This window comes from Balaenoptera musculus, chromosome X (assembly GCF_009873245.2).
Source record: "Balaenoptera musculus isolate JJ_BM4_2016_0621 chromosome X, mBalMus1.pri.v3, whole genome shotgun sequence".
Classification (NCBI taxonomy): Eukaryota; Metazoa; Chordata; class Mammalia; order Artiodactyla; family Balaenopteridae; genus Balaenoptera; species Balaenoptera musculus.
The window spans coordinates 113360310-113504488 of NC_045806.1; the positions used below are offsets into that span (position 1 = coordinate 113360310).

A 144179-nucleotide genomic window follows, 5' to 3' on the forward strand; every position below is an offset into this window, starting at 1 on the left:
CAGGATAAATCCAAAGAGAAACACACCAAGACACATATTAATCAAACTATCAAAAATTAAACACAAAGAAAAAATATTAAAAGCAGCAAGGGAAAACAGCAAATAACATACAAGGGAATCCCCATAAGGTTAATAGCTGATCTTTCAGCAGAAACTCTGCAAGCCAGAAGGGAGTGGCAGGACATATTTAAAGTGATGAAAGGGAAAAATCTACAACCAAGATTACTCTACCCAGCAAGGATCTCATTCAGATTCGACAGAGAAATTAAAACCTTTACAGACAAGCAAAAGCTAGGAGAATTCAGCACCACCAAACCAGCTTTACAACAAATGCTAAAGGAACTTCCCTAGGCAGGAAACACAAGAGAAGGAAAAGACCATACTTAATCTCTAAATAGAGGCAATAACAAAATCATGATTCTGTCTAACCTGATGCATCTCTCTCACAACCAAGAAAACACTAACCTTTCTCTGATAGAAGGCACAAAGTCCTATCTTAAGTCTTGTTCATTCTTCTACGTGATTCACACCCCAGTTTAATATCCTGTATCTTAAATACTGAAAAATATAATTAGCTAATAATACATCTTGTGTTAGAAGATAAGGAGATGAGAGGCTGTCAAAGTCAAAATTATTTGGTTAATATATATGTGAATCAATTCATACAAAAACAAAGAAGTAATACTCATAATCATTACAGTCCTTGTTTATGCATATGGTTATGTGGTTACTTCTACTACCCATCCCACATCTTTTTACCCTCACAAGCCCTTTCCCTGGTGATTGATTGTCCTTTTCCTGATGGGGTGACCCAGCCTTTCACTCCTGAGATTCATGGCCATTAGGAGTCCTGAATGAATTAGGATGGTGTAGTTTCCGTTGACTTTAATCAGTGGGCATGAGAGCACTGAGAGGTCTCCTACAGGAGCTGCTACAGTGTTGAAAGGAAGGAGTGATGGCTGGCATCCTTGTCTTGTTTTTGATCTTACATGGAATACTTCCACTTTTTCATATAGGAATAACGTATGCTATAGATTTCTGGTGTGTAACCTTCTTAACATACTTTCAAATTTTTCTTTATGAATAGTTGTTGCATTTCATCCCATGTGCTGTCCGCATTCATTGGGATGATTGTATTACTTTCCTCTTTTAATCTGTCAATAAAATGCGATGGTTCTATTGCCGGTAAGCTCCAAATTCACCTTTTTGTCCTGCTTCCATGAAAATGTTCTGGGTCCTTTCCATTTTTTTCTTGTGGCAGTTGTTACTGAAGTTTACCACTAGAGGGAGCCAAAGACAGTGAAAAGCTAGAGTTTTGCTTCCTGGTCCTAGGTTGCTGGCACAGCTGGCTTCCGCTGGACACCAGGCTTCTCCAGCGCCAGCCTCTGCACCTCACGTGGCTTCTCCAGGGCCCGGCTGGTGCAGGGCGGTGTGGCCAGCACCACTCCATAGCCACAAGCTTCCTTTAGACCTCCCTGGGGCAGTAATATATCCGAGTGTTTCTGGTGAGACACCTCCCCGTGTACAACAGTGCCAGTCACCTCAGGAAGATTTCCAGCAACTTCCAGAACATAGATTTCCAGAAAGTTCCACTGGTGTGGCTCCACTACAACTTTATTGACATTCTGTGAGTTTCTGCCAGGCTCCTCCAGCCAGGTGAGAATTTCAACACTGGGAGAGGGGATTATTTTCCTTGGGTGAAAAAGTATCTCCTGTGTGGGTTAGTTGAGTACTTTATTTCAGCCCTGTAGTTAGGTGCTGTCTCCAGGGCACTCCTAGCTCAGCCATGTTTCGGGAGGGACTTTTCCTCGGGTGACCTATCTCAGCCCTGGGACAAGGGATTTTGCCTTGGGTGCTTCATCTCTAATTTCAGAGGGTGGCACCACAAAAATTCTCTGCCACACATTGAGTCACAGCTGGGCCTCTCCAGCAAGGTCTAGACTTCCACCCTTGAGGGGGTGGTTCCTTGTATGCTCACTCTAAGCATGGTGAGGACTTTTGCTGGTCCTCCATCTCAGCCTGAGGGTGGTTACTCTTCCTGGGAGAGGGCTCTTACATGAATGCGCTATCCCAACCCCAGGGGTGGATGGTTGGTTCCTCGTGGGCTCTGTCTCAATCTCTGTGGGATGGGGCTATTTCTGAGGTGCTCTATCTCAGCCCTAGAAGGGAACTTTCCATAAGTGCTCTCTCTCTCTCTCAGTCCTGAGGGATGACATTTCTTGGGGGCTCGATCTCGCCCTTGGGGAGGGATACTTTCCCTTGGATGCTTTATATCAGCACTTTAGAGGACTCGGTTATGTTGAGGATGGTTTCCTTGGTTTCTCTATCTCTATCCTGGGGTGGGGGATGACTATTCTTTCTTTAGGTGCTGTATCTCAACCTGCGGGGGACACTTCCTTGGGTGTTCATCAGGGTGAAGTTGGGGGAGTGCTTTCCTTGGATGCTGGACCTCAGCCTGGGTTAGGAACTCTTCGTTGGGTGCTCTATCACATGTTTAGGAGGGCAGATTTCCAGGAGGTTCTGCCACTGTGGTACCACAATGCCTTCCCTGTCATTCAGTGATCCACTTCCAGACTTTTCCAACAAGGTCTGAGTTTCAGCTTGGGGAGGGTGCAGTGGGATTCTCATGGGCGCTATATCTCAGCCCAGGAGGAGTACTTTTTCTTGGTGGCTCTATATCATGTTCCAGAGCATGGAGTTCCAGCAAATTCCACTGGTGTGACACTACAACATCTTCTCTGCCACTCTGTGAGCCACAGCTGGGCTTCTCCAACATGGTCTGGATTTCTGCCCATGGAGTGGAGGGGAGTGAGTCTTTCTCTAGTGGGGGGTGCTCTTCTTTGGGTGCTCTGTTGTCCATTTGGGTGGGAGGACATTTCCTTGGATGCTGTTTATCAGTACTGCAGGTTGTGGCTTCTTCACTGAGTGCTCTCTCTCAGCTCGGGTGGGGAGAATTTTCTTTGATGTTCTACCTCAACCTGAGGCTCTTCTTTGGGAACTCTCTCAGCTGTGGGAAGGGTCAAATTAGTGGCTGCTTTATTTTAGTCTTGGAGCAGGGTGCTTCTTCCTTTGTTGCCCGGCATCAGCTCTTCAGTTGGGGTGGGGGGGGATATCCTTGGGTGTACCATTTCAGCTGTGGAGGGATATCTAACTCGGGTATGCTATGTCAGTCTGGGATAATGGCTCATCGTTAGCGTGCTTTGTATTACTTTTGGGGTGGGAGCTCTTTCTGTGGTTCTTTCTCCGTCCTGGCAGACGACTCTTCCTTGGGGAATCTGTCTCAGCCCTGTTAGGTACAGGCTTTTCCTTGGATTCTCTATCTCAAACCCCAGGTGGCTTGTCCTTGGTATTCTATTTCCGCATTGCTGGGATTTTCCTTAACTTTGAGGAATAGGACTTTTTCTTGAGTGCTCTATCCCCTGGGGAGGATTCTTCTTTGTGTCCTCTAACTCTACCCTGAGAGGATCTTACTTGGTGCTCTGTCTCAACTTGGAGGGGGTAGGGTGGTGGAGAATTGTACTTACGGTGCTCTCTCTTTCCCGGGAGGGGTTTGAAGTCTTCTTCAGGTGCTCTAAGTCATCCATGAAGAGGGCTCTTCTTTGGGTCTCTATCTTAGCTCTGTAGGAAAGACTCTTCCTTAGGAGCTCTATCACAGCTCTCCCTGGTGCAGGGGCAGTGGGGAGGGACTTTGCCTTGGGTGCTCTATCTCAGCCTGGGCAGAATTCTTCCTTGGGTGCTCCTTCTCAGCTCTGAGCAGGAGAGTCTTCTTTGTGGGATCTAACTCAATCTTTGGGGCATTCTGCCTTGAGTGCCTTAACTCAGCCAAGGTTGGGGGGGAGTGGCTTTCCCTTGAATGTTCTGTCTTAGCAATGGCTGGGGGATGGGGGTTAGGGGATAGATTTCCTTGGGTGCTATAAAAAATTATCATACACTGGGTCGTTTATCAACAACAGAAATTTATTTTGTACAGTCTGAAAGCTGGAAGTTTGAGATCAGGGTGCCAGCATGGACAGGTTCTGGTGAGAGCTCTCTCCCAGGTGTGACTTCTCCTTTTATCCTCCATCGTGGAAAGAGAGCCAGCTAGCTCTTTGGCCTCTTCTTATGATGGCACTAATCCCATTCCCATGAGGGTGGAGCCCTCATGACCTGTTACCTCCTAAAGACCCCGCCTCCAAATACCATCACACTGATATTAGGGTTTCAGTATATGAATTTTGAGGGGTGGGCACATTCAATCCACTGCAGGTGCTCTATTTCAGCTTTGGAGATAGTGACAGCTCCTTATATCTGCTCTTTCTATGTTTAGAGCTCTCGACTTCTTACTAGACAATCTCTTGATACTCTATTCCCCGTTATAGTCAATAATTCTTTATATTAAATGTTCACTGTTCAAATTACTATCTGGTTTCTGTCTCTTGACTCAACACAGTCTGAAACAGAATTGGTGCCGTGCATGGTCCCTAAGGTAGACCCTTAGGATGAGATTTGGGAACTTATTTGATTGTGCCTTTGGGCTTGAGTACAGTGCTCTGCTTCTTGCTAATGGGAAATGGGATGAAAGTAATCCATGGCATGAAGTGACATCACAATTTGTAAAAGTGTCATGATGGATGATTGCCATAAAGCGCCAACTGAAGTAGTGGGGAGCCAGTGTATCAAAATGGTTCCAGCAATGCACAAGAGTTCACTTGCATCATATGCTCACAAATATATGGTGTAGTCTGTCTTTAATTGTAGCCATTCTGGTGGGTGTTTAATGGTATCTCATTATGGCTTTAATTTGCTTTTCTCTGATGATTAATGAGTTGGAGCATCTATTTATGTTTAGTAGCCATTTGGATATGTCCTTATGAAGTACCTTTTAAGGAATTTTGCCCATATTTGGATTGTCTTTTTCTTATCAATTTGTAGGAGTTCTGAGTTCAACTCCTTTGCTGGATGTATATACTATGAATATCTTCTATGAGTCTCTGATTTACTTTTTTTTAACATCTTTATTGGAGTATAATTGCTTTACTTTTTCAGTCTCTTAATAGTGTCTTTTGATGAAAAGAAGTTCTTAATTAGATCAGACTAGTCAATCATTTTTTTTCGTATCTTATTTAAAAATCTATGCCCAGAGTCATGTACCACAATGTTCATTGCAGCTCTATTTACAATAGCCAGGACACGGAAGGAACCTAAGTGTCCATCAACAGATGAATGGATAAAGAAGATGTGGCACATATATACAATGGAATATTACTCAGCCATAAAAAGAAACAAAATTGAGTTATATGTAGTGAGGTGGATGGACCTAGAGTCTGTCATACAGAGTGAAGTAAGTCAGAAAGAGAAAAACAAACTCAGGAAATGGTTTAATAAAGACATTTTTAAAAAGATTTTTTGTCTGCATCCCAAATTTATTTATTTTTATTTTTTAAAGATTTTTAGAAATTTCATGTAATGTCTGAAACATTTATATTAACATATTTCCATACAAATAACCCAATGAATGTTTAGTATTAGTTGTTTTGTTTGTTTGTTTTTTTATACTGCAGGTTCTTATTAGGCATCAATTTTATACACATCAGTGTATACATGTCAATCCCAATTGCCCAATTCAGCACACCACCATCCCCACCCCACCGCAGTTTTCCCCCCTTGGTGTCCATATGTCCATTCTCTACATCTGTGTCTCAACTTCTGCCCTGCAAACCGGCTCATCTGTACCATTTTTCTAGGTTCCACATACATGCATTAATATACGATATTTGTTTTTCTCTTTCTGACTTACTTCACTCTGTATGACAGTCTCTAGATCCATCCACTTCTCAACAAATGACTCAATTTCGTTCCTTTTTATGGCTGAGTAATATTCCATTGTATATATGTACCACAACTTCTTTATCCATTCGTCTGTTGATGGGCATTTAGGTTGCTTCCATGACCTGGCTATTGTAAATAGTGCTGCAATGAACATTCGGGTGCATGTGTCTTTTTGAATTACGGTTTTCTCTGGGTATATGCCCAGTAGTGGGATTGCTGGGTCATATGGTAATTCTAGTTTTAGTTTTTTAAGGAACCTCCATATTGTTCTCCATAGTGGCTGTATCAATTTACATTCCCACCAACAGTGCAAGAGGGTTCCCTTTTCTCCACACCCTCTCCAGCATTTGTTGTTTGTAGATTTTCTGATGATGCCCATTCTAACAGGAGTGAGGTGATACCTCATTGTAGTTTTGATTTGCATTTCTCTAATAATTAGTGATGTTGAGCATCTTTTCATGTGCTTCGTGGCCGTCTGTATGTCTTCTTTGGAGAAATGTCTATTCAGGTCTTCTGCCCATTTTTGGATTGGGGTGTTTGTTTCTTTAATATTGAGCTGAATGAGCTGTTCATATATTTTGGAGATTAATCCTTTGTCCGTTGATTCGTTTGCAAATATTTTCTCCCATTCTGAGGGTTGTCTTTTCGTCTTGTTTATGGTTTCCTTTGCTGTGCAAAAGCTTTGAAGTTTCATTAGGTCCCATTTGTTTATTTTTGTTTTTATTTCCATTACTCTAGGAGGTGGATCAAAAAAGATCTTGCTGTGATTTATGTCAAAGAGTGTTCTTCCTATGTTTTCCTCTAAGAGTTTTATAGTGTCCAGTCTTATATTTAGGTCTCTAATCCATTTTGAGTTTATTTTTGTGTATGGTGTTAGGGAGTATTCTAATTTCATTCTTTTACATGTAGCTGTCCAGTTTTCCCAGCACCACTTATTGAAGAGACTGTCTTTTCTCCATTGTATATCTTTGCCTCCTTTGTCATAGATTAGTTGACCATAGGTGTGTGGGTTAATCTCTGGGCTTTCTATCTTGTTCCATTGATCTATGTTTCTGTTTTTGTGCCAGTACCATATTGTCTTGATTACTGTAGCTTTGTAGTATAGTCTGAAGTCAGGGAGTCTGATTCCTCCAGCTCCATTTTGTTGCCTCAAAACTGCTTTGGCTATTCGGGGTCTTTTGTGTCTCCATACAAATTTTAAGAGGATTTGTTCTAGTTCCGTAAAAAATGCCATTGGTAATTTGATAGGGATTGCATTGAATCTGTAGATTGCTTTGGGTAGTATACTCATTTTCACAATGTTGATTCTTCCAATCTAAGAACATGGCATATCTCTCCATCTGTTGGTATCATCTTTAATTTCTTTCATCAGTGTCTTATAGTTTTCTGCATACAGGTCTTTTGTCTCCCTAGGTAGGTTTATTCCTAGGTATTTTATTCTTTTTGTTGCAATGGTAGATGGGAGTGTTTCCATAATTTCTCTTTCAGATTTTTCATCATTAGTGTATAGGAATGCAAGAGATTTCTGTGCATTAATTTTGTATCCTGCAACTTTACCATATTCATTAATTAGCTCTAGCAGTTTTCTGGTGGCAGTTTTAGGATTCTCTATGTATAGTATCATGTCATCCACGAACAGTGACAGTTTTACTTCTTCTTTTCCAATTTGTATTCCTTTTATTTCTTTTTCTTCTCTGATTGCCGTGGCTAGGACTTCCAGAACTATGTTGAATAATAGTGGTGAGAGTGGACATCCTTGTCTTGTTCCTGATCTTAGAGGAAATGCTTTCAGTTTTTCACCATTGAGAATGATGTTTGCTGTGGGTTTGTCATATATGGCCTTTATTATGTTGAGGTAGGTTCCCTCTACGCCCACTTTCTGGAGAGTTTTTATCAAAAATGGGTGTTGAATTTTGTCAAAAGCTTTTTCTGCATCTATTGAGATGATCATATGGTTTTTATTCTTCAATTTGTTAATATGGTGTATCACATTGATTGATTTGCGTATATTGAAGAATCCTTGCATCCCTGGGATAAATCCCACTTGATTGTGGTGTATGATCCTTTTAATGTGTTGTTGGATTCTGTTTGCTAGTATTTTGTTGAGGATTTTTGCATCTATATTCATAAGTGATATTGGTCTGTAATTTTCTTTTTTTGTAGTGTCTTTGTCTGGTTTTGGTATCAGGGTGATGGTGGCCTCATAGAATGAGTTTGGGAGTGTTCCTTCCTCTGCAATTTTTTGGAAGAGTTTGAGAAGGATAGGTGTTAGCTCTTCTCTAAATGTTTGATAGAATTCACCTGTGAAGCCATCTGGTCCTGGACTTTTGTTTGTTGGAAGATTTTTAGTCACAGTTTCAATTTCATTACTTGTGATTGGTCTGTTCATATTTTCTGTTTCTTCCTGGTTCAGTCTTGGAAGGTTATACCTTTCTAAAAATTTGTCCATTTCTTCCAGGTTGTCCATTTTATTGGCATAAAGTTGTTTGTAGTAGTCTCTTAGGATGCTTTGTATTTCTGTGGTGTCTGTTGTAACTTCTCCTTTTTCATTTCTGATTTTATTGATTTGAGTCCTCTCCCTCTTTTTCTTGATGAGTCTGGCTAATGGTTTATCAATTTTGTTTATCTTCTCAAAGAACCAACTTTTAGTTTTATTGATCTTTGCTATTGTTTTCTTTGTTTCTATTTCATTTATTTCTGCTCTGATCTTTATGATTTCTTTCCTTCTGCTAACTTTGGGTTTTGTTTGTTCTTCTTTCTCTAGTTTCTTTAGGTGTAAGGGTAGATTGTTTACTTGAGATTTTTCTTGTTTCTTTAGGTAGGCTTGTATAGCTATAAACTTCCCTCTTAGAACTGCTTTCGCTGCATCCCATAGGTTTTGGGTCGTCGTGTTTTCATTGTCATTTGTCTCTAGGTATTTTTTTATTTCCTCTTTGATTTCTTCAGTGATCTCTTGGTTATTTAGTAACGTATTGTTTAGCCTCCACGTGTTTGTCTTTTTTACGTTTTTTTCCCTGTAATTCATTTCTAATCTCATAGCGTTGTGGTCAGAAAAGATGCTTGATATGATTTCAATTTTCTTAAATTTACTGAGGCTTGATTTGTGACCCAAGATGTGATCTATCCTGGAGAATGTTCCGTGCGCACTTGAGAAGAACGTGTAATCTGCTGTTTTTGGATGGAATGTCCTATATATATCAATTAAATCTATTGGTCTATTGTGTCATTTAAAGCTTCTGTTTCCTTATTTATTTTCATTTTGGATGATCTGTCCATTGGTGTAAGTGAGGTGTTAAAGTCCCCCACTATGATTGTGTTACTGTCAATTTCCTCTTTTATAGCTGTTAGCAGTTGCCTTATGTATTGAGGTGCTCCTATGTTGAGTGCATATATATTTATAATTGTTATATCTTCTTCTTGGATTGATCCCTTGATCATTATGTAGTGTCCTTCCTTGTCTCTTGTAACATTCTTTATTTTAAAGTCTATTTTATCTGATATGAGTATAGCTACTCCAGCTTTCTTTTGATTTCCATTTGCATGGAATATCTTTTTCCATCCCCTCACTTTCAGTCTGTATGTGTCCCTAGGTCTAAAGTGGGTCTCTTGTAGACAGCATATATATGGGTCTTGTTTTTGTATCCATTCAGCCAGTCTATGTCTTTTGGTTGGGGCATTTAATCCATTCACGTTTAAGGTAATTATCGATATGTATGTTCCTATGACCATTTTCTTAATTGTTTTGGGTTTGTTTTTGTAGGTCCTTTTCTTCTCTTGTGTTTCCCACTTAGAGAAGTTCCTTTAGCATTTGTTGTAGAGCTGGTTTGGTGGTGCTGAATTCTCTTAGCTTTTGCTTGTCTGTAAAGCTTTTGATTTCTCCATCAAATCTAAATGAGATCCTTGCCGGGTAGAGTAATCTTGGTTGTAGGTTCTTCCCTTTCATCACTTTAAGTGTATCATGCCACTCCCTTCTGGCTTGCAGAGTTTCTGCTGAGAAATCAGCTGTTAACCTTATGGGAGTTCCCTTGTATGTTACTTGTCGTTTTTCCCTTGCTGCTTTCAATAATTCTTCTTTGTCTTTAATTTTTGCCACTTTGATTACTATGTGTCTCGGCATGTTTCTCCTTGGGTTTATCCTGTATGGGACTCTCTGCGCTTCCTGGACTTGGGTGGCTATTTCCTTTCCCATGTTAGGGAAGTTTTCGACTATAATCTCTTCAAATATTTTCTCTGGTCCTTTCTCTCTCTCTTCACCTTCTGGGACCCCTATAATGCGAATGTTGTTGCGTTTAACGTTGTCCCAGAGGTCTCTTAGGCTGTCTTCATTTCTTTTCATTCTTTTTTCTTTAGTCTGTTCCGCAGCAGTGAATTCCACCATTTTGTCTTCCAGGTCACTTATCCGTTCTTCTGCCTCATTCTGCTATTGATTCCTTCTAGTGTAGTTTTCATTTCAGTTATTGTATTGGTCATCTCTGTTTGTTCTTTAATTCTTCTAGGTCTTTGTTAATCATTTCTTGCATCTTCTCAATCTTTGCCTCCATTCTTATTCCGAGGTCCTGGATCATCTTCATTATCATTATTCTGAATTCTTTTTCTGGAAGGTTGCCTATCTCCACTTCATTTAGTTGTTTTTCTGGGTTTTTTTCTTGTTCCTTCATCTGGTACATAGCCCTCTGCCTTTTCATCTTGTCTATCTTTCTGTAACTGTGGTTTTTGGTCCACAGGCTGCAGGATTGTAGTTTTTCTTGCTTCTGCTGTCTGCCCTCTGGTGGTTGAGGCTATCTAAGAGGCTTGATGGGAGGCTCTGGTGGTCGGTAGAGCTGACTGTTGCTGTGGCGGTCAGAGCTCAGTAAAACTTTAATCCACTTGACTGTTGATGGGTGGGGCTGGGTTCCCTCCCTGTTGGTTGTTTTGCCTGAGGCAACCCAACACTGGAGCCTACCTGGGCTCTTTGGTGGGGTTAATGGCAGACTCTGGGAGGGCTTACGCCAAGGAGCACTTCCCAGAACCTCCGCTGCCAGAGTACTTGTCCCCACAGTGAAACAGAGCCACCCCCCACCTCTGCAGGAAACCCCCCAACACCAGCAGGTAGGTCTGGTTCAGTCTCCCCCAGGGTCACTGCTCCTTCCCCTGGGTCCCGATGCGCACACTACTTTGTGTGTGCCCTCCAAGAGTGGGGTCTCAGTTTCCCCCAGTCCTGTCGAAGTCCTGCAATCAATTCCCACTAGGCTTCAAAGTCTGATTCTCTAGGAATTCCTCCTCCCGTTGCCGGACCCCCAGGTTGGGAAGCCTGACATGGGGCTCAGAACCTTCACTCCAGTGGGTGGACTTCTGTGGTATAAGTGTTCGACAGTCTGTGAGTCACCCACCCAGCAGTTATGGGATTAGATTTTACTCTGATTGCGCCCCTCCTACCGTCTCACTGTGGCTTCTCCTCTGTCCTTGGACGTGGGGTATCCTCCTTGGTGAAGTCCAGGGTCTTCCTGTCAATGATTGTCCAGCAGCCAGTTGTGATTCTGGTGCTCTCGCAAGAGGGAGTGAGAGCACGTCCTTCTACTCCGCCATCTTGGTTAATCCCCCACAATTAGATTTCTCGGAACCCTGCATCCCAAATTTAAATTAAAAGTTGTATGCAAGACTTTAAGGATGCTTTTTGTGCATATATATCAATATTCATAGATGGTACAATACTGGAGGATATCCATTTTTATAAAGACAGAACTCTAAGAAGAAGAAAGTGGGAAATTTGCCGTTAGTATACTGATATCTGACTAATACTCAGTTTATGTTCATGTTGCCTCACTTTTAGCCATTTCAGATTGTTCCTAGCCCTTAATAGGTCCATGATGGTTGTAGGAATCAGGCAACCTACTACATGTCATTTGTAATTCTAAAATTACTGTTACTTCCTCTGAGAAGCCATGTCTATGCATATGTAAGTATGTTTCAGTGGGGCAGTATAATCAAGAGGATTTTTCATTTAACACATGATCATTAAAATGAAATAATTTTTTTCATAGAAATCAAATCATCTATTCATTGCCTTTATTTAACATTTAACTTTTAACTCTTGATAGTCTAGCAGAGCAGTCATGTACCACAATGTTCCCTGCAGCTCTATTTAAAATAGCCAGGACATGGAAGCAACCTAAGTGTCCATCAACAGAGGAATGGATAAAGAAGATGGGGCACACATATACAATGGAATATTACTCAGCCATAAAAAGGAACGAAATTGAGTTATTTGTAGTGAGGTGGATGGACCTAGAGTCTGTCATACAGAGTGAAGTAAGTCAGAAAGAGAAAAGCAAATACCATATGCATATATATGGAATCTAGAAAAATGGTACTGATGAACCTAGTGGTAGGGCAGGAGTAAAGATGCAGATGTTGAGAATGGACTTGAGGACACAGGGGAGAAGGGGAGGCTGGGGCAAAGTGAGAGAGTAGCACTGACATATATACACTACCAAATGTAAAATGGATGGCTGGTGGGGAAGCTGCTGCATAGCACAGGGAGATCAGCTCGGTGCTTTGTGACCACCTAGAGGGGTGGGATGGGGACGGTGGGAGGGAGATGCAAGAGGGAGGAGATATGGGGACATATGTATACGTAGAGCTGATTCACTTTGTTTTACAGCAGAAACTAACACACCATTGTAAAGCAAATATACTCCAATAAAGATTAAAAAGAAAAAGAAGGAAAAAAAAATCCCACCATGTTGCATTTTGGTGAAAATTGACAAGCGGATAGTAAAAAGTGTATGGAAATTAAAGGGCTTAGAATAGCCAAGACAATCTTTAAGAAAAACAACAAAGTTGGAGGACATGGATTACCAGATTTGAAGATTTACTACAAAAGTACTGTAATTAAAACAGTCTGGTAATGGAGCAAGGATAGGCCAATACACGAATGGAAGAGGACAGAGAATCTAGACACAGATCTGGAAATATGCTAAACAGCTGGATTTATAACACAATGTCCCCTGCCAACCACTGTGGATAAGGTAGTGTTTTTAATATGTCCAGCTGTTATGTACACGGGAAAAAATAAAGCTTGCTTCTTACGTCATCCCATTCCACAAAAATTTATTAGAGATGAATGGGAGATCTGGTGGCAAATTTAGAATATTATCTTCATAGCTTTAAGGTAAGCAAAAATTTATTTTTGAGGATAAAAAAGGACTAACCAAAAATAATAGATTGTCTAATTAGACATAATTAAATTTGAAACTTCTGTTTACCAAAAAGACATGATTAAGAGAATGAAAAAGCAAAACATATATATAGAAGATACTCAAAATTTTGTAGATATATAAATTGGATAAACATTTATACATTTAATTATTCATATATATCTATGTATTATATAATCAATTTAAACAATGTATATAAATATTTGTGCATATTTATGTATGTATATATAATTGGATATATCTCTCTCTCCAAAAAAATCAGTGAAATCCAGAATATATGCAGAACTGTAAATCAATATAAAACTTGCAAACATCCTAATAAAATATGGGCAAAAGACCTGAAAACGCACTTCGTGTAAGACATACTCAAATGGCCAATCCATATCTAAAAGGTGTTCAACTTCATTAATCAGCAGAGGAATGCAAGTTTAGACATAATGAGAAGTCACTGCACACCCACCAGAGTGAAATGAAAGACTGCCTGTAGAGCAAGTGTTTGTGAGTATGTGGTCCAACTGGAACTCTCACACATTGCTTGCTGAACCCAGATTTCCACCTAGAAGCTCAAGGACATAGTTGAAAGGTTAGCTAGAACTCTCTTAAGGCTGAGATAAAGAAATCAAGAAAATACTATTGAGCAACGTGCTTTGAGTTGGCAGCAAGGTAATTCTTGGAGCAATAGAAAGCATGATCTAATGGAGAGTTTCTTTAAGGTGTTGCTGTGGGAACAACTCAGCCTTTGAGTTCTCTCTGCAAAAAGTGTGAAGTGCCCTAGTCTGTTTCAGGAGAAGAACAGTTTTAATAAGACCCTGTGAGAGGGAGGAGGCATATTCCCCTCAAAGGAAAAAATAGACCAAAACAACAGACATCAACCTTGCTAGTGAAGAAAAAGCGTATCCCCATATGTTGGCTATTGTTACTTCTCCTTTAGTGAATTGCTTCTTCTTGAAATGCTCTTGACTTTCCCAGCTACTATGTTTGTCCTTTTCATACTGAGTTATATCTTTTTATATGTTGAGAACATATACCTCATATCTCTAATATTCATTGTAAATTTTTCCCCTAGCTCGTTGCAAGCTATGCAGTATTCTTTTCTTAAAAAAGTTTTTGCTGTTTAAGATATTTGGAATGAAATAAACCTAATACAGAAAATAAGGAAAGAAGTTAAAAGGAAGGCAAGACAACACAACTTTCCCTATAAATGTTAAAATTAAATAATAACCGGGAGTTATTATGGTCAAGATGATAAGAAAATATGCCTTCACACAAACTTCTAAATTGCTGCAATTTTTCTGGAGGTGCATCTTTCATGATTTCTTCCCATGAGATACTACTTCTACTAATTTATAGAGATGAATTTTATAAATGTTTACATATAAATATTGTATTATACATAAAGATTTATAAAATTGAAAAATCACAAATAAATTGGATGCTTAACAATGCAGAAGTAAATAAAAATCATTATATAGCTATATGATTAAATATTTTGCAACCATTAAAACACAAGTTTCAGAATAACATTTATGATCTAGAGAAAAGGCTTCTGACATAAGTTAGAAAAAAATGTAGCAAATTCTAAGATATGTAGTATGATCTCAACTTGGGGTAAAAAGCATAAATATTTGCACATTAAAAAACTGCTAAAAGCCCAGCAATTCCACCCCTGGATATATATCCAAAAAAAGCAGAAACACTAATTCGAAAAGGTACATGCACCCCAATGTTCATAGCACCATTATTTACAATTGCCAAGATATAAAAAGCAACCCAAATGTCCATCAACTGATGAATGGATAAAGGAGATGTGGTGTATATATACAATGGAATACTGCCCAGCCATAAAAAAGGATGACATTTTGCCATTTGCAGCAACATGGATGGACTTGGAGGGTATTACACTAAGAGAAATAAGTCACACAGAGAAAGACAAATAGTGTATGATATCACTTATATGTGGAATCTAAAACATACAACAAACAAGCGAATGTAACAAAAAAGAAAGAGATTCACTGATAACAGAGAACAAATTAGTGGTTACCAAAGGGGAGAGGGAAGGGGGAGGGGCAATATAGGGGTAGGGGACTAAGAAGTACAAACTATTATGTATAAAATAAACTACAAGGATATACTGTATTATACAACACAGGGAATATAGCCAATATTCTATAACTATAAATGGAGTATAACCTTTAAAAACTGCAGATCACTATATTGTACACCTGTAATTTATATATTACTGTACATCGACTATACTTCAATTTAAAAAAAGGAAAAGAAGAAGCAGAGGTAAAAAACAAACAGCTAGAAGGAAAGATAACAAATGTTTTACTGTTTTCTGTTTGTAATTATACAATTTTATTTTCTCCCAATAGAAGTTTTGTTTTTTAAATCAGCATAAAAGTATGTAACTAAAAGAAAAGAAAAAAACACACAAAACCCCCAGAAATCTAGAAGTACCTCACCACCCCAGGGCTGAGACAGAGCATCCAAGTAACAGCGTTAGAGCACTCAACTAAGATGTCCCCCAAAGGCTGAGAGACCACATCAAGCAGAATCCACCCCATGAGGCGGACACAAGAGCCCAAAGAAGAGTCCTCAGCCATGGCTGAAACAGAGGACCCAAGAACCAGGAGCCACCCCTACATAAGCGAGATAAAGTGCCCAAGAAAATGTCCTCACCTCGGTCTAAGAAACGGCACTCAAGACAGAGTCCCTGTCCTGGGCAGGGGCCAACTTTCCAAGGAACAGTCTCAGTTGTCTCGGATCCCACAGGGAGCCCCAAGAACGAGCCCAAACCCCCAGTGCTGAGAAAGCGCCCAAGGGAAAGTTCTCTCCCGCGACGGCTGAGCCACAGCCCCCAAGGGAGAGGTCCGCCCTAGTCTCAGAGCATCCTTGGAACGGCACCCCGTCGGTTGTGATAGCACCAATGCTAAGTCCTCTCAGAATGGAGAACAGCGCTCCCACTAACAGTCCCCACGGGCCACGAGCAGATCACAAGCAAAAGCCACCCGATTAGAGTGGACACAGAGGGTCCAAGGACAAGTGCCCCCCATGCTGAGCTGGGCACCTGAGGAGAGGCTCTCACAAATGAGGGAGAGCCAAGGGAGAGGGACCCGCAGCCCTGGGGTGACCCACCCAGGAAACCTCCCCTCTCAGGGCTGGGACAGACACCAAGAAGCACTCGGCCCCCGGGCCTGCCGTGGGCCCCAGCGGAAGCACCCCCTCACCCGTGTGGGCAGAATCACACCAGATAAACCCTCCCGGACCTGAGCAGGAGTGCCAGGAGTGGCCTGTCCCTGACGAGGCTGAGCTAAGGCACCCGAGGAATGGCCTCCCCGGGGCTGAGGCCAGCCCCCAAGGCAGCGCCTCCCCAGAGCTGAGGGGGTCCCACCCTGGACGGAAAACACCCAGGGACTGACACCCTCCGGGGCAGAGAGAAAGCCCCCAGGGAAAAGAAACCACACTCCCACTGTCAATCCTCACCTTAACGGAGGAGCGTGGAAGCAACTCACAAAATGGCAGTAAATGGGTGGAGCCTCACAGGTGGAACTTTCTGGAATGTGCCCTGGGGCAGTTACTGGACATACACCCTCTAGGGTCCCTGGGAGTGAAGTACACGAGGAAGTGTCTCACCAGAAGCCGGTGTGTTATTGCCTGACGGGGCTCAAGGGAAGCCGCTGGCCACAGCTGCTGCTGGCACGAGCCCCACACCACTGTGCACTGGAGATGCTGCCGCCTAGAGAGGCTGCCGCCCGGAACCCAGAGCCAGCTTCCCCCAGCGTTGCCTCTGGCTCCCTCTACAGGCTGACTTCTGTGTTCACTTCAGCAAGAAGAAAAAAATTAAAGGGACCAGAACCACTTTCACAGATCAGGCCAAAAGGGTGACTTCAGAGCTGAGAGGTAAAAAATCCAAAACTGGCACACTATAGTACAGAAAAAGAGGAAAGTTATATCATCAAAAACGCAACAGATATTCATGAGGATAAATTAAAAGCATTTGTTAAGACAGGTGTCTACCGGAAATCTACAACCCACTTTATTCCTAGGGGAGAAACAGAAGTATTCAATTTAAAATCAAAGCAAGACAGACCTACTAGAGAATGGACTTGAGGACATGGGGAGGGGGAAGGGTAAGCTGGGACGAAGTGAGAGAGTGGCATGGACTTATATACACTACCAAATGTAAAATAGATAGCTAGTAGGAAGCAGCCACATAGCACAGGGAGATCAGCTCAGTGCTTTGTGACCACCTAGAGGGGTGGGATAGGGAGGGTGGGAGGGAGGAAATATGGGGACATATGTATATGTATAGCTGATTCACTTTGTTATAAAGCAGAAACTAACACACTGTTGTAAAGCAATTATACTCCAATAAAGATGTTTAAAAAAATAAAATAAAATAAAATAAAATAAAAGTAAGACAAGATTGCCACTGTCACCCTTTCTATACAACACTGCACTACAGGATTCCTGCCTTGTACCTGTAGTGAATGGGGGTGTGCACACAGAGCGAGCTCTCAGACTGTTGAATTACAGACAAGCCCTGGGAATAGTGCTGATGGGCGTCACCAGGCATGTTCAATACTGACAATTGTCTGGGAATAGAGATTGCTGGGGAGCTCCAATCAGTTTTGCCCCCTCCACTGGCTGATAGGTTGCTGGTGTTCTGAGCTACTCTAGATGTGAGGTCATTGGTGTCAAGGCTACAGCAGAGCTGAGGATGGGCGGGGGGGTGGAATAGCACAAGTTACAACATCCCAAAGCTCACTGGTCCTATCGTGATCTAGCTTAATAGAATAAACATTGTTCTTGAATAAATGCTCTCCAAGTTGTTGCAAGCCTTTGGTTAACTTTCAAAGTTTGGGAAATATTTAACAATATTTGCCCGTATCCTCATTGCTTTGATGCAGGAGTAGATTTTCACAGGCCCTTACTCTACCAATCCAGAAGTGACTCTTATATAGATAAGTCATATATATGGTACATCTTAAACTAAGTATAAATCCAATGAATCAGAGTGTAAATTATGGATACTGTTTCTCTTTTTCTTCTGGAAAAAACTAATATGGGCATTTCCTGCATACTATAAAGAACTACTTAAAATCCAGACCTCATATACTGCTTCTCTAGCCAACTGGTTATAGTGAAATCCAGTGATGACATGGGTGCATATTCAGAGGGTGTATCAGTTTTTTATTTTGTGTAACAGATTATCCCAAATTTAGTGGCTTAAAAATTACCTCAAACTTAGTGGCTTAAAATAACACGCATTTATTATTTCGTATTTCACAATTCTATAGCTCCGAACTCTGGATAGTTTTGACTTGGTTCTATGTTTCAGGTCTTAAAAGGCCGAAATCAAGATTTTAGCCAAGCTGCATTCCTACACAAACAGATGGAAAGCTATACTGTGTTCTTTCATTGGAAGAATCAATATTGTTAAAATGACCGTACCACTCAAGGCAATCTACAGGTTCAATGCAATCCCTATCAAAATACCAATGGCATTTTCCACCAAACTAGAACAAATAATTTTAAAATTTGCATGGGACACAAAAGACCCAGAATAGCCAAAACAATCTTGAGAAAGAAGAACAGAGCTGGAGGAATCACATTCCCTGACTTCAGAATATACTACAAAGCTAGAGTCATCAAAACAGTATAGTACTGGCACAAAAACAGACATATAGATCAATGGAACAGGATAGAAAGCCCAGAAAAAAACCCACGCACCTATGGTCAATTAATCTATGACAAAGGAGGCAAGAATATACAATGGAGAAAAAACAGTCTCTTCAATAAGTGGTCGGGGAAAACTGGACAGCTACATGTAAAAGAATGAAATTAGAACATTCTCTAACACCATATACAAAAATAAACTCAAAATGGATTAAAGACTTAAATGTAATACCAGAAACCATAAAACTCCTGGAGGAAAACATAAGCAGAACACACTTTGACATAAATTGTAGCAATAGTTTTTTGGATCTGTCTCCTAAAGCAAAAGAAATAAGAGCAAAAATAAACAAATGGGACCTAATTAAACTTAAAAGCTTTTGCACAGCAAAGGAAACTGTCAACAAAATGAAAAGACAAGATACTGAGTGGGATAAAATATTTGCAAATGATATGACCGATAAGGGGTTAATATCCAACATATATAAACAGCTCATAAAGCTCAACATCAAAAAACAAACAACTCAATTAAAAGATGGGAGGAAAACCTGAATAGACATTTTTTCCAAAGAGGAAATGAAATGCAGATGGCCAACAGACACATGAAAAGATGCTCAACATCACTAACCATCAGAGAAATGCAGATCAAAACCACGATGAGATATCACCTCACACCTGTCAGAATAGCTATCATCAAAAACAACACAAATAACAAATGTTGGCAAGGATGTGGATAAAAGGGAACCCTTGTACATTGTTTGTGGGAATGTAAATTGGTGCAGCCATTGTGGGAAACAGTATGGACCTTTCTCAAAAAATTAAAAATAGAACTACCATATGACCCAGCAATCCCACTCCTGGGCATATGCCCAGAGAAAACCATAATTCAAAAAGACATGCACATCCCAATGTTCATAGCAGCACTATTTACAATAGCCAGAACATGGAAGCAACCTAAATGTCCACCAACTGAGGAATGGATAAAGAAGATGTTGTACATATATACAATGGAATATTACTCACCAATAAAAAGGAACAAAATTGGGTCATTTGTAGAGATGTGGATGGACCTTGAGTCTGTCATGCAGAGTGAAGTAACTCAGAAAATAGCGTATATTAGCACATATATGTGGAATCTAGAAAATGGTAGAGATGATTTGCAAAGCAGAAATAGAGACACAGACATAGAGAACAAATGTATGGATACCAAGGGGAAGGGGGTGGGTGGGAGGAATTAGGAGACTGGGATTGACATATATACACTATTGATACTATGTACAAAATAGATAACTAATGAGAACCTGCTGCTTTAATCTTAAAATTCTTCCAAGCAAGAGAGAGGAGTTAACGTAGCAGGAGGCAGAGTCATGAGTTTGGGGCCACTTGCTCATGCAAAGTACTTGTGGCTTCAGGACCTGCTTGAATCCACTCTTGTACATACCTCTTCCATTTGATAGCACACTGCTTCTGTGCATACCCTCCACTGTGACTTGGTGGGTAAGAAAACACCCGGGTTAGGATGGGCAGCTCAGATGGCATGGGAACTTGGTGCCCCATGGTCAAGCATTCAGTCTCTACTAAGGCCCAGGAGTAAGGCAAATGTTTCTCAAATGTACTAGAATGATGTTTGTCTACAGGAAATTAGTGCAAGTTCAGAGCTGGGGTCCTATAATCCTAGAGAAATTGGAGTATTTCTCTTCCCCTAATAAGCTAAGACTGCAGTGAAAATCACAATTACAAAAGCAAAAGAGACAGTCTTCTAGTTTTCATATTTGTCCAATCAGGATATACAATTGAATAAAAGGGTTTAGAAATTGGTTTCTGTTTTAATACAAAAAAAAAAAAACATTCTTGTAAAAGGTGTCCAAATAGACTAAAGATTTCTAGTGATATCTGAATAAGATTCAAAACTTAAGTTTTCGTTTGGGGGATTGTATTTAAAAGTTCAACCCCTGTCTGCTAAAGCTAATCATTATTGTTAATTGATAGATAGGGGAGAAGAAACCTTATTAAGTTGCATCTATTAATCTTTTGATCTGGAACTTTATACACCTTTTCACTTTCAAAGCTTATATTTTACTTGATTAAGCCACAGCAAAATTATAGAAAGCTGCAGCCCCCAGGAATATAAAGAATGCCCCAACAATGTGAAATCACAGATGCTTGGCCAGAAAGCCACGCATCTGAGGTTTCGTCAAAGAACTGGAAGCCATGGTAGTTATTCTCCTCAACACCAACGTCCTTCCAGAATTCAAAGCTTATTTTTGTGTGTGTATGGAATATAGTTTTTCTGTTAATTGAAGTATAGTTGTTTTACAATGTTGTGTTAGTTTCAGGTGTACAGCAAAGTGATTCAGATATACAGGTAGATAGATAGATAGATAGATAGATAGATAGATAGATAGATAGATAGATAGATATTCTTTTTCAGATTCTTTTCCCTTACAGGTTATTACAAGCTATTGAATATAGTTCCCTGTGCTACACAGTAGGTCCTTGTTGTTTATCTGTTTTATGTATAGTAGTGTGTATCTGTTAATCCCAAATTCTCAATTTATTTCCCCCCCACTTTCCCCTTTGGTAACCATAAGTTTGTTTTCTATGTCTGTGAGTCTATTTCTGTTTTGTAAATAAGTTCATTTGTATCATTTTTTTAGATTCCATGTATAATTGATATATGATATTTGTCTTTCTCTGTATGACTTACATCACTTAGTATGATAATCTCTAGGTCCACCCATGTTGCCGCAAATGGCAGAATTTCATTCTTTTATATGACTGAGTACTAGTCTATTGTACGTATATACCACATTTTTTTGAAGTATAGTTGATTTACAATATTGTATTAGTTTCAGGTGTACAGCAAAGTGATTCAGTTATACATACATCTATATCTATTTTTTTCAGATTCTTTTCCCTTGTAGGTTATTACAAAATATTGAGTATAGTTCCCTGTGCTATACAGTAGATCCTTGTTGCTTATCTGTTTTATGTATAGTAGTGTGTATCTGTTAATCCCGAATACCCAATTTATCTCCCCATCCTTTCCCCTTTGGTAACCATAAGTTTGTTTTCTGTGTCTGTGGGTCTATTTTGGTTTTGTATATAAGTTCATTTGTATCATTTTCTTTTAGATTCCACATATAAGCAATATCATATGATATTTGTCTTTCTCTACCTGACTTACTTCACTTAGTATGACAATCTATAGGTCCATCCATGTTGCTGCAAATGGCATTATTTCATTCTTTTTTTATGGCTGAGTAATATTCCATTGTATAAATATACCACATCTTCTTTATCCATTCATCTGTTGGTGGACACTTAGGTTGCTTCCATGTCTTGACTACTGTAAATAGTGCTGCTATGAACATTGGGGTGCATGTATATTTCTGAGGTAGAGTTCTCATCTTTTCAGGATATATGCCAGGACTGGGATTGCTGGACACGTGGTAACTATATTTTCAGTTTTTTAAAGAAGCTCCATACTGTTCTCCATAGATGTTGCACCAATTTACATTTGAACAGTGTAGGAGGGTTCCTTTTTCTCCACACCCTCTCTAGCATTTATTATTTGTAGACTTTTTGATGATGGCCATTGACTGGTGTGAGCTGATAACTCATCGTAGTTTTGATTTGCATTTCTCTAATAATTAGTGATGTTGAGCAGCTTTTCATGTGCTTCTTGGCCATCTATATGTCTTCTTTGGAGAAATGTCTATTTAGGTCTTCTGCCCATTTTTTGATTGGGTTGGGTTTGGGGGTGGATTTTTTGGCATTGAGCTGTATGAGCTGTTCGTATATTTTGGAAATTGATTGCTGTTGGTCGCATCATTTGCAAATATTCTCTCCCATTCTGTAGGTTGTCTTTTCATTTTGTTTATGGTTTCCTTTGCTGTGCAAAAGCTTTTAAGTGTAATTGCAAAGCTTACTTTCAGTACAGCAGAATTTATGTAAAATTGTCATAGCAGTAAAAAGTATTAAAATGAAATTGTTAGAGTATTAATGTAAGAAGCCATTTCACTCTTGACACAGTTATTTGGAAGGGATTGCTTCACTGGTTCTAAAATTTTAAAAATATGTTTGTTAAACACCCTGTCAGAAGAGAGTCATTTTCAGTATTACAGATTCCTATACTGTTAAGATTCACCTGTGCTTTGGAATGTTCATGAAACATACTTTCTTTTGGAATATATTTCATTGCTAAGAAAGTTTGAACATTGCTTTCACCTCAATGTAGAAATACCGTTGTTTTGTTCTTCTTTCAATGCTACCAAAATAAAACTCATTTTCCATTAAAAAAAAAATCCCACTACAGCAGTACTCATATTAGTGTTTGATTGAGTAACCAGAAGAGTGGAATCTTGAAGGGACACATTTAGAACCCTGCCTACCACACAGGCCAAAAGTGGACAGCTGCAGCGCTCCAGTGCACTCTGGGACAGCCCGGAAGGACATGGTGAAGGGTAAGCCTCCCAGAGGGAAGAACTTTGAGCAGTGCACCTGGTTGTTCATTCCACCTGAAGGAGAGACGGCCACAAGTATGAGTGCATATCCATGCATAGGTCATGTCCGAATTATTGGCTGAAGGGTCAGGGACTTTGAGGATGCATGATTGAACATTTGGGACAAGGATGTCCAGGAAAAAAGTATGTGGATACACCTGTCCAAATGGATAGATGATATGAAGATACTTGTGTCTTATGAGAGTTCTCAGCAAATAAGCTTAGCAGAGCAGAAATTTAATAATCTGATGGATAGGATATTCATTATCTAGACATCAATCAGCCTCTTTCCCCAGCATTCAGGTCACAACCCAATGGGCTCAAGAACCAAGTGGCCAAGTGGCAAGGATGGAGGTTCTTCTCAGCAACATGGGCTTCCACTCGCCAAGGCTGATGTCACTATAATCACTGCTGAGGGCCCGATCTGCAAGAAGCAGAGACCAACAATGAGCCCTTGATATGGCATCAGTCTCCAGAGTGATGGGCCAGTTACCAGGTGGCAGGTGATTACACTGGACCACTTCCATTAAGGAAGGGGCAGTGCTTTGTCCACACTCAAATAGACACTCTAGATATGGATTTTCCTTCCCATCTGAAGTGCTTTGGAGAAACGAATATTTATAGACTTGAAAAATGCCTGATTCACCATCATGGTATTCCAATCCGCATCACTTCTAAATAAGGAACCCATTTCACAGGAAACGAGTGCAGCAATGGAGCAGTGTTCATGGAAGTCACTGGTCTTATTGTGTTTCCCCTCATCCTGAAGTGAAATGACCTTTGGAAGACTCACATATGTTTTTAGCTAGGTGGTAAAAACTTGAGGGGCTGGGGCAACAACCTCTAGGAGATGGTAATGCTCTATCTAAGTATTTATATGCATAGATATATGGTGCTATTTCTCCCATCAAATGGATTCACGGGTCCTGCAATCAAGGTATGTAAATGGGAGTGCCTCTCCTCACTATTAACCCTGGAGACACAATAGAAAAACTTTGTGTCTTGTCCCCACAACAAGAGCTCTAGCTCTTCCGAGGTAGAGATCTGAGTTCCAAAGAAAGAAGTGCTTTCACCATGGGATACAACAATGACTTCATTGAATGGGAAGTTGGAACTTCCAGCTGACCACTTTGGACTCCCCGTCCCTCTCAATCAACAGGTGAAGAAGGGCTATACTGTCCTGGCCTGGGTGATTTAACCTGACTATCAAAGGCAAATTGATTACCTACTACTAAAGGGGCTATGGAGGACTATGATATATCTAGAGAGCTGCTTGATACTCCCATATTTTGTGATTAAAGTCAGCAGACAGTGTATGCATATCAAATCATCACAGTGTACACTTTAAATATCTTACAATTTTATTTGTCAATAAAGCTGGGGAGAAAAGTCAATGGATAATTATAATAACCTAATTGAGGCAGAACATCTAATGGCCAAAGCATTCAAGAATGAACATTGAGTCACCTCCCCAGGGAAAGAACCATGAAGAGCTGAATGCTGGCTGAGGACAATAGTATTGAAAGAAGGTAGTTATAAATACCAGCAATGTAACCTACTGCACAAACCAGGACTGTAATAGTATTTAGCCTGATGAGTTAATAACATACCCCTCCTCAAAGGGAAAACAAATAAATAGGAAAGCAAACTATATTTTCAAAGAAAATTCTTAGGGCCAAAGCCAGATTTTACTGACATAGAATCATAGCAATAAAAAGCTCCACTGCTTTTTCTTTCTGGAAGGCAATTCCCTTGAATGCCATATTCTAGGAAACTTCAGCAATATCCAGCACCATCCTACAGCACAGCAAGCTTTTCTTTGTTTCTCACTGATGGTTGTAATAGGATTATGTTTTGATGTAATTAACTTTGTTGTGAAGATGGTGGGAATTTATTTTTCTAGTACCTTCTCAAGATCCTGAATCTTCTTTTAAATCTGAAAATAAGCAGGTATTTCACTAACCAAAAGACGCCTAAAACACCTCTGTTGTATAAGACATTGTGAGGGATACAAAAAGGAGCTTACAATCTACCTGGGATTATAAAATTAAACCCCATGGAAAGTTTCAGGATGCAAAATCAACACACATAAATCACTTGCATTTCTATACACTAACAATGAACAATCTGAAATGGAAATTAAGAAAACAATTCCATCTATAAGAGCATCAAAAAAATAAAATACTTAGAAATAAACCTAACAAAGAAGGTGAAAGATTTGTACACTGAAAACTACAAAACATTGCTGAAAGAAATTAGAGAAGACACAAATAAATGGAAAGGCATCCCATGTTCATGGATTGGAAGATTTAATATTGTTAAGCTGCCCATACTAACCAAAGCAATCTACAGTGTAATCCCTATCAAAATCCCAATGTCATTTTTTACATAAATAGAAAAATTGATCTTAAAATTCCTGTAGCATCTCAAGGGACATTGAATAGACAAAAAAAATTTGAAAAAGAATAAAATTGGAAGACTTACATTCCTGATTTCGAAACATATTACAAAGCTATAGTAATTAAAACAGTGTGTTACTGGCATAAAGGCACACAAATAGACCAATGGAATAGAATAGAGATCCTAGAAATAAACCCTCACATATATGGTCAAATGCTCTTCTATATGGGTGTCAAGACTACTCAATGGAGGGACCTCCCTGGCGGTCCAGTGGTTAAGACTTCGCCTTCCAATGCAGGGGGTGTGGGTTCGATCCCTGGTCAGGGAGCTAAGATCCCACATGTCTCACAGCCAAAAAACCAAAACATAAAACAGAAGCAATATTGTAACAAATTCAATAAAGACTTAAAAAAATGGTCCACATCAAAAAAATCTTTAAAAAGGAAAAAAAAAGACTACTCAATGGAGAAATGAGTGTCTTCAAAAATATGGGACTTACCTGGCGGTCCAGTGGTTAAGACTCCACGCTTCCACTGCAGGGGGCGCAGGTTTGACCCCCTGGTTGGGGAACTAAGATCCCGCATGCCACGCAGCGTGGCCAAAAAGTTAAAAAAAAAAAGTGGTGTTGGGAAAACTGCTTATCTACATAAAAAGAATGAAGGGACTTCCCTGGTGCTCCAGTGGCTAAGACTCTGTGCTCCCAATGCAGGGGACTCAGGTTTGATACCTGGTCAGGGAACTAGATGCCACATGCTGCAACTAAGAGTTCACATGCCGCAACTAAAGATCCCACATACCGCAATGAAGATCCCGCATGCAGAAATTAAGACCTGGCGCAGCCAAATAAATAAATAAATATTTTTTTAAAAAAAGAATGAAGTTGGACTCTTACACCATAAACAAAAATTAACTCAGAGTGGATTAAAGACCTAAGTGTAAGACCTAAACTATAGAACTCCTGGAAGAAAACATAGGGGAGAAGCTTCATGACATTGGACTTGGCAATAATTTCTTGGATATGACACTAAAAGCACAGACAACAAAAGCCAAAATAAACAAACGCTGTAATGCAGAAAAGGCTTTTGCAGGGGAATGAGTTCAGAAGTTCAGTTTAAACACATGGAATGGATTGAGTTTTAAATGTCTCTTAGACATGCCAGTGGAGATAACGTGTACGTATTTGAATTTAAGTCTGGAGTTCAGGAGTAAGTTGTAGTCTAGAGGTATAAATTTAGGAATTGTTGAAATACACATCATATTTAAAGCTCTAAGACTATGTGGGATCATCTAGGGAGAGAGTATATTCAAGGGAAGAAGGCCCAGGATCCAGATTTGGGGCCCTACAATATTTAGTGGTGGGAATGAAAAGAAACAACTAGAAAAGGAGAATGAAAAGAGTATCGGCAAACAGGGAAGAAATCAGGGAAATGTGGTTTCTGGAAGCCCAAGAAGATTTCCAGGGAGGAGTGAGTGAAAAACTGTATCAAATACTGCTGAGAAGTTAAAAGCAACATGGAGCAGACACTGGGGACTTGACATGACAGTTTCAGTGGAGTGGAAGTTGCAGAAGCCAGACTCCTCTGGATTAGAATATGAACAGGAGGTGACAACATGCAGACCCATCCTCTTGTTGAGCCCATCCTCTCCTACTGCTTCAGGAACCTACTCCATCCTCCTAACACTTGCAGCAACTCCAAATTGTTGCACCTTATTAGATTCTTTCTCTTCCACTTGCAAACATGCTCATATCTCTCTGTTCCTCAAAGACATAATTACCATTTTCCTTCCTATTTCATCAACAGCAAGGCCATACTCTACCTTCTCTTAGATGAGGAAAGACTACTGGGTTCTTTAGGACTTTTCATTTTGTTTTCAAGTCCTGCAGCAAAGTCATCAGCTTCATCAGTCATCATTCACTGAAAAAAATCAATCAACATATTCCATTAATGACAAAAATACAACCATCACAAAATTCAAAGTCTTTAAATGTGTATACAACCATGCGTTTGCACCATTAATATGATTTTAATCATGGGGCAAAAATTTGCCATCCCCCAAGGAACACTCTGTTCTCAGAAATGCGACTTAATTTTAATCCAGTTTAAGTGAAATAAGGAAGTTAAAATGCAAGGTGTTGTCCAAAGCCAAACATGGTACAGCCATGATTAATCAGAATGTTTGGGGAAACAGCAGCTCTCATCAACCAAAAGGGAACAAACGCATAATCACCCATTGAAGAAGTACAACTCATTCTGCATCAACCCTTTTTAGAGAAAGTCATTCTTTTGTGTGTGTGTCCTTTTATACTTTAAACTCATCATTAACAAATACTGATTACCACTTTACCCACTGCTACACATAGATGGTGAAGGGTAGGGTGGTTTGAAAATGTAAGTCCCCTAACCCCCAAACACAAGGAGATTCAAATATGCCCACCTAGGTACTGGGTCGGTGGGGGGTACTTTTCAATGTTGGGGGATAAGGATCAGAAGTATAGAAGTCCATCCTTAAGCTGTTATCATCCAAGGATAACAAAGACTTTGTCCCCCCCCCCATTATTTGAATAGGGTCATGATAAAGAATGTTTCCATACCATTTGCATTTCCCATTATAGAACAGTCCAAAGAGGGTGAAGACATTTCATTGAGCACTTACTACCTGCCAGGTACAATTCTAAATGCTTTACATCTATTAACTCACTTAATCCTCTGCAGAACCCTATAAGTTAGGTGTGATTACCATCCTCATTGTTATAAATGAGGAAACCAAGGCACAGAAAGATTAAGGAAAAATCTAATTAATTGAGGATTGGGGTAGATGGAATAAAATTATGTCTAATTTTTGTTAGACAAGCATTATTGCATGTTCTGTACCTTAATACCAATGGTCTCTTCCATGAGTACAGATATAATGTGCTTCTCCCATCCCTGCCAGGACTGAGATAGAGCTCCAAAGAAGAGCCACCCTTCAGGGCTTAGAAAGAACACTCAAGGGAAAGTACCACTCCCAGGACAGTTAGAGCACCCAAAGAAATGTCTCCACCAGGGCTGAGATAACAGCTCCCAAGGAAAGCCTGCTACTGCATAGCTGAGATAGGGTCCCCAAGGAAACTTCCTCCCCCAGTACTGACATAAACACCCAAGATAGAGTGCCATAACTTGGCTGAAATAGAGTACCCAATGAAAAGTCCTCTCCAGGGCTTAGAGGAAACGTAAGGGGAAAGTACCCCTCTCCAAAAGGGTTGAAATCCAGTTCTTGTTAGAGAGACCCAGCTGTGACTCAATGTGTGGCAGAGAATTTTTGTGGTGCCACAAACCCACCCTCTGGGATTAGAGATGTAGCACCCAAGGAAGAATCCCTTTGGCTAGGGCTGAGATCAAACACCCAAGGGCAAGCCCCTCCTTTAACACTACTGAGATAGAAGGCCCTAGGAAGAGCTCCTCCCTGCCATGGGGCTGAGACAGGGCACTCAAGCACCTCCCACCCATGGCAAAGATAGAGCATCCAAGGAAGAGCCCCCGCCCCAGGGCTAATATAAAGCACCCGAAGTAGAGTTCCTCCCAAAATCTAAGAAACAGCCCCAAACCCAGGGCTGAGATGGAGCAATCAAGGAAGAGACTCCCCACTACATGGCTGATAAGCAAGCAAGGAAAATCCTTTCCCCCAACATAGCTGAGATGGGGAGCACCCACAGGAAAGTCCTCCCCCAGCACTGAGATAATCACCCAAGGAAGAGATCCTCCTCAATGGACTGAAATAGAGCACTCAAGGAAAGCCCCCTCATCAACACGGCTGAGAGACAGTGCCCAAGGGAAAGTTCTCCCGCAGTGAGAGAGATAGTCACCCAAGGAAGAGTCCCCCCACCCCATGGCTGATCTATAGTACCCAAGGAACAGTTCCCCCTCCCAGGGTTGAGATAGATCGCCCAAGGAATAGTACCACCCCCTAGACTGAGAACACACAAGAAAGAGCCCCCTTGCAGGGTAAAGCACCCAAGGAAAAGTATTCCCCCACCCAAGGGTTGAAATCCTGACCTTACTGAAGGAAACTAGAAGCAACTCAGAGAATGGCAGTAAAGTTGTGGCACCACACCAGTGGAAATTTCTAGAAATCTGCCTCTGGGGTATCTGAGAATGTTGTATACAGAGATGTCTCACCAGAAGCAGTCTGATGTATACTACTGCCTGAGAGGGTTTCAAGGGAAGCTGCTGGCCATCGAGTGCTGCTGGCCACTATGCCTTGCACCAGCCTGGCAGTGGAGAAGCTGTGTGCAGTGCAGGGCCTGGCACTGGAGAAGCCTGATGCCCAGCAGGAGCCCTCTGTGCCAGCAACCCAGGACCCAGAAGCAAAACTTTCCCCTTACAATGTCTCTGGCGCCCTCTACAGACAAACTTCTGTGACAACTGTTATAAGAAGAAACAAAAATTAAAGGAAACCACCATTTCCACAGATCAGACCAAACAGATTAATTTGGAGCTGAGAGGCAAGAAATGGATAACCAGCACACTGTATTAACAAACAAAGGAGGAAAGTCATACAATCATCTTAATCAATGCAGAAAACACAAGCGATAAAATGCAACAACTATTCATGAGGACAAAATTAAAAGCATTTGTTAAGAAGTGAATCTACCAGAAATCTATAGTGTACCTTATTCCTAGTTGTGAAAAATTAAAAGTATTCCTTGTAAGATCAAGACAGGGATGTCAACCACTTCTATTCAACACTGCACTCCAAGAATCCCTAGCTTGCACCCTAAGACAATAAAAGATAAATAAGTTACTTGGCTAAACTAAAAACTCAAAGTTGTCTACAGACAAATAAAGAATTTGACAACGAGAACAGATATAAAATCAACACATAAAAATTAATTGTATTTCTATATAACAGCAACAAGAAATTCAGGAAATGTAAGTTTTTAAGCTATTACTAAAATTAGCAAGATTATATAATAAATAAATATTAAAGATATATATATAGGAATATATATAGCATATATGAAATATATATATAGAGAGAGAATGTGTGTGTGTGTATGGAATGAATATAACTAAACATGTTTAATAACAGCAGACAATTATAAAATTTTATTGAAAGATATCAGAGAAGACTTAAAGCAAGGTCTACACATAGATAGGAAGACTCAGTGTCCACTTCCTCCACCCCTCAATTTAATGTATGAATCTAACACACTTACAATCAAAATTCCAATAGTTTTTCATGGAACTTGACAAGCTGATTCTAAAATCTATATGGAAAAGTAAATGCCCAAGAATAGCCAAGACAAACACAAAGAAGAACAAATTAGGGGGATCTGCCTTACTATCTCAAGACTTATTATTATTAACCTTTAGTAATAAAGACAGTGTGATATAGATGCAGAGGTACACGAGCTGAACAATGATATAGAATAGCAGAGCCCAGAAATAGTCTCATGCATATATGGGAATGTGATACATTTCAGAGGTGTCATTGAAGATCGCTGGGGAAAGACTAGACTTTCTTTTTGCAGCATATGGTGCTGAGACAATTGGCAATCTATGTGAAAAATAATACAATTGGATCTCTTCCTCACACCATATACAAAAAAAATTTCAGATTGATTAAGTACTTAAATGTGAAAGAAAAATTAAGACTTTAGAAGAAGTTAGAGAAGAATATCTTTAAGACTTCAAAAATAGGAAAATATTTCTTAAAGAGGACACACAAAAAAGCCCACTAAACATAACAGAAAAGGTTGATGCAGTAGTATTGGTAATACTCTTGTTCTTAAGTTTGATGTGAGTTTACGCAAGTCCCTTTTGTTAAGTTTCAGCTTACATATATGCTCCATACATTTTTGTATGGACCAAATACTACATTATAAAATGTTTGACTGCAAAAAAAAGGCATATAAATTACAGCAGAGAAAGAAGTCAGTACCCTTAATAACAAAGGAAGAAATAACCCAACTTTTAGCAGAAATCTAGTTTCACTAGTGAACATGTGGTTTAAAGAAAGTATTATAAAGGCAGGGTTAACATTAAAGAAAATCATAAAAACCAAAAATCCTAGCAAGCTGTTATCTTTAATGGATATTTGCTTCATCCCATGAATGCAAAACTGGGTCAACACTTAAAAGTCTATTCTTAAAATTCACCATTGTAATAGGTAAAAGAAGAGAAAAACACATGACTATCTCAATAAATACCAAAATTACATTTGACAAAATTCAAGATCCATTCCTGAATTTTTAAAATAATGATAAAAGGGAGTAAGATACAAGGTAAATATACAAAAGTCAATTGCTTTCCTAAATGCCAACAATGACTACTGGAATTTGAAATTTAAAAAAGAATACCATTTACAATAGCACCAAAATAATGAAATACATATAAATCAAACAAAATATGTACAGGATCTCTATATGGAAAACTACAAGATCTATATAAATGTAGAGATATTCTATGTTCACAAAATGGAAGATTCAATATTATTAAGATGTCAATTCTTTCCAATGTGATCTATGGACTCAAAGCAATCCCAATCAAAATCCCAGCAAATTATTTTGTAGATATCGACAAACTGACTCTAAAGATTATAGAGAAAGTTGAAAGATCCTGAATAGCCAATGTAATACTGACAAATAATGACAAAGATGGAGGGCTCACACTACCCAATTTTAAGACTTAGTGTAAAGCTACAGTAATCAAGACAGTGTGGTATTGGTAAAAGAGTAGACATGTAGATTAACGGAATAGAGTAGACAGCCCAGAAATAGACCCACACATATATAGTTGACCTATTTTTGACAAAGGAGCAAAGGCAGTTCAATAGAGAAAGCAGAGTCTTTTCAACAAATGGTGTTGTAACAATTGGGTGTCCGTATGAAAAAAAAAAAAAAAAGAAAAAGAACCTAGACACATCTTATATCTTTCACAAGAATTAGCTAGAAAGGAATCATAGACCTAAATTTAAAATGAAAAACAATAAAACTTCTGTAAGAAAACATAAGAGAAAATCTAGATGGCTTTGGGTTTGGAAATGAGCTTTTAAATTTAATACCAAAAGCATGATACATGAAAGAGAAAATTGATAAGTTGGACTGTAGTAAAATAAAAATTTCTCTGTGATAGACATTATTATGAGAATGAAAAGGCAAACCATGGACTGGGAGAAAATATTTGCGAAACACATATCTGTAAAGGACTTGTATTCAAAATATACAAAGAACTCTTAAAATGCAACAGTAAGAAAACAACCGGGTTTCAAAATTAAGCAAAAGATCTAAACAGATACTTCACCAAAAGAGAAATACAGATGGCAAATAAACATATGAAAGATGCTCAACATCCTTTGTCATTAGTGAACTGTAAATTAAAATGAGATATCACTACACATCTATTACAATAGCTAAAATTTGAAACCTGACAATACCAATTGCTGGTGAGGATGCAGAGTAACAGGAAGTCATTCATTGCTGATGGGAATGCAAAATGGTAAGGCCACTTTGGAAGACAGCTTGGCAATTTCTTATAAAGCTGAACATAATCTTACCATATGATCTAGCAATCATGCACCTTGGTATTTACCCAACTAATTTGAAAAAATAGGTCCACACAAAAACCTGCATGCGAGTGTTTATTCATAATCATCAAAAACTGGAGATGTCTTTCAATAGGTGATGGATAAACAAACTGTGGCACATCTATACAAGAAACTATTATTCAGAGATTTAAAAAATGAATTATCGGGCTTCCCTGGTGGCGCAGTGGTTGAGAGTCTGCCTGCCAATGCAGGGGACACGGGTTCGAGCCCTGGTCTGGGAAGATCCCACGTGCCGCGGAGCAGCTGGGCCCGTGAGCCACAATTACTGAGCCTGCGCGTCTGGAGCCTGTGCTCCGCAAGGAGAGGCCGCCATAGTGAGAGGCCTGCGCACCGCGATGAAGAGTGGTCCCCGCTTGCCACAACTAGAGAAAGCCCTCGCACAGAAACGAAGACCCAACACAGCCATAAATAAATAAAAAAACAAATACTTAAAAAAAAGTAAAAGTCTATTAATTAAAAAAAAAAACTTCCTTGTTAAAAGACAGGGAGTTCAGAATCAAAGCCATCAGACTCACTGTTAAAAAAAAAAAATGAATTATCAAGCCACAGAGAGACACGGAGGAAACTTGAATGCATATTGCTAAGTGAAAGAAGCCAGTCTGAAAAGGCTACATACTGTATAATTCCAACTATACGACACTCTGGAAAAGGCAAAACCATGGAGACAGTAAAAAGATCAGTGGTGAACAGGGGCTCAGGGGAAGGAGGGGGTTGAACGTGTGAAGCACAAGGGATTTTTAGGGCGGTGAATTTATTCTATATGATAATGCAATTGTGGATACATAACACATGGATTTGTCAAAACCCACTGAACTTCAGATCACAAAAAGTGAAACTTGATGTATATTTTAAAAAATCATTTAGGTCAGGGGAATCCCAGGATAGAACGCAGAATGTGACAAAACAATCTAACTATTATTACAAATTTTTGAAACAAACGTACTGAAGAGAGTGGGCAGGAAATGTGCTGACCTAAGTAACTTCGGAAATGAGTGGAGTCTATAAAACGAATGGCAAAAAAAACTTACACAATCACTGTGCTTTGGTTGAAAAAGTTGTTTCCCATGGGAATATGTGTTAACAATTCTGAAAACACTGCACTTGTGTACTGGAATTAAACAATTCAAGTAAGTGGGTAGCAGACGGTGGGAACCAGGTCTCTCAGTGTTGGAGTGGTTTACAGATAAGCAAGGGGAGGAGGTTGGAATGATACATGTGGTGGTGGATCAAACATCAGTTAAGAACTTGTGTTTCACTTAATTGAAATACAGATGTTACATATAGGAATATCTATACATATGTGTATAGGCACAGGTTAGTACACACCCATATATTTCCTTGCTCTGTTAGCTGGAAGGGCCTTGAAGAGACAAACCCCAGAAGCAACTGAGCACAACTAGGGCCCAGATCTTGGTTTCTAATACCATTCTCCAATAAAAAGAACCAGGTTCCTTGGAGAAAAGGCTGACTCTAGGACTGGGGAAGGAAATATACAAGATGAGCCTGGAACATCTCGTAGTGCCAGAAAGTAAGAAATGCTGGGGGAAAAATCCACAGTAATGGGAGTGATGTCAAAGGGAGTGATGTCAAAGGGACACAAGAGTCAAATGAAAGAGCTACCAATGTTCAAAACTGGAACAATCTCAGCAACAAAATTAAGTAGTATTACATGATAACCCAGAGTACAAAATAAATTAATATCTATGAGCCAAACTCATATAAATAAAATATGGAATAAATTAACAAGTCGGGGAGAAGAGGCATACCTCCCGTGCAGAATTCCAAATAATTGATGTAGATACTCCATCCTCAAGGAGCTGGAGCCTAACTCCCTACTCCCTAAGTGTGGGCTGTGCACAGCGACTTCTTTCCAAAGAGGACAGTATGGAAAGGGTGACTCTACAATGGAGAAACCCGACAAACACTGCTTTAGGTGATCAAGAATAACATCAACAGGGAATTCCCTGGCAGCCCATTGGTTAGAACTCCGCGCTTTCACTGCCATGGCCCAGGTTCAATCCCTGGTCGAGGAATTAAGATCCTGCAAGCTGCGTGGCGCAGCCAAAAAAAAAAAAAATCAACAGTTATAATTCATGTTAATAAATGTGTGCTCTGGGTATGATAACAATGGCACACATAATCCAAGTCTAATAATGGTAAAAAAAAACACTGGACAAATCCCAGTAGAGGCACATTGTACAAAATACCTGACCAGTAATCCTCAAAACTGTCAAGGTCACCAGAAATAAGGAAAGTCTAAAAAACTGTCACAGCCAAGAGAAGCCTAAGACATCGCAGCTAAATGACCCAGCACAGCCAAATAAATAAATAAATAAATATTTTAAAATGAAATTTAAAAATGTAATGTGGTATCCTGGATGGAATCCTGGAACACAAAAAGGACATTTGCTAAAAACTAAGGAAATCCGAATATTAACTCCAGTTAAAAATAACGTAGCAATATCTGTTCAAGGATTGTTATCAAATGTACCATGCTAACATAAGATGTTAACCAGTGGTGAAACTGAGGCGGGCTATGTGGGAATTTTCTGCACCATCTTCCCAATTTTTCTGTAAATCTAAAACAGTTCTAAATAATAAGTTTATTTAGAAAATACCATTTTAAAAAGGAGGTAGAAGGACTATTTAAAAGAGACTAGAGAGACAAACTAACCAATGTAATTTGTGAACCTTGGTGGGGGCAGCTATAAGTCATTCTGGGGATGCATGGGTAAATTTGAATAGATTAGATGGTTCATCCTTTCCTTAAGTGTGAGAATGGTATTGTGGTTAAATGGGAAAATGTCTTCACTCTCATAGGAGAGGCATGCTGACATATTTAGGAACGTCATGATGTGATGAAGTGTTATGATGAAGTCTGTAACTCACCACAAACAATTCAGGAGGGTTTTGAAAGAAGCACATTTGGAGAGAACAAAAGCAAAAGTAACAAAATGTTAGGAATGGTGAATCTAAATGAAAAGTATTTTGGCGCTCATCAAACTTTTCTTTCACACTTTCTGTAAGTTTGAAATTTTTCAAAATAAAATTTTAGGAAAAATATCAATAGGATTTTAGAATTGGATAAAATGATACTAAAGTTCATCTAGAAATATAAACATGCAAGAATAACTAGGAAAAAAAATCCTGAAATAATATTGTGGTATGGACTAGCAATGCCAAATATGAAAATGCATAATAACTTAAAATAATTAAAAGACTGGTAATTTTTGCAAAAGACTGCAGAGTTCAGAAACAAATCTAAATATATATGGAAACAATGTATGAGGGATGGTTTTTCAAATCAATGTGGAAAAAAGTCAACAAATAGGGTTGGAATAACCAGATAGCTATTTGGAAGAGAAAAATCTTGAATTCTTACCTCACTCCTTCCACCTAAATAAATTCCAAATGAAGCAAAGATTTAAAGGTTAAAAAAAAAAAACTTAAAAGTACTGGAAAAATACATTAAATTTATTCTTAAATGTAAAGAAGGCCTTTCTAAAGCAAGGCACAAATCCCAGAAGCCATAAAGACTGATAAGTTTAACTACATAAATAAATAAAACTCAGGAAAATATTATTAAACATATGACAACGGACCAATTTTCTTAGCTTACAAAGAGCTCATACAAACTAATAAAAAACAAATCATCTAATAGAAAACAGAACATGACCACACAGTTCACAGAAAATGAAATATAAGTAACCAATAAACATGAAAATGTGTTCCATCTCCTTCATTAAAATGCATTATAACTTCATTAAGATGCAAAATACCATTTATTCACTTTCAGATGATCAAATTTTTAAAAGTTGAGGGCCCAGTATTTGCAAGAGCCTCATAAATAATTATTCTTATACATTATATGTGGAAGCATAATTGGGCAAAGATTTCTGGAGATCAGTTTGGCAACAACTACTGACCTGAAAATGAAAACTATCCTTTAACCCAGCAATTCTATTGCTAGGAAGTAACCTTGTTAGTTTAATCTCATTATATGTACAAGTAAGTTCACTGCAATATGGTTTAGCAATAGTAAAACATTGCCAACAACCTGAAAGCCCATCAATGTTTGAACATTTATTACACATCATATATTAGAATACCACAGTCATTAAAAAGAATGAGGTATTTCTGTACATACTGATAGAGAAAGATCTTATAAGACACAGGTAGCAAAAAAAGCAAGGTACAGAAGAGTGTATACAGTCTGATTCCATTAATGTAAAAACTTTTTAAGTATATATTTGCTGGCAAATAACTTTTTTCCTGAAAGAATATACAAGACACGTAAAGCTGGTTACCTTTGGAGAGAGGTATTAGGAGCAGGAGGGAAGGGAGCAAGTTTTAATCTCATGCCTTTCTGTACCATCTGGTTTTTTTTTTTTGCCATGTGCATATATTATCTTTCTTTTTTTCCTTTTAAAAGAATACTTGATTAGTAGGTTATTTTGAGATATTCCTATGTAGATTTGAATACTAGTAGTGCGATCTTTCAAAATACTGCAGATAAGCGCCAAGCTTTGCGAACCAGAACTTCCTCTTGGATTTCCATTAAACTCTAGATTTGTCCCCTGATGCTTTAATCATAATGATTTCCTATTAAGTATAAATTGCCATTTTGTAATGGCAGTTTGGCTATATAACACATTTGTGCTGGAATGATTAGACATTGCTACTCAAAGACCAATATTCTTATACTCCAAAGGGCATTTGATAATTCATAAATATAAATATAAATGAGATTACACATTCTATTTCAACTCTAAAAAAAACATAAAATTGCGATAAGACTTTACATGTACAATGAAAAGTAAAGTATCCACTGAATTTAGTAAAACAGCATCATATTGGAAAAAATACAGTCATTAAAATTAAATCTTACATTTTTCTGGAGACAGAGAAACAGAAGAAAATGAGATTAAAAGTAAAACGAACAAACAAACAAACAAAACAAAACAAAAAAAAACCACTACCAAAAACAGGGTGAGACAATCATTTATTTATTGGACAGGGCAAGGTCATTTAAAGAGAGGAAACATATCCAAAAGAATGTGTTTAGCTTGGTGTTACAGGCATCGATGCTCACAACAAACAACACTACTCAATACATCATGGAAACAGGCCACATACAACCAGGGGGATGCTGTCATGCCACTCAAAAATAAGCCACAATGCTTAGAAAACAATCATTAGGGAGTTACAGAGCATCACAGTCTCTAATTCACAAATCTGCATTTTCTGCAGCTGGCCCACTAGGCCATAGCATTTGGCTGGTTCCCTGGTCATTAAGTCTTCCTATATTCTAGAGAGCCTTCAACAGTACACACTTCTGAATGTCACTGAAATCATAGTCAACTGCAGGCTTAACTAGCTCGCATGACTACATTTTTGGCTACCTTAGTACTGCCTCATAGTAGTATAAATAGAATTCTGAACTTAATCCATTTAGTGCTGTTATGAAGCACCCAAATCACCCAAATCCTATGGTACCTACTTTTAAAAGACAGCATAAATTCACTGGAAGAAATTAAAGAAAAAATTTGGGAAGCTCACCTGACCAGAGGTATACAAGCTCCTAGCAAAATGAGACACAACTGAAGACTGCTATGTCAATTATTTGCCACGTTATTTGGCATCATATTTAGCAGGACTTTCCTGACTGGGCTATCCATATCAATATCCATTCTAGAGACTAGACAAAAATATTATAAGTAGTAACATATCATGAATGCTTGGTTCTGAGAAAAAACTATTCAGCATAAGACGGACTGAGAAACCTGTTAGGTATGTGACCCTCCCTCCTTACATCTACTGATTTTTACAAACCACTTCCTTTTACAGCAATCACAGTTCTCAAGAGGAGAAGTTCTCACTCCACATAGAACAAAACCATATTTGGGAAGCCAGTCATGAAAGCCCAGATACTGCAGGAATCCATTCATATTAAATGACCAGAATAGACACATGTACAGAGACAGAAAGTAGATTAGTGGCTGGGAGGCACTGGGGGAAAAAGACAGGTAACCACTAAAGGGCACAGGGTTTCTTTCTGGGCTGATGGCAATGTTCTCAAATTCACTGTGATCATGGTTGCACAACTTCATGAATATATTACACCACTGAATCGTACCCTTTAAATGGGTGAATGGTAAGGTATGTGAATTATACCTCAGTAAAGTTATTATTAAAACCTATTAGGAAAGGAAGACAGGCCCCCAAAGAGAAGAAAATAAGACGCTCTTGTGAATCAAGTCATACCTGAGGAAACGGTACACAGGCCTGACGTAAGGAGCTTGTTTCTCATACACTGTTCGGATTTAAATACAACCACTTTAACCCCTGACTTCACATTTTAAACTCATTTCTAAATTATTTTAGGTTTTCAACAGATTTCTAACTTTGTTCTCCTTAGAGAGCAGAGTCAGTGTTCCACAGATTGGGTTGGCAAAACAAAATTAAACAATGGATAAAAACCCAATGACAAAATAATCTTGTATTTCAGGCTGCGTTACCAGGCAGAAGAGCTGAGGTTCATTACTAATGGAAAAAAATGCCTTCAAGGATAAGGACATCTCATGACTCTTGCCTAAAGCACATTTCCTTTTCAAATCTGCATACAGTTATTCCCTTTATACCTATACAATTCAACAAAAGCAATGTTTCCATACCTGTATGATTCAACAAAAGCAATGTTTTCTAAGAAGAAATGTAGAAATGTTAAGCTTCCTGTAGATCAAAGAGCTAGCCAAATTCCCCTAAAACTTAAATTACTGTTTCTAAAAAAATTCTTCTCTGTACCCTCATCCTCACCTTCAGCAACATACAATGAAGATGGAAAACAAATCAGAAGCTATGAAACAATTTCTTCAATGACCTTAATTTTTTTTAAAGACATGAGTTCCAAATATTTAGAACATATTTGGCCCAATTCCGTTGAAGTCTACCTTTAATGAGAAGGTTTCCTTTATTTTTACTAATTCACTAGTTTAGTATGCAATAAAATAACAGAGATTTTGAATAAGTTAAACTGGCTAATGACAAGTAATCAGTTTTCCTCAGTGATTACTATTCTTCTACACAGGCAGGATAATTAATTCACGGATGGTCTTTTTGGTCTATCTTCAACTATTCTTACACTACACAATCAATTCGGGACATTTTTTACCAATAAATGAAGAGAACACAAGTAGCTTTACAGCAAGCTGAGTTTGTTAAATATATTTGTTATGACAAAGGATTTCTGACACAAAAATTGCTCGCTGCACACAGAACCCCAGAGAAGTGATGAAACAAGACTGATGTTAGGAGGTATATGGGAGCGGGGTAGGGTGAGAAGTAATGGATAAATTAAAAACTGGCAAGTATCTGCTGAAGCAGAGCCACTTTTTAGGGGGCATAAGAAAAACTGATAAGTCACCATTTTGGTCTCTTTAGAGAGGTCCATTTGTTGTTAAGAACTTAAGACCATTTTACTAGCATTTATGCTGCAAAATGCAGTAGTCACACTATCTCCAAAAGGATCCTGAAAACTGTAGTGCAAAAGAAAAGAAATCTAAGAAAATAAATAATTACAAAACCACCATTTTTCAAAGAAACGTGTTCAAAACAGTGACTTTTACAAAACATGTGAATTTGTTTTAGATGAAAAAAGAATTCTCTATGAAAGATCAAAGACTCATTTCACAGATAACTTATATTGCATTCATGATTTGATTAACAGTGTATAAACAAGGGTCATAGACTTTTTTAATTAGGTCTGAAAGATCAATATAAATACTGATGGGGGGGGAGTGTTTTGTACCCCAAACTCCAATATTCCAGCTCTGTGTCCTGTCCTATTCTGTTATTATAATTTGTAAAAATCTTAACGACGCAGTGATTCAAGTTTTCGTAACTTCAATGATGTGTTAGAGGACAACGCATCTTGGTTTGAAGAATTTGTTGTATCCGAAGGCCGGAACAGTACTCGACCGCGATGATTAAATACATAAAATGATGGGTGATTCCTTAATGTGTCAAATGTCCTTAAAAGAAAAAAAGCATCAATTTTAGATAAACCTTTATAAAAGCCTATTTGAAAATAAGCAGGCTTCTAATAAATTACGAATTTGCTATGGGTTATAGTTTTAACTAAGTTTAAATCCATAAAATCAGACTATAATTGGTAAACATACTGTATCTCACTTTCTTCCTGTACAAGGAAAATAAGAAACCCAGAAATGCAACATAAAACCCTCAAATTTTTTAATTCAGGCATTCCTTCCAAGATGCCTATGAAAACACAAATAATTGCTCAACTTTAATCACCTCTATAAATCTAACACTAGCCCATGCCAAATAGTCCTTAAAAAAAAAAACAGTACATAGATTATAACTTAGATTATTCTCACCTGGCCCTCACTATTCAAGCCATCTGATCATTGTACAGATCTGTCTTCCAAGAATCAAGTACAACGAAAAATTCCTTTTGGCCCTTCTGTACCTGCTGTTGTCCAAACTCGTACATTTTGCTACCACCTACTAAATTCATGTATTTTGCTACCACCTACTTAATGCCATTCTGTTTTACTTCTTTCTTTCTAGGCCCCTTGCATGTGATTCTTGGTAGACTCTTTGTAAGAACTGTAGTGGGTAGTGATAGTGGAGTATCCTTTCATTTTTCCAGTGAGATATATGCAGTCTAAAAAAAGTTCACAAACACCTAAGTGTATGGCTTTTGGTATTGGTTTGTTTTTAAATATTAACTTCCTGGAAGGAAAGAGAACTTTTCTTTTGATAAAAACTCAAATCTCAACGTCAGCCCACCTGAAAATCCAAGCATACCCCAACATAAAATGGGAAGCCTGAGATGTGACTACTTAAAATGTAAATTAAAAAGTAAAAGTAAAAAGGGGATGAATTTCCTCTAACACATAAATGTTTACTGTGAATTCTTCTAAGGAAATACTGTGTTGAAGTTTCTAGGATCAAGAAGGTGGGTAAAGTCCAGAGACGGAATTGAATAAAGCTAAAGGATGATTTTATGCAAGTCAGAAATACGGAAAAGAAAAGCAAGCAAAGCTCATGAAAATAGCCTAGAAGTAGTATAGGAGAAAAAAGGAAAGCAGAATAACAAATATACTTTAGTCCAAGGATAGAAAAGGGCCTAAGAGCAGAGTTTATGTCACAGACTAGGTTCAAGTGATAGAGGAAACAAAAAACCTCTTAATCTTCCAAAGATTAAGCTGGGACAAGAGGATAAGAAGAGGAAAAGGGAAGGGAGGGAAGGGAGGGAAGGGAGGGAAGGGAGGGAGGAAGGAGAGGGGGAAGCAAGGCAGGTGGGGAAGAAAGAAGGAAAAAATTCCTGAGGGAATATCTTCCTATATATCTATTTCCATCCACCTATCTATCCAACCAGTCAACAAGTAATTTTAAGCAACCATAACATAACATCTTATTCTAATGTCAAAAACCTGTCATTCAACTTCCATTTTTCCTGTCACATCAAACACTGCCTCAATTTTTTTACCTCATTACTCATACAAACTGCATAATCGAAATGTAAAAACAAAACCAACTTTTATGTACCATAAAAAACATAGATTTTAAATTATGTAAATGAAGCAAAACCCCCATGAAATTAAATGCCTATGAAAAGGAAAAGACTTACTTATTTTTTAGTTCTGAAGTGGCATCCATGTCTTTAAACTCCCCTGCAATATGAACTATACCATAACAGGTAACTGCAAAGGCCAGAAGTGTCTGAAGAACTATCTGTGAGTATAAAGATTGAAATTACTAAACAACATACAAATATTATTATAAAAGTTTACAATTTTCTCTCCATCTCTTTCTAGCCTCTTAACAGGTATTTCTTCTAGATCCTATCAAGGAGTCTCACTTTAAATGATTTGGACTCAGACAAAACAGTATCTTCTATAAGTTCTGTGAATCGGCTGCAAAAATACTTCTGGGTTTTGCGCAAATAGCAAAAACAGGTACCAAGCCATTCAGAACTCAGTTATCAACTATTACCAGCTTCTAAGAGCAACTATGAATGTTTTAATGTATTACTGTTAAATATCACAGAGTATAAAAAGAACACCCCTTAGCCACCACCTAGGGCAACTATGAATGTTTTAATGTATTATTGTTAAATATCACAGAGTGTAAAAAGAATACCCCTTAGCCACCACCTAGCTTAAGAAATAGAACATTACCAGTACCTTTCAAGGCCCAGGTATCCCTCTCCAATTATATCCTTCACCCTCCCTCCCAGTTAACTGTTGTCCCCAATTGTGTATTAATCAGTTCCTTGCTTTTATTTATAATTTTACCAGCTCTGTATGTACCTCTAAAACATACACTGCTTACTTTTTCCCATTTGAGCTTTTTTTTTGGTGAGATTCCTCCCTGTTGAAGTACATAGTTGTAGTCCATTCATTTTCATTGTATTTCATTACACGAAAATCCCACAATTTATACATTCTACTGTTGATGGCTATGTGGGCCGTTTCCTGTCTGTGACTTTTACAACATCAGGATGGATATCTTTGTGTATGTCTCCTGGCACACGGCAGTGCAACCACTGGCGTAGAGTATACACAAATTCAACTTTATTAGGTAATACGAAACTGCTTTCCAAAGAGGTTATGCAAGCAAAAACTTGCCATGTTTGATATTAACCAACATGGGATTACAGGCATATTTTATTTTCTTGATTGTGATTTTCTGTATTTTTCAAATTTTCCCATTTGTAAACAGAAGAAAGTTATTTTAAATAGATATAAATGAGTGTGTATATGTGTGTGTGCGTGTGTGTGTGCGCGCATCTACCACAAAACAAAGGTGACGGGAGAATGAGTTAATAGCCACATCTACCGTGTCTTTAATTATGACAATTAAAGTCAAAATTAGCCACAAGCTACTACTCTTTCTAAACTAAAATCTAATGTCATCTGTTATACTGGTTTACATCCCCACCACCAGTGTACCAAGACCCATTTCATACAATGCAGTCATAGGCATCATTAACAAGGATGTGGTAAATCTATGAGTTGTCATGAAAATATGTCAAGATAAATTGTTAAGTAATAAAAAGCTAGTTATGAAAGTATACATATATACACATAACTTTTTTAAAAGAAACACTCTGTGTTTTGATTACGTAAAACTATACATACACAAAGATAATGTTGTTTATGCATAGAAGAAAACTAAACTACTGATATACTCCAAACTGTTGGGAGTAGAGGTAGAATTGTGAGCAATGGGGCAGTTTTTTTTTTTAATTGTATGGGGTCAGTTTTACTTTTAACACTTACTGGTTGATTCTATTACAAAGAACTTACTACTTTTGTTCTTTAAAATCCAATAAAGATTTAAAAAAAGGTGGGGGGGAATTCCCCAGCAGTCCAGTGGCTAGGACTCCACGCTTCCACTGCAGGGGGTACGGGTTCAATCACTGGTCGGGGAACTAAGATCCCGCAAGCCACACGGCACAGGCAAAAAAAACAAAACAAAAATCCAATAAAGATAAAAAACTGTGAGTGAAGTTCACATATTATTTCAGCTTTAAAAAAAAAGTACTTCCTTATTTTTCTTTAGTTTTACCACCTATGTATCTGTCCCTAAACAATGTTTTGTTAGTTTTACTTGTTTTTAAACTTTATGTATAAAAGGAACTTTCTAAAAAAAAAAAAAGTCAAATAATCAACTTAAGTCCATCTCACACTACAGACAGAGCAACTTCTAGAAAGACTATTATAAACTAAGTTCTAGGGAATTCCCTGGCTGTCCAGTGGTTAGGACTCCACACTTTCACTGCAGGGGGCCCGGGTTCGACCCCTGGTCAGGGAACTAAGATCCTGCAAACTAAGATCTGCAAGCTGCGCAGCATGGCCAAAAAAATAAACTAAGTTCTAGAAACCAAACAGAAATCTTTTGTTTACAAATCTTTGGGTTTTACAATGAGTGACAAAAAGTAGATAACAGATATGCTATTTCAGGTCTGGAAAATTAAGAGAATAAAAAACCAAAAAATTTTAAAAATATATTTTAAGCTATGTGGCTGATTTTTAAACTATACATACATATATATTTTTTATTGAAGTATAGCTGATTTACAATATTGTGTTAGTTTCAGGTATACGGCAAAGTGATTCGGTTATATATATTTTAATGGAATATAAATGACCAACTTACATCTATTGGCAGTGATTCATCTTCTTTTTCTGTTAATCGCATATAAGAACGATCTATAAACCAGAAGCATACCATTAAAGAAATTGTAGCCCATTTTTCTTAAAATGCAAGCAAATCTATATACCAAACAAGCAACTGACATGTGCTACAAAAAGTAATGCTAATCCTGGATTCCTCAAAAACCTCTATCTTCTAAGGCAGTCAGTCTGATCTTAAACTATTTTATTCCCATCATGACCTGCTCTGTCACCTTATAAAACAGGAGAAGAGTGAAAAGTGAGCAAATATGAGGAAGAAGTACCTAAACATAATTTTTCTTTCATTACTACAGGAAAACTAGAATTCTCTGAAATTCTTTCACTAACTGGTCAAAGAAATCACAGTTATTTAAAAATTAAGTCTACAGAAAATCTCAACTCTGAAATAGCACCACCATCACATAATATGGACAAAGTAATATTGTTATGGAAATGTTTTTCCTGAGACAATATGCTGGGGGGTTGTTGGAATAGGAGAAGTTCCTGGACATCAATTGCTGCTTCTATGATTTAATTATAATTCTGCTACTGCCTTAGCCTCAGGAGGCAGCAAGGTATGAAGGAAAAGGATCAGGATTTGGAAGCTGAAAAGCCTAGATCATAATACCAGCTCTTCAATTTATCGTAATCTCATTCAATGTAAGACACCCTCGTGGATTGTAACATGTATCTCAATTTCAGAGTGTTAAAGTGTAGGAGTGGGAGGTGGAATGTGCCTGAGAATCAAAAAAATACAGTATCTATCTTTTCACTGCCTAAATTTCTGCAACTGTAAATTGGTAATAATATGAGGATCAAATGAGACACAGGATAGGAGCTCTGCCATAACAAAGTTCGTCACGGCAAAGACCAGCATGCCACAGCACCCCAGGGTGCTACCTGCTGCCACAACCTGACAGGACACAATTAGCCTCAAAGGTAAATATTGGTCTCTTTCCAACATGAGGACTATAAAGAGGTCCCACTGCAGTGACAAATGCCACAAGGCATCCTCACCTCACATAAAAACACAAAATCCTAATTCTAGAGGAATCTTGCACAATCCCTACCTAATAACATGCTTAAAACCTCAAATTACTGTGAGTGAGCATGCATTGACTCTTAAAAGAGAATGTGTTTAGAGACATTTCTTAAGTTTTATCTCACAGGTTTCATCATAAGGACAGGTGTAAAAGAAAAATCAAACCAATACCCAAATAGGTTTTGGCTAACTTCCTACTGCCTGTTCAATTCCCAGCTACCTTTCTTCTTTGCATGAAGCATAATCTGACTCTAGCTTTAGCAGGGCATTTCCTTATCTGTAAAATGAAGGGGTTGGACTTCAGTCATCTATCTCCTTGCTCTAGGACAGTAAGATTTTACAGCTGAAGTCTATTGTAGAAAATGACGCAGTACCACTGTATCCTAATCTCCTCTAGGGCAGCTATTCTAAAATGAATGTACATACAAATCACCTGGGGATCTTATTAAAAAGCAGATTCGGATTCCATAGATCTGGGGTGGGGGGCTCTGAATTTCTGCATTTCTGACCAGCTCCCAGATGATTTCCAAGATGCTGGTCTAAAGACCACACTTGGTCAGCCAGACTCTAGGTACCTTTCTTAACCCCTTCCCCCCACCCCCTGAAAAATGACTACTCCCATCTCCATGTATTTTACATACTTTTAGCATAGCATCTATATCACTTTATGGTGATTGTTGCTTGATCCACTTGTTTCTCCACTTGACTTTGAACTCCCTCAGGACATCACTGCACCTTCTAGCACCTAAGCACAGCGCAATTTCAACCAATTACTGAAGACTGAATTTTACCAAGCAGTGTAGCACACAGGCTCTAAAATCAAACTGCTTGTCTTTGAAGCCCAGCCCCACCATTTATCTCTGTAATTTTGCACAAGTTTCCTAGCAGTATGTCTCAATTTCCTCATCTTTCAAAGACGATAATAACAATAGTATCTACCTCCCAGGGTTTTTGGTAGTATTGAATTACATAATGCACGTAAAATGCTTAGTTCAGTGCCTGGCACATGGTAAGCACTTAATAAATGTTAGCTATTATTATTGTTGTCATTCAAGATTGGAGTTTTGGAGAAACTGTCACAGAAAGCGGAGCCTGAGGAAACATGACAACTAAATGTAATATGATACTCTGGATTGATTCCTGGAATAGAAAGAAGACACTAATGGGAAAACTGGTGAAATCCAAATAAAAGCTAGACTTTACTTAATAGTACTATACCAATGTCAGTTTCCTAGTTGTGACATTATAACACAGTAATGTAAGGTGTTACCAATGGGGGAAACTGAGTGAGGGGTATACAGTAACTCTCTGTACTATCTTCGCAACCTTTCTGTAAATCTAAAATTTCAAAATAAATTAAAAAAAAATAAAGCTGAATTTCTGCCAGACAAATGTTGTCATAATACCTGTATGTAAAAAGTAACTTTACTAATTGGATCATTTTAATTATACATAATAAATAGAACAGAAGGTTTTATCTTGAAAACAATTGGAGCTTTGAGGAATTCACATTTCATTTTCTACTTTATTCCTGAAGATGGAAAGTAATGTAGCAAATAAAGGAATAAAGTTCAACTCTGAATTTCTTTCCTTCATTCAACAAATGTATTGAGTACCTAGTTGGGAACATTGTGCTGGGCACTGACATTACAGCAATGAACAAAATATATATTGTCCCTGCCCTTATGGGCTCTATAGGTTAGGAAAGAGCTCAGCAAACTTTTCCTGTAAAGGGCCAGAGAATAAATATTTTAGCCTTTGCAGGCCTTACTATCTCCATTGTAACTACTCAACTTTGCCCTTAGAAAGCAGCCAGACCATACCTACACGAATGGGCGTGGCTGTATGCCAATAAAACTTCACTGATGGACATTGAAACTTGGATTTTATATAATTGTCATGGATCATAAAATTATATTCTTTTGCTTTATTCCCCCAACAAATTAAAAATCTAAAAACATTCTGAGCTCACGGCAAAAACAGGAGGGAGGCTGCATTTGGCCCACATGCCAGAGTTTGCTAACTCCTGGTCTCGGAGAGAAGGTACACCTCAAAACAGATCAGCTGTCTCACTGCACTGCATCCTCTGCTGGACTCCAAGTTTTCTCTTGACAATACAATTGTATACGTGTGATAAAGCACTTTTTTTTTCATTTAAACTTCCCAATCACTCTGTGACATAGAAAGTGCAAGAATTAAAATCCACCTCAATGAAGCCTCAGAGAAGGGACATGATATGCCCAAGGTCACAGATTTAGCGGTAAAGCAAGTTTTTAAGAACCAGCCCCCCAGTCCGGTGCTCTTTGCCCCGCATCACAGTGCCTCCCTGAGGCAAATGGTCACTTAACTTGTCAGTCCGCCTGGACAGCCCAGGAGTGCCCAAGACGTTGTCCACCTAGTTGTCATGGGACCATGAGCATCCGAGGTCCTCGATCTGACACTTTGCCAGCCCCACGCTGGATCTGACATCACTTGTCCTGGATTCCCGGATAGATTCCCTCTCTGCCCACCCTGCAGCCCACCGGTCCCGTACTGAGCCCTCTGCCCAACACCCCCTTCCAACCCTGCTGCAACCCCAGGTGCCCCACTCTTCTCAAACTCAGACTCCAAGCCCTCCACCGGGGAGCCCCGCACTGCTTCTCACAGTCACCCCAAACTCTAAGGTCTCAAATGACCGTTCCCGGGACACGCGGTCCTACACTCCCTCAAGGGTGCGCCCACACGCCGCCCCCGGAGTCCCGCACGGAAGAGGTCGCCGTCCCTCAGGCACTTACGCTGCGCAGCGGAAAAGGCCGCGTGGGCTAGGGCAAAGAGGCCGATGCCCACCAGCCCCTTCCACAGCGACGGCGCCATGACTCCGGAGGAGTAGCAGCCCAACAAAAGAAGCGAAGGGCGGCGGAGCTGCTCCTTCCTCCACCGGCGGGTATCCGCGCAGCGCAGAGAGATGACGTCAGTGAACCCCTGGGCGCGAAGCGCCTGAGAGGTGGGAGAACCAAAGAGCCGTGAGAAAGCGGAAAGGGGGATGCCGGGAAGAAGGGGAAGCGACACGGAAAAAGTCCGCGAGTACCGAGGGGCCGGGCCTGCGCCGCGCTGCGGCTTTGCGAGGGGCGGAGCTGAGCGGACGGCGTAAAAGAAGAGGCGCAAACGGATCAATGGGGAAGCGGAGTGGAAGGGCGCCAGCAAATGAGCGCGGACCGCGGGGCAGGGGGCGGGGCCTGTGGAGAGTTCCGGGCGGGGCAGAGGAACGTGGGGCACTGCAGGCGGTGGTTAAAGGCGGTCAGTGCTGGCTCACTACCGCTGGGGTGGGAGTTTTTGTTTGTTTGTTTTGCTTTTCCCTCAAGCTGTGCCCTTTGTTTTCTGTCGACCTTTCCTGTACTTCAGCCTACTGGGAACCGCGGAAGGAGGCAAGGGTGTGAAAGCGAGGGGGCGGGTGGGGTGTAGAGGAAAACCACCCGGCATTTGGAGCCGCAAACACGTCGCACGCGGGGGACACTCAGTAAAAGTTAGTTCCCTTCTCCTTACCTTCAAAAGGTCTATGAGAAAGATTCGCGCCCAAAAGGGTGTAGCGCGGCGGGAGTGTTTCGTCACGAAGAGAACCAGTTTACATTAGGGAGAAATGAAAGGAGAGGAATAAAGTGATGCTAACAACACAGGCCCATCCATCTTCTGTCTCTCTGATCAGAATAAAATATACTCTCCTTTCTCGATTTTTTTCTTTGTCTTCATCCCCTACACTATAGACATTTTACATTGACCTCTTTCCACTCTATTCTCCTTTGGCCAGCTCACCTATTCATTCCCACTGCTTTAAGCCATCGTCAATATTAGTGATTCCAAGTCGACATCTCTATCTCAAATGTCTTTCCTGCGCTCCAGACCTGCATTTCCAACTCCCTGCTGATCATTTATTTCTATCCTGTGGCCCTTAACACTTAATATGGCCAAAACAGAATTCACCCCTTTTTCCAAACTCCACCAACTCCTCCAGTGCCTCCTGACTGGTTGGCACAATGTTGTAAACTGCATATCACAAGGTAAATGCAAAGTGTGACCACCATCCTTTGCCCTTAGCCCTGTCAGAATTCTATGTTTTAGCTGCATCAATTTGCTCACTCTTACTGGCTACTAGACGCCTATCCTGTCCACCCTTTTAAATTTGCATTCTTTCCATTCCTGATCCCCCTCACCTCTATTTTTATATCACCTTCTAACATACTCTATAATTTACCTATTTATTATGTTTGTTGTGTTATTATTGTTTACCAGCTCTCTTCCTCCAGGAATGTAAGTTCCAAGAGGACAGAGGTTTCTGTCTATACTTAGAACGTTGCCTGTCACATGGTAAGCATTCAATGTTTGCTGAATGAATGAATGAATTATGGGAAAGAAGTGGAGAAGGATGTATCCTCCTTTGGAAGAATCTCTATAGAGAGTCCGTCCATTATTTTTGAATTGGATTCAAAAATCCCTGTGGACTTGTACACACCCTTAGATTTTGGTAACACTTTGATTGATGATAAGCATTTTCTGACATACTTGAGCTTCCTCAAAGCTGAAAAAATTGAGAAAATAAAGAAGGCATCCAAGAGTCATCAGATTTCCTCAACTTTACCTATATAGTTTTTGTCCTGGATCCCATTTTCCAAACCTTTAATTATAGTCATTATTTTTCTCTGGGCCCTCTCCAATTTCTTCACCTCTAAGCCAAGAGTTGACACGGTACTTGATCAACGTCAAGTACAGTATATTGTATTCCTTACAAATGTAGCCCTATTTATAGACCTCACAATCAGGAAGAACCAGGAAATAATCTCTCTGCACTTAACAGGAAAGTGCTTCCTTCTCCACCGCTGGGAGGTGGCAAGGTTGAAAACATAGGTGATCCAAAAAAAATCTTAAAACTTTGTTTTGGCTTTGATAATGGTCAAATTGAAATTAGTCTTTTCAGGTACCCTATTAAATTACTTCTGTTAATATTAATTTATCTGAAGCAGAAAATGATTAGGAGGTTTCTTAAAGGAGCTGAGATCTGGTGACTTTCTTTTAAAAGGATGAGGTTATAGAAAAAAGAGAGAGCCAGTAAGGAGTCTGGTATTTGTATAAACCACCAATACATTATCCTAGTCTTCAGGGAAGTGACCTCTGTCTAGGCCTTGAATTTTGTTTTCTCCATTACACTCTTAAAATGCATTCCCCACTCTTTTGAATCTGTTACCCACATACTGAGTGCAAGCTACCTAGTTTTACATTTTCTAGAAATAAATGGTTAACTCATATTCATGAGGTAGGATTTTGTCTCATCTATAGATTCCACCCTGAAAGGAAGCCAAAATATTCATAGTCACAATTACTAAGGAATTTACTAAGCCACAGTTACTAAGTACCTTGGGTCCACTCATGCAGTGTTCTCTACGTTAGAGTTAATCCCAAAGGTGCAAGTTACAGCTAATGGCAGCAGTGTTTTCACGAGCTCTTAGAACAAAAGTCAAACCTCATGAGAAAGAGCATTTAAATTCCTGGGTGACCCAAGAAGTGCCTTTACTTTTCCCAAAGAAACAGCCTTCGTCCACATGCACAGTGGATAAATGATGTGGATGTTATTAAAGGTGGGGATAACCATCTCTAAAGCGTTTCCTATGGAGATGGAGATGTTGTTTATGAAGGCTCATCGCTGTTTCCCCAGGATAGTTGGTTGAATAGAGAAAGCACTGCAATCCCAGAATTGTCTTCAAGTTAATTAACTTTGTTACATGCCACCCAACTGGAGGAGTAACTTCATACACCACATCCATGTACCCACTTCCCACGCAGATTCTCCCTCTACCTAGCACACTCTGTCCTTTCCTACTTAGTTCAAAAACCCACCTTCCCTAGAAATACATTCCTGACTATTATAGGTATCTATAGGAGCCTTATATCTATTGTAGATGCTAAACCTTTCTTCAAGCTATTTATTACAACCCCCCTGGATCACAAATTCTAGAGGTTTACTACTATATAAACTAGTGTTTTATATATATATATATATATTTTTTTTTTATTCTTTACAAAAGTAATGTCTGCTCAGTCTAAGAAATTCAAACAACAAAGCAATGTGTCTTCCTCTTAAAACATTAAGTGGTGTGTTGGTATTTTGAGTTTTGAATCTTAGTAAAAAGACTGGTTACTTGATTCATATCTTTAAGATTATTTTGCTGGAAGGTTTATACTACTGTGGTTAAGAGCATATGCTCAAGAATCAGATTGGGTTTATTTTTTATTTTATTTTTTATTTTTTTCCTCCAGTTTTATTGAGATATAACTGACATTCAGCACTGTATAAGTTTAAGGTGTACAGCGTAATGATTTGACTTCCATACATCATGAAATGATGACCACAATAAGTTTAGTGAACATCTATCATCTCATATAGATGCAAAATTAAAGAAATAGAAAAAAAAATTTTTTCTTATGATGAGAACTCTTAGGATACTCTCAACAGCTTTCATATATAACACACAGCAGTGTTAATTATATTTATCATGTTGTACATTACATCCCTAATACGTATTTATCTTTTATAACTGAAAGTTTGTACCTTTTGACTGCCTTCATCCAATTCCCCCTCCCCCTAGCCCCCATCTCTGGTAACCACAAATCTGATCTCTTTTTCTATGACCTTGTTTGTTTGTTTTTGAAGTATAAATGACCTACAACACTATGCTAGTTCCTGTTATACAACATAGTGATTTGGCATTTCTATAAATTTCAAAATGGTCACCATGATAAGTCTAGTTATTATGTCACCATTCAAAGATTTTACATAGTTATTGACTAGATTCCCCACACTGTACATTTCATATACATGACTCATTTATTTTTGCAACTGGAAGTTTGTACGTCTTAATCTATATATGTGATTATTTTAGGCTTCTGATCTCTTAAGTTCAAACACATTTTAACAACCCTGCATTTTTACTCCCCTCCCCCCATATTTACTGTTTTGATATCATATTTTACATCTTTTGGTTTTCTGTATCCCTTAACTAATTATTGCGAATATAGATAATTTTATAACTTTTGTCTTTCAGCCTTCCTACTAGCTTTATACATGGTTGATTTACTACTTTAATGTGTTTTTGCCTTTACCAATGAGATTTTTCCTTTCATAATTTTCATGTTTCTAGTTGTGGCCTTTTCTTTTCGACCTCAAGAAGTTCCTTTAGCATTTGTTGTAAAGCTGGTTTAGTGGTGCTGAACACTTTTTTTTTTTTTTTTTAGAGGTTTGAGAGACAACAATTATTTATTTATTGATTTATTTATTTTTGGCTGCCTTGGGTCTTCGTTGCTGCACGCGGGCTTTCTCTAGTTGCAGCGAGCGGGGGCTACTCTTCGTTGTAGTGCACTGGCTTCTCATTGCGATGGCTTCTCTTGTTGCGGAGCACGGGCTCTAGGCGCGAGGGCTTCAGTAGTTGTGGCACTCAGGCTCAGTAGTTGTGGCTCTAGAGCGCAGGCTCAGTAGTTATGGCGCATGGGCTTAGTTGCTGCGCGGCATGTGGGATCTTCCCAGACCAGGGATTGAACCCGTGTCCCCTGCATTGGCAGGCGGATTCTTAACCACTGCACCACCAGGGAAGTCCGGTGCTGAACTTTTTTAGCTTTTGTTTGTGTGTAAAACTTTTGATCTCTCCATCAAATCTGAATGAAAGCCTTGCTGGGTAGAGTATTCTTGGTTGTAGGTTCTTCCCTTTCATCATCACTTTAAATATATCATGCCACTCCCTTCTGGCCTGTAGAGTTTCTGCTGAAAAGTGAGATGATAACCTTATGGGAGTTCCTTTGTACGTAACGTTGCTTTTCCCTTGTTGCTTCTAATGTTCTCCCTTTATGTACAATTTTTGCCATTTTAATTACAGTATATCTTGGTGTGGTCCTCTTTGGGTTCCTTTTTGGGATTCTCTGTGCTTTCTGGACTTGGGTGTCTGTTTCCTTTCCCAGGTCAGGGGAGTTATCAGCTATTATATCTTCAAATATGTTCTCAGTCCCTTTCGCTCTCTCTTCTCCTTCTGGGACCCCTTTAATGTGAACGTTAGTATGCTTGATGTTGTTCCAGAGGTCTCTTAAGCTGTTCTCATTGCTTTTTTTAAAGATTTTTTCCTTTTTTTGGCTGCGTTGGGTCTTAGTTGCGGCACGAGGGATCTTCGTTGAGGCATGCAGGATCTTTCGTTGAGGTGCGCGGGCTCTTTGTTGTGGCGCACGGGCTTCTCTCTAGTTGTGGTGTGCAGGCTCCAGGGCGCGTGGACTCTGTAGTTGTGGCGCACAGGTTCCAGAGTGCGTGGGCTCTGTAGTTTGCAGCACATGGGCTCTCTAGTTGAGGCACGCAAGCTCAGTAGTTGTGGTGCGGGGGTTAGTTGCCCCACAGCATGTGGGATCTTAGTTCCCTGACCAGGGATCGAACCCACGACCCCTGCATTGTAAGGCAGATTCTTTACCACTGGACCACCAGGGAAGTCCCTGTCCTCATTGCTTCTTATTCTCTTTTATTTTATATGTTGAGCTTCAGTGACTTCCACTATTCTGTCTTCCAGCTCGCTGATCCGTTCCTCAGTATCATCTAATTTACTGTTGATTCCTTCTAGTGTATTTTTAATGTCAATTATTGTATTCTTCATCTCTGTTTAGGTCTTTATATTTTCTAACTCTGTTAAAAACTTCTAACTTCTCACTCTGTTCATCCAATCTTCTCGCAAATTCTCTGAATATATTTACAATCATTACCTTGAACTCTTTATTGGGTAGATGGCCTATCTCCACTTCACTTAGTTCTTCCGAGGTTTTATCTTGTTCCTTTGTTTGGAACGTGTTTCTTTGTCACCTCATTTTACCTAATTTGCTGTATTTATTTTTATGTACCTGGTAGGTTGGTTACATTTCCTGACCTTGCATAAGTGGCTATTTGTAGGAGATATCCTATGCCTCCCAGCAGCACACCGCCCTCTGGTCACCAGAGCTATATGCTCTAGGCGTGCCCCCTATGTGAGATGTGTGGGTCCTTCTATTGTGGTGGGTAGTCTGGTAGGCACGGCTGGCCCCCAGTCTGATTGGTTGCCAGGTCCTAACTTGTGCAGAGGCTGTAGGCTACTGGTGGGTGTGGTCAGGTCACAAGGTTGCTGGCTTGAGAGCCCCAGTGGGTCCCAGGGCTAGTGCTGGCCCACTGGTGGGCAGAACCAGGTTCTGGGGTGGGTGGTTGGAGGGCCGAGGTTCCCAGATCTGCTGTTGGCCTGCTGGTGGGTGGGGCTGGTTCCTGACAAGGTTGGCTGTGGTGTCTGCGGTGTCCCAAAGCTGACACTGGCCCGCTGATGAGTTGGGCCAAAACCCGGGGCGGCTAGCTGAGCAGTCCAAGGCGTCTCACAGCTTGTGTTGGCTTGCTGGTGGGAAGGGCTAGGGCCCAGGGGATCCCAGGGCTAGTGCCAGCTTGCTGGTTGGGCAGAGCCAATTCCTCGGATATCTGGCTGCAGGGCCTTGGAAGTCCCAAAGCTGGTGTCAGCCCACGGGTGGGTGGGACCAGATCCCAGGCCACTGGCTAAGGGGCCCAGAGTGTCCCGGAGCTGGTGTTGGCCTGCTGGTGTACAGGGCCAGGTCCTCAGGACTGTGTCAGCCCACTGGTGGGTGGGGCCAGGGCCCTGGGGATCCCAGGATTGGTGCCCACCCACTGGTGGGTGGAGGTGATCCCAGGGCTAGTGCCAGCCCACTGGTGGGTGGGGCCAGGTCCCAGGGTCTCTGGCTGCAGGGCCCTGGGCGTCCCAGGGGTGGTGCCAGTGCACTGGTGTGCGAGGCCAGCTCCTGGGCCCTCTGGTGAACAGGGCTGGGTCCCAGGGCAGCTGTGGGCTCAGGGGTTCTTAAGGCAGCAGGCCTGCTGGTGAGTGGGTCTATATCTCCTCTCAGCCAGTTGCTTGGCCTGAGGTGTCCCGGTACTGGTGCCAACAAGCTGGTGAGCAGGGGCAGGGCCAGGTCCCTGCACTAATAAGCTAGAGGGAGAATTCCAAAATGGCACTTGATAGCACCAGTGTCCACGTGGTAGAACGAGCTCCCAAAAATGACTGTCGCCAGTGTCTGTGTCCCGAGGGTGAGCTGCAGTTGCCTCCCGCCTCTCCGGGAGACGCTCCAAGATCAGCACGTGGGTCTGACCCAGGCTCCTCCCAAATTACTGCTTCTGCCCTGGGTGCCGGAGTGTGTGAGATTTTGTGTGTGCCCTTTAAGAGTGGAGTCTCTGTTTCCCATAGCCCTCTGGCTCTTCCAAAAGTAAGCCTGCTGGCCTTCAAAGCCAAACATTCTGAGACCTTCTCTTCCTGGTGCAGGACCCCCGGGCTGGGGAGCCTGATGTGGGGCTCAGACCCATTGCTCCTTGGGGAGGACCTCTGCAATTGTAATTATCCTTCTGTTTGTGGGTTGCCCACCCAGGAGTACGGGTCTTGAGTATACTGCGTCTCTGTTCCTCCTACCTGTCTCATGGGGGTTCCTTCTGTATATCTTTAGTTGTAGAAAATCTTTTCTGCTAGTCTTCTGGTCTTTCTCATCAATAGTTTCTCCACAAATGATTGTAATTTTAGTGTGCCCATGGGAGGAGGTGAGCTCAGGGTCTTCCTACTCTGCCATCTTGGCCACTCCCCCTAGAATCAGATTGGGTTGAAATCCTGGCTTCTCCTTTACTACCTTTGGCAGATTGGACAAGTTACTTAACTTCACTGTGCCTCAGTTTCCTCATCTGTAAAGTGGGAATAATAATAGTACTTACCTGATAAGATTGTTGTCAGAATCGAGTGAGGTGATGCCTACAAGTTGTTTACAATAATCTCACACACAGGGAGCACTCAGTAAATGTTAGCCATTGTTATTGATGCTCCTGTTGACTCCTCTAGCTATTTTTCCAGACTGAACAGGTTCTTTATCCCTTTAGTCTTTCCTAAAACATCAGTTGCTCCACCCCTTTGATTATTTTAATTGCTATTCTCTGGACTGTTTCCAGATCCACTAATATTTCTCATGGGGTTTCATTAGTACATCTGCACAAAGTATCCTAGGTTACTTGTCTGAGGTTAATACGAGTATTCATTTCAAATAGCCTTGACACTGAAAATGACACCAAAAATCTTATTTGCTTTTTTTAGCACATTGGGCTGGTATGTTCAGGAAATAAACTGAAAACTCCAGCATAATTATGTTGAGTTCTAACTGATATGTGTGACCTTCTATTCTTTCTTCTACTCTTTGAATATAGGCTTTCCCTATACTACTGTCCTAGTACTGGCTCTCTTTCTACTCCCTCTTCTTTGGAGAACACATGACTCCCAGGCTTCAATATTGTGCACATAGCTCCAATTTCTATCATTGGTCCTGACTTCACTCCTGAACTCCAGACCCCAGCTTCTAACCACCCATTTCGATACCTCCACTTGGATGTCCCCCAAGTCCCTTAAATCCAACCTGTCCAGAGCTGAGCTCTACCTTCTGACTCCCATTTTAATGCTATTAGTAGTCTTATGCTTTCCAGTTGTCCAGGTTCAAAACCTTGGAGTCATCTTTCAATCCTTCTTCCTCAAAGGCTCACCATCCACCCACCAAATCAGCTGCTAAAACAGGTTATCCTACCAACCTCCACGTTGGCTTTCTCACCCAGCCTCCCATTTCCATTCCTACTGCATCCCAAAAATTAAGCCCTCACTGCTTTTCAGCAAGACTACCTTTCCAACCTCTAAACTGGCCTCCCCCATCGCCCATCACTCTGCATTTCATTTATCCCCCTTTCTGTTGCCAAATTAATACTGGAGAGGTTTTGAGCAGGGAAATGAATGAGTTAAATTTTTTTGTGGCATTAAGACCTTCCACAATATGGCCTCAACTTAGCTTTTTCAGCCTTTCCCCCAACATATGAATTAATTAATTCAATGTTTATCACGCATCTCCAAAGAACCAAGGACTGCAGCAAACGCTGGCCTAAACTTATGTACATTTTTCAATTATTAAGTCCTTCCTGAGCACTTACTATGTACCCAGTACTGTAAAGTCCTCTTTCTTTTATCCTTGAACTGAATCTAGGTACCTAGGGGAATTTAATGTCATCTGCAAACATGGAGATTTCCTTGGTACTCAGTGAAATTGAAGAGACATTCACTGATGCTCAGATATGTTGTATTGAGTACCTGTTTTGGTTAGGCCTTCGGCTACAGGCTGTCAGTAAAGAAATAAGTAACACCTGGTTCCTGCCCTCAAGATACTCATGACCTGTGGCATCAGAAACATTTCAATCAAACATAATATTTCAGGAGGGCTAAGAGAGAGATTTGCCTGGGGAGGGGGTGGGGCTCTGGAAGCCCATAAAAGGAGCCCCTAACTCAACCTGAGGGCATCCTGGAAAGCTTGGTGACCTTTAAACTGAGTTTTGTCAGATGAGAAGCTAGTTAGGTGAGGAATGTGTTGAAGGACTCTTCAAGCAGAGGGAGAACATGGCAAGGCACATAGATACATGAGAGCACATGAAGCTTTCAGGAAACTACAAGGAGTTCAGAAAGGCTGAAGCACAATATATTTGGGGGAGAAAGACAGGATATATGGTGAAGAAACAGCCTGGAGTCAGGATGTGTGGAGCTCTGTGTGCCAAGCTAAGGAGCCAGAACTGAAGGCCATGGGGTCAGTGGAGGGTTTGGAGCAGGGCTGTGATATATATAATCAGACTTGTGCTTCAGAAAGATCCCTCTGGTAAAAGTGTAGAGTAATGATTGGCAGAGGCCGAGGCAAAGGTCAGCAAACCTTTCCTGTAAAGGACCAGGCAGGAAATACTGGAGGCTTTGCAGGCTATACAGTCTCTCTCTCTTTTTTTTTTTTTTCCCCTCATATTTTATTTTTTTTTTTTAACATCTTTATTGGAGTATAATTGCTTTACAATGGTGTGTTAGTTTTTGCTTTATAGTGAATCAGATATACATATACATATACATATATCCCCATATCCCCTCCCTCTTGCGTCTCCCTCCCACCCTCCCTATCCCACCCCTCTAGGTGGTCACAAAGCACCAAGCTGATCTCCCTGTGCTATGCCGCAGCTTACAGCTGAGTAATATTCCACTGTGTATATATACCACATCTTCTTTATCTATTCATCTGTCGGTGGACACTTAGGTTGCTTCCATGTCCTGGCTATTGTGAATAGTGCTGCAATGAACATTGTGGTACATGACTCTTTTTGAATTATGCTTTTCTCAGGGTATATGCCCAGTAGTGGGATTGCTGGGTCGTATGGTAGTTCTATTTTTAGTTTTTTAAGGAACCTCCATACTGTTCTCCATAGTGGCTGTATCAATTTACATGCCCACCAACAGTGCAAGAGGGTTCCCTTTTCTCCACACCCTCTCCAGCATTTACTGTTTGTAGATTTTTGGATGATGGCCATTCTGGCTGGTGTGAGGTGATACCTCATTGTAGTTTTGGTTTGCATTTCTCTAATGATTAGTGATGTTGAGCATCCTTTCATGTGTTTGTTCGCAATCTGTATGTCTTCTTTGGAGAAATGTCTATTTAGGTCTTCTGCCCATTTTTGGACTGGGTTGTATGTTTTTTTGATATTGAGCTGCATGAGCTGCTTGTAAATTTTGGAGATTAATATGCAGTCTCTTTTGCAACCACTCACTCTGCCTTGTAGTCCCAGAGCTACCACAGACAATCAGTAAACAAATGGGCATAGCTGTGTCCAGTAAACTTTTACTGGTGGACACTGCGATATGAATTGCACGGAATTTTCACGTGTCAGAAAACAGTCTTTCGATTTTACTTTTCAACCACTAAAAAAATGTCAAAAGCATGCCATACCAAAACAGGCGGCGGTGTAGACGACTCTTTTGAGAAGCTCGGTCTGAACGGGAGGAGAGAAATGGGAGGAGAGAAATCGTGCGGTAGAAGAGGGGCGTGTGGACTGGAGGGGCGCGGGCGGGGTGCTGTTTCTTAAAAGAGACCTGAAAGCGGTTTTAGAGAACAGGAAGGGGGGTGGAGAAGGAGCCGCTGAAGATGGTGGAGGCAGGAAGGAGGTGGCGGGATGCGGAGTGTAGACTGGGGCTTAACGTTTCAGAAGGGAGGAGGGAACAGCTCTGGCACTGCGGCTGGAGGGGAGGAGGAACGCGTGGGCACTGATGGTATATTGAAGGGAGACTGCAGGCTGAGGACGGTGAGGACTGTTTTCCTGAGGATCTTGATTTTCCCAGTAAAAAAGGAGGCAAGTCTCGAATTCCGTGTGACTTACCTGTACGAGCATCGAAGGCGGGGCTGAGGTGGGCAGGCGCGGGGCGGTTGGGGGGAGGGGAGAGGAAGCTGTGAACCAGATGCCCAAGTGCTCGGTGAAAGTGCGAGAGAGACCAGGAAGTCGTTAGAAGACCGGGAAAGGAGAGGGTGTTAGCGCTGCAAGGCAGGGTGGGGCCGTAAGGAGCTTGGAACCACAATCAATGGGGAGTGAGTGGAGTGCCAGCTCCTTCAGGCCACCTGATACAGGGCGTGAGCGTGTGTGTGTGTGTGTGTGTGTGTGTGTGTGTGTGTGTGTGTGTGTGTAGGACAGTGGAGTGCTGAGGAAATAAGCAGCCTCCACTTGAAACAGCGGCAGAGCTTGTGATGTCCTGAGCAAGATTCAGGTACCGGGAAAAGGAGGAGATGGAGAGGGCAATCGGTGCAGCACCTGAGAGGGCTGGGTAGTTTGTTCCTAGCGGAGGGTACTCCAGAAAGCACATGACAAGGATTGGCAGGGGAGAGCAGTAGTGAGAGGACAAGCTGGAGGGCGAGGGGCACACAGGGCACTGCTGGGTTGAGACAGAAGTATATTCTGAGGGGAGCCAAGGGCTCATGGGGTTGGCCTGCCTGATAAAATGATCGGCCTCTCAAGATTCCTCCTGGAACTCTGCTCTAACCAGGTTGCTGGGGAAAGGGTGAGAGTGGGGATACTAAATTGCTGGGGCCAGAAAACAGAGGTAGAGTCTGGAGCTTGGAGACGTTTGTTAACTCTTGCCAGGCAAGCAATCTGTGACTTTCGTTTTGTTTTGTTTTCTTCTTGAGCTCTGAACACTAGGAGAATGAAAAATGGTTTTGTGCCGGGGCAAAACAGCCTTGGGTTGGGTGGTTAGGCCTGAAGAAGCAGGGATACTCCTTCGCTAGGTCTTCTGGGGTGACAGAGATAGGTCTGGGGAGGGAGGGCAGTGGGGAGACTGGGAAGGATCCTCACTTGGGTTTCTTGTCTCTACACAGCCCAGCCCTGTTCACACAGGCCAGTGAGGTTAGGCTGGAGGCAGGGTGCAGGGCAGCCATGAGGTTGGGAAGGGACAGGCAGACCCAGGTACTAAGAGGAGAGACGGCTCAGTCACTGGCACAGCTCCTGACCCGACAGGGATAGAACTCGGAGTTAAGCACCATTCCAGCACTTTTTTTTTTTTTAAGCTCACCATCCTCACAGAACTTAATGAGCTGGTTAATGGGAGTGAATCCACACTGGGGCAGCTGGGAGTTGCCTGCATGTTGTTTGCCTTAGCAAAGAGGTTATATGGCCGTAACGTGGCCAAAACGTTTGAGAATCATGACTTCTAGGCAGAATGATAGGAATTGGATTGATAGCTAGTATCATCAGTGGTCTGAAAGAATTGAGAAAGACTATGTGTCGGTAGGGGTGAAATGAGCTCATTTAAAAACATTTTTAGTTTTGGAGATTGGTAGGAGCCTCACCAGGATATGCTCAGTATCCAACAGGTAGAGGCCTGAAGGGAGGGTGGCAGGTCAGGACTTGGGATTTGGAGTTCATTCCTGCAGAGGTAGAAATGAAACATTCTAGAGAAAGTCTAGAGGGAACAAAAAGCCCACAAAGACTAATGAGTGATCTGAGGAGAATGGAGAAAATAGAAATCCGCTGTTCTCAAAGAGGTGAGAACTATGAAAATTCTGGTGTGCAAGGTTGAGCGGCTGAGAACAGGGAAAATACTCTTTGAGGAAGAGAGATGAGATATGGTGTCAAAGGTGGCTTCTGAGCTGGGGAAATCTGCTTTAAGATAGCAGGGAAAAGGAGCAAGAGGAGAAGGAGAAACTGATCACACCACAAAAGATTTCTTCCTGGGGAGGGAGCGGAGTGTTTGGAGTATGGGTAAATTTGAGCACAAACCGATTGAATCTTTGTGAGATTGAGGAGTTTATCTTCAAGAGATGACTCACATCAGGTAATTTACGTGTAAAGAAAACCGAGCATACAGACACACACATAATCCTTGCCTTTGAGTCAATTATTTGTGAACTACTACAGTGCTGTTGGTTTTTTTCCCTATGAGGACAGAAGAAGGAGAATCCGATTTAAATTACAGATGGAGATTTAGGCCCTTCCCAAGAGGACGACTTCTTATCCTGTTAAGAGACACTGGGGGACAATATTGAGATGGGTTATGAAAGATCGATTCCCCTGAGAGCTCTAAGAATAGGATCGAACTAGACAGAGCGCAATCTGCCACGCTTTGATTACGCTGAGCCCAGGTTTCTTTTCCAGAAGGCAGTGGGCTAGATTCGACGGTCTTTCACTGCCTGGCAGCGGAGCCTGAGCGGGGAGCTGGTGCAGTGGGGGACAGAAGGCCAAAGGCTTGGGGCCCAGTGAGCTGGGAGTGTCGCGTCCCCTTTAAGAGCGGCGGCGGCGGCGGCGCGCGCTCCGACGGCTTCCCTGGGGCCCCGCCCCTTTCCCGTGAGGCCTCGGGGAGTGGTCCGACCGCGGGCGACTGCGGGTGAGGAGCGGGGCGGGGGGGTGGGGGGAGTCATGGCTCGGCGCGGCTGGCTGCGGGCGCCCCTCCGCCGCGGCGTCGGCGGCGGCGGCCCCCGGGCCCGCCGGCTCACGCGGCCCCTCTGGTTACTCCTCGCAGTGGGAGTCTTTGGCTGGGCCGGGGCTTCGGACGGCGCTGGCGGAGAAGCGAGAGCCATGGACGAGGAGATCGTGTCAGAGAAGCAAGCCGAGGAGAGCCACCGGCAGGACAGCGCCAATCTGCTCATCTTCATCCTGCTGCTTACGCTCACCATTCTCACGATCTGGCTCTTCAAGCACCGCCGGGCCCGCTTCCTGCACGAAACCGGCCTGGCTATGATTTATGGCAAGTGCCTCAACCCCGTGTCCGCCCCTGGCGCTCCCCCCCTTCTCTGCTCCCCGGCTGCCTCGCCTCCTCTCCTGGCCCTGCACGGCCTACGTTCGGCTCCCCTTCCAATTCCTTCCATTTTCCGTCTCGCCTTTCTCCCCCACCCCCGTTTCTCTCCCTCGCCCCCCTTTTTTTCTGCTACGCCCCTCGTTTCTCTGCCTTACCCCATTTCCTCCTCAGCCTCGCCCCCCGTTTTCTCCGCCCCGCCCCCCCCCCCCTTTTCCTCTGCCGGTCCACACCTTTTTTTCCTCCGACCCCACCCCCTTTTTCTTCCGCACCCGCCACCCCCTCCGCCTCTGCCTACCGAGCTCGGGACCCGGGACTGAGGATGGGAAGGGAGTGGGTGCGGTGTCTCAGATTGGGCTGAGGACTGGGGGAGGGGAAGCCAGCATAGCGATCCATTTCTCTGGGTGTCAGTTCGTTTAAGGTCCATTGAAGCTGCAGTAGTATCTCTGCTGCTCAGCATCTGGCGTTCTTTTGGAGCCGGAGTCCACCTTTCCCCATCACCCAGATCTTGCTACGCCCTGTCCTTTGGAGGTTGAGAATGAAAAACTGACTCCCGTGTACCCCAAGTAAAAACCTGAACAGGAAAGAAGCCGAAGAAGGCTTAGGGCATTTTTGATGACGTCCTGATGTATTGTACTATGCCTGTAATATCTGATATGGATACGTATGGTTGCCTCTTCTAATTCAGGCCGTGCCGCGGTGAGGACAAGAGGTAAAGATCTTCCAGCAGCATGTTGTACTGTAGGATGATCAGGACAGTTCGGCCAAACAGTAATTAGGAACACCACGCATATGCAGTATTATGGGTGACTTGCTGGTAGCATAAGATTATTGACAGATCGTTGAGTAAATGGCTTCAGTTCTCGTGTCTTACTGTGCTTTCTTTGCGAGGTTTCTTATTTATCTTTATTTTTTGGTCATGAGGAGAGAAGGGCAAATCAAGCCCTGGACTCAGAGGCATTTTGGCCTCATGAGAGGAAAAGATGCATATTGCTGACTGTCTTAATCTAAGATGACCGCGGAGGCATATATGGCTGGAGAGATGAGGGCAGACAAACAATCCTTTCTGTGCAGTACATGAGTGAAGATTATCTTCATTTGGAACAGGCTTAAACTGATGAGCTTGTTGAGCTTTGTGTCTCAGACTTGCAGACAGGTGGGAGAAGCCTTGGCACAAAAGGACGTTTCTCCACGCACGCCCCCCCCCCGCCCCTTTCCAGTAAATACAGACTTCTGGAATGTGCAGCTCAAGGGTAGCACAGCAAGGAAAGGTAGTTGTGTCCATCAGGAAAATGCAGGAACTCAGGCTTATTTTTCATTTGTAAGGTAATAAAATTCTAAGCCTGTGTGCAAAATATCTTTGCTCCCTAGGATTCTTAGTTTTTGGACATATTGGGTGGTTTTCATATTTCATGGTTTTGTTTTGTTTTGGTTTTTTTTTGCATTCTATTTGCAGCGCTCCTTAAGCTAAATTAGCCAGATAAGCTATATATCTCTATATAATTTCTCTGTATACCAGTGTGTGATTTATTTACTATCCTCAACAAACCTTTGCTACTCAGCCTACCATGTTATGCACAGAAAATACAAAGAAGTATATGATCCCCACCTTCAAGGAACTTATCCCTCTTGGGTAGACAGGTCATATAAAGAAAATAAAGGCATCTTAAATTCCATTAAATGCCAAGTGAGTATTACGGTGTTAAAAGAAGGAACTGATCACAGAAACCTCGTTCCTGTAGAGAGATATAGTGTTATGAAGTGGTTAAAGATGTAAGGCTTTAGACCAGAGGTCTGCAAATTTTTTCTGTAAAGGACCAGAGAGTAAATACTGTCGGCTTTGTGGATCACATCAATCTCTGTGTTGTGAAAATGTGTTGTGTTTTCTTCTTTGTTTTGTTTTTTTCCTTTCTATAAACCTTTAAAAATTTTAAAGCCATTCTTAGCTCTTGGACCATACAAAAACAGACCATCATTGTGATTTCCAACCCCTGCTTTAGAGTCAGACCTGGGTTCCTGTCTTACTATGCCAATAACTCTGTGTGATCTTAGGCCAGTCCCTTACCTTCTTACACTGTCATCTATAAATTAGGAACAATGATAGTAGCATTATTGTGAGGAAGAAATGTTTTTAACTTAGTACCTGACCCCTAAGTAAATGCTCATTAAATGAGAGCTGCAATACTAATATTATTATTGCTGTTATAACTGCATTTTTTCAGGTTAGGCTCAGAATAGTTCTTTTAATTATTCAGTCTTGTAAGTTAAGAGGCAGATATAGTATTTTTTATAAAAATCAAATAGGGACTTAGAATTTCCCTGAAAATATTTGCTCTTTGGTAGTTGATAATCATTAACCTCCTCTAACTCTTGGGCTAAAGGAGAAAAGTGGGATTACTGATTGCTTTCCCTGATGTTTCTAAGTTAATGAAAAGTGATGGAGTACCTTAGTGTTGGTATTTTGTGAAGGAAAAGCAAGGGTATCTCTTGTGGAATATAAAGTGAAAGAGTGTTATCTGTGAGTCAAATTGGGTTGATTTGCTACGACTTGGCATTCTTTAGCCTGTCCCATTTTCTCAATATGGGTGATGGGGACTGTGGATGAACAGCCTCCTGACCAGCTCCCAAGTCCAGTTTGAGAAAAGATGGGGCTGGGTCAAAGTATTTTCAATGCCATGGAAATGGACATTTGCTAATCCTAATTACCGTCTGCCATTTACCTTTTTTTACGACTCTTGTACCATTATAGCTATTACGTTAATATATTATTTTAAGACCTTTATTTTTCAGCTTGACTTCCAGATGAAAGGGCTTCTTACTCTGGGAATGTCCAGACCTCCAAGATTCAGCCCACTGATGATTTAGCTATCTAAATCCGAGAAAAATGCTACTTAAAATAAGCTTCTCCTTTATTTTTTTGAGAAGCCAGGTTACAAAGAGAGAGAGAGATTAAGTTGCCAATGTGGTCACTTTCTAGATTGTAATATAGCCTAATTGCCCCAGTTACAATGTCGAAGCACCCAAGTGTTCTGTTCATTGGGCTAGCTTGCTTAAGAAGCTTAAAAGTGAGTCACCGTTAGTAAGTCTGAAAAGTGATCACTCACTGCAGTATGCTTACAGATGGTATAAAAAGCAAAAGACAGGGAAGCAATATTTATTATGCCTTAAACTACAGCATCCAGAGTCCTAAGTTTAGCTAATGCGATTTATCAATAAATATTTATTAAGTGTCTTTGATGTATGAGATATGATGAGAAATACAGATATGAGTCATCATCCCTGTCCACAAAGCACTTACAATCTAGTGACTGAATAGGTAGTGTTTATTGAGCATTATAATGTGTTAGACACTGCTTAGGTGCTCAACAAATATCATCTCATTTAAACCTCATGACAACCCTGTGAGATGGGTACTATTATCTTTCCCATTTTACAGATGAGGAAATTGAGGCACAGGGAGGTTAAATGACCTGCCCGAAGTCACATAACTTGTAAGTATTAAGGCAGGATTCAAACACAGTCAGTCGGCCTCAGGAGCCCCATTCTCTTAGCCCCTTAAACCATATTGCCTCATGTTGAAGAGATAAAACTTATCTATAAAGACAAAACAGGTTGGTATTATCATCACTACATATGAGGAAACTGAGGTTCAATGAGAAGTTATGTACCCTAGGATCACAGACTAGAACTTGATAGAGCCAGAATTCATACTTCTATCTGCCTTCCAAACTTGTGCTTTTTCTCCTACACTCTACTGTACTAAATTTAATAAGATTAGATATGAAGGGAGTTAATACTTAAAGTTACAGGGGTTTTGGAGGTGAGTTGTGAGGGAAGCTTATGAGAGAATGGAGACATAACCACCGGAGAGCAAGTTAGTAGTGATGAGAGAGCAAGGAGGTGATTAGAAAATTATAGAGACTTTGGAAATAGAAAACCCAGATTTCAGTTCTGGTTTTGCCACTTAATGCGAAATAACGTTGGGCAAGTCATTTATCCCCATTTTATAGATGAGAAAATAATGACTGAGAGATTTGTAGTAGTTCAATTAGCTTTTCAGACAGAATCTAACAGCATTCTTCAAGAAGTAGATAAGTGTTATATATGTACATACACACAATATACACACATACATAAATAAATACACACACACACATACATACACTTTTTAATCTGTAGAAATTGTATCAATTTTGGCCACACTCAATACCCCCAGTGATGTTCCTTCCATATTTTTGACTATTAGAGGCTTCTAGTGTGATAATCTGGAAGAATGTGCTGAAATCCATTAGAAAACCAATTTCCACTGTGAGACTCATACAGTGGTCGGCCTTGGGTGATACTGAGTTCTGTATCCCTGGGGGGGTCTCCAGCACAAGAGGGTCAGGAATGTGTAGGAGGAATGGGACTTCTCTGTTTTGTGAAAGATATCTCTTTGTGGTTGTACTCTTTGTTGCCTGTTAGTGGTAATTTTAAATTTCATGATATCAGTAGTTTTTGTGCCTCTGTCTATGTAGGAGGCTAGAATTTTCTGCCTTATCCCCTTAACAAAGCACTCCTTTTGTGTACTTTCTGTTTAGTGAGAATTGCTTTAACTCCGTGATTAGGATTTGACCTTTCACAGAACCCAAGTTAACTTGATCTGTCAACTGTATTCAAAGAAATTCCAATTTTTCAGCTGTCTGATGCTGTAATAAAAGGATCTTGATTTTTTCCAACCTAAGTAATTATTCTTCTTGCTGGTGTTCTAACTGCCAAGGTGTATGTTTCAGATTTGTCCAAGTGCTGAGCCCTCCTCAGGGCACGCAGTGGCGTTTCAGCATTGGGTCGGGGCACGGTAGAACCAGTGGGTAGTCTTCCTTACACAGTCAAGCTTGGGGATATGGAAAGAATTTATGCTGATATTTTTACTGTTTGTAGTAGCTTAACTGTGATTTTTACACATAAATGTAATGGGACAACTTAGTACTACTGAACCTCTTAATTAGGAGGTCTTGTGAGATAGTAGAGAAAAGAGCTGTTCCTGTGTCATATAGGCAGGGTGACTATGGAGTGGTAGCCTTTTCTCTCCCAGGTTATGTTTGTCAAACACGGTTGATATCCAGCCATCACTTTTTAATTCTGTTTTTTTTTGGAGGTGAGATATTTTCAAAGTGTATCTTTCATTTATTATTTTTAAATTTTAAATAAATTTATACCCCCTTCACCCATTTCTACCACCTCCCATCCCCGTCCCCATGTCTCTGGCAACCGCCAATCTGTTCTCTGTATCTATTGAGCTTTGTTTTTGATTTTTTTTTTTTAGATTCCACATATAAGAGAGAGAATACGGTATTTGTGTTTCTTTGTCTAACTAATTTCACTTAGCATAATGCCCTTGAGGTCCATCCATGTTGTTTCAAATGGCAAGATTCCATTCTTTTTCATGGCTAAATAATATTCCATGGTGTATATGTACCACATCTTATCCATTCATCCATCAGTGGACACTTACATTGTTTCCATATCCTGGCTATCGTAAATAATGCTGCAATGAACATAGGGGTGCATATATCTTTTTGAGTTAATGTTTTCATTTTCCTTGGGTAAAAACCCAAAAGTGGAATTGCTGGATCATATAGTAGCTCTTTTTTAAATTTTTTGTGGAACCTCCATACTGTGTTCCATACTGGCTGCACCAGTTTACATTCCCACCAACAGCGCATAAGGGTTCTCTTTTCTCCACATCCTTGCCAACACTTGCCATTTTTTGTCTTTTTTATAATTGCCATTCTAACAAGTGTGAAGTGATATCTCATTGTGGTTTTGATTTGCATTTCCCTGATGTTTAGTGATATTGAGCATCTTTTTATGTACCATTGGCCATCTGTATGTCTTTTTTGGAAAAATGTCTATTTAGCTCCTCTGCCCATTTTTTAATCAGATTGTTATTTTGCTTTTGAGTTGTATGAGTTCTTTATATATTTTGGATATTAGCCCCTTATCAGGATATGATTTGCAAATATTTTATCTTTCATTTATTTTAAATCTGAACCTTTGTTCAGATAAACGTTTTTTAGAGTCGATGTCATTGTGCTGTTTACCAGTTACTCGTTGCTGCTCACTTAAAAAAAATACATGTGACTATAAGTTGACCAGAAGGATCCTTCACCTCTGCTTCCTCCTCCCTTCTCAGCCAACTACTGCTCTTGCACTCCCCGTTTCTGCTTTATCACCTTCCCACTCTGGTCTGGCTTCCGCCCCCACATCTTCACTCAGACTGCTCTTAGCAAGGTCACCTATGACCTCCTTGTTGCCAAACCCAATGGACACTTCTTAATGCCTGTCTTCCTCGACTTTGCTGCAGCATTTGCTAGTTTTCACCACTTCCTCCTCTGTTCTTCCTACTCCTGTGGCTTTTCTTTCTTAGACTCCTTCATCATCTCCTCCTCCTCTACCAACCCCTTAATTTTGGCATAAACTCCGAGCATATATCCATAGTCCTCTTCCCGCTTTGTTTGCTCCCTCAGTAATCCCATCTGTGCTTCACTTCAACCATCTTATGACTGCTAAGTGTATATCTCCAGTACAGATCCACCCCCTTCCTTGAGGTCCGGATCCCACATACTCAACTGTGCATATGTCACAGGTACATCAAACTCAACATGTCCAAAACGGAGCTGCGCATTTCCCCCTGTAAATCTGTTCCCTGTCCCACTGACTGGCCCTCCTACCCCCCTGATTGCCTAGGCCAGCTTACCCACCTAGTTGCCAAGTCAGTTTAGGTTCCTCTTAGCTTTTCATCTCCCTTCCTCCCAGTCCAGTCAGTCACCACATCTTTCTACAAGATAATACTTTCTAAAAAAAATCCCCCTCTCTCCCTATCTCTGCTCTCTTAGATTAGGCCCTGCACTCTTAGTGCGTGAATGACCTCAGTGGCCTTCTATCTGGCCTTTCTGACCCTCTGTAGTCTAGACCAGTCTTGCTAAAATAAAAATCTGATGTCAAGCCCTTTGACATCTATGGTTCTGTGGCTTCCTTTTGCTTTCAGGATGAAGTCTACACTCCCTTCCCCAACATGCAAGGTCTCTTGTGATTCAGCTCCTGCCAGTCTTTCACACCTCAACTCTTGCCACTTTATATCCCAGCCGTACTGAACTATTTATGATTCCCTAAACGGGCTGTTTTCTCACTCTTCCTTGACTGGATATGTACTACTCTTCCTCCTACCTGGGAAACCGTTTTCTCTTACTTTGTTACTTGCTTAGGTGACACCTCTGGAAAGACTTTCCTAATGTCCCACTCCCTCAGGCTTGCTTAGGTACATCTTTTCTGTTTTTATAATACCTTGTATGTATGTGTATGTGTGTGTGTATATACATATATATATCTATATCTATCTATCTATGTATATATATACACACACACACACACATATATATCGTGTTATAATTGTTTATTCAGTCTGTTTTCACCAGCTGGACTGAGAGCTACTTGAAGGCGGGACCTTGTTTTCATCTGTGAACCCCGGGGGCCTACTTAGCATAGTAGTCCATTCACATATATTAAAAGAAAGGCTGACTGGTTAGGGTGAAAGAGAAAGGAGAAAGGAGACAGGAAGGTAAAATGCCACTAATAGTGGAGTTAAGGAAAGTGCCAGACGTTTGAGTTCAGTTTGCAGTTGAGGTATATCTATACAGTGGAACATTATTTGACCGTAAAAAGGAATGAAGCACTGATACATGCTGCAATATGGATAAACCCTGAAAACATTATGCTAAGTAAAAGAAGCCAGATATAAAAGGTCACATATTGTAGGATTCTACTTATGTGAAATGTCCAGAATAGGCAACTCTATATAGAGAAAAAGTAGATTCGTGGTTGCCAGGGGGTGGGAGTCGGGGTGGGGGAAATGGAGAGTGACTGCTAATAGGTCTAGGGTTTCTTTGTGGAACAATGAAAATGTTTTGGAATTGGATAGTAGTGATCAATATCCAACTTTGCGAATATACTAAAAGCCACTGAATTGTACAGTTTAAAAGGGCAGACTTTGTGGTATAGAATTATATCTCAATAAAATCATTATTAAACATTTTGATCAGTATAGGTTTATAGTACCTATATCATTGTGCATATTTGAATGTCAATATGATGATCCAAGTAAAATTCCAGCAATACATTGATATCATAGTGTCAAAGTCAGGACTTCTGTTCCATGTTTTGATTTTGAAACATATTTTAAAATTAAAATCTGACCTTTTAGTATTAGAAGAACTCAATCTAGAAAAATTATTGACTTTACAATTTGTAAAATTTGTGTTATTTGGCCAGCCATGTGATTTAGGAATGACTTGAGAAATGCATGTGTTTAAGTCTTGTGAATTGATGGATGGAGGTGGTAAACACATTTCTAACATGATTACACAGTTAGGTTGGGACACCTTGGAGCATATTCTGTGTACAGATGACTTGAAGGTATTGCCTCATTTTGTTACCTTCCTAATCACTTACTTATATCTTGATCTAGGGATGCAATGATACACGTTGTTACCCTAGGGAATGTTTTCCCTTCCTGTCCCACTGGCTTATATGAATATCGAACTCTTAGATTTGTGATTTTAGTAATACTTTAAAATGTAACTTCATTTGGTCTAAAAATGAGTTTAGAATCACAAGGGACTATCATAAGAGATTTTCTGTTATCAATTCAAAGGTATGTGTGGGGTACAAAAGAAGTAGTTTCTGTCTGAAAGGAGAGCTTATATTATTCTTTTATTATTTCCAGGTCTTTTGGTGGGCCTTGTGCTTCGATATGGCATTCATGTTCCAAGTGATGTGAATAATGTGACCCTGAGCTGTGAAGTGCAGTCAAGCCCAACTACCTTATTGGTAAATGTTAGTGGAAAATTTTATGAGTATACGCTGAAAGGAGAGATCAGTTCACATGAGCTCAATAACGTTCAAGATAATGAAATGCTTAGAAAGGTAAGTTCTTCGTTAAAGGGAATCTTTGGATTTTTTTTAAGGTATATAATAGCAGCAAAGTGATTCAGGAGAAAAATAATGAATTTTTAATGATATTTAGAATAATCAGTCTTTTCAAATTGAGTAAAACCTCAATTAACGAATGTAATGCAAGGCTAAGGAAATTGACATGTCTATAGTTTGCTTTTCTGATTGAGGCTAAGTACTACAACCCTTTTTGTTTCACTCTGTAATGTTTACAGTTGTAATAAATGGTGACCAGCATTGAGTGAAGCAGAATTTATAAGTGTTTCTTTCAATCTGCTTATGGCCCTTAGAGTTTTATAGTAGTTTAGCACATTGAGTTTATTTGATAATACCTAAAATATTCCATTAACATTTTTTTGAATTCTTTCTTGCCTTGACTGTGCTGAGCACAATTTAATCTTTCTTTGATTCATAATCTGGCACAACGTCAGGGGCCTCAGCCTGAGTATCAGGTACTGTACCACGGTGTGCATGAAGCTTGATGTAGGTTGGGTTGCAGTCTTACTGGCTTCCAGACATTCCTGGAGCTGCTTTCTCCTGTCCTCCCCATAGTTGCCATCCTGAAGCTTCTCAGGGCCTCTTTGCTCATGTCTCTGTTTTCGCCCACCCTTGGCCATTGGCCTCCACTTCTGCCTTCTACATTGGCAGGACTTGGCTTTTATAGCTACTTGGTTGTGTTCCTGATCATCTTTAATGCTTTTAAAAATTTCATACGAACTTACAGTTTACTTTGCAGAAAGAGTTTTTTTTCCACCTGTGGAAAATTCCAGTTCCTTAAAAGTTCTAGGAAATTAAATTTTAGCATGAGTATGTGTAGCTGCTCTGTGTTCATGTCAAATACTACAGCCTTATGAACAGAAGGGGGCGTCTGTATTATTATAGGGAATAGGTATTAAAAGGAATGGGCTGTCAGGACTAGAAATTTGACTTGTACAGAAACTTTTTACCACAATATTATGTTATATACCTTTAGAGATGTTACCTATGCAAGAAGTCTGTTTCCTCTTGCCAACAACAATGCTGTACCCCCAAATTTTATGTTACCAGTTTTGGGTCTCTTATTTAAAGCAGACATGTTCATACTTTCTCTTATTTAAAAAACTTTTGCTATCATAGTATTTTAAGATACTTTGCACAGATAGGACTTAACTGATTGTTCCAACGCTATCATCTCCTTGTCATTTGGTTGAGAAGTGGAATAACAGCTATCCTATATGAAATATTTTTCACTTACCACAGTGGTAATATTCTTGCCTTTTGCCAATTTAACATTTAATCTTTTTTTCTTTTTGCTCATTTGATAATGTAATAAGAAATCTTCTCAGGGAATTCATCTAAAAGAACTCTTTATTTTAACAGGTTACTTTTGATCCAGAAGTATTTTTCAACATATTACTTCCTCCTATCATATTTTATGCGGGATACAGTCTGAAAAGAGTAAGTGCCTTTGTATTTCATATACTTTGAACAACCTTAAACTCCATGGGCTTTATCATCTTTGACACTTCAGAAACAGGCAGTTCTTTCCAGGTTCCCCTCCCTCCTCCCTCTCCTTATCCTTTTGACATACTGAAGTTTATGCCTATACAAAAATTCTTTCTCTTACTTATTTCCTTTAATGAATAATGCATTTAATATTAGCATAGCACACTAGAATAGAAAACCTTTTCTTTTTTAAATAATTGGTGAGTATTCTAACATGGTGTAACTTTTTTTTTTTCTGTCAGAGACATTTCTTTCGAAACCTTGGGTCTATCTTAGCGTATGCTTTTCTTGGAACCGCAATTTCTTGTTTCGTAATTGGGTAAGTACTTGAAGCTTAAAACACTTTTAGCCTTCAAATTATCATTTTAAAATAATGCATGTTTGACTTCTGCAGTATTGTATTCTCGAGTGTGTCCAAGAACTTTTGCAGTAAAATGTATTCACACAGATAAGTTGTTTGAATTTTCCTTAAGGCTAAGGCATTACCATATTTAAATGACATGCAGTAAATTTGGGATTAGTCACAAAGTACTACAGTAGACCCATCTTTCTATTCTTACTGTATTGTAACTTCTTTAACAGTTGATTTTTTTTCTAAAGTAGACATATGTTTATTGAACAGATCAATAATGTATGGCTGTGTAACACTGATGAAAGTAACTGGACAACTTGCGGGAGACTTTTACTTTACAGATTGCCTGCTGTTTGGTGCCATCGTATCAGCAACTGATCCAGGTATGTTTTACATGAGTGTGGAGCTTAAGTACTTAAGTTGTACAGTGGTTTTCCATGAACACACATGTACATATTTCTTCCTTTGAGGTGTAGAATTCAGGATTAGGTACTCCCCATCTTACTATACTTTACAACTGTGGAGGAAAAAACCAAAATTAATGGCTCCTTTTGGCTTAAGCACACATTTTTTTCTTTTTACTCTATTTCCTATTACTAGTCTACAATTTGATGATGTTTAAATGAGGGCCGTAAGGTATTTTCTTCAGAATTTCAGGTTGGTCTCTATCCCTAGTGACTGGGTATAGAAGATGAACTATTTTAGTTAAGATGGGTAATAATTATACATTTCCTTTCAAGCTTCTAGAAAACAGATCCCTAAAAATCTGTTTACATTCAGCTATCTGCATTTAAGAGTAAGAAAACAAGTTTTAAAATGATTGTTAGAAGGCTGTTGTGCTAGAACAAGTGTGATTTGGGGTCATTCGTGGGCAGTAATATACATTAAAGAATTGTTTTTATAAAATTGGCTTTCTGATTATAAAATAGTTTTGATATTAGCATGACTAGAGAATGAATTTAATTGTATTGAGTTAGATGAGTTAGATTGTAGTTTTTCTAATACAGTATTGGTGAGCTTCACAGCTACATTCAGATTAAGAACTTAGAGAATATATAGGCTGAAGAGCAGAGCCTGCATTTTTTGAACTAAGGATGCAAGTTTTCTTCTACTGATACTAGATTTTAGATCCTTGGCAGAGGTTTGTTCTGTTTTACCCTTTGACCTTGTAAGTTAATAATCTTCTTTAATTATCATCCAGCATAGTCAAAGGTTATCTCTGAATTCCTGTGTTAACTCTGATAACACAGGGTGTTATAGAAAGTAGGAAAATATGCTTGTACTCTATAAGAGATGATTTTAGAAGCTCAGAGGACATTTTAGAGCGGTATTTGTATAGTTTGGCATTTTTAGAACTGAAAAGCAAATCACCTCCTTAAAGATAGTCAGGGCTGCCCCCTTACTGTTTGTAGCTGTTCCCATTATCAGTATGAAGGTGGGATGGTTTTTGCAGGAAGCCAGTGGTCTCTGTTTTCCGTGTTCTCTTACTAGAAGCAAGGTCCTCGACTTTTCAAAATCTATGAGAAATCTGAGTCAGTTGGACTGGCTACATTACTTAAAACTGGTTTTGTTTTGGTACGAGTATTGCCTGGATGGCTCAAGCAAAACTGTTCTGCTTATATAAAGCTGGATAGTTATATTTCTTCTGAATTATATAGGTATTTGCCCTATAATAATTCTATTATTTTGCAATTGTTCACTTGATAGAAGGATGAGCCATAGGTTCTCTTTTTAAAATTCTACAGCATTGCTCCTGCCCTCATTTCCTCCTTCTCTTGGTTAGCTTTGATATCAGGATATTCCCGATGAAATGCTTTGCAGTAGAGACTATATCTTTTAAAATACAAGCTTCCTGTTTTTTGGTTGGCATTTGAAGAGGCTCTCCCAACTCTGGTTATAATAATCTTTCATGTCTGCTTGGGTTTATTTAGCAAGCGAGCTGTACGTGACTCAGCAATTAAAGTTATAATGCAACTTCAGTCTCTTCTGATTTTCTAAGAATTCTCATGTAATTGTTTCCTAAGAGAAGGTTTTTTTTTTCTTCTCAAGCTGTAATAGCCTGATAGTTGGCTTCTTATTAAGTTAAATATAGCAGCTGTAATTCTGGTCATAAATTTTATCCCAACCGAAAACCAAACTTGTGTTTTCATTTCCTACTGTCTTTGCTAAACTGATGTGCTTGAAATTTGCAAGTCAAATAGAAGTGAGTTGTAAGGCTCCGAGGAAAAAATGAAGCTTGCAGCAGGAAATGCTTTTCATAATAGTCTTCTTCATCAAAGATTAATGATCACCTGGTCTGTAAGAAATTCTGCATGTATTTTTTATGGAAAAGAAATGTACAAGACAAGATTATTAGCATTTGCATGAAGAATGTAGGCCAACTCAGTCCTCCAAGGTTATTTTCAGCTGTTTGTAAGAGAGAGAAGGGAGATATTACAGGTACACAGTTATGGAAAAGAAAAATATTGACATAAAATTACTGAATCTTTGATATGGTAAGAGAATGTTTATTAGGATTGAATTCTGAGATGAAGAAATGAATTTCTAAATAGCTATTACAATCATCTGTGGAGGGAAAAATGTTATATTTGTAATGTCTTAATATTCCTCTGACTCCTTCTACTTGCTAGTGACTGTTCTTGCCATATTCCACGAGCTTCAAGTTGATGTTGAACTCTATGCACTTCTTTTTGGTGAAAGTGTCCTCAATGATGCTGTTGCCATAGTGCTATCTTCGTAAGTGTTTGTTTTCTTATTATATTCTGTATATTGAATGTTAGGGTTCTAAGAACCAAAAGTCACTTATTGAGTGAAGTGCATTATGAATGGAAACATTTGAAAAACTGAAGCATTTGTTTCCTCTTGAAGAAATATATACTTATAGATAACATGGAAAATGCACGGAAGAAAAGGAAGGGAAAAAAATGATATGTACTCCTGACACCTAAAGACAATTACTGTAAACATTCTAGGACATTTTTAAAAATTCTTTTTTTTTCTATGCATAGTATTTTTACATAGTTGTGATTGTAGTGTATGTACAATTTTGTATTCTGCTTTAACATTATAACATGGACATTTTAGTTTTTCATCAAATTAAATTTTTGGCATAGATATATATTCATATGGTTCAAAAATCACAGCAATATAGAAAGGTACACATTGAAAAGTCACGTTCTTACTCCTGTCCTCATCCGCCTGTCCCCGTAGCCCCTTATATAGGTAACCATTTTATTAGTTTCTTGTGTATCCTTGTATTTCTTTATTCAAATGTAAGCACACACATGAATAAATATTCTTATTTGCCTCTTATTTCTTATTTTAAAAGTAGCATGCTGTATATGTTCTATACCTACCTGACTTTCTCTCACAGAATTATATTCTGGAAATCTTTCTGTATCAAAACAAGGAATTTTCTCATTCTTTGTTTGTAGGCACATAGTATTCTATGTACAATACTATGAACTGTACTATAGTTTATTTAATCAGTCTCCTATTGGTGGAAACATAAAGGGTTTTCAATTCTTTGCTATCCCAAATGATGCTGCAGTGATTAACCTTGAACTTAACCTGTTTTATACATGCACTGGTATTTTGGTAGGATAAATTCCCAGAAGTAAGATGAGTGGCTTAAAGGGTAAATACATTTGTAATTTTGTTACACTGCTAAATTGCCTGTCAAAGGTATTATGCTATTTTGCATTTTAACCACCAAATTGTGGGAGTGCCTGTTTCCTCATAGCTTCACCAACAGAGTATTTGTCAGACTTTGGTATCTTTGCCAATTTGATGATTGAGAAATACCTCGTAGTTTAATTCATATTTCTCTTATTTAACATAATCATTTCAGAAACTTTTTAATTTTTAGAAGTATTAAATTATACACTTTTTAAAGACAATGAAAATGAGCAATATTTTAATCTAATTATAGAAATTACTATACATGCTACCAGAAGGTGTTTGCAGGTGAAAGAATGGGTCTGAACCTCTGGGGAACTCAGTCCTGCCAACTCACTCCTACTAAGCAAATACCTAACCCTATAGACAGTTGCCTTTACTCCACACTAGAACTTTCTACAAGAGAGAATTAAAACCCCTTCACCTTTCCTGCTTACTTTTATTTCTCTCCTTAATTTCCACTTCATTAACTATAAAAGAGTAATCAGTCACCGACTCTGGTTCACACAGCTTGATTGCCCCCATTGTCTAACTGCAAAGTGGAAAATTATCCTTTCTGAGATGTAACACTAATCCCTTAAATGTTGTTTATGAAGATGTGCAAAAGATCAAATCTTCTTTTGTGAATGTAATATATATAAATTCTACCTCCTCCACCATATTTATTGCCAGAATTTTTTGCAGCTGTCTACAACTAATGTAAATTTAATTTAAGAAATAAAGCCTAAAGGCTAGAACTAATATTGATACTAAATGTGTGTACCTTCAAGGATGATAGGTGCAAAGTAAAAGTTTTCTATTGTTTGAAGGGAGGAAGAAATGGATAGTGTGGTTATAACTTACGTGTTATAAAAAAAAAAATGAAGCTACAAAGATTGTTGAAGTTTTCAGCACATAAGAATGTGTAAGATCACCAGTGCCACCAGACGAAGAGAATAGGGTACAGGCAGTTACTTTTAGCATCAGTTCGCCATCCTAGATAATTATTCTGCTACTTAATCATCTTTACTAATACGTGTTCCTTCCTCATTGCCCTAATGGATTAAGAGTCAGAAAAATCTCTTTTCTGGTCCTATCTTAAGCTGATGTGCCCTGTGCCTTAGTTTTTCCATTAATAAAGTAACTTATTTCCTGCAACTTTAAGAACAGTTGAATAGTGTTAAAAGAAGAAAACTCATCAGAAAATTTTGAGCTTGGGGGTGTACGTATCAGTGTTGGTGAAGAATAAATGTGTTAGAAAGAGAATGCCCTTTCTGTTACACTTCTCACAAAGGGGAAAGGACTTCTTGTCCTTCTGTTGCAACCTTTCTCAAACAGGGTCGTGTGAGAGAATTTAAGCCTTGCAGAGAACGATTCAGGTGATTCTTTCCTCGATTTTCCTAAGGATGGTACATAGCTAGTACTATTCTAGATTCACAGGCGGTGAGTTAACTCATTCCATAGTCTGGTGGAACTGTGGTGGAGAAGGACTGTATCTAAAGAGTATCATACCCGGGGAATCGTTAGCTGTGTAAGTATCTTAATAGAAGTGAGCAAATGAGTTCCTGCCCAAAAGATGAAGGGAAACCAGTGATGTTGCTGGCTATGGGAGGTCACTAGCTGGAGCGCTTGGCGTTATGTTTTTCATCATCTTTCATTTGCCTCTAGAAGTACGTTAGATAGAAATAGTCGACCTTGTGTTGACTTCTGTTTGATGATTTTCTAATGAGTATATTCTATAGGAACAGGCTTTTACAAAGAGGGGGGCCCCTTTCTGAAGGACTTCTGCTTGGCAATTAACAGGTTAAGACATCTGTTCTTGAAATTTATGTTGGAAGTTGTTTTTGTTTGCTTTTTGACCTGTTAGGTTAGCAGTGACTTTTTTTTTGTTAATGTTAATGCTTTTCATCTGGTGAGGGTGGAGTGAAACTGGTTCCCTCATATATTGCTGTATGAGGTAGAGCTGTGTGTACTGATACAGTGTCGTACATATCTAGTTAGAGATGAAGTCTAAGTTGCACAGTATACCTCTGAATGGATATACCATGATTACCCTGGAGACCTAAATTCATACTACTTTAAAATATGTTTTTAGGGTCATTTACATTTTATAAAATATAAGTGTGAGTAAACAAACATGGCTGATAAACTGTTTAACTTTACTGGTTATCAGAGATATACATATTAAATTAGTGGCCATTTTTACCTATTCAGTTAACAAGAAAAAAAATTGTTAGTGAAAATAATTACTGCTGGCAATGGTCTAGTACAGTCGTTCTTAACCAGGGACAGTTTTGCAGCCCCCCGCCCCCCAACCAGGGGATATTTGGCAATATCTGGGGACATTTTGGTTATCATGAATGGGAGGAGGTTGCTACTGGCATCTAGTGGGTAGAAGCCAGGAGTGCTGCTAAATATCCTTCAGTACACAGGACAGCACCCACCACCCAACAAATGATTATCTGGCCCCAAATATCAATAATGCCAGGATTGAGAAACCCTGGAGTTGTAAAACTATATCACTTGTACATTGTTGTTGACATTGAAATTGGTATTACCTACTCTTTTATATTTTATCTTTTATCATTATGATAATAAAATTAATATTCAAAGTGGTTGACTTAGAAAGTAGAAAATTCCTGAAATTTCAGCTCTCAGAAATAACCACTATTAAGGTTTTCATCCAGATTGTTTCCATTAGGATATTAGCATACATATAAATATATTAACTTTTAAACAAAAAGAGGCGTAGCACTATACATACTTTTCTATAACTTGCTTTTTTCACATAGACATTGTACTGTATTAATACCTTCATTATCCCATTGTATGAATGCACTACAAATTTATCTCTGCAACCCCCTGTTGATTCATATTTGGTGTTTTCTAATATCGTACTATTGTGAATAGCACTGCTGTGAACATATTTATGTGTAAATCTGTGTGAATTCTTGAGAGTATTTCTGTAGGATATTTTTTAGAAGTAGAATTTCTAGGCCAATGGATATGATCACTAAAACATTGAGAGATGTAGTCATATTTCCCTCCTGAAATGTAATACAGATCTATTTGAAAGCCATTGTTCAACATGTAAAAGGAGCCATAGGTATAGTACTACCCTATTTCTAGGAATGTAGCACAGGAAAATCGTCCAAAATTTGTAGAAAGCACAAATAAGTTCTTTCACACTGTTATTTATAGTAGCAAAAATATTAGAAGCAAAACTTTTAAATGTCCGACAGAGAGGAAATGGTTAAATAAATTATGTTATATCCATTTGGATCATTTTTGAAGTCTTAAAAAACCACGGTTAGAGAGACTGTAATAGTTCTTATGTCATTGTCAGTTGAAGAAGCAGAATTCAAAACCATATGTTCACTATGATTACAACTAAACATGAAATAGCATGCATGTAACAAAAAGAGGGGAAAGAAATACAGAAGGAAAATAATAGATCTGTCAGGGTAGTGGAATGATGGGGTGATTTTTCCCCCTAAATTGTACATTGTTTTACTCTCAGAATTTTTTTTAAAGTCTTCATAAAAATGCTACTGCCTCAAGATAAAATGTTGACTGATGTAGAAAAGATGAATTAAGATTTCAATCCAGAGGCCAACATTTGACTGAAAAGGAAGAAAACAAACCTGTCATCTCTTCTTAGCCCACCATGCTTTTCCTGTGTTCTTATACATTTTAGTGATTAAAGAATAAAATAATGATTAGTGTGAATCTTGAATTTCCATGAGCCAATCCAGGGAAAGCAGTCTCAGGAGGCATGGCATCGATATTTTGTTCTTGCCAGCATTTTGAAAACTATCGCCAGGGAGGAAGGTTATTGTAGCGATATCCTTTCTTTTCTCCAGCCAGCCGCTATATTTTCATGCTATAATGTAGTCAAATCTCATTTACAGTGGTGGGGCCCTTTATGTGTAGGTAAGATAGCATGACATTAAAGGCCGTTTCCTATTCACTGAAATAATATCAAATCTACCGGTCCCAAAATGATCTGGTCACTTTGAAGATTTAAATGCAAATGTTTAAATTTTTCAATTCAGATTGAGTCTCAGAAATTTCTAGATGCCATTACCAGAAATTCATGTTAGAGTCATACTTCAATAAAATAGGTAAAATTAGGAAATTTTAGCTTGGTCTTAGATTTTGTTTTGTTTTGTTCTGTTTTTTAGCTTAACCAGGGAGGTATGAAGAGAACTTGGTAAACATGGTATAGCAAGGCCATTTTTTAGCCTTGAACCGTAAAAAACATTGCAGTAACCACAGGGAGAATTCATTATATTCTTTGGAATGTGTTTTTTCTGCTTCTTTTCTTCGACATGACTTGCGTGATGTCTTTGAGTCTGGATTTATTATAAAAGCACTGGCACCTCAATTAACTGAGATGAGAACTGATTTAGTAATGGTAGGCGCTCTTGCCAGAGACCCACTAGCAACAGTGATTTTCTCCACTGTATTTACTTCCTGGGGCGGCTGTTTTAAAAGAAGTATTTTTAGACTAGGTTTGAACTGTGAGTTCAAGATGGAGAGTGTCCCTTCTAATTGCTTGTCTTGGCCTCTTACAGAGTGACTTTCTTTCAGAAGTTTGAGGTGGAGGATCCAGCTGGGTATGCTAAAAGTACTGTCAAGTGGATTCTAATTCCTTGGCAGGCCTTTCAAGCCCTTTTATCTATAAAAGTCCATTTCAGTGAATGAATAGATAGGAGGCATTGGGCCCATTCTGGTATTCTAAAAGTTGAAAGGGTACTTTAGTCATCTTTTTTTTTCCCACAGGAAAAACAAAATGTGACCGGGTTGAGTATTGAACAATATTCTTTATATTCTTATGCCTCTGTTGGAAATACGGGGAATTTTTCATTAGTTTGTTCACATTAGTACATTAGGGCTTTCAGGCACTCAGTACCAGTAAGTCGTAAACAGAGTCACAAAAGAATAGTACTGCACAGTATCTTGAGGCTGGAGGAAAAGGCTTGGTCCAACCTTATTTTGGCAATTCAAATCCAAAGTTTTTGGTTTTTACGCCCTCTGATTTCATCTTCAAGCTCTACACTAGGTAATTTTTTAAAATTTATTTTACTCTTTTTTTAGATAATGTTTTAAAAGTAAAAGTTGCTTCTAGAAGTAAGAACCATCTCTCTTTTGTAGCTCAATAGTAGCATACCAGCCCGCCGGAGACAACAGCCACACCTTTGATGTCACAGCCATGTTCAAGTCTATTGGGATTTTCCTTGGAATCTTCAGTGGCTCTTTCGCGATGGGTGCTGCTACTGGAGTGGTGACAGCTTTAATATCCTTTTATTATATTTATCTTTTCTTGTTAACCTCACAGAGTCATTGAATACTGTGTTCCATGGTCTCCACTAGTTCCATAATTGACATCGTGTTATAATTATGAACCTTATAAACAAGTACTTTGAAAACATTAGGCAATCATCTTTACCAATAAATAAATAAAAGAATTTCATTGTTTTGTGTAGGACTTCATGCCCTCAAACACTCACTACAGAATTCTAATTGGACACAGTGACCCTTTGGGGGTGAACTTTTTTTTTTTTTAAAGATCCATCCACTTTATTTTTTTATTTTTTAACATCTTTATTGGAGTATAATTGCTTTACAATGGTGTGTTAGTTTCTGCTTTATATGGGGGTGAACTTTAAGGTTGTAGACTAAATTGATACAAAGGTAGATATATTCCAAAGAGCCTCTGCTTGTTCTATGCGGCTGTTCAGCCTGGCAGTCTTTTGCTCTTCGTTTAATAGGACAAGTAGGAACGTATGACCTCGATGCCAGTTGAACAAAATAAGGTTCCCAGGTTAGGACAGCTGGGAGTTCATCTCAAGTCTCACCGATTTTAACCTTCTGCTCTCGAGTCCTACAGACTGCCACTAATTTGCTGTTAGAAATATTGAGCAAGTCATTCTTGTATTCATTCAAAAAAACCGTCTTTTTTTCTTACTCATTGTAGTTTTACTTCCACAAGTTAAAATATAATAGAAAATGATAGTTTAATAAATGGATCTAAATTTTCTGTTATTGGATTCTTTAAGTGCAAATATCCCTAAAATTCTGGAACTTCAGTTTTCCTTTTTATATCAGTGTTTCATTCTTCAAAAAAAATTCTTGATTGCCTGCTACATGCCACATGCTGTGCCCTGTGTATCAAAGATAAACAAGACAGATGTGGCCTCTGCCTTTTGGAGCTTCTGATATAGAAGCGTTGACACTTCACCTCATGGGACCTCAGTGTAGGAAGGTAGAGGGCTGGGACAGCAGGGAAGATGAGTGGGGCTTGATCTCTAAAGAGCTTCCAGCTCTAAAACTTCAAAGGTACTTTCATATAAAACAAGTACTTTTTCTGAGAATATATTCATTTTCTATACTTCAGCTTTGTGGTGGAAGAAACTTGTCCTCGGGCTTTTTACAGACGAACTGAGGCATAAAAGGACAGTGAAAAGAGTTCTGAAGAAGGACCAGGATTTCTTCCCTAGCATGAGTTCCTTAAGGAACTTGATCTTTGTGTTGTAGTACACACTTGTTGAAGTGAATGTAGACTCCAGCCTGAGATTCGCCACAGCTTGACACGGGCCCTTCCACTGGCAAGTAACATATACTTGTTAGACTAGTATGAGTGAGGGATGTGCCTCAGTTTCTTCATCATGGAATACTCCACATCACAGAGGTGTTAGAGGATTAAATAAACATGAAATCTCATGGAAATGACATATTTTTAAATAGATGTAAATTGCTATCATTATGGAAGCTGTCTTGCTTTGGGTCACAAATTAATAGAGTTGGCATGTTGCGTATCTGATCTGTCACTCCTGTCCTTTACTGTCATGTCTATTCTTTACTGTGTGGTTTCTAGCAAGGCATGTGATACCCATAAAACAATTGGATGGACTAAGCTGTAGGACTTTCTCATGGAAGGGAAGGCTGCTGACTCCTTAGTACAATGCTTGTATTCAGAGTTTCTTTGCTTTGGTACCTCCTTATTCTGTGACTTTTGTGTTAGAGACTGGAGAACGCTTCTTTTGCTTTTATGCTTGCTTTGCTTCGACTACTATTTTTTCTAGTCACACTTCTGTATTATGAGATCTTGTTATCAACCTTGACAGTCTTACGTGACAAAGTTCACCAAATTACGAGAGTTCCAGTTGTTGGAGACAGGCCTGTTCTTCTTGATGTCCTGGAGTACCTTCCTCTTGGCTGAAGCATGGGGTTTCACAGGTAGGTTACTTTTTCCTTTTAATTGTAAACCCTTACAAGGGGGGACTTAGCCAGTGATATTTTTTCTGTGTGTGGACCAGCTCCTCTAGTGTTTGAACACACTTGTTAGGGTTGGGATTTATGCTGTCGCTTTAGAATGTAAAAGATTTTCAGTGGAAGTGGTTCCTCTCAACAAAGTAAGTCACAACTGAAAATTTTAACACTAAGCATCTAATTTACTTCTATAAAATAAGAGCCTCCGTATAAAAGTTGGGAACTCCCCTTTTATGTGAACTTGGAACTTGTTGTATTTATAGGTGTGGTTGCAGTGTTGTTTTGTGGCATCACACAGGCCCATTATACATACAATAATTTGTCCACGGAGTCTCAACATAGAACTAAACAGGTAAGAGAAACTTTATAGTTTGTGAATAAACTTTTCCTCCTTGCAGCAAAACAAATTTTTTCTTTACTGAAAAATAATCTTTGTTCTGTTCAAAGTGATGTCTGCTCATTTCAACTCCTCTTCTGTTGACTCCAGAAATAGATGGGATTGTCAGATTGAAGGGTGACAGCTTTTAGGGTATAGATAGGTCAGCAGAATAGCCAGGGGCTGTTATTATTGTGGCTCCAGTGGTCAGTCAGTTAGCTTCCTTTCCTTGTTTCCCTTGTCTAATGGCTTTTTTTCCTTCCAGTTTTATTGAGATCTAATTGGCATACAGCACTGTCTAAGTTTAAGGTGTGCAGCGTAATGATTTGACTTACATACATCATGAAATGATGACCACATCATCTCATATAGATACAACATTAAAGAAATAGAAAAAAAAATTTTTTCTTGTGATGAGAACGCTTAGGATTTACTGTCTTAACAATTTTCATATATATAACATACAGCAGTGTTGATTCTATTTATCATGTTGTACATTACATCCCTAGTACTTATTTATCTTATAACTGAAAGCTTGTACCTTTTGACCACCTTCATCCAATTCCCCCTCTCCCCACAACTTGCCTTTGGTAACCACAAATCTGATTTCTTTTCTATGAGTTTGTCTGTTTGTTTTGAAGTATCATTGACCCACAACACTATGTTAGTTCCTGTTATACAACATAGCAATTTGGTTTTTCTATACATTTCAAAATGATCACCATAAGTCTAATTACCATCTGTTACCATACAAAGATATTACATAGTTACTGACTATATTCCCCACACTGTACATTTCATCCCCGTGACTCATTTATTTTGCAACTTGAAATTTGTACCTCTTAATCTCCCTCACCTATTTCTTTCCTTCCCCCACCCCCATCTCCTCTGGCCAGCTCCTGTTTGTTCTCTGTATCTGTAACTGTTTTTCTGTGTTGTTATATTTCTTCTTTTTTTTGGTTTTTAGATTCCACACATAAGTGAAATCATATAGTACTTGTCTTTCTCTGACTTATTATACTTATCATAATACCCTCTAGGTCCATCCATGTCGTTGCAAATGGGAAGAATTCATTCCTTTTCATGGTTGAGTGATATTCCATTGGGTATACACACACACACACACACACACACACACACACACACACACACACACACACACATATACCACATCTTCTTTATCCATTCATCTATTGATAGGCAGTTAGGTTGCTTCTGTATCTTGGCTATCGTAAATAATGCTGCAGTGAACAGTGGAATGCATATATTTGCTGAGCTCTTAAGTTCAAATGCATTTTACCCCCACCACGTTTACTATTTTTGACATCATATTTTACATCCTTTTGTTTTATGTATCCCTTAACTACTTATTGCAGATATAGATTATTTTACTACTTTTGTCTTTTAACCTTCCTACTAGCTTTAAATATGGTTGATTTATTATCTTTATTGTATATTTGCCTTTACCAATGAGATTTCTTCTTTCGTAATTTTCATGCTTCTAGTTGTGGCCTTTTCATCACAGTGATGTGAACAGGTGGAGGTGGGCAGGCAGCAGGGGAGGGTACAGAGCACCAGACTATAATGTGTAAGCCCTTACTCCCTCAGTGAGGGCTGAGACCCATGTAGAAAGTGAAATCACATGGCAAGGTGGTGTTGTGAGAGTCGTCATGAAGCATTCTGTGCCAGGATAAAAGGATTTGAACTGGATCTTACAGCCCGTAAAGAAGGACGTGTCTTGGAACTGCCATATTTTTAGGGATTGCAGGGTTACCAGTTAGGGCCCTTTCACAGCGTTATGGGTGGGAAGTGATGAAAGTTAGACTAAGGCAGTGGCAGGGACAGCAAAGAAAAATTGGCAGGGTTTGCAGGATGAGGATAAGAATGACTGACTATGGGGATTGAAGAAGGGAAGCTGATTGGAGAAGTGAAGGGGTAACATTTCTGGCTTTTTCTGTGGGACCAGAAAAATGTCATCTCTACATTTGCTCCCCTCTGAATCATGAGTTTTCGGGGATATACATGAACGTTACATATTTGAAGTATCTGTTTCAATATCTTAGTAATACTCGTGTTTTCAAATTATGTAACTTTATTTACTGGACTAACCTTTTAAAATTTCGTTTCAGTTGTTTGAGCTTCTCAATTTCTTGGCAGAGAATTTCATCTTCTCCTACATGGGACTGACACTGTTCACATTCCAGAGTCATGTCTTTAACCCGACATTTGTAGTAGGAGCATTTGTATCCTTTATTATGTGTTCCATTTTGGAAACTTCTTTTTAAATTGAGATTTGCATGGGTTTTCTGGAGGGGTGATTGACAAGAACACACTTAAATATGTAAAATTTTCCTCTGAGTAAAGCAAATAAGGATTTCAACTTTTTTATCTATTCTATTCTATTTCCATTTTTGTTTATCGCACAAATAATACTGACAGACTGAAATGACAGAAAAAAAGGCTCCTGCCATTCCGCCAACCCCAAAAGGTAAAACTGTTTGTCCTCTATTACTGAAGGGAAGAAAGAGAGATTGGATGGTGGGGAGCAGTTTGCAGTCTGTGCCACAGGGCAGTCGTTGAAAGATGATGAAAGATGGAAGGAGGCTCACCCACCCCTCCCTCCTTCTCCCCTCCCTCCCCCCATCTCTCTCCCTCTCTCTCTCTCTCTCTCTCCCTCTCTCTCTCTTTCTCTCTCTCTCTCTCTCTCTCTCTCTCTCTCTCTCTCTCTCTCTCTCTCTCTCTCTCTCTCGCTCTCGCTCTCGTTGAGTTTTTAAAACCCAGCTGAAAAGGAGAAGCTGATTACATGAAAGACAGCAATCAATAGTGCCAGCCTCATGAGAAGGCAGGAGGAGATGGAATCCAAAGCACGTGGGGAGGGGCGGGCCTTCAGTGGGAGGGAGCACAGCTCCGCCATTGTTCCAGGAAAGGGTAGGGTATGTAGAGATGAGGGTACATTTGCAAGATGGCGTTCCTGTCTGATTACTTCTATTTATATCTGTAAAGTAGGAGGTGAGATCATCTGCTGAAAGTGAGATAGGAGCAGGTGGCCTATCAGTTGTCTATTATATAACAAATTACCCTAAAATTTAGCAGCTTAAAACCACAAACATGTATTATTTCACATGGTTTCTGAGAGTCAGGAATCCAGGATCAGCTTCACTGCTGGTTCTGGCTCAAGGATCCCTCATGAGGTTGTAGTCATGCTCTGGGCTGGGGCTTCACTCTCTCGAGACTTGACTGGGGATGGAGGAGCCACCCCAGCCTCACTGACACGGCTGTTAGCTGGAGGCTTCAGTTCTTCTCCACATGGACCTCTCCATGGGGCAGCTCACAACATAGCTTTCCCCAGAGGGGGTGAGCTGAGAGAGCACCAAGATGGAGGCCAAAGTGCCTTTTATGACCTAATCTTGGAGGTGATGTACCATCATCCCTTCTGCCATTTTCTATTGGTCACACAGACAAAACCTGGTACAGTGTTAGCGGAGGCTACGCAAGGGTGTGAATACTAGGGAACCGTCTAGGAGGCTGGCTCCCATAGGTGATAGGAGTTTTGAGGAGAAGGTTTGGAAATAGCGGTTGCAAGAGTGGGAAAGTGAGTTGACCAAAGGAATGCAGTAGAATCGCTGAGCAGTGTTAGGGACCCATTTGAGTTTGAGGAATAAGTATTAACAGTAGAATCAATCTGCCCCGTTGTATGACTTTGTCCAGGAGAATTTAGCTGTAAGCGTGGAGAAAATAGATAGCTGAGTCCTTCTGAGTTTGGAGTTTTGTCAAGTCGGTGCAATGAAAAGAGAGGGGTAAGTGAATGCAGGGTATTGGAATGAGTTTTGTTAAGATGTGGCTAAAAAAGGAAATGAAGAAGGGAGAGGACTGACTGATGGAAAAGTAGCAGGATCTTTGGACTGGAGGTCCCAGTGAGGTGGAAGAATTTACCCGGGATAGATGAACATGAAACAATGTGGTCAGAGAGAGGGATGTTTGAATTAGTGATTTTCAAAAGAAGTACTGTTTTTAAAAAACCACCTCAGAATGAAGATTCTGCCAAAAGAGATTGGCAGAAATATTTCTTTAATTAAAGCTCTAAGTAGGATCTGTGTTAGAAAGTGAAGTATTACTGAAATGCCATTCTGCAGAGTCTTAGTCTTCTGAGAATTAACTTCAGGCAAAAAAAGATAAAGCCTTATTCATAAGAGAAGAACCTTAGCTGGAAGACTCCCATGAGATCAGTAACTTCATATCCTGCTAGTCTATGAGAAATTTTTTGAGCAGTCAAGTGGCTTGATCCACTATACTTATCCAGAAACAAGGCTAAATATTCTCTATAGGTTTCTGAGTCTGTTAGGAATTGAAGTTCCTCAATACAGAATCCTACCATGGAAATTGACTCTTACCAGGAGAGAGTTGTTCTCTTGCTGGCTATATTTGTTAGGATATAGGTTTGGTTTCATGTGGCAATGACCCAAGTTAACCAAGGTTTAAAGAGGATAGAAGTGTGTTTCTTTCTCATGGGAAAGTCTGGACTGATGTGGCAAGCTCTGCTCCACAAAGTCATCAGGGACCCAAGCAGCCTTACGAGCATCCTTAGGGAGTTGCCCTTGTTCTTAGGGTCCCAGGTGGCTCACCCCCACCAGAATATGCACACACCACTTCCACCTAACACCCATGGGCTACACCTCCCAGCAGAGGAGGCTGGGTGTCTATATACTCAGATGAAAATTGGAGGTGACGGGGAGGAGTATCTACTACTACTGAGGGAAGAAAAAATAGCTATTGGGGATATAACTAGCGGTCACTGCCACATTGACCCACATGTTTTGTTGTTACTGTTTTATTTTCTTGTTTATTGTTTTTTTTTTCAGGGAATCACTACTTTTAATAACCTTTGGATTCTAAACTAGTTTTAGATTTACAGAAAAATTGTGAATACAGAAAGTTCTCGTATACCCCACACCCAGTTTCCCCTATTATTAACATCTTACATTAGCATGGCATGCTTGTCACAATTAATAAACCAATGTTGATACATTATTATTAACTGAAGTTCATACTTTATTCAGATCCCCAGAGTTTTTCCCTAATGTCCTTGTTCTCATCCAAAGTCCCATCCAGACTGCCACATTTTGTTGAGTCATCATGCCTCTGGAGGTTCCAGTTGACTGTGACAGTTTCTCAGACATTCCTTGTTTTTGATGACCTTTGACAATTTTGAGGGGGTACTGGTCAGGTATTTTGCAGCATGTCCCACTATTGGAATTTGCCTGATGTTTTTCCCGTGTTTAGACCGGGCTTGTGCGTTCTTTGGGAGGAAGACCATATAAGTAAAGTGCCATTCTCATCACATCATGGCAAGGGCACATACTTATCAGCATGTTAATAATGTTGGTGTAAGTCTTAGTCACTTGGCCTAGATAGTGTTTGTCAGGTTGCTCCATTGTGCAGTTCCTCAATTTCCCCCCTTTCCATGTTGTACTGCTTAGAAGGGAGTCACTACAGGGAGCCACACTTAGGGACTGGGGAGTTCAGTTCCACTGCCTCGAAGACAGAGTATCTAGAAAATGATTTGACATTCTTTCCACTGGAGATTTTTCTATTCTTCCCCATTTATTGTTTTAAGCTATCACTTACTGATATCAGTACGAACTCATGGATATTTATTTTATACTTCAGGTTATAATACAGTACTTCTTTTAAAATTGTGTTGCTTGACCTGTTCCAGCTTTGGCCACTAGAAGCTCTTTCAGTGGGCTCCTGTGTCCCTTGTGTTTTTTTGTTTTGTTTTGTTTTTGTTTTTGTTTAAACTTTTGTGAGTGCTTCCTCACTTTCTGGAACTGTAAGGTGCTTCAGGCTCATCTTATATATTTTCTGCCCCAGCCCTAGAATCAGCCATTTCTCCAAGGAGCCCTGGTTCCTTTTATTGGGGAATGGTATTAGAAACCAAGATCTGGGCTCTAGGTATGCTCAGTGCTACTGGGTGTCCTGGCTTCTAAGCCCTTCCAGCTGACAGAGAAGGAATATATATGTATATATTAGCTCCTGAATATATGTGTATCTATAAATATTTACATAGGTAGCCATCTGTATTTCTATTAAGCCAGATACCAGTGTCTCCAACCCTAATCCGTTACCATGTGGGTCATTCTAGCCTCCTCCCCTGCTGATCTGTGAATCCCCATTCCAATAGTGGGAAACCTGGCTCCCACCTTCTACCATCCAGTACTTAACTGTTCCATTCCAGCATGCATAGTAATATCAGGATTGTTACCCAGTGCTCCCATGGGAAGCAGCTTTATCAATGAGCATATAATGCTTATGTGCAGTTCCTTTTGCCTTTAGTCCTACAAACTCCACCCATTTCCAAAGTCACTTAGGTCAGCACTGTTTTCCCCCACCTTCTTTTGTTTTTTTCCCACCTTCTTTTGTTTTTAATCTTAGATTTTCCTTTATATTCCTTTCAGAAAATGAGGTGGAGATTGTATTGTAACCCCTGAAACCAAAATTGTATTTTAAAGCAAGAGTCTCTATAGAGAGCAAACTGGAGAAAAACACACTAAAATTGGTTTCTAGTTAAAACCATTCTTAATTTCAATTAAGCCTTCCCTTTGAAGCAGGGTGAAGGTGTAAACTCAGAGGAGTACATCAAGGTTAGCAGGAATTGCAGTGGTATGAGGTGTTTGAGCTGCCCTTTGTTCTGAGGAAGCAAGGGCAAGTTTAGCCAGTGTTACTCTTCTCCCTACCAACATTGTCAGTTAAGATGAACTAGACTGTTATATTAGTAATCTTAAGGTTATGCCAAAGAAGCTCTGTTTTTAAACATGTTCCTATTCATCCAATGAATGTCCTGTATCTTAGACCTGCACTGTCCAATTTGGTAGCAACTAACCACATGTAATTATTTAAATTTAAGTTAATTAAAATGAAATTAAATGAAAATTTCAGTCACACTAGCCACACTTCAGGCACTCACCATGTTGGACAGTACAGATATAGTACTATCATGGCAGAAAGTTCCATTGGACGGTGCTGTGTCAGACAGTGGAATCTAAAGGCTGTTACAGGGAGGGGAAAGGGTAAGCTGGGACGAAGTGGGAGAGTGGCATGGACATACATACACTACCAGACGTCAAATAGATAGCTAGTGGGAAGCAGCTGCATAGCACAGGGAGATCAGCTCGGTGCTTTGTGACCACCTAGAGGGGTGGGAGAGGGAGGGAGGGAGGGAGACGCGAGAGGGAAGAGATATGGGGATATATGTATACATATAGCTGATTCACTTTGTTATACAGCAGAAACTAACACACCATTGTAAAGCAATTATACTCCTGTAAAGATGTTAAAAATTTTTTTAATTAAAAAAATAAGTAAATAAATAAAGACCGTGTTAGAAACTGAGCTCCTGAAGATAGTGTTTCACCATCTTGAAGGTATAGTGTAAAGGATGTTCATAATAAAAAGAATTATCCTTAACCTATTAATAATTTTAGATTGCTATTTTCTTGGGAAGAGCTGCCAATATTTACCCCTTGTCCCTCTTACTTAATTTGGGTAGAAGAAGTAAGATTGGATCAAATTTTCAACACATGATGATGTTTGCTGGTAAGTTATAACTCCCTCTCTTGCTTACTCCAAAAAACAACTCACAGTGCATACACCAGCTTGATTTTAGACGGAAATGATATGCTGGTAATGTGAGACTCCCTTAAATATTAAAGTTGCAACCTCCAGTAGAAAATTCTTTTTAAAAGTGTGCCATTCCCTTCTATGGGAATTTTTTCATGTTCTGGTTCCAAATTCCCAGTTTGGAACTATGTCACGTGTAGTGGAGGAGGTAAAGATGACGCATTTTCACACAAAAACCTGTATGTGAATGTTTATGGCAATTTGTAATTGCCAAACCCTGGAAACAGCCCAACTATCTGTCTTCCAGCGAGTGAGGGAATAAGCAAACCGTGGTACATCCATGCCATGGAATGCTCCTCAGCACTAAAAAGAACAAACTAGTGATACACACAACAACATGCGTGGACGTCAGAGGCATTGTGCTGAGTGAAAGAAGCCAGGCTCAAATGGTTACATACCATATGTTCCATTTACGTGACATTCTCAAAAAGACAAAAGCCCAGCGATGCAGAGCAGATCAGTGGTTGCCAGGGTTTGGTAGGGTGACGAGAGGTTAGACTAAAAAGAGGGTAGCACAAACGAATTTGGGAGGGGGGCGATGAAACCGCTCTGTGTCTCACTTGTAGTAGTGGTCACACACCTCTATACATTTGTCAAAATTCATGGAACTGTACACCCAAAAGAGTGAACTTTAGTGTAACTAAATTTTAAAACAGGTTTCAAAAAATTGTTAAATGATCAATGCCTGTATCATCTACTAATTCTTTTTGTATTTGTTTGTATATACTTTTGTATGTTAAAATATATTATGTATTTGTTCATGCTCTTCTAAGGTCTCAGAATATGCCCTATTTCTCTGAATTTATGAAGCTCACATTGTCCTTCTTCCATTCCCTTGTAGGCCTTCGTGGTGCAATGGCATTTGCCTTGGCCATTCGAGATACTGCCACTTATGCCCGCCAAATGATGTTCAGCACCACACTTCTGATTGTGTTTTTTACTGTGTGGGTGTTTGGTGGTGGTACCACCGCCATGCTGTCATGCTTGCATATAAGGTAAGTAGTGAGGGGCCCTCATTTTAATATTAAAATATAATGTGGGTTGTTTTCTTTTAATCATGAGACAATTTTGAGCTTTGACAGGTCCCTAATATTTCATTTCTTCCTTTTAAAAAGTATATAACATGTAGTACAGAAAAAAAATGGAAAATATGCAAAAGAAGAATAAAAACTGTTGTTAACACTTTTGAGGGCTGTCTTGCCAGACCTCTTGCTGTGCTTTACATATTTTTTTTTAACAAAAAGGGGCAACACTTCAGGTACTCTTGTAAACTGATTTTTAAATGTAACATAGCATAGACATTTATGTTAGTAAATATCATTATTTTAGTGGCTGCATATATTATAATTTATTAACCAAATCCCTACCATTGGACTTTTGTACTGTTTCTAGGATTTTGCTGTTATGGCTAACAATTGAGGATTTTGCTCTTACTAAGTGTGAACGTTTGTAAATGCATACACCATTGTGCGCTTATCTATTTCCTTAGGATGCATTCCTAAAAAGTGGAATTGCTTGGTCAAGGGATATGCCTCTATTTAAGGTTTATGATCCGTATTACCAGACCGGATCAAAAATTTTCTTACATTTGCAGCATATGAGACAGTCCGGTTTATCCCAACCCCAATCACAACTGGATATTGTCATTCTTTCTCATCTTCATGATCAGCATGGTTTCTGACCTGACAATCCAAGGCCAAGGTTGTGACGTCTTAGTCTTGAATGCACACTAGTTAATGTATTCAACTGGAAAGCTCCCTTGTATCTCAAGAGTTTTGCCTTTGTTTCCATGGGTATAGCAGTGTATGTTGCTAAAGCCTTTGTAGATTTTACTTCTGTGTTTGGCTGTAACTTCATAGACCTTAAGAGCTACTAAGCTTCCAGCATGTGTAAAGTTCATTAGAGAAAACAGTATTTCACATCTTATAGGATCTGTTCTCCATTTTTTTTCATTCTATTATGCCTTTCTCTTAACACTCTAAATAGCAACCGGCGCTCAATCAGACTTTGAACGTTGTTACTGCCTTTCTCTCCCTTTACTGTTCAAATCCCTTTCTTACAATTCCTGTGCTGTTATTGTAGATAATTGAAAATACACCAAAATAATGTTCTTGTAACCCTGATTATTACTTCAGGGAGGACCTGGCGTTTGTTGAGCACCTACTATGTGCTAGGCATTGCGCTAGGTACATTTTACATATTTATCTAATGACAGTTGCTCCATTTTACAGGTGAGGAAATAGAGGATTAGAAAGTTTCTAAGTTATTCAAGGTCATACATATCATTAAGTGGTGGACAGAGGAGCCTCCAGTCTCACTTAATTTCTCCTAGAATGCTGCATCAAGAAATGAGGGTGGTCCATTTTCGAAGGATTAAACTCCTTTTTTCCCTCAAGAGCTTGTAAATGAAGGCTCTTCCTTATTCTACTAAGAACAACAAAATTAAATGTAAGATAATTTAGGAAAAATAACACTCTTAAGTGGAGTCTCAGTCTTTAAGTAGAATCAGTTCTCTTCCCTAACTGCCTTCCACATAAACCAAACCAAATACCCACGCTTACCCGCCCCCCCCCCAAAAAAACCCCACAAAAACCTACCTATTCACATAAAGTCGAATGTACCTCACCAGCTTTGCAAGCTTTTTGGCTCCATCTTGCCTGTCCTGTAGCATAGTTTGGCATTCAGTTGTATCCATTACCTTACAGTCTTAGGTTAACTCTTGTTACTGTTGTTGTTGTTTGGGGGGTTTTTTTGGCCTCTTTTCAAACAGAGACCAGAATTTAAGTTTTTCTTACCTCCCCCTAAATTTGTCTAGTACAATTGTGAGGATACTAAAATGTCCTTCAGGTTTAAGATTTATGCAGGATCAGACTTGACTTTGAGTTCTTGCCCCTTCGTTTAGTAATTCTGTGATCTTGAGAAAGTTCTTTAACCTTTCTAAGCCTCTCCCCATTGGTGACGTGTGTGATAGTACCTGCCTCCCAGGGTTGTTGTAAGGATTCAATGAGCTAATATCTGTAAAGCCTTTTATTCACTCATTCGATAAATACTGATTGAGAACCAATTATGTGCCGTGGTGCTCTAACTTAGTGGTTCTCAACTGGGGGTGATCCCCCCCGCCAGGGACATTTGGCAGTGCCTGGAGACATTTTTGACTGTCACAGTCTAAGAGGGGAGGCCAAGGATGCTGCTGAACGTCCTCCAGTGCCCAGAGCAGCCCTCACAGCAAAGAATGATCTGGGCCAAGATGTTGGTAATGCGAAGGTTAAGAGACCCTGGTCTGGAGAGGTGCACTGATAGTAATAAGATAGAAAAGGTCCCTGGTCTCATAAAGTCTATACTGTGGTGGAAGAAGACAGATAGTAAGCTAGCAAGTAAATAAATGAAGATGACAATTTTAGATGATGTTAAATGCTATGATGGCATACAAGGTACTATGATAGTAGCTGGGGATAGATGTATTTTATAGGTGGAGATCAAGAAAGGTCTCTCTAAGAAGAAGATATAACAATTGTAAATATTTATGCACCCAACGTAGGAGCACCTCAATACATAAGGCAAATACTAACAGCCATAAAAGGGGAAATCAACAGTAGCACAGTCATAGTAGGGGACTTTAACACCCCACTTTCACCAATGGACAGATCATCCAAAATGAAAATAAATAAGGAAACACAAGCTTTAAATGATACATTAAACAAGATGGACTTAATTGATATTTATAGGACATTCCGCCCAAAGACAACAGAATACACATTTTTCTCAAGTGCTCATGGAACATTCTCCAGGATAGATCATATCTTGGGTCACAAATCAAGCCTTGGTAAATTTAAGAAAATTGAAATCGTATCAAGTATCTTTTCTGACCACAACGCTATGAGACTAGATATCAATTACAGGAAAAGATGTGTAAAAAATACAAACACATGGAGGCTAAACAATACACTACTTAATAACCAAGTGATCACTGAAGAAATCAAAGGGGAAATCAAAAAATACCTAGAAACAAATGACAATGGAGACACGACGACCCAAAACCTATGGGATGCAGCAAAAGCAGTTCTAAGAGGGAAGTTTATAGCAATACAATCCTAACTTAAGAAACAAGAAACATCTCAAATAAACAACCTAACCTTGCACCTAAAGCAATTAGAGAAAGAAGAACAAAAAAACCCCAAAGTTAGCAGAAGGAAAGAAATCATAAAGATCAGATCAGAAATAAATGAAAAAGATCAGAAATAAATGAAGGAAATGACAGCAAAGATCAATAAAACTAAAAGCTGGTTCTTTGAGAAGATAAACAAAATTGATAAACCATTAACCAGACTCATCAAGAAAAAAAGGGAGAAGACTCAAATCAATAGAATTAGAAATGAAAAAGGGGAAGTAACAACTGACACTGCAGAAATACAAATGATCATGAGAGATTACTACAAGCAACTCTATGCCAATAAAATGGACAACCTGGAAGAAATGGACAAATTCTTAGAAATGCACAACCTGCCGAGACTGAACCAGGAAGAATAGAAAATATGAACAGACCAATCACAAGCACTGAAATTGAAACTGTGATTAAAAATCTTCCAACAAACAAAAGTCCAGGACCAGATGGCTTCACAGGCCAATTCTATCAAACATTTAGAGACGAGCTAACACCTATCCTTCTCAAACTCTTCCAAAATATTGCAGAGGGAGGAACACTCCCCAACTCATTCTATGAGGCCACCATCACCCTGATACCAAAACCAGACAAACATGTCACAAAGAAAGAAAACTACAGACCAAATCACTGATGAACATAGATGAAAAAATCCTCAACAAAATACTAGCAAACAGAATCCAACAGCACATTAAAAGGATCATACACCGTGATCAAGTGGGGTTTATTCCAGCAATGCAAGGATTCTTCAATATACGCAAATCAATCAACGTGATACACCATATTAACAAATTGAAGGAGAAAAACCATATGATCATCTCAATAGATGCAGAGAAAGCTTTCGACAGAATTCAACACCCATTTATGATAAAAGCCCTGCAGAAAGTAGGCATAGAAGGAACTTTCCTCAACATAATAAAGGCCATATATGACAAACCCACAGCCAACATCGTCCTCAATGGTGAAAAACTGAAACCATTTCCACTAAGATCAGGAACAAGACAAGGTTGCCCACTCTCACCACTATTATTCAACATAGTTTTGGAAGTTTTAGCCACAGCAATCAGAGAAGAAAAAGAAATAAAAGGAATTCAAATCGGAAAAGAAGAAGTAAAGCTGTCACTGTTTGCAGATGACATGATACTATACATAGAGAATCCTAAAGATGCTACCAGAAAACTCCTAGAGCTAATCAATGAATTTGGTAAAGTAGCAGGATACAAAATTAATGCACAGAAATCTCTTGCATTCCTAGACACTAATGATGAAAAATCTGAAAGTGAAATTAAGAAAACACTCCCATTTACCATTGCAACAAAAAGAATAAAATATCTAGGAAAAAACCTACCTAAGGAGACAAAAGACCTGTATGCAGAAAATTATAAGACACTGATGAAAGAAATTAAAGATGATACAAATAGATGGAGAGATATACCATGTTCTTGAATTGGAAGAATCAACATTGTGAAAATGACTCTACTACCCAAAGCAATCTACAGATTCAGTGCAGTCCCTATCAAACTACCAATGGCATTTTTCACAGAACTAGAACAAGAAATTTCACAATTTGTATGGAAACACAAAAGACCCCGAATAGCCAAAACAATCTTGAGAACGAAAAATGGAGCTGGAGGAATCAGGCTCCCTGGCTTCAGACTAAACTACAAAGCTACAGTAATCAAGACAGTATGGTACTGGCACAAAAACAGAAATATAGATCAGTGGAACAGGATAGAAAGCCCAGAGATAAACCCACGCACATATGGTCACCTTATCTTTGATAAAGGAGGCAAGCATATACAGTGGAGAAAAGACAGCCTGTTCAATAAGTGGTGCTGGGAAAACTGGACAGGTACATGTAAAAGTATGAAATTAGAACACTTCCTAACACCATACACAAAAATAAACTCAAAATGGATTAAAGACCTAAATGTAAGGCCAGACACTATCAGACTCTTAGAGGAAAACATAGGCAGAACACTCTATGACATAAATCACAGCAAGATCCTTTTTGACCCACCTCCTAGAGAAATGGAAATAAAAACAAAAATAAACAAATGGGACCTAATGAAACTTAAAAGCTTTTGCACAGCAAAGGAAACCATAAACAAGACCAAAAGACAACCCTCAGAATGGGAGAAAATGTTTGCAAATGAAGCAACTGACAAAGGATTAATCTCTAAAATTTACAAGCAGCTCATGCAGCTCAATAACAAAAAAACAAACAAACCAATCCAAAAATGGGCAGAAGACCTAAATAGACATTTCTCCAAAGAAGATATACAGATTGCCAGCAAACACATGAAAGAATGCTCAACATCATTAATCATTAGAGAAATGCAAATCAAAACTACAATGAGATATCATCTCACACCAGTCAGAATGGCCATCATCAAAAAATCTAGAAACATAAATGCTGGAGAGGGTGTGGAGAAAACGGAACCCTCTTGCACTGTTGGTGGGAATGTAAATTGATACAGCCACTATGGAGACCAGTATGGAGGTTCCTTAAAAAAGTAAAAATAGAACTACCATACGACCCAGCAATCCCACTACTGGGCATATACCCTGAGAAAACCATAATTCAAAAAGAGTCATGTACCAAAATGTTCATTGCAGCTCTATTTACAATAGCCAGGACATGGAAGTGTCCATCAACAGATGAATGGATAAAGAAGATGTGGCACATATATACAATGGAATATTACTCAGCCATAAAAAGAAACGAAATTGAGTTATTTGTAGTGAGGTGGATGGAGTTAGAGTCTGTCATACAGAGTGAAGTAAGTCAGAAAGAGAAAAACAAATACAGTATGCTAACATATATATGGAATCTAAGGGAAAAAAAAGTCATGAAGAACCTAGTGGCAAGATGGGAATAAAGACACAGACCTACTAGAGAATGGACTTGAGCATATGGGGAGGGGAAAAGGTAAGCTGTGACAAAGTAAGAGAGTGGCATGGACATATATACATTACCAAAGGTAAAATAGATAGCTAGTGGGAAGCAACCGCATAGCACAGGGAGATCAGCCCTGTGCTTTGTAACTACCTAGAGGGGTGGGATAGGGAGGGTGGGAGGGAGGGAGATGCAAGAGGGAAGAGATATGGGGATATATGTATAGGTATAACTGATTCACTTCGTTATAAAGCAGAAACTGACACACCATTGTAAAGCAATTATACTCCAATAAAGATGTTAAAAAAAAAAAAGGTCTCTCTGAGGTTAGATTTGAGCTCAGTCTACCTGAATGACAAGATGATGCCAGTTAAATGGTGAGCAGGAGGAAGAGCAGTCCAGGCAGAGGGGAGAGCATGTGCAAAGGCCCTGAGGTAGGCACAAATGTAGCCTATTGAATGACAAGAAACAAAGCCCACCTAGCTGGACTACAGTGACTGAAGGGTAGGTAGGAAACGAGGTGGGCAAGATCCTTTAGGGGCAGGGGTTGGCAAACGTGTCCTGTAAAGGGCCAGAGAGTAATATTTTAGGCGTTGAAGGCTGTATGGTCTCTGTCTCAGCTACTCAAAAGTCCCATAGACAATATGTGAATCAGTTGCCATGGCTGTGTTTCCACAAGACTTTATTCACAAAAGTGGGAGGTGCACCGAATTGGCCTGTGGGCTGTAGTTTGTGGACCCCTGCTATAGGGTCTTGTAGGACATGGTAAGGAGTTTGGATTTTAAAATCCAATTGGCAATCTTGTAGGATTTGAAAGCAAGAAAGTGACATGATCTGTCCTGTTGCATGGACAACGGCTCCTCAGTGAGCGAGAGCCAGCCAGCTCTTCGTAGGTCCTTTCGCATAGTCTGTGACAGTCACCTTTGGCTCCTTGTCATTTACCACACATACTTTGCATTTCTCCATCTCCGAACCTTTGCTCACACTGTTGCCTCTGCCTGGAATTCTCTTTCACTCCCAGGAGATGACACAGCTCAAACGCCTCCTCCTTTTGCCCTCTTCTTTTCTATCAGCACCACTCTTCCGTCTGCTTAACATGGGGTACCTCTGTTACAGCACTTGTTTCAGTCAGCCTTTTAATAATGATATTGTTATAAGAGCTACCATTTAGAGAATGTTAGTGATGTATGGGACACTGTTTTAAAATCTTCAGACACATTTTCTTGTTTAATCCTTGCAGCGACTCTGTGTGGGATCTGTCATCCCCATTTTCCAGGTGATCGAACTGCGGTTCATAGGGCCGCATAACTTGACTGAGTTCAAACAGCTAGAAAGGAGATGAGGTCAGATTGGAACCCAGCTCTCCTGGATTGCAAAGCCCTTAGGGATTACGCTCTAGTTGTGTCTGTCTCCCCCACTAGTCTGTGAGCTCCTTGAGGGCAGGGCCGTGTCTAATTCATGTCTATGCCCTGTGCCTAGCACAGTGCCTGGCAGATAATAACTGCTCTGAGAAATGTTTATTACCTTGACTTGGCCTCCAGTACTGTTCCGTCTGAGAATTACAAATGTGCTGTCTTCAAGACCACTAGATGTCACTTGAGATACACAAATGTGATTAGAGTTTAATCTGGCTAAGAAGATATTAAACAGCTTCTGGCCATCTTAACAAGGAAGAAATGAGCGTTTCTTTGAATTCTGAATCTGGTCATGGCCATCTGTTTTCAAATCTTTGGCGCTGATTCACTTGCCTTCCACATAAGGTCGTGCATCATTTTCCTCCCTTCGGTGTTACTGGGCTGCTCCTGCTACAGCTTCTCACATTGCTATTTTTTCTGTGTTGTCTGTAGTAGTGACCTTAATCGATAAACATTTGAGCACCTATTGTGTGTCAGGTACTGTGCTAGACTCTGGGGATACGGAGATGAATTGGGACATGGCCTTTACCCTCAAGGAGCTCACAGTCTTTCTGGGGAGACTGATAGGTAAATAACTATACTGTGCTAAGTATTATAATAAAGGAATCTAGAAAGTGCTGTAAAAGCACAGAGGAAAAATGATCCCGCCTGAAGGGGCCATAGGATGGTTCCTTTGGAACTTGAAAAAGGAGGAGAAAAATAAAAATAAGGGGCAGTACATTTCCGATAGAGGGAACACCATGAGCAGAGGCGTGGAGGCTCAGGAGAGGACAGGATTTGGGGAGAGGAGCAGTCGGGTCTGGCTAACAGCGGGTATGTGGGCGAGGATGAGGGGAAAGCTAGGCTGGAGTGGCGGGGGAGGCTAGTTTGTAGAGCCTTGCATGCCACACAAAGGACTTTAGACTTGACCCTCTGGGTTGCAAGCTGCTCTCAAGAGTCTTTTGTCCAGGGAACAAGCCAGTGAGTTAGTTCTCTGCTTTAGATGGCTAACTCTAGGGGAGAGCCTGGCAGCTGGGCAACCTTACAGCCAGTTGCTCCAGACCCCACGAGTCGGAATGAGGCCCGAGCTTGAGCAGTTGGAAAGGAGAGAAGACCTGAGAAACGGTTTAGAGGAAGAATGAGCAGAGTTGGTGAGTGCTCGTGCTGAGGGGGTAGAGGAGTCAAAGAGAGCTTCTTCATAATGAAGCTGTTCCCTGGGATACGGAAAGCAGATAAAAAAGAATTCTGAAGAACCAAGGCTGATGTCTATCCATTAGCCTATGGGAAAGCCCCTGTAATTGGACCCTCTCTGCAGTCATCATAAGAGGATGTTGCCGTGAGAGCCGAGAGGTCCGAAAACATGCAGCTCCCTCCTGGAACTGCATTGGGCCAGCCTTGTTTTTGGAACTACCTTGTAGTTCTTATTCAGCCACTGGGGCAATGCTGCTTTCCCTGACTCCTGCTTATAGTGGACTTAGAGAAGAAAAAGTTCTTTTTCTGAAACTGGTAAGTGGGATTGGATTGCAGGAAGAGAATATTAGTAGACCCTGCTTGCCTTAGGGTCCAAGCTGCTGCTAAGGAGAGTGGCGGGAGCCAAAAGTCTACATCACCAGCCATCGAGAAGCACGAAAATATTAACCATTGCATAGCTTCTGCGTTGAGAAAAGTAGTTGCCTGACAGTGCCCATATGTGAATAGACAATTTTTCTTTTGACTTCAAGATCTCATTTTCCTTTTCTGTTTCTCCTTTAGGGTTGGTGTTGATTCAGACCAAGAACATTTGGTAAATATGCATTTGTGTTGTCTCTGGCATTTCTGTCAAATGTGCAGTCGCTTGGAAAGAAAACAAATCTACTGTAGACTTCATGTCACTATTATTTAGATCCTGTCCTATTTGCATCAGCTTTTAACTGACATCATTCCTGGCTTTTCTCACTGCTCGATAGAGACAAAACTGAAATTTAGGCAGCGTGTGGTTATCAAGGGTGACAGCTCTCCTATCTTTGGGCCAACCTGGGCTTTGGCCACAGATGAGAGCAGTCCCTTAAGTGCCCCTGGGTTTTCAAGTGACTGCTCTGGCACAGGGAGCCTTTTTCCACTTTGGTTTGCGCATGAAGGCTTGTCTCTGATGTAAGCCCCACTCCAGCTGCTCTTCCTGTGTAACTTTCAAATTGGATGACCAGCAGCTGCCCTTGAGAACTGCCCAGAAGCGTTGGACTCTTCAGCCAGTCTTCCCTGCCTGTTCAGGAGAATGCGCTTTCTTACCCCGTGCCTCAGCCTTGCCCGTGTTTCCTTGCTTACTTCCATGTGTCACTTTCTCAGTTGTTCCTCTGAACCTGAACCTGGTAGACTGAGTGCAGTGTAACTCAGTGCCTTCCCTAGACTGACCACCCTTTTCTGGTATTTTCCCGCCACTTGTTAATGCTTTCTGAGCACCACTGACTATGTGCCTCTGCCCTAGACATGAGATGGGGAATCACGGAAATGAGGCTTTTGAAGATGGAAAGGATCTCTTTAAAAACACAGTTCTTTTTCTTGTCTGAAACAAGCCCTGGTTTATTTGTCTTCAGAGTGCAGTTTAAAAAAAATGTTTTATCAGGTTCATTTCCTGAATGCTAATTTTGCTAGCTATTGAGTGCTGAGTGTGTACGTGACATAGTAAGTACTTGCCTCTTTTGTGGTCAGAACCTTAAAGTATAATTTCATGGGCTTGAAATATTTGTACAACAAGGCTGGATAAATTCCCATGATGGCGAGCTGCTGGGGTAGTTTCCAAGGGGTAATAGCTCCTCAGTGCCTCCACCCCCACAGCCAAACAAGAAGAGTTACCACACAGGTCCCCGAACAAATGCTTGATCACCATCTGCATAAGTCTCCTCCTGCTATGTCCCCTCTGTCACCACAGAGGACAAATGGAAATGGAGTGACAGGGAGAGAGCCCGGTAGGTGAGTAGCAGCTGTGACATCCAGAAAAAAAATATCATTTTTACCTTGCCCTCAAAACCGTATGGATGCCTTGGCTCAGTATATTGTTTACTCAGTATTTTGAGTGTCCACTGGGAAGCCCAGAGGAAGATTTTAGTAACCACGGAGCGTGTGGGAGTTGGGTGTACAGGTGCTCATGTGGTGAGAGGATCGTGTGAGATTTACAGATTCGTCACTCTTCAAAAAGCGGAGACATACAAACCAATGCCTCCTGATGTGAAAGGAAATATGGGTGATTCTCCGCTCTTGTAAGCCCATACAGTGTTCTCAAACATTTTTATATTGTCTATGTTTTGATACACGTTGAGAGGAAGATTCATTTATTTCGAAGATCAGGAAGAACAGGAACCAAAACCCAGAATCTAAACTCCGTACTCTTCGAAAATCCCGGATACATAGAACATTCATGCTGGAAAGAGCCTTTGAGTAACATTGTATACATGAAAAAACTCCGCTGGAGAGAGGGAAAGGGAGTTGCCCAACTAGTTCATGTCAGAGCCGAGACGAACCAGGTGGCCTAACCGCGCCACTGCTGACCGACCGCATCCTATTACACATAAGGACCCAGTTTATGTTTTGGGGGAGCTGTTTTTGAAGAGGCCTGCTTGCTGTGTTACTTTTCCCTCCTACCCAGTCAGGCTTAACATGGAATTTCCCTACTTACTTACATTTTGCTAGTGTTCTAAGAACATAGTAGCAACTTTGAAAATGCCAGTTAACTTTGGGACCCATGACAACTCCCAAAGATCAGGATGTTGATGGGATGTTTTCTACTTAAGGTGCAGTTCACGTGGGTGTAAGCCTTTCAGATTTAGGGGGTGGCTTATCCCACACTGATTTTTTTAAATGCCAGTATACTCATAAATCAGTAAGCAGCCTGAGTAATAGAAGTGTTCAGAAAAACACTTCAATTTCTTATTCCCAAGCCGCAGTATACAAGCTATTAAATTTCTCATGTTACCCATGTTGGAGAGTATCTCGTATGTGGTAGGCTATGTTCCTGATTCTACAAAGAAATGACTCTTAAATAAATGTGTTTTTATCTTTGTGTATGTATTGATTTATTATCTCTTTGCAGGGTATTCCTGAAAGTGAAAGAAGAACTACCAAAGCAGAGAGTGCCTGGCTTTTCCGGATATGGTATAACTTTGATCATAAGTATCCTTAACTGAGAAAAAAAATGGTAGTATGGACATGGACAACTAGAGTTTAATGGAACAACGGTTTTGACCACTCTCTTCCTGAACTGGCATGTAAAACATGCCTTTGGTCTTCCCTTTCCCCTTCAGTGTAGTGGAGGTTACCAGAGGAAACCCACACAGATGAATCCTCTGAAAACCCATGGAACCAGTAAGGACTGGTTATTGCAGAAGCTTGCTGTGTGCAGGGACTCAGGATCCCTTATGATAGACTTGTTTTGATATATAGGTTTATTTTTAATATTTTAATAATTTTAGTATTTATTGTTCTTTAGCTAACTGAGTGAATGCCGCAAAAGGGATTTGTTGGTGCTTGTCAGTGTGCTTGTTAGAGTAAAAGAGGAAAGACTGCCTTAGGGAAAAACATGAGAATGAGAAACTCAGTGATGCTAGGTACCGCAGTAGTCAGCAATGTCTTTTTTTCTCTGACCTTTCCACAGACTGGGAGATTCTCCTCTCCATTCAGAATGCCAGTGCTTCATTGTTTACCAGATTTCTTTCTTGTCCTATCGTAACAGTCTTCTTCATAGCTATACTTTGGGTCGGGTTATATATAATAACCTGTTTAAATCATGCCTTTTAAAAAACATTTTATCACTCACTATTTATTAAAATTAATTTCTTATTTGAAAGTTGAACTAGGAAAAGGGACCATGGCGTTCTTTCTGGCTGAGACTTATCAGTAAGGGAATCAAAACCTGGTTTATGTTCCATTGAAGCAAATTTGGGACAACCATGTAAAATGTTTTTCCCTTGCTTTTGACTTTCTGATCAAAACCTTCTATGTTTAAGAAAAATGCGCTTGACAATTATCATTTGAAGCTACTATTTACTGTATTCTGTTTGCTAGATTTTTACATTCACTTTTTGCAAGGACTCAAAATTAATATATGGAAACATGAATGCTCACTTATCTATGGTATTAAGACTCCTATTAGAGGGAGAGAGATCCTGGCTCCTTAAAATTGTTTAATGATTATGTCATTACTTTTGGCTCCATTATCAGCATTTTGGGTATAAGCCACTCCCGTATCTCTTGGGATTTTTTCAGCCCTCTGATTTAACAAAAATTGTTTAGTTTTTCCTTCATAAATGTTTTGTATATTTTCTGCATAATATACAAAAGAATTACATGATCCTAATGTAGAGAAGGAGTAGAATAATATTTTTTTATATTCTTATAGAAGTGACCACCAAGAATTGTTTGACTCAGTACTACTAGACTAAGACTTGGTAATTTTAATACCTAGTGCCCTAGTAGAATTAATCATTCATCATTCTAGATTTCAGTTCCTTTGTGCAGTCAGTTTGTTCATTTGTTATAATTGAGATATAACTTAAATACAGTAATGTATACAAATCTTAAGGGTACGGCTTAATGAATTTTGACTTACGTATACACCTGTGTGCCTGCCACCCATATAAAGATATGTAGAACATTTCAAGTACCCCAGAAGGCTCCCTGTGTTCCCTGCAGTCAGTAATGCCTTCCCTGAAGGCCTACCCTATCCCAGCCAAAAGGGCAGCCACTGTTCTGATTTCTTGCAACATGAATTAGTTTTACCTATTTTTGATCTTCATATAAATGGAATTATATATTATGTATGACTTTATGTTTTGCTTCTTTCAGTCAACATTGTGTAACTTATCTATATTGTTGCCTGTACCAGTAATTCATTCTTTATCATTGCTGTGTAGTGTTCCATAAATAGTATGAATATACTACAGGGTTTTGGTTTTTGGGGGTTTTCTTTTCTTTTTTTTTTTTTTTTTTGGTCAAGGATATCTCAGAAACTATTGTTGATAAACATTTAGGTTGTTTCCTGCTTTTGATGACTATAAATAAAGCTAAATGTTTGTACATCTTTTTTATTTTTTAATAATCTTTTAATTAATTTTTTTTATTTATGGCTGCGTTGGGTCTTTGTTGCTGCACGCAGGCTTTCTGTAGTTGCGGCGAGCAGGGGCTGCTCTTCATTGTGGTGCACGGGCTTCTCACTGCGGTGGCTTCTCTTGTTGCAGAACATGGACTCTAGGCACACGGGCTCAGTAGTTGCAGCACGTGGGCTCAGTAGTTGTGGCTTGCAGGCTCTAGAGCATAGGCTCAGTAGTTGTGGCGCACGGGCTTAGTTGCTCCACGGCATGTGGGATCTTCCCCAACCAGGGCTTGAACCCGTGTCCCCTGCACTGGCAGGCGGATTCTTAACCACTGCGCCACCAGGGAATTCCCTGTTTGTACATCTTTTGATGAACATAGGCACTCATTTCTCTTGGGTATATACCTAGGAGTGGAATTTGGAGCAAGTGTATGTTTAGCTTTAATAGATATTGCCAACCCTTTTTCCAGAGTGGCTGTAACCAATTTACACTCCCACCAGCAAGTTAAGTTGTTCCACATCTCCTCCAAAACTTGGTATTTGTCAGCCTGTGAAATTTTAGCCATTTCAGTGGGTGTGTGGTGATATCTCATGTGGTTTAATTTGCATTCCTCTGATGACCAGTGAGGTTTCCTTTCGTATGTTTATTGGCCATTTGGATATCCTCTTTTATGAAGTGTGTCTGTTCGGTTCTTTTGCTCACTATTTAATTGAACTGTCTTATCTTTTTTTTATTTACTTGTAGTTCTTTCTACATTCCTGAATTGAGTTCTTTGTTAGTTATATGTATTGTGACTATCTTCTCCCAATCTATAGCTCATCTTTTCATTTTTGTAATCCTGTGTTTTGAGGAACAGAAATTCTTCATTTTTTTAAAATTTATTTATTTATTTTATTTATGGCTGTGTTGGGTCTTCGTTTCTGTGCGAGGGCTTTCTCCAGTTGTGGCAAGCGGGGGCCACTCTTCATCGCGGTGCGTGGGCCTCTCGCTATCGCGGCCTCTCTTGTTGCGGAGCACAGGCTCCAGACGCGCAGGCTCAGCAGTTGTGGCTCACGGGCCCAGCCGCTCCGCGGCATGTGGGATCTTCCCAGACCAGGGCTCGAACCCGTGTCCCCTGCATTGGCAGGCGGATTCTCAACCACTGCGCCACCAGGGAAGCCCAGAAATTCTTCATTTTAATGAAGTTTATTTCATTAATCTTTTCTTTTATGGTTAGTGCTTTTTGTGTCTTAAGAGATCTTTTATATCCCAAGGTCATGAAGATATTTTCCTATGTTTTCTTCTAAACATATGATTGTCTTAACTATCACATTTAAGTCTTTGATCCATTACAAATTAATTTTTGTGTATAGTGTGAGGTGTGGGTCAAGACCTATTTTTTCCCATGAGTATTCAGTTGACCCAGCACCGTTTATTGGAAATGCCATCCTTAACCCACCGTATTGCAGTGGAACTTTTGTTGTAAATCATTTGGCCATATAAGTCGGGGGGCTCTTGTTTCCAGACCGTCTTTTCTGTTTGTCTATTTTTACATCAATACCACACTCTCTTAATTATTGTACTTTTTAATAAGTCTTGCTATCCAATAGGAGAAATTCTACAGGTTTGTCATTCTTTAGTATTGCTTTAGCTATTTTAGGTCCATGGCATTTTCATCTAAATTTTAGAAACAACTTGTCATTTTCCATACACACATGCACACTCACGCTCACACACACACACAAAAAAACCTGCTGGCCAAGTATTGAATTTGTATTAAATCTGTGGATGAATTTGGAGAGAACTGACGTTTTAACAATATTGAGTCTTCCAATGCATGAACACGGTATATCCCTCCATTTATTTAGATCTTCTTTAACTTCTCTCATTAATGTTTTATAGTTTTTAGTGACAGGTCTTCCACATCTTTCATTATATTTATCTCTAAATATTTGGTATTTTTGGTGCTATTGTAAATGGTATGTATTTCATTTTATTTTATTTTCTACATTTTTGCCCTTAATATATAGGTATACAATTGGATTTTTTATATATTGACCTTGTGTCCAGAAATCTTAAGTTCACTTACATTTCTAATAGTTTTTAGATTCTATTTTCTATGCGTATAACCAAGTGAATAATAATGTTTTATTTTTTCTTGTCCAATACCTTGTATTTTTTTTTATGTCTTATTATATTGGCTGGACATTCCCAGTACAATGTTAAATATAAGTGATGATAGTGGGCATTCTTGTCTTATTCCTGACCTAAGGGGGAAATTTTTCAATATTTCACCATTGAGTATGATGTTAGCTGTCAGTTTTTGAGATATCCTTGATCAATGCAAGAAAATTCCTTTCTATTTCTAGTCTGCTAAGAGTTCTTATCATAAATAGGTATTGAATATTATTAGACGCTTTTTCTACATCAACTGAGATGATCGTGTATTTATTTTTTTCTCCTTTAGTGTGTTATCTTGCTGATTTTCATCAATTGTTTGAATGTTAAGCCAATCTTACATTGCTGGAACAAATCCCACTTGATTATGATATTATTCATTGTGTATGTCACTAGATTTAATTTGATAATATTTTGTGTCTGATTTTTGTGTCTTTTTATGAGAGGTATTGGCTCGTGATTTTTTTTTTTCTTGTAATGTCCTTGTCAAGTTTCTATAGGAAGATTGTGCTAGTTTTATAAAACGGGTAGGGAAGAATTTTTCTCTTTTTCTGTTTTTCTGGAGGAGTTTGTGTAAGATTGGTGTTATTTCCTAAGTGCCGGGAAGATTTTAACCAGTGAAGCCTTCTGGGCCTGGAACTTTTTGTATGAAAAGGTTTTTAGTTTCTTTAATAAATACAGGACTATTCAGATTTTCTTTTGTCAATATTTGGTAAGTTTTAGTTTTTAGGGAATTTGTTCTTATAGAGTTAAATACCAAGACTTATTAGCCTCAGTACTAGCCTGTTAAGTACCGCTAAACTACGATCTGGTACTTTCTGTACTTAATGCACTAGTAGAATTCGTCATTCCAGATTTTCAGTGGTTTTGTGTGGCAAGATGTTTTGTGAACTATGTAAGTGTGTTTATATGAAGTACTTTAATCTTAGAGTTTATAAATATGTGAATTTATGTAAATTTCTTTGGCCTCCTCATTTTTAATTGAGAACAACCTTAAGTTGTAATTTTAGAAAGTAGCGAATATGTATGTGTCCTTCTCCCTTTTTCTGCTTTTTCTCATGATTCCCTCTTTTTTTCTTCTGAGTATCAAATATATTGTTGCATCTGTTTTTATTTTTATTTTTGGAGAATAGATGAATACTGAAATAAGAGTCTATGACAGAGGACCTCATGATGCATAATTTTTTTAAATGTTTTTAGAATTGAGTTTCCTTTGATACTAAAGTTTCAACTCATTGAAGAGGCCAGCTGAATCTACAATAAATAATTAAAACCATTTTTATTACTATATTCTACTGCTGGAATATTTAATCTCTTTTTAGGCTCTTACCATTCTTTACTTTCTTCCGTGTCTCCTTCAGCACTAAATTGAGAGTGATTTTGTCTTCCTTTTGGCTTTAGTAAAATCAGAAAGGCAATATGATGTAGTGGAAAGGGCATAGAATTTGGAATCAAACCAATCTGGGTTCGAGTATTGGTCCTCCGTTTACTTAATTGTGTGACTTTAGGCAGATCATTGAATTCTATGAGCCTGAGTTTCCATATTTGTAAAACAGAGATAATAATAAAATCTCCCTCCCGTTGCATAATAGGGTCATGAAATGGGACAACATTTGCTATCTGAATTGGTAGGTACACTGTGACAGTGATTGTTATCAAACAGATTGTTCTTTTAAATTGGTAAAGAAAGGAATGAAGCTCTTCCTTAACTGGCACAGCTATCTGAAGCCTCTGCTGACGCACAGTGGGCCTCCTCTTACGACAACCCTCCCTGCCTGCTGTGGACCCGTTGCGAGATGCCTAACCAGCCCCCAGGCTTATGAGGTAAGTTGGTTTTATCCAGAACCTAAGTTCTTCATTAAGTTAAATTTAAAATTATCTGCTCTATGGATGGGTTACTGGTTTTTTGTTTTGTTTTGCTTTGCTTGCGTTTAAGGTATAAAATCCACAAGCAGGAATATAAACATATTTTGCTCAGCCAGAAAATGCACTGAAATCTATAAATATAATTCACAGCCTTTGAGCCGTCATTTGAAAAAAGATATAGAATAGCATCTCATCTTACTGTCAGTGATTTTAGTAAATAATTCTATTTCCATGCTGGTTTTCATTTATTTGCAGCATGTGGCCTGAGCTTAGTACTAACTGCGTATATTGTAATCTATAAATCAGGGTCGTCACGGTCATGTGGAGAGGATTACTAAAACATTTTTTGATGCCCCTAAAGTGTAACAGATGCTCTTTTATTTCGGGTATCAGGGAAAGTTTATCTACCTGTGTTCCGTATCGCTGGGAGGCATGGATATATCTAGATATAATCTAGATTCCATATTTTTTCCTTAGCTGCCAACATAAGATTAGTGATTCAGCAGGTATTGCCACAAAGAAAGAAATGACAAATGCTAACCAGTTTTTATTTTAAAATATGAACATTTAAAAAAAATATGAACATTTAATTTTTCAAGTTCTTTTTTAAAAGCCTTTACTTCTAACCCAACCCTTCAAAAATAATCTGGTGCATCAAATAAAGTGCCCATGTTAACACAACCCACCAATTTTGACTACTCTGATGCAACACCTTGAGTTGAGAGATGAGGCTGTGGTAAAGCAGTGTAGACGTGCACCCTCCAGTTCCCTATGACCGCCTCTGTGGTGTTTTAGAGCAGATCCCACAGAGAATGGATGGGGAAGAGGGGTCTTAGCAGGGGTGGCACCTGGGTCAGGGAGGAGTACCCTGCAGTGTTGTGTTACGTTGAGTCAGTGCACAGTTCCGACAGACTACTGGTGGGGTGGGGGGAACACCCCGTGTCTTGTCCCTCCCTCCCACTTCGCCCAGGCTCCCATATCAAGCACGGCCCCCATTCCCTCTTTACCCTGTTAGCCCATGTGGCTCTGTGCTGAGGGGTCAGCCAGCTTTGTCAGTTAAGTCAGTGAGGTCTGGCTCTGGGATTCCAAAGACCCACTCGCCATCACCAAAAGCCAGAAGAGTTCCACAATGCCTGTGTGTCCTGTGGATAGCAAAATACGGCATTGTTCTGTTCGTTTCCTTGGGCTGCCATAACAGAGTACCCCGAACTGAATGGCTTAACAACAGAAATTTACTGTTTCAAGTTCTGGAGGCTAGAAGTCTGAGGTCAAGGTGCCAGTAGGGTTGGGTCCTTCCGAGGGCTCTCTCCAGCTTCTGGTGGTTTGCTGGCCATCTTTGGCATTCTTTGGCTTGAAGATGCATCACACAGATCTCTGTCTTCATCTGCACCTGGCATTCTCCCTGTGTGCGCGTGTGTGTCTGTGTCTCCAAATTTCCCCTTTTTATAAGGACACCCACCAGTCATACTTGATCAGGGCCCACACCAAGGACCTCATCTTAATGTGATCACCTGCAAAGACTCTATTTCCAGATAAGGTCACATTCACAGGTACTGGGAGTTAGGATTTCACATCTCTTGGGGGGTGTGTGCGGGGGGTGGTGGATACCATGTAACCCGTAACAACCATAAAACTTAATTTTTTAATTTTATTTTTTGCTATGTTAACTACTTATTAAATTATAAAAGTAGCATGCTTGCAGCCAGATAGTCAAACAGTATGGAATGTACAAAGTGAAAAATAAAAGTCGCTCTCTTTCTCCCACCTCCATCCCCCAGAGGCAGTCTTTATTAAGGGTTTTGGATACTCCCTGATATAGTTTATCTACACAAACTTATATGTGTATATATATATGCGTATATATAGCTTTCTTTGTTATTGTTTTACACAAATGGGATCATAATAAGAGTGTTGTCCTGCTACTTGCTTTTTTCACTTAATGATACAGCATGGATACGTTTCTAAGAGTCCATTTTTGCCAAGATTGATTTAATTAGTCCCCTATGGCTAGACCTTTACATTGTTCCTCCTTTTGTGTTTTTGTTATTACAAACAGTGTTTACAGTGAATATCCTTGTGTATATAAATTTACCCAAGAATATAAAGTTTTAAAGAATAGATTTTAAAGGTTAAGTTGCTGGGTCAAAAGGCATATGCATTTTAAAATTTGGTAGATATTGCCCCAAACCTGAAACTTAATAAAGGCATTAGAAGGTGCTGAAGAGCCCCTGCTGACGAGTGAAGGTGCCACAGAGCTTTGAGTATTGCTGAATTAAGCGATAGACACGCTTGTTAGACTTAACTGTTATAACTGGATTGGGCAGGAAGGGATTATGGCTGGTTGGCGGAATGGGTTTGTTTGGTTTTTAATTCACATGTCTTTGTCTTTGAGTATTTAGGCAAATTTCTAGCAACAGCAAATTTTTTTAAAGTTTAAAAATTTTTGTCCAATCGTGCCCTCAGTCTATTTGACCATCTTAGACAAATTTAAAGATTTTAAACACGCACAGGATAGGAGAGCTGAGTGTAGGATGTTTCTGTCAGCTCTACTTCCCTCAAGGAGTATTAGTCACAGACTTTTTTTTGCTAGATCAATATGAGTATTTAGAATGATTCTTACTCTATATTTTAAAAAATGACTTTCTGATTTTTAAAAGTAATATGTACTCATTATAATAAAATTTCAGATAGTACAAAAACATAAGAAAATAAAAACCACTAGCAATTCTGTCATGCAGAACTAACTATCATCATTTTGTTGAATACCTTCTAGACTTTCCTGTGCACATGTACACTTTTTAATTTGCCACAATGGCACTATATATGCTAGACATTTTTTCCCTTTTCTGGAACTTTATTTATTTATATTCTTTTTGCCCCCAAAGTTTCCATTAGAACCAAAGCCCATTGAGCTGGGTGACAAGTGTGTAGTGAGGGTTCAATATTTCTAGGTATTGTTGATACGGCAGTAAAAGCTTCATTTATATAAATCTGTTCAACAATCAATTGAACTTACATTTAGCGAATACTTTCTCTGTGCCCCCAAACTGTTAGGTGATTGAAGTACAGCGTACAAGGGACTTAGGGTCTAGTGCGGGGGGTGTGTGTGGCACAGACCACCCCCTGAGCAGTTACGCAAAGGGGTAAGTGCCACTCTAGGGAGAAGACTAAGTACAGGACGCTAGGGGAGAATACAGGAGGACACCTAAGCTAGCCTTGGATGATCAAGGAAGACTTCTGGGAGAAAGTGACTTTTCAACCAAGACCTCAGTGATAAGTAGGCGCTAGTTACATGAAGGAGGGGAGAGGGGACAGGACATAAGAGAAAGCACGAGAAATTTGGGGCAGCTGTCAGCACTTCAGTCTTCGGGCACGCAGTGGGGCGAGTGGGGTCAGAGAAACAGATGGTGGTGGGAGATGAAGCTGAGGGGCCCAAGTCGCACAGTGTCTTTTAAGCCGAGGTGAGGACTTTCGACTTTATCCTGAGGGCAGGGAGCGGCCCCTAAAGCGTTTTAAATAGGGCATCCTTGAAAATTCTGCTATTGGAAATGTTTCTTGAATTTCATAACAATTCGCAAAACTTATTTTATTTGAATTTAGAACCAGGAACAGTTGAAAGATGATGACTCCGATCTTATTCTCAATGATGGTGATATTAGTTTGACGTATGGAGATTCTACTGTGAACACTGAATCAGCCTCGTCCGGTGCCCCTAGGAGATTTATGGGGAACAGTTCTGAAGATGCCCTGGATCGAGAACTTGCATTCGGGGACCACGAACTGGTCATTCGGGGAACACGCCTGGTTCTTCCTATGGATGACTCTGAACCCCCGTTAAATTTGTTAGATAATACAAGACACGGTCCAGCCTAAGCTTACTAATTACTCACTTAGTGATCTGTAAAATTTGCACATGTGATTGTGAAGAAATTCGTACTACCTAAAAAGTCCCAGTGCATGTCTCTGAATGTTTAAGCTGTATAAATGCTATTTATATGGCATCGAAAGACTATAAATACCCTGTACAAGGCAGATTGTGAACAAACTCTTATGTTTTATTGGCTGCACTATGTAGACCGGATCTGTTTTAGAAAGTTAATTTCAGTGATGTCGTGTGTCCAAGCTTTATGTCCCAGTTCAAGTATACAAGGTGACAGATTTACTCTTTCTTATATTTACCTGACACTTAACCGGAGTACCGAGTTCTCGTGATATGAATTAATTTTAAGGCAATGAATTTGTGGGAGGGGAGGGAGAGGAAGGAGGGAGTGCTAGCAGGAGAAGTTCCTTTGTCGGGAAACTTGTGTTGATTGCTGCTGCCTCTGTCGTGACCTTTTCCTTTCCTTTATGTCCGGTGGCCTGTTGTGGTGCGAGAGGCCAGTGGCTTTGGATCTTGCCCCATTCAGATTGGGGAGTGAAGTGCGGGGGCCCTTTGCCCCCCTTGCCGTGAAAAGAACAGATTTGTTGGCTACAGTACACTGCTACTCGGAAAAGAAGGCTGCACATGACTTCCAAGACTTTGTTTCTTTTCTTCCACTCCAAGACCTGGGAAGGAGTCGCGCCATCCAGCCCACTTAGCCAAAGTACAGTTGTATATAGTTCAGAGCACTTGATTTCGATTTGGAGGGGCTGGGGCAGGCGGAGAGGGGGCAGAGGCCAGGAAGGAGAGTAAGGAGCATGGTGGTTTTGGAGAGCTCTCCCCCCAAATATGTAAATACTATATACCAGATAAGTTTAAATAAGAAATTCAATTGCTGCTTACTTTTTGAGTATGTACTTTATCTGTATAGCAAGCTTTGTGGTCAGAAGTTTTTATATCGATTTAAATCGCTGCTCATTAGCAGCCAAACAGGAGCAAAATGTAAAATTTTTGAACTTACTTGTGTCTAATTGTCATTCATTAGTCTGTAGTTGATATTAAAAGTTAATTTATGAATCCATGACCGTTCCACACTACACCACAGCCAGTCATGAGAGAAATACAGCGCTGCGGAGAGCTTGCTGTGAGGGCGGTTGCTCCTTTGTGTGCACCAGGTGTAGTTGTCTTCATGCTCATGTGACTTTTTAATATGAAATACCTAAGCTGCCATGTTTGTTTTGTTTTTCTACAGTTTTCAAGGAAGAGTACATAACATTGCCCGTTTCATATTCAGAGTATGAAAGTGGATTCTATTTTGTAAGCTGCAGATACCTAATGGTGCATTGAATGCTTAGCAGGGGGATCCTTTCCGACATTGATTCTGACCCGTCAAAGTTTCAGAAGAAAACTAGAAACTTCTGTGGGTTTTTTCCCCCTCAGGTCTGAGTAGCATTGCCTTAAATTGTACCCAATTCAAAAACGGATTTGTTTATGTGATGTTCAAATTGTCCAACACAAAATATCTTTGCAAACAAAATATGTACTTGTCTTCCCAAAGGTTTCCTCGCTGTGATGCAAACACTCCTTGCGATTTTGAGGGAATTCTACTGTTGGACCCTTGAGTGGCAGCTCTAACTGTTGGCATAGCCATTTGTTATGTAGTGGTAGCGACTTTCCTGCTATGCAGGAACCCCGTGAAGTGTGCATTTTCTACGATGTGTGCCTCTTCATGCAGTCAGTAATTTCTTGTTAATGTGTGTTTGAGGGGCTTTGAACTTCAGCGTCATTTACCCACAAAGTCATTCACATTGTAAAAGGTTATATAAGAAATTCACAACTACCTTTTTTATCCTGTCAAGTTACTGAGCTCACTTTATGAAAATGGCTGTAAATACTTAGCATGACAAATTCAGTCAGTAACTCGTCTGTTTCAGCATGCATAAGACTTTTTCTTAGGGAAACTGATAAAGCTTGAGTCAACTAAATCTGCCTTCGTACTTTATCAGAGGGGAACCAAGCCTGCTGCGCTTACATCAGCATCTGGAAGATTCTCCTCTCCTCTAATCTGCGTGCGCATCTCCAAGCAAAGAAGAAAAAAACAAACTCTGCTCATACATCTATTGGTTTGAGACACCTGAATGAACTTGGATGAGGTACAGTCTGAGTTCCCATCATGCACAAGTAGAACTGTTCTCGGACTTGTTTTTCTGTTCTTTGTGGACCCTACACGTTTGAATGACTTGAACGTTGCATCTTTTCAAGTTATTTTTTAAGGTTCCTTGGCATTTTATCCTAGTTGTCCGTGTTTGGCAATGTGCTGTTAAAGTAATAGACTTTTAATCTTTTATGTATTTTTTGTTTTCCCTTGGAGTTCTTGGACAGATGTTATAGTGGTTTCTTTTAGGAAAATCTGTCATTAAAAAAATTATAGCCTTGCAAATAACCACTCACAGTGTTTGAGTCACAGTTTATTCTAGTGAGAAGTAAAGAGTGCTGACTTCATTTATTTTTCTACCTATATACCTACCGGGAAAGGGGGAAGACTGATGTTTTAAAAAGCAACAAACAGAAACCTAATGGAACGTAACTTACGGGGTGGCAAATTTTTGGTGCTTATGTGTGAGGCTGGATGAATTTGCTTATGGGACCATTTAAGAAATACGACTCAAAGCAGTCGAATTCTGTTATATTGATTTGTAGCCTGTTAGCTCAGTGGTGGATAATGTCATGAAAATGTTAGTTCCATTATATGGGGGGAGTAAATTCTCTATCCAGTTAGGTAGAAAGGCAGTTGCAAGTTGGGTTGAGAGCACGATCACACAAATAGTCCTTTTTCCAAGTTAAAGACAGGTCTTTCTCTTTGTACGTAAGAAGTTTTGTAGGTTGGGGTTTGCTGACAGCAACTTCGCCTAGTCCAGGATTGGCGCCAAGCACGCCATGATTGTCTTTGGGTGCCCCCCACCCCAGCCTCCTTGCTCACTGTCCAGTGAGAGACCCGGCTGGTGGCCTCCACACCACAGGCTCGTTTCTTGAACAAACTCACGTTTTCTAATTCACAAATAAAACCCTGCGTTAGATTGGAGCAAGTCTATTGGTTTACCTGACTCAGTGCACAGGTGTAAGGAGATGAAAATGTAGATGTCTTGACTTGATCAGAAAGTCCTTGCTAGGAAGTACCGCACACAGGTGATGCAGCATTGAGGTATGAGACTTGAAATAAACTGCGAATGATAAAAATAGTAGTTCTCATCTTTTTGAGCCCCCTTAGATACAGGCAGTGTATATAGGAGGTGTTCTTTTCATCCACATTTTAATCTAATCTTAATCATGCTTTGTGTTACTCTCCTTTCACAGATGAGGGAACTCAGGTGGAGGGAAGTTGGCACACTGCTAGTAAGTGACAGATCCAGGATTCAAATCCAAAGTCTAGATTTGTTACCTGCTACTCTTCCAGCTCCAGTAGCACGCGATGGGCTAGTCCATCTTGAGTATAACTAGAAGGGTGATGAAAGGAGTTGCAGACGTCCATCCTGCTGCCCATCCACCACCTGCTTGTCATCAGGCCAGGGTAGGGCATGAAGTCTCAGCTCTGTCCTTCCATTTGCTGCACTGTTGGCCGCCAGACACAAGTTCCCCTGGTTGGGAAGTTTCTCGAATTCTTAGTGAAGTGCCCTCCTGTATCTCTTTGAGCCCATGGATGAGGCAACCTGGCTAGTGCCATGCCTTCACACTCTGCCTTCCAACATTTTCACCAAGGGGCCCACCTTTTATGGCAGACCGCGAGGTCCTGAGCAATGGCTCTGCACCTGCAGAGTTTGGTGTAGTAGAAAAAACCCAGGGTTTGGAGTTACACAGACCTGGGTTCAAATCTAGACTCTACTGCTGGCTTATTGTGTAACGTCGACCACTTACATGTTGCTGAGCCTTCAGCAATTTCTTAGTTGTAAAGTTAATTCATTCAAGAAATATTTGCATACTTGCTTTGTGCCCCACGCGATGGCTATGGCAGCAAATAACAGCAGTTCCTGCTCTCACAGAGCATATTCTACAGGGGATGCCAACAGCCATCTCACGGCATTGTTGGGGATCATTCAGGCAAGAAAGACTGAGTGCCTTCGGGTAGGGGAATATCTACCTCAAATAACCATCAAATAACATCAAATACGATCATCACATGATGGAAAAATACAGGAGGCTCTGAGAGGGGACTGTAATTTGGTGATAGGGGGATAGGGAAGCTTTTCCTGACGACGAGATATTTAAGGTTAGACCACAGAGTAACCGGAGGGTCAAGCAGATGACAGGCGGCGGGGGGGGGGGGGTGAGGATGAGGAACATTCCAGGCAGAGGGAACAGTGACAGCCTCCACCTGTAACTGATCTTTGACACAACATTCACTCAATCAAATAGTTATGGAGTGACAAACGTACCAGGTACTGCGCTATTTACATATAGAGAGGAATAAAATGGATGCCGGCCACCCTCTTAGTACTCACACATTAGTGTGCAAGGCAGGAAGTACCCAACAGTCCTAACGAGGAGCACCTTGAACCCAAGCCTGCCCCTGCAACTTCATCCCTCCAGCCCTCTCCCACCGCCCCTCTGAGGCAAGTCCACGGCCCTCTTCTGGGTCGCAGCCTTCAGATATTGGAGAAGAAGAGCTGGTGTGTCTTCCTTGAGTCTTTCCGCCCCCATACTGACAACCCCATCGCCTCCCTGTCTTTCAGACACGTGCCGGAAGTCCACTGTTCTGGACATCTTTATGAATGCACCTGAGAGCACATTGGCTGTTTGTTTCAGTGGCCTCGTCTCCCTCATCTTACGGCGTCACCAGAAAGCCTGAGCCGGCACCCTGCCATCATGGAGCTTCCAGTTGGGGAAGGCCAACCATAAATAGACAAATACGCACATCAAGTAATTATAGAGACAGGGATAAGTACCAAACAGGAAACGGCATAGAGGGTACTGGGTGCGAGGCGGTGGCGGCCCGGTGGCCGTGGAAGGGCTCATCGAGGAGGCCTTGCTCAGGAGGTGACACTAAAACCAAGGCTTGAAGGAACTGCCCAGGCAGAGGACAGCGAGGAGTGGTGGGAAGGTCTGCTTTAGGGTAGACGCTCAATGAATGTTTGTCGAAAAGGAGCGAAACGTCCTCCTGCCCTTTACTGAGTTGGATTTGGAAGGCCAGCATGGTGGAGTGGGAAGACAGAGAGGCTGGAGGCCAGCCCTGCCTGCCGCTGGGCATGCTGAGGAAGCTGCTTAAGCCTCTCTGAGGCTGTTTCTTCCTTTATAAGATGATGACAGGTGACGGATCCCGCAAACCTTTATTGAGCTACTGTCATGTGCCAGCCCTGTGGTAGGTACTGGAGTATGGTTCCAGCCCCAAGTAGCTGCCAGGCCTGTTTGAGGGATCAGATGAAGTGATGTACCTTGAAACGTTTTGACCGGGATTCAGAAGGCTCTTGACATTGAGCTTGAGTATTCTGTCAGGTTTTGCTGATGAGGTGCTATATGAATAAATTATGGAAAACTCTCTGCAGACCGTGCTTCTACTGTGGGTGACTTTCCTTCAGAATCTCCAGTTCAGCAAGTTGGAGGTTTCCCAAGCCGTTGCCACGGTGAAGGCTGAACTCTGAGAACCGGCTTAGCCGGCGCTGTCATTGCTGGAGCCTGAACTCCATGAGACCTGATAGTTTCTGGAAAATTCTGTCTGCTGAGTGAAAGAGCCCCTCTCCTTTACCAGGCACCCGTACTGCCAGTGCAGCCTGGGAGCCCTGCCCCCTGGTGTCCTGCTCGTTTTAAACTTGCTGCTGTCCAATGGGCGTGGGATCCCACTCGAGAGATGCAGCTTAGCTGTGCAAGTTCTTTCTTTCGCCGTGATGGAAAAACGCATTGAAAGCTCTGTGAGCGCTTCTTGGAAACAAGGTTTAATTTCTCCAGATTTGTTGGAACTGAGGTTTTTCACTGTGTGTTTAAATACTAATCCTACCAAAATGGCTTGAGAAGTATTCAGTTCTTGGTTGCTTGGGGAGTCACAAGGCTTTATTGCATGATTTTTTTCTTTTGTTTGCTTGAATTTCCTATACAGCTGTGTTCCCATGTGGACTAGGCAAAAAGCATGTGAGCTGTTTTTTCATCTGAAAAATCTGGAAGACTTCTGTCAGATCATGGAAGCTGACTGTTTTTCCATTCTGAGAGCCGGTTTAGTGTGAGAAAGCAAGATAATGGCGATAGGACCCCCTGATTGTGCTACAAAATTGGTTTTTTAACACTTTCTTGAGACCAACAATCAAAGCTCCCTTTTCTAAGGGGAACCAAGAAGTTGCTATTTAAACATTCCAGCCAACCAATATTTTACTTCCTAACTTCCAGGCAGCAAACACTGAGCACCTCACAGGGTCTGAGCCCTGGACCAGGCACGAGGAACACAGAGGTGACTTAAATCATGGTTTTGATCTAAAGGCAGCTGCAGCCAATTAGGTAAAAGCATTGCAATCATGTGAAAAGCATTAGAAAGGGACCGCTATATGGGATTCAGGGCCCTTACCCATTACTGCTTATGGTGGGCAGAATAATGAACCCTAAAGATGTCCACACCTTAATGCCTGGAACCTGTGAATAGTGACATGGCAAAGAGAATTACAGTTGTAGATGGAATTACGGTTGCTAGTCAGCTGACCTGGAGATGGGGAGATTATCCTGGATTATCCAGGTGGGCCCAGTCCAATCACGCGGGCCCCCAACATTGGAGAACATTTCCTGGCTGTGTTCAGAAAAAGAGATGGCCAACAGAAGCAGGGGCAGACAGATGCTGCATTCCTGGCTTTGAAGAGAGAGGAAGGCGGTCTCTAGAAGCTGGAAAAGGCAAGGAAGCAGAGTCTTCCCCCAGAGCCCCTGGAAGGAAGGCAGCCCTGCCAACACCTTGATTTTAGCCCAGTGAAGTTGTGTCAGACTTCTGACCTACAGAACCGTAAGATGACAAGTGCAGGTTGTTTCAAGGCACTGTGTTTGTGGTAATTTGCTATAGCAGCAGTAGGTAACTAACCCATTGCCTTGGAGGGAGAGGGTATTTTGTCTCTTATTATTTAGTTTTGAATGTCTGCTCTGTGTCAGGCACTGTGCATGGTGTTGCGGGTACAGAACTGAACAAGATCCAGAGTCCACCGTCCAGTGAGGGAGACTAGCAAGTACACAGACAACATGGCACCGGGATGGAGGAAAGTCCAGATGATAAATGCCCAGCTGGGAGAGGGGTCAGGAGGCTGGGGAATGCCCTGCCATTTCTGTGACTTTAGCCTAGCTTTCACGGACACTTCCACGTTACTCACTGGTGTAAGGGATTTTCCCAGGCCTCCACGCCCACTATCTGACCAGGGAGTGGCAGTGTGTGGAAGACATGACCATATTTGGGTTCTAGAAGGATCACTCTCATTGTGGCTGCAGTGGGAAGGATGGCTTTTCCGGACAGAGGAGGAGCAAACACAGGGATGATGGTTCAGGTGAAAGAGGGCGTGGCCTGGACTATAGAAACGTCAGGGGGAATGGAGTGGAGGGAACAAACGCAGGAGACGTGTCGTCAATAGACTCAACAGGACTGGGAGACTAAATGCGGTGAATGAGTGAGGGGGTGAGGTGGGTTACGATGATTCCCAGCGATCTGGGTTGGGCAAATGGGTGTGTGGAGTGGTAGTACTGCAATTTTAGAGAATACCTCTTATGACAAAGACGTTCAGAGATGTAGGCAGGAAAGGTGCAAATCTAAATTTGCCTCTGGAAGGTGAGGGGAGATGGAACCCAAGCAGGAAAAGAGAGATGAGAGAAAGGAACTCAGGGCTCCAAACGAGAAAGTTGGGAGAGGATGAGAGGATGCAAGCTTGGAAAACACCAGAACTTGCAATCCATTCTCCCATTATGACCAAAGAACATCTGGAGCTTTCTGCTTGGGGTGGTGTCTGGGGAAAATAATTGCCTTAACCAAAGTACAATAGATGGAGGAAAAAGTAAATGATTTTCCCTCACAAAAAACAGAATGCTTCCGAAGTTCTCAGGGAATGATGGGTGGTATTACTAGGAAACTTTAAAAAGTGCATCACTCTGGATTTCGGTGTATCCTCCACTGGTCTGGCCAGGAGAATGAAAATATATGTTGTGGGCACTCTAAAAGGCAGTTCTTAGCATTTTCTGGGAGGGTCAAGGGCCAAAGAATGAATCCTGGCTCTCGAAAGGAAGCCTCGGCTAGTTGGCCAGACCATTTCTGGTTCTGGGGAGGTTTACGTGCGAGCAAGGAGACTGCTTCACTTGTGCTTTTCCCCAAAGGCTGTTGCAGGAGTTCTCTAGCAAATCCAGTGTAGCGTCCAAAGCCCTCTGGTATGCTGTCCTCAAGCACTGTGTGCCATTCGCTTGCTGAAACCGTCGGTGCCGGAGCTGCAGTTTTTGTGGACATTTGAGCCAAATAGCAACTGTGGGGACAGAGTTCATCAAAAAATGCAGAGAGATTCAAACTTTTTAAAAATTGATTTTTGCCCCAAGAGAAGGACACCAGCAATTGACAGTATAACTGACAAAAGAAAGCATAGAGGCCTATATTAAGATGAAGGAAACATCTGGTTTTTGTTTTCTTAACTTTTATTAATTCATCTGAGGTGTGAGTCATCAGCTCACCCAGCCAATGTTTCCAAAATGAAGTCTTCGTTGCCTCCGGAGTTGTTGGGAAAAGTCAGTTCAGAACTACCTTGAGAGAAAGATGATCCACAGAGAGCTGTTATTTAAAAAAAAAAAAGTAACGTTGATCCCGATAGGTAGTTCCTAAAATTGCTTTTATGTTAACTTATGATTACGTTCCTTCCTCAGCAGGATTTTATTCCCCCCATCCAGAGATTGTAGGACTGATGTGCTGATCTAAAAATGTATATTAAACTCAGAAGCTCACAAAGTATGCCCTTAACCTATACAGAAAACTTCATTGGCTTACCTTAGTCCTTCCCTGTAGATGGCGGGGTTAGATGTATAGCCCCTGGGGACACTAGGAAGGAAAAAAGTCTCCTCTCCCTCTCCCCAAGGTTTTCTTCAGCCGACACCAATCCCACCCCAAAAGGGGGCTCAGATGGAGACACCAATGAGAGAAGAAGATTACTTACTGGGGTGAGACCCTACCACCATCTGGGTTAGTGATGCTGCATTCTCACCCACTCCTCTTGATGAGTAACATTACGTTTTCAAGACAGCTGGTCAGAGTTCACAGTTGGCCTAGAGTTACCGTCCAGGACAAATTTGGCTGGTCTGGGTAATAATGTAGCCAGCAACTTTGCTCTCATTACAGTATACTCTATCCAGCTGAACTCTACTCTTTTTGACCAATTGGTAGGGATGTCAGTAGGGGGATTCAAACCTCTACCTTTCATAGGAGACCAGTTACTTGATTCTACTAATCATTCATTCATTCAACAAACTTTATCTGAGCACCTATGCAAGGTATTGGGAATTCAGGGGTGAATAAGGCATGGTTCCTGCCCTCAGGGAGCTCACAGTCTAGTAGTAGAGGCAGACTTGTAATTAGATGAATTACTATTCTATGATTCCTGAGGAAGGTCATGTTGAATTGAGCCTTAAAGGATAAGTTAGATATATAAGCCTGGAGCACAGGAGAAAAATCTGGACTTTGGGAGCAGATGAGATCCCCAAGAGAAAGTATATAATAGAAAGAGTCCTAGAAAAAATACAAAACAACAACAAACAAACAAGCAAAACCAGTGATGTTTAAAGGGACTAGAGAGGTTGGGTAGAAAATGAGAGCAGTGTTACAGATATTAAAGGAGAAAGAGTTTTCATTAGGAAAGGACGGCCAGTAATGTCAAATTCTGTAAAGAGATCAAGTCATACAAAGACAGGAGAGCATCCATTGGATCCAGGAATATGGAGACCAGTGGTAACAGTAAGGGAATGGCAAAGCAGGTTTAGGGGAGACCTTTTGACTGCTTGCATATGGGAGGTGAGGAAGAGTGGGATGTTAGGGATGACTGTCAGGTTTCTGGACTGAGTGACTGGTGAGTGGTGGTTCCATTCACCAAGATGTGGAACCCAGGAGGAGCAGAGCAGGGAGAGAGGGAAAGGGAAGGAATTCAGGTTTGGACACACTGAGCATGATGTACCTATGGGATACCCAAGTGGAGATGTCCAGTGGGCCGTTGGCTTTATGGGTCTAGAGCTCGAATTTCCTAGTTTGTAAATAAAATAGACTAACATGGCCAATTTTTTTTTCTGTAGAAAACTCCATGCCATCTTTTCATTTTGCCCCTAACCAGGACCCATCGCTTAGATATTTTCTAATTTTCGGTATTTCTCTGTGATTTCTCAACTGATTTTATCTGAACCAGGAGCATCTGTACATGCGGTTTCTGTACCACGCATTTGAAGCCACTTCTGAGGAGAAACAGAAGAATTTACAGGTTAATAAAAAGTAACTGGAACAGCCCTTCTGTCTGTATTGAGCCTGTTGCCCATCTCCTTTCCATAACACTGATTTATTCTAGAATCTCCTCTTGTTATCGTTTACCTAAGGAAGAAATGAAAGTAGCTTCGATGCTACCTCAATTATAACAGCATCTAATGTCAGTATTTATGGACGATGATCTGATTCGATATTAAATAAAGGGCAAAGCAGTCTCAAATATTTAAATGATATGACTGAATTTGAACAGCAGTGTCTACCCTGGTCACTCAGGACAGGAATTGTAGCACCCATCCCTATGCCATAGACACAGGGGGTCCTCAAGTCCTTTTGTGTGAAGGAGGGTCTGTGTCTAGGCATCTCTCTCTCCTTCTACAGATAATCTTAAGTTCTTGCCAGTTTCTGGTCATGTAGTTTCCTACTCAAAGATAGTCTTTATGTTGTGTCCCTTGCAGTAAATGAAAACCCCAATCTTCGTAAAGAAAATTGTGTCAGTGGCTTGCCCTTTTCTCAATTCTCCATCAGACTGAATTTACTTATTTATTTATTTGTTTATTTATTTTTAAGATTTTTTTTTGATGTGGACCATTTTTAAAGTCTTAATTGAATTTGTTACAATACTGCTTCTGTTTTATGTTTTTGGTTTTTTGGCCGCGAGGTATGTGGGGTCTTAGCTCCCCGACCAGGGATCGAACCAGCACCCCCTGCGTTGGAAGGCGAAGTCTTAACCACTGGACTGCCAGGGAAGTCCCCTGAATTTAGATATGGTACTGGCAAGAGCAACAAGGTAAATGATCAATTTGTGATGTGTCTGGTCCAAGGGGGATTATTTTGACAGTCTGTTCTAACCATGCAAGCAATGTTTCTAATAATAATAAAAAGTTTTATTAGATGTTGTCACAGATGTAAATGTTTCATAAAGTTATCACTCCAGTTATAAATCATATACTTGAATTCATACTCAAGTCACCTCATTAAATACCAAGGAAAACTATGTCTTTCATATATCCTGGTCTCAGGTCACTTTAAAAAAGGAGTAAAACCAAAACACCAAACTCAAGCCCCAGCCATTTATGGCTGAACCTGAAGAGACTGAGAGGAATATGAAAATTTTTTTTATCTCTTTCTTTAATCTTCCTTTTGAGATCATATCCTCCAAATTTGTCATTATCTTCCTAGGTCCATTAGATTCTTCAAAAAATAATAGAACCGGAGAAATGATCCAGACTCTAACAAAAACAAAATCTGATTTATTAAGGAACAATTTATATATGATAAAATTTATCCTTTTAAGTGTGCAGTTCTGTGAGTTTTGAAAAACACATACGATCATGTAACTATCACCACAATCAAGATACAGAACATTTAAATCACTCCAAAAAATCCTCCTGGGTCCCTTTGTAGGTAGTCCCTTCCCCACCTCAGGCTCCCGGCCACCACAAACCTGTTTTCTGTTTATATAGTTTTGCCTTTTCCAGAATGTCATATAAACAGAATCACATAGCAATGCAGCCTTTTGCAGACTGACTCTTCGCTTTTAAAATTAACATTGTTTTTCAGATAACAAAGATTAATACATGTTCATTGTAGAAAAATGAAAATATTTAACTAAGAAACAAGAAGATCTAAAAATGCTTCCCAAAGAGAACCATTGTTAATGTTTGTATGTGTGTCCTTCCAGTCTTTATTCTGTATGTGCATTATGAACTCCCACGTACAGAAACAAACAAGTACAAGATTGGAATCCTATTGTATACAGGATTTGGGATTTTTATTTTGGATTTTGTAACTTAATATTGTGAGCTGATCCAGCAATCCTACTCCTGGGCGTATATCCAGAAAAAATGAAAACTGTAATTCGAAAAAGTATACACATCCCAGTGTTCATAGCAGCACTATTCACAATAGCCAAGACATGGAAGCAACCTAAATGTCCATCAACAGATAAATGGATAAAGAAGATGTGGTATACAATGTTCATTGCAGCTCTATTTACAATAGCCAGGACATGGAAGCAACCTAGCCTAAATGTCCATCGACAGATGAATGGATAAAGAAGATGTGGCACATATATACAATGGAATATTACTCAGCCATAAAAAGAAACGAAATTGAGTTATTGGTAGTGAGGTGGATGGACCTAGAGTCTGTCATACAGAGTGAAGTAAGTCAGAAAGAGAAAAACAAATACCATATGCTAACACATATATATGGAATCAAAAAAAAAAAAAAGGTGCTGAAGAACCTAGGGGCAGGACAGGAATAAAGACGCAGACGTAGAGAATAGACTTCAGGACACGGGAAGGGGGAAGGGTAAGCTGGGACGAAGTGAGAGAGTGGCATGGACTTATATATACTACCAAATGTAGAATAGATAGCTAGTGGGAAGCAGTCGCATAGCACAGGGAGATGAACTCGGTGCTTTGTGACCAGCTAGAAGGGTGGGATAGGGAAGGTGGGAGGGAGATGCAAGAGGGAGGAGATATGGGGATATATGTATATGTATAGCTCATTCACTTTGTTATAAAGCAGAAACTAACACACCATTGTAAAACAATTATACTCCAATAAAGATGTTAAAAAAAAAGATGTGGTATGTATGTATGTATGTATGTATACACACACACACACACACACACACACACACACACAGTGGAATACTACTCAGCCATAAAAAAGAATGAAATAATGCCATTTGCAGCAACATGGATGGACCTAGAGATTATCATCCTAAGTGAAGTAAATCAGAGAAGGACAAATATCATATGATATCACTTATATGTAGAATTTTTAAAAGTGGTACAAATAAACTTATTTACAAAACAGAAATAGACTCACAGACATAGAAAACAAAGTTATGGTTACCAAAGGGGAAAGGGGGTGGGGGAGGGATAAACTAAGAAATGGGGATTAACAGATACACACTACTATATATAAAATAGATAAACAGGGTCCTACTGTATAGCACAGGGAACTGTATTCAATATCCTGTAATAACCTATAATGGAAAGGAATCCGAAAAAGAATATATATATATATGTATGTATAACTGAATCACTTTACTGTATACCTAAAACATCATACATCAACTATACTTCAGGGCTTCCCTGGTAGCACAGTGGCTAAGAATCTGCCTGCCAATGCAGGGGACATGGGTTCGAGCCCTGATCCGGGAAGATCCCACATGCCGCGGAGTAACTAAGCCCGTGCGCCACAACTACTGAGCCTGCACTCTAGAGCCCGCGAGCCACAACTACTGAGCCTGCGTGCCACAACTACTGAAGCCTGCGTGCCTAGAGCCCGTGCTCCACAACAAGAGAAGCCACCGCAATGAGAAGCCCACGCACCACAACAAAGAGTAGCCCCCGCTCGCCGCAACTAAAGAAAAGCCCACGCACAGCAACGAAGACCCAACGCAGCCAAAAATAAATAAATAAAGTAAATAAAGTAAAAAAAAACTATACTTCAATTAAAACAATATTGTGAGCATTTTCTTAAGGATTAAGTCTTTCTTGAGGGTTGGAGGCAAGAGCCCAATCAGCAGGCTCAGGAATGGACAAGAAATAGCAGCAGAATCACCATGACCCAGAGGAACAAGATCCAGAGCTGCCTTTGCAGGCCCTGTGCCCTCTGTATTTGGTTTCCTGGGCTGCTGAATTCCATTTGTTTTCATCAAAGCCTATTTTTTGTTGTCGTTGCTGGCTTGTTCTCAGACTAAAACAAACATACTCTCAGGATGAGTTCAGTGCCCGTTCCTCTGGGGCCCAACAGCAGAGAACTTTCCACACCATGTGACAATTGCTCATTTATTTTGTCCATCTCCCCCAGTAGATGGTGCACCCCTCGGGCCCAGGCACCGTTGTCTTATTCGTCTCATTTTCCCCATACCTGTGGCATATTACTCAGCCACGAGGAGATACTAAGAATGTCGTGAATGAACAAATGCACGAACCAAGATGAAACATTCCCTTCCCAGGACTGGTGGCTGCCACTCTTTTTCTCTCTCTCTTCTGCTTTACACTCAGAAGAAGAAGGGAAAAAATACCTTTGGGGGCATTATTTTTGGTGGCCATCACAGAAGGTGTGGCTTTTGCTTTCAAATGCCTTGGTATTTCTGATTCACAGCTACACAGTCTGGCAAGATAGCCAACTGACGCCTTTTCACATTGCCAGGGTGTGCCTCGTGCGTTGCCCTGTGGAACCAGGCCAAAGTGGCATTGTCAAGGAGATGTAAACTGCAGAAAATGGACCTGGCCGGGAGGAAGAAAGAGGCAGTCTGCTCAGAGTGGCGGTTGATGGGCACCCAGATCTGTGAGTGATTAGCTCATGCTTTTCGACAGTCAGGTCAGTTCTCGTCCAGGCTGCCCTTCTGGGGATTGGGAGAAAATGGATAGGGTCTGTGTTAAAGAGCCGGGGTAAGGTGAGAAGAGTGAGGGTGAGGGGAGACAGAAGGCAGAGTTAAGACCATTCTCGTTTCCCTCTTTGATCCTAATCATTTGATACTTTTCACATGGAATAGTAATAATAACAGTTGCCGCTTATTGAGTACCTCGTATGGGCCAGAGGCAGGGTTAAGCCCTTCCCACGCATTGCTTTGCTGAATCTTCACAAGCATCCTCTGGTGTAAGCGCCATCATTGCGTCTGTTTTACAGGTAAGCAAGAAATTGAGGCTAGGAGAGGTTCAGTGAATGTCCAAGGTCACAGGGCTGCTTAGTGGCAGTGCCTGGGTGACAGTGACCACTCTATCCGTGGTGGCTGTTACAGATATTATCCCTACTCTTAATCGGAAGAGATGGCTGGTGCCATGGGCTCAGAGGCCCAAAGGAGGCTCTGAGATGCCGACTCTCGTGGGCCTTCCAGAGCTCACCAGCTCAATGGGCGTGAGGTCCCCGACTGCCCTTTCTGCCCCTTTGAGGTTCGGGAAGGTGGCTCCTTGGGTGGTGGGAAAAGTGACGCCGTGCTTGTGTTTGGCTCCTTCTTGGTTCCCACAAATGCCCTTCACATTTTCCATTTTCTGAGTGCTTTTGTGAAACAGCTATGATGTGGTTGACAGTATTTGTAGCCGGAGCCAAGTCAAGCCTTCCTCTGGAGGAAAGCTGGAAGCTCTTAAAGGTCTCGTCAGTGCTCACGTAGCCCACAGGCCTCTTCTCGGCGGCGCCCGAGGCTGAGCGCGGTGCGCTCACTGATGCCCGCGCCGCTTCTCCGGCTGGAGAACCAGCACCGTATCAGCCTGGCTGGGCCTCACCAGGACCTTCCTGTCTCCAGGGAGGCCTGTGCTGGAGCCTCCAATCCGCCCGTGATGCTCTTCGTGGTCTAGGAACTGCTCAAGATAATTTCCTTTTCCGTCTTTTCTGCAGTTTTTTTTTAACCAGGACCCAGGAGAATCTTTGAAACTTAAAATCACCCACGTGCCAGGAATCCCCACAGCCTCCTTGGGAGGGGTAGATGAGCACCATATGCTGTTTATAGAAAAATAAATGGTTTCCCCCCTTGAAGCACAGGGTCCTGAATCACTGGCTAACCCCTCTTTTACCTTAGCAGCTGGAACAAGGCCCCTCTGGATGAGGATGCAGATGCAGAGAGCAATTTGCCTTGAAAAAGCCCCAAACACTTTGTGTGAGAGCCACGTCTCCTAGAGAGGCAGGTGGTAGGCAGGCCAGTAGCCCCTGTTGGGGGCCGGCCGAGGGAGGCAAGAGAAGAAGGCAAACAGGTAGCGCCCTACAGTGACCTACCGCCTCCCCAAGCAGACTTTCAGAGGGGTCCCCCTCATCCTCGTGACCCCTCGCAACATGGGGAGCCCCAGGGATGGTGGGGGAGGGGAGAAGGGAATCTCTTTTCTTGGACTTCAAACACCATAGGGCTTGGCTTAGGCAGTAGCTGTTCATTCATTCATTAATTAATTCATTCATTTGTCAAGTGATTATTGAGCAGCTACCAACCGTTTGTCCCCAGTGATGACCCAACCAGGACACTGGGCCAAAACTAAACGTCTGGAAGGGAGACAGGCTGAAACTTGACAGCCTGGGCAGCTAGTTAGCGACTAGCTAACTAGCTAGTTAGTTAGTTAATGTCAGCTGCTACATTTCAGTGGCGTTCCATTCATTCAGCAAACAATTCCTGAGCCTCTACTGCATTCCAGACACTGTGCTAGGCACTTGGGTTATCCGAAGGGAGAACCCCGGCTCCAAGCCAAGGGCATTTCAGATAACAGCAGCTAACATTTACTGAGTGCTTACTATGTGCCAAGAACTATGCTGAGTGCTCCCCATTCCTTATCTCTTCAAATCCTCATTCCACAGCTGACAGGGAAGTCTACACAGATGCGGAAAACTGAGGCTCAGATTCCACCGACCTGCTCCAGGTCACCTAGCCAGAAAGCGGCAGAGGTAAGCTTGAAACATCCAAGTGAGGCCAGATGCCTGAGGCTGTGTTCCTTGTGCAGGGCTGCCTGCTGCCGGGGGCGGTCCGCTGCAGCCCTCAGTCCAAATCGGGCCCACCGCCTGCCTGTTTCTATATTGCCTGAGGGCTAAGAATGGCTTTTACATTTTTAAATGGTTGAGAAAAATCAAAAGCAGACTATTTCATGACATGTGAAAGTTATATGAGGTTCAAATCTCAGCGTCCATCCGTAAAGTTTTATTGAGACACCGCCACACACATTCATTTATCTATGGTCTAAGACTTTTCCACTCCCAACGGCAGAGTTGAGGAGTCATGATGGAGGCCTTAACAAAGTCAAAAACGCCATCTAGCTCTTTACAGGAAGAATTTGCCAATCCCCTGGCCTTATAGGTCACTGGCAGAAAAGGAAGCAGCTCTTAGCCCTTGTCTGAACCCAGGTGGCTTCCAGAGCCCTGGCCTCCCACCCCAGCCTCCTAGCAGCTCAGGGAGCCTCAAGTGAGCATGTCCACCATGGCCGCATTTGAGTTATTTTCAGCACTTCTTTCAAAGTCTGTGAGGCCTGAAATGTTTAGGGTAGTATTAGGATTTTCCTCAAATGTTTAGATGAAAATGGAGACGGCAGATCTGGGGTTCTTGGTGAGCAAAGCCCTGAGAACAGTCCTGCTGGTCTTTGCTGAGAGGCGCCAAATTATCTCAGGCTCCACTGGAAGCGGCCTGCAGGGCCTTATATGGGCATAATCTCCGGGCTTGTCTCCCTCTGCAGTATGGTCAGACCCACTTTTAAGGTGATGTGTGAACATTTCTGGTTTTCCCAGTTGCTTAAGCTGTGGGGAATTTAACTTCTGCTGCCCTTGCAGGAAACATGAATGCTGTCAACTTCTGCACACGTCTTATTTGTCCAGGAAAGATGACAACTGCCTTCTTTCTGGCTTTCATCTCCCTTCTCATTTGTCTGTAGACAGAGGGAAGCATTTTTGCAAGCTGTGTAATGGGGGAAATGCGGCTTCGTTATCCTAGCTGTTTCCTGGGATTAGTGTGTTTGAAGAGATGTCGATAAGAAACATTTATAGCACGCCTATAGGCAATGGTGACTGTGTGGGGCATTCCAGGTGTATTATGTTACTCAGACCTCACGGCATTCATTCATTCAACAGGTATTTATTAAATGCCAACTAAATGCCAAGTCCTGTTCTAGGCCAGGGCTACAACACTGAATAACATTGCCCCTCATGGAGCTAACCCTCTAGTGGGAGAGGCAGACAATAAACAAAGAAAGAAATATCACAAATCGTTACAGATTGTGATGAGTGACATAAAGCAAAAGAACGGTGAGCCAAGACAGACTAATGGGGAGACCTACCCGAGACTGTGGGTCCAGGGAAAGTCTCTCAGAAGAGGAGACATTGAAGGTGAGACCCGAAGGGTGAGAAGGAGCCAGCTGGGAGACTCTCAGTAATTGGACTGGAAGAGTTGGGTTAAAGTTCATGAAAGAACTATGCCAATGACTCAGCTGACTGGAGCTTCACACTGAGGAAACCAGGACTACAGATGGTTGTGTTCTAGAGACCTTAACCTGGAGCCTTAACTTAAGCTCTGGAAAATATAGCTCTGGTTCAAAGGAGAACACCTGGGCAATATGGTGCCCCCACTATTGGACATCCAATTCCAAAATGCTTGTGGAGCTCTTTCGCACGAACCCAGTACTGTCTAGGCTCTGGAGATCCAGAGATGTATCAGACAGCAAGGAGCTCATGATCTGGTGGAAGAAATCAGTCATTTAATCGAACAAATGACTCAACAGTGTGGTAAATACCATGGGAGTAATATGTACAAAAGAGCCCTAGGTAGCACAGAAGACGGGGTGCTGAACATATTTGGGAGGGTCAGGGAACAGACAAAGGAAGCTGAATTTTGAAGACAAAGGAAGCTGAATTTTGACTTTTTTCATTGAAGTGTAGTTGATTTACAATATAATGTTAGTTTCAGGTGTACAAAACAGTGCTTCAATATTTTTATAGATTATACTCCATTTAAAATTACTATAAAACTTTGGCTGTATTCCCTGCACCGTACAATATATCCTTGTAGCTTATTTATTTTATACATATAAGGAGGCTGAATTTTGAAGGGCAAGAAGGGCCTTCTAGAACAAGGAACCCCCTGAGCAAAGGCCCAGAGGCATGAAACCACATGGCCCTGGGCCTTTGGGGAATTAGAAGTCATTGTGTCATGTATTTTTTTTTTTTTTTTTAAATTTTTATTTATTTATTTATTTATTTTTAATTTATGGCTATGTTGGGTCTTCGTTTCTGTGCGAGGGCTTTCTCTAGTTGTGGCAAGTGGGAGCCACTCTTCATCGCTGTGCGCGGGCCTCTCACTATCGCGGCCTCTCCTGTTGCGGAGCACAGGCTCCAGACACGCAGGCTCAGTAATTGTGGCTCACGGGCCCAGCCGCTCCGCGGCATGTGGGATCCTCCCAGACCAGGGCTCGAACTCGTGTCCCCTGCATTAGCAGGCAGATTCTCAACCACTGCGCCACCAGGGAAGCCCTGTGTCATGTATTTTTGAGGCTGGAGTACAAGATAGAGAGTGGTGGGCCTTGAGGTTGGAGATTCCAGCGGGAGCAGGTCACAGTAGGGCTTTGCGAATAAGTGTTGGGGATTTGAGCTGCACTAAAGGTATGTAAACACAAGAAAGAGATCTCCCCATCAATTTGCCTTGATAATGCCCCTCTTGTTACCTAATCCACTGCTTTAGACTCGATTTTCTAGGAAGCTATGGTATTTCAAAGAAACTGCCTGATCCTTTTCTAGACAAATTTCATGCTTTTGGAAGTAGCTTTTTCCCCCTAAGTAATTTCTACTTTTCTTACAACTTTTCAAAGCATCTACCATATGGTATTTCTCCCAAGTGAGAGATTGTTACCCCCTTTATTTGGGGCGGGGGGGAGCTGAAATGAAGTCATCTGGCCACTGGAGTGACAGCTGCAAGGGGCTATGTGCTCTGGGGTGAGCGGCAGTGGCAGCCGCCCGTGGCTCCCTTCCCTTTTCCCTTGCTTCCCATTATATAAGAGCATTTTTGCAGCGATGAGCTCGGGGCTTGTTCTGAATATTTTAGGTGTCGAGCATCCTGTTTTTCTCTGAGTAATATGACCCTGTCAATGACCCACTGCATTTCAGAATGACATCATGGGATTAAACTGAGAATGGTTGAAGAGAAGTGATTATAGGCGTCTAGGGATCTCAGCTTGTCCCTTTACCTTTCAGCAAGTTTGGCGATGCTGAACAAGAAGAAATCTGCAAATGAGCATTCGCTTAGCAGAGGGCAGGGGTCACCAGGTATGGACTGCGGGCCAAATCCAGCCCACAGAGCCAATCGGGCCCAGGCTGCTTTTGCAAATAAAGTTTTATTGGCACTTAGCCATGCTCATTGGTTTGCATATGGTCTACGGCTGCTTTCGCACCACAAAGGCAGGATTGAGCCTGTGTGACAGAACCCACAAAGCCCATGAAGCCGAAAATATCCACTCTCTGGCTCTTATGGAGAAAGTCTGCCCAGCCTTGCACTGAAGCCCTCAGTGCTCCCCTCCCCATCAGGACAAGAGCATGTGACTTTAGTGGCCTCCCCCATCCCCTGCCCGTCCTCCCCAAACACCTGGCACCACAAAAAAAGTAGAGATTGATTTTTAACAAGCATATCAGAGCTTTCATATTTCTTCAATGACATCAGAACTTTTATGTTCATTAACTGAGTGTTGCCCTTCCAAGAGGTTCCCTCAGGACATTGCGCACTTCCGCCGATGCTGCTGCCAGCGTGCGTGACATCGCGGGGGCGCTCCTCAGAGGAAAGTTACGTGACACCTGAGAGAACCCCTTTCACCTTCTTTATTGGGACCCAAAGCTAGCACAGCCTTGTTGGAATATGTGCCTCGTGGCCATGGATCAAATGTTGACCAGGTGTTTAAAAAATTCCATCTAGCACTCAGATTATCCCAAGAAATTGGCTGCAGGGTCTGAAGGTCATTTCCTAAAAGGTGCTCCACACACGAATTCTTCACGGGCAAGTTTGCCTCACCCAAGGAGGTGAGACTCAAGGTTATATTTTGCAAACACTGGGGGATTTTGCTGCATGTTTTTTGCACTTGGCCCATTTGATTTCTCAGAAAATGACCCCTCAGCATGTGGCTTTCTCCTCCCTATTTAGGGACTGCTTCTCTACTTCAGAGGCCTTTCCCATCCGCCCTGCATTTCCCCATCTCTTTACGGCTGCTGGCAGTGGATTTTACTGTGGCTTGGTGCATTGGACCCATTCGGCTAAAAACAGCCCGGGCTAAGGGCTGAGGGAGTCCTTTGCCCAGTTCCATGTCTCACAGCCAAGTCTGGATGGGAAAGAGTCCCCTGGGGGCCAGGATGTGGGATGCTGGGAGAGAGTGGAGACAGTGGGCATGGCAGCCTTTGGTGGTCCCTCTTGTCTCCCAGAGTGCTGTGTGCTCTGGGCTGCTGTGCCGGGGCAGGGCTAAAGTTTGGTGGTTTCTGCAGACCATGAAATGCTTTCTCATTTTCCTTTAAACTCATTCTGCGACAGGGATATTGTGTGGCCAGCCCTGAAGCAAAAAGATAACCAGTTCAGCAAGTTGCTTTTTCTGTGGTTGTCCTTTCTTTCTTTTTTTGTTTTTCCAAGAGCCACCGCCTCCCACACATAATGTCTACATTTCCTGAGCTCACAGTGGCTTTGCTGATTTCTGCGCTGCCAGAGTCTCAGGCGCCGGCCTTTGAGGGGAGTTCCTCAGCTCCGTGTTTGTACTTCTACCTCCCATTAACGTAAATGTGCTTGCGTGATGGAGTGTGACCAAGTGGGTTACTAAGAAGCGAAGAGGTGCAGGGTTGGTGGGAATGGAAGCTGGTGCAGCCACTCTGGAGAACAGTATGGAGGTTCCTCAGATAACTAAAAATAGAGCTACCATATGACCCAGCAATCCCACTCCTGGGTATATCTCCTGACAAAACTCTAATTCAAAAACATACCTGCACCCCTAAGTTCATAGCAGCATATTCACAATAGCCAAGACATGGAAGCAACCTAAGTGTCCATCAAAAGAGGAATGGATAAAGGACATGTGGCGCATATATACAATGGAATATTACTCAGCCATAAAAAAGGAATGAAATAATGCCATTTGCAGCAACATGGATGGACCTGGAGATGATCATGCTAAGTGAAGTGAGTCAGACAGAGAAAGACGGATACCATATGATATCACTGATATGTGGAATCTAAAGTAGGACACAAATGAACTTATCTACAAAACAGAAACAAACTCACAGTCATAGAGAACAGACTTGTGGTTGCCAAGGGTAAGGGAGGGTTGGGGGAGGGATGGAGTGGGAGTTTGGGGTTAGCAGATGCAAACTATTGTATATAGAATGGATGAACAACAAGGTCCTACTGTACAGCACAGGGAACAATATTCAATATCCTGTGATAAACCATAATGGAAAAGAATAGGAAAAAGAATATATATGTATAACTGAATCACTTTGCTGTACAGCAGACATTAACACAACACTGTAAATCAACTATACTTCAATAAAATCAATTAAGAAAAGAAAGAAGCAAGGAGGATGAGACTGGAGCCACAAGTGTAAATTCCTCCCCGTGCTCCTAGATTCACATCCCACCCCGGCCTAGGGGGTAAGGCTGGTCATTTCCAGTTGACTCAGTTAACAAACACTCCACTGGGGGGTAGTTTGGGTTGGGAGGCTCTTTGGATCTTCTGAGATTTTCTTGTTCCAGGGACCAGAATTTAAACTTGAGCTGTTATCACTAGCCCTGGATGAGGGGTGCGGCCTGACCCTGATGTTCTGGCATCAGCTCTTTTGTGTCATGGGGCCCAAAGGACAGCTGAGAGCTCAGCCCACTCACCAGAGATGGCGCAAAGAGAGAATGCTGGTCACGCCATATGTGTCTGTACTACAAGTGTCTTCATTAACACGTATGTCCTTGGCACGTATGATTATCTGGCCCCGCTGGACCCTTTTAAGGGTAGGAATTATGTCTTCTATTATTTGAGCAGCACCACACAGGGTCCCTTGGACCAGAGGGCACATAAGGTGTGGAATTGCCTACAGCAGTATGTGAAACAGCAAGCAAATGGGACTTCAGGGAGTTTGGTCTTATACTGGGGGGCTTAGTGTCTATTCTGGAGGTACTTAATAATCAAGCAGCCTTTGAGTGTGAATCCTCTAAGGGTCGAATCCCACAGGACTTCCATCAATCAGGCAGCATTTGAGGGAACTTGTGCTTTGTTCATAAAAAAGTCTGGCATAAAAAGTCTGGTCCTTGGGAGGTGTCCAAACTGGCATGGCTGGCCACCAAAGGGGGAGTGGGGAGGAGGGCTCTTTGCGAGAGAGCTGTGTAGTTTTCAGTTTTTAAAAAAGAAAGAGGGTGGCTTCAGAAATGTTTGTTGGAAAGCTCAGAACCTTGATTTTGATGCTGAGCAAGGGAGAAGTTCTGTTGGAAAGGGCTCATTTAGGTTCACTTCTTAGTATTCACAGAAGCGAAGAGCTCAATTTAGTAAGTTGGACGAGTTCCTGTGGCCAGAGCTTCTGGAGGTGGAGTGATGACTTTCTGTTCTTGCTGTTGGAGGTCTGGGGGCGGAGGATGCGAGGGTAGGGGGTGGGGAGAGGCAGGGCAGCAGTGGAATGCAGGGACTGTTGGCCAGTATGTCTCTTCACTGCCCTCCAGCAAAGCTGAGACTGATCAAAAGCTCAGTCCTGCCCTGGGTCTAGCCAATGGTAAACAGGTTGTCATGAGTGTTCGTGTGACATCTGTGTCCCAGGCCTTACTTGTTACCAATTAACCAGCCTCCATCCCCCATCAGAAGTTCTGAGAAGCCACCCTCTGCCAGCCCCTTCCTTTAGGAAGCCATGGCGGGGGGAGACATTGGGGGCTATTTTTTCTTCTTGCCATACCAAAGGTCTGCCCCATTTGGAAATTTAAAAAAAGAACCTTCCCAATTGTCCTTCTCTCCTGAGTTCCAGAAGCCATTCATGCTGGGCGAATGTTGGCCACGGCCCTTAGGCATCCACCGATGACCCATCTTAGGCCCCAGCTTGTGAAGGAGGCTACACAAGCTCCTCACTTAGTTTACAGCTTCCACTTGAGAACTCTCAGCTCTCCTCTGAGAGTTACATTTGATTAATTGATTGATTGATTGATTCATTCATTGGTTCACTCATTCAATTCGTCCAACATATGTTCATCCCACATTCATCCTACCACATGCCGAGTTTTAACCTAGGTGCTATGTTATAATGTGGGGCAAAACTGGACAAGGTCCCCGTTCCCATGGAGTGTACATTCCTGCTGGGGAAGACAGGCCATGAACAGATAAAAAATAAACACACAGGCAAGGAAAATATCCAGGAGTGGCAAGTGCAGTGCAGAGGATGGAAGTAGGGTGATGTGATAGTGAGTGGGTAGCTAGCTCTGATCGGTGGTCAGGGCTAGCATCCGTGAGGAGACGACCTTTAACCTGAGATCTGAAAGATGAGCAGCCAGACTTTTAAAGATGCTGGTGAGGAATATTCCAGTATAAGGATAAGCTGGTGCGAAGAGCCTACTATGAGCTCGACACATGGCATCTGGAGGGGAACAAAAGACAAGAGCTCCCTGCCCTCCAGAGCTTCTAGTCTAGATGGAGAGACAGAAAGTCGGCAGTTACAAGGCAGTCAGATTGACGCTATGACAGGAAGAGTATGTAGAGAGCTCTGGAAACATCGAGCAAGGACTCTGAGGGCTGAGCTTGAGGGTCAGGGTGGGCTTCCTGGAGGAAGTGGCATTTGAGCTGTGACATGTAAGATGAGGAGAAGTTAGCCAGGTCAACAGGGTGAAGGTGAATAGCGGAGAAGAGGGAAACACATGTGAAGGGCCCGTGCTCACCATGCACGTCTGAGGGACCAAGAAAAGTTCAGAGTTTAAGGAAGGGGAAGGAGTCATGCAGGGGAGACCAGAGAGGTCAACACGGGCATGTCGTGGATTGGGGATTTGTATTCTGATGACAATGGAAGAACCATTGTACAGTAGTGAGTGAGGGAGAGACATAAGCCAATTTATGTTTTGAAAAGACTATTGATCTGCTGCAGTGGCGGAGCAAGCGCAGAGGCAGGAAGAGCAGTCAGGACGTGAGTCCTGCCATCCAGGTGGGAGGGGATGCTGGCGTGGATGGGGTGATGGATGGAGACAAAGACATGTCATGAGCTATTTAGAAGGTAAGACTGACAGGCCTTGATGAGGGATTTGTAACTGGAGGTGAGTGAAAGAGAAAGAGGAATCGGTGATGTCGCCCAGCTTTTTGGTCAGAGCCACTGGATCTGTGCTGATGCCATTTAAAGAGATGAGTGACACAGAGGAGTAGATTTGGTGAGGGCGCTCTGTTCTGGACATTTGAGTTTGAGGCGATGTCTAGTAGGCGGGCAGAAATACTGAAGTCCAGAGCCCAGAGAAGAGTCCTGGCTAGGAAGAGCTGTCAGGAGATGGATGGGAGTCTTGGCAGCGGAGGCCATGGGAGCGGAGAGGCAAAGCCAAGGGAAATAGCCAGAAGCAGGATGAAGGCAGAGAAAAGAAGAAGACCACAGACTGAGCCCTGAGACCCTCACGGCCACGTTGGGAGTTCAAGCAGCGGAGAAGGAGTAGCTGTTGAGATGGGGGGAAGCCCCAGGTTATCTTCACGGCAGCTGAGAGAAGAAAATGTTTCAGGGAGGGGAGAGCTGGTGATGTGTCTCACCCTGCCGCCGAGCACTGAGGCCGAAACGATGGAATGACTGGGTACAGGAGGTCATTGGTGTTCTTGACCGGACCTATTTCAGTAGAGGCGAGGGGAGGTGGAGCCTGACTGGCGCCAGTGGAGGTAAAAAAGGATGGGATGCGAAAAGATGGAGATAGAGCCCCGGAGGAAAGGCAACATTTTGCAGTTGGAGGGCAGCCCAAGATCGAGTTACTCCTCCGCTGGCTGGGAACCCAGCTTGAACCCACAGTGGGCTGTGTACGGCGAGTCGCTCGCATGAATTCTGTATTTACTCAACATGTAACAGCCAACACTCTCCTGAAGGGAAAAAATAGTGGCCACACTTTACAGAAATTGAGGACTCCTCACTGGTCCTCCACGCTTCTCAAGAACCCCCTTCACAGAAACCCTCATAACCAGCTGACACAGGCTCCCCCTCCCCTGAATGCATCCTGTTCACCCCACTTTCCAAAGGCTTTGTAAAGGGCCCTCCTGTACGCTGAGAAGGCAGCACACTCATGATCAAACTCATTCATTCTTCTCTTTCATTATTTTCTAACTGCCGGTTATTAAGTGCATTGTATGGGCCCTGAGGATAAAGCACTGGAAAAGACAAATTCATGGAGCTTGGATTCTATTGGAAAAGGCAGACAATAAGGGGGACGAAGATAACTAAAGAAGCATGATCTTTTCAGACAGCGATGAGTGCATTAAAGAAAACAAAATAGAGTAATGGGATGCATGGGTGACAGGAAGGGGAGGAGAGAGGTGTAAGAGAGGCTCATTTAACCACGAGAGTCAAAGAAGAAGAGTTCCCGGAAGGGGAGACATTGGGACTCCCTACAGAGCTGCCCTTGTCCCCTTCCTCCCAATAACAATGACGTCTGCTTGGGCTGCCATCACAGCCACGACCTCTTCCACTAATAACACCACCGCCACTTTGGTATCCACTCCAGCCTCTCAGTCCCTTGACATCCTTTCCGCCAATGATCTTGTTCACCCTCAGCCTCACCTCAGCCACTCAATTCCATGATCATACCCTAGACCTGGCCATTACCAATTTTTCTACCAAAACTTTCAATGTGTCATTGCAATGCTAGATGGGGAACTAGCATCTCCTATCTGTCCAGCTCACTCCCAACTATCTTTTGACCCCATGAGACTTCCCATCCATTGATCCTACTACCTTTTCACCATACCTTACCCCCTTGATGTCTTCTGTCCCCTCCTTACTGAGCCTGCACTCCATACTCAGTCATTGTAATCACTCCCTTGTGTATGCCCCAACTTAATGCCCTTCTCACATCTGCATACTTACTTGGCAAAACCCCAAACCTGGTTAAGTTCACCTCTCTCCCTGCTCTGCACCTGCAGCTGAACTGTGGCTGAAGGAAAATACAAAACCACACTATCTGGCCTCACTTTATATTCATGACCAATAGCCACAAGTGGATCCTTGGAGTTGCCTGGCAACCAAAGTATTTTCCTAGACATTCACTGTCCAACTCGTGTGCAAGACCACGTCACATCTACTCCTCTCTCCTAAAGCCTCTGACACCTCTTCCCCCATTTTCACTCTCAGTAAGTGATCTAGTTTCCTATTTTATTGAGAAAATAAGTGAGCAGAAGATAAAAAGAACTTCCCAAAGCTCCCACAACCAAATCTGTTACATTGGAAAAGGTGTGTTTTCTACCTAAGGGCAACTCTTCCAATTCCTCACTAGATCCCCACCCCCCTATCACCTACTCAAGGATGTAGCTATAACAATTCCCCCCTCTCTCTTCTAAGTCAGCCATTTTTTCTGCTCTACCACATCATTCCCTTCAGTGAACAAACATGTCTCTTGACTCACCTCCTTCTCTAGCAACTGCCCCATTTTTCATTTTTCTCTTTCCTTTCACGCTAAAGCTCCTTAAAAGAGTTGTCTATACTCACTGCCTCCAAATTCCCTCCTCCCATTCATATCCCTGTGTGTGTGTGTGTGTGTGTGTGTCTGTCTGTCTCTTTCTCATTAATTTATCATACACATATGGAAAAGAGGCAGAAAGATGGTTAGCAAGGAAGGCACAGAGTTCTAGAGGGCAGTGGAAATGGAAACCATACAAAGTTAAGACCAAAGGAGTCCTCCATTGAACAGTGGATCAGTTCTAGTGTCCAAGAGGAATAGAAAAACATTGTAATAAAAATCTAATCTTGAGAATTCCTTAGAAATGTAATTCCATGAAAGCTACGAGACTTCCTGGATATACAATAAGAATTCCAGTTGTATCAGCAAAAATTTCTAGACATCATAGATCCAGAAAAGTATAAAGCAATATATTGTGATTCTTCTATTAGATTTTTTTTTTAAAGACTATGTTTTTACAGCAGCTTTGGGTTCACAGCCAAATTAAGAGGAACATACAGAGATCTCCCATATACCTCCTGCACCCACACATACATAGGCTCCCTTATTAACATCCCCACCAGAGTGGGACATTTATTGCAATTGATAAATGTATACTGACACATCGTTATCAACCACAGTCTATAGTTTACAGTAGGGTTCATTCTTGGTGTGGCACATTCTATGGATTTGGGCAAATGTATGACATGTATCCATCATTATAATATCATACAGAGTATTTTCACTTCCCTAAAAATTTTCTGTGTTCTGCCTATTCATCACTCCCTGCCCTAACCCCTGACAACCACTGATCTTTTCACTGTCTCCATAGTTTTGCTTTTTCTAGACTGTCATAGA

General features: G+C 40.9%; 2 protein-coding genes across 6 annotated transcripts; one reads left to right on the forward strand and one right to left on the reverse strand.

Annotated features, from left to right (window-relative positions):
* Positions 1–38158: 38158 nt before the first annotated feature.
* Positions 38159–49486, reverse strand: MMGT1 (membrane magnesium transporter 1). 2 transcript variants are annotated; one of them, XM_036840576.1, is made up of 5 exons: positions 49198–49486; positions 48772–48900; positions 45365–45417; positions 42831–42934; positions 38159–41205 (listed from the first exon to the last, which is right to left on the reverse strand). In XM_036840576.1, exons 1-5 carry the CDS (start codon positions 49274–49276, stop codon positions 41046–41048), a joined length of 525 nt encoding a protein of 174 aa, XP_036696471.1. In that variant the 5' UTR covers positions 49277–49486; the 3' UTR covers positions 38159–41045. The 2 variants fall into 2 exon arrangements, with proteins under 2 accessions (XP_036696471.1, XP_036696472.1); XM_036840577.1 differs by lacking the exon at positions 48772–48900 and having other exon boundaries at positions 49198–49477.
* Positions 49487–60574: 11088 nt separating this feature from the next.
* Positions 60575–118249, forward strand: SLC9A6 (solute carrier family 9 member A6). 4 transcript variants are annotated; one of them, XM_036840161.1, is made up of 18 exons: positions 60911–61074; positions 62958–63186; positions 63322–63546; positions 72359–72558; positions 73945–74022; positions 74313–74389; positions 74693–74805; positions 77053–77158; positions 83237–83378; positions 85216–85321; positions 85618–85706; positions 87860–87973; positions 93212–93323; positions 94249–94402; positions 103612–103642; positions 105923–106002; positions 111797–111902; positions 115545–118249. In XM_036840161.1, exons 3-18 carry the CDS (start codon positions 63378–63380, stop codon positions 115815–115817), a joined length of 1950 nt encoding a protein of 649 aa, XP_036696056.1. In that variant the 5' UTR covers positions 60911–61074; positions 62958–63186; positions 63322–63377; the 3' UTR covers positions 115818–118249. The 4 variants fall into 4 exon arrangements, with proteins under 4 accessions (XP_036696058.1, XP_036696056.1, XP_036696057.1 ...); XM_036840163.1 differs by lacking the exons at positions 60911–61074; positions 62958–63186 and adding an exon at positions 60575–60617; XM_036840162.1 differs by lacking the exon at positions 62958–63186.
* The last annotated feature ends 25930 nt before the right edge of the window (positions 118250–144179 follow it).

Excerpts from the sequence above, each read along its gene's own strand:
- MMGT1 (XM_036840576.1), bottom strand. The coding sequence starts at position 49,276 with ATGGCGCCGTCGCTGTGGAAGGGGCTGGTGGGCATCGGCCTCTTTGCC. Across the intron at positions 48,901-49,197 it reads GGCCTTTTCCGCTGCGCAGC|GACAAGTGATGTCAGATCCA; the intron begins GTAAGTGCCTGA and ends CCGGGAATCCAG. Across the intron at positions 45,418-48,771 it reads CTGTCCAGGCGGACTGACAA|ATCGTTCTTATATGCGATTA; the intron begins GTTAAGTGACCA and ends TCTGGTTTATAG.
- SLC9A6 (XM_036840160.1), top strand. The coding sequence starts at position 63,219 with ATGGCTCGGCGCGGCTGGCTGCGGGCGCCCCTCCGCCGCGGCGTCGGC. Across the intron at positions 83,379-85,215 it reads CTGGAGTGGTGACAGCTTTA|GTGACAAAGTTCACCAAATT; the intron begins ATATCCTTTTAT and ends TGACAGTCTTAC. Across the intron at positions 87,974-93,211 it reads CATTTGTAGTAGGAGCATTT|ATTGCTATTTTCTTGGGAAG; the intron begins GTATCCTTTATT and ends TAATAATTTTAG.